The sequence below is a fragment of the Dendrobates tinctorius genome, unplaced genomic scaffold (genome assembly GCF_039654945.1).
Source record: "Dendrobates tinctorius isolate UK_male_01 unplaced genomic scaffold, ASM3965494v1 ptg000165l, whole genome shotgun sequence".
Taxonomy (NCBI): domain Eukaryota; kingdom Metazoa; phylum Chordata; class Amphibia; order Anura; family Dendrobatidae; genus Dendrobates; species Dendrobates tinctorius.
Genome location: NW_027361832.1, coordinates 660211 through 804389, shown reverse-complemented (window position 1 = coordinate 804389; position 144179 = coordinate 660211). Strand labels below are relative to the sequence as shown.

Below are 144179 nucleotides of genomic sequence, written 5' to 3'. Positions count from 1 at the left end.
TTATTACTTTTGTCGATTCAAGTTATTTCTGTGACCATTGTGGGTTTTTCTGTCATTAAATGAGGGGTACCAACAATTTTTCCCACATGTGTATATCATATTATAAAAAAATTATATCCCAGGACTCTGACGTACATTTCTTCTCTGGCATCCTGAAGGAGTGACTTGATATACATGATGTTTTTCTCTTTTTATGGTAAGCTTCCTAATGAATGTGTGCAGTCTATCTTATAGTTAATTACTTTTTTATTCATTTGTTTATGTGATATATATATCTACTATATCATACTTTACTTATTAATATTCTACTGACAACATAACAGTATTTTTGATTAAGCCCTTCCACATGTCATTTTGATACGTTTGTTGTGAATTTTCTTATTCCTATGTGCTATAATCCCCACAATTTTAATGTTTTTTTTTAACTGTATACATTTATAAAATCAGCATTTTTTTATGATATACCGTGGCATGTAAAAGTTTGGGCACCCCGATCAAAATTCCTTTTATTGTGAACAGTTAAGCAAGTTGAAGATAAAATGTTCTCTAAAAGGCCTAAAGTTAAAGATGACACATTTCCTTTCTATTTTAGGCAAAAAATATATATATTTTCATATTTTACATTTTAAAACTTACAAAAAAGGGAAGTGTCCTGATGCAAAAGTTTGGGCACCCTGCATTGGTTAGTAGCACCCCCTTTTTGAAAATATCACAGCTTGCAAACGCTTTTTGTAGCCAGCCAAGAGCCTTTCAATTCTTGTGTGAGGATTTTTATCCATTCTTCCTTGAAAAATTCTTCCAGTACTGTGAGATTCCTGGGTCGTCTTGCATCCTCTGCTATTTTGAGGTCTAGCCACAGATTTTCAATGATGTTCAGATCAGAAGACTGTGAGGGCCATTGTAAAACCTTCAGATTGTGCCTTTTGCAGTAGTCTATTGTTGATTTTGAAGTGTGTTTAGCATCATTATCCATTTATAGAAGCTATCCTCTCTTCAACTTCAACTTTTGTTACAGATGGTGTTATGTTTGCCTCAAGAAGTTGTTGAAATTTCATTGAATCCATTCTTCCTTCTACTCGTGAAATGTTCCTTGTGCCATTAGCTGCAACACAACCCCAAGCATGATTGATCCACCCCTATGCTTAAAGAAATTGTCCACTACTTGGACAACTTCTTCTCATACCCCTCTCTTTGCCCCGATAAAATAGTAAAACATATATTCACCTCTCATGTTGGCACCGTTCCAGCGGTGTCAGCATTCACAGTACCGGAGCTCTCTTTGCAGTGTTGGGACACGTGATCCCCTTGCCCAATCAGCGCTGACATCACTTGTCCCTGCCTCCTGGCGAATTGAACATGAAGAAGTCAGAGATCAGCTGCAGCCTGGACTTCCTCTTCATATTCGATTTGTCTGAAGGTGGAGACAGTGACGCCAGCGCTGATCCGGGGGCACGTGTCATAACACCACACGAGAGCCACAGGAAGGGCGAGTGCCGACATTGCGGGGATACCGCTGGTACAGGAGGTGAGTATAAGCTTTATTATTTTATAGAGGCCAAATATTTTGATCAAGAAGGGGTCGTCCTGGTAGTGGACAACCCTTTTAATGGCTGGCGGGATGTTCTTTTCCTGAAATTGTGTGCCCTTGTTTCTCAACACATACCTTTGATTATTGTGGCCAAAGAGTTTATTTTAACCTCATCGGTCAACAGGACTTGTTTCCAAAATGCATCAGGCTTCTTTAGATGTTCTTTTGCATACCTCTGATGCTGAATTTTATGGTAAGGATGCAGGAGATGTTTTCTTCTGTTGACTCTTCCATGAATGCCCTATTTGTGCAGGTGTCTCTGAACAGTAGAACAATGTACCAAAACTCCAGAATCTGCTAAATCTTTCTGAAAGTCTTTTTGCAGGCAAGCGGAGGTTCTGATTTGCCTCTCTAGCAATCCTATGAGCATCTCTTACTTAAATTTTGTTTGGTCTTCCAGACCTTATCTTGACCTCTACTGTTCCTGTTAACTGCCATTTCTTAATGTTATGCGTTTATGCTAAAGTTCTATGGAGCCCGATGACGTGGGTCAGAAATGAAGACAGACATGGTATATCACAGTTCAAGATGTATATATTGCAGAGATATGAACTTCAGATGAGATGCAAACTGTGACTCTACAGATAAGCAGGCAAATAAGACAGTCTCACATTAGTACAGACCAGTCCAGCAATGCAGGTTCCGGGGCCAAGAGCCCGGGCCCGCTCCTAAAGGAAAGCAGACTGTAGTGGAGGTGGGTGCAGAGCGGGTGTAGAACAACAGAGTCCCTCCATGGTACGTAGATCTACAGAAGCAGACGGGGTATCCCGAAGATTAGAAGAAGCAAGCAGGTTGCAGGTCCTTCGAGCTTGGCAGCAAGTAAGGTACAAGATACACAAGCAAGGTACAATGTGCAGCGTTCCTTTATATACACAGCAGACAGGAAACCAGAAGTATCAGATAGGAAGCAAGATGGCCCCCGTGAAGCCAGAAACTCCATTTTGGTTAAGGGCAGAATCCAACCGAACTAAGGGCAAGAACAGACAAAACAGGTACACAGTCCTTACACTTAGTTACATTTCAAACTGAGGAAAAGGCAACTTGAAAACGCTTTGCTATCTTCTAAAAGCCTTCTCCTGTTTTGTGGGCCTCCACCATTTTCATTCTCACAGTGCTAGGAAGCTGCTTAGAAGAACCCATGGCTGCTGTTTTTAGCACGTCTTTAACTCATGGCTGCTGTTTTTAGCTATCTTTAACTTTAGGCCTTTTAGAGATCATTTCATCTTCAACTTACTTAACTGTTCACAATAGCAGTAATTTTGACCAGGGGTGTCCAAACTCTAACATGCCACTGTATATATGCTCCCACCTAGTCCTCCATACAGTATAATGCGCCCCATATTTCCTTCCCTACAGTATAAAGGGCCCCACATTGCCTTGCCAGTCCTCCATGCAGTATTATGGGCCCTGCATTTCCTTCCATACAGTATTATAGCCCCATATAGTCCTCCATAGAGTATAATGGGTCCCACATAATCCTCCATACAGTATACTGGTCCCCACATAGTCCTCCATACATAATAATGGGCTCTGCATTGCCTTCCATATAGTATAAAGGGCCCATACAGTCATCCATACAAAATAATGACCCCATAAAGTCCTCAATACTCTCTAATGGGCCCCCATAGTCTTCAATATAGAAAATGGGCCCCACTTAGTCCTCCATATAGTATAAAGGCCCCACATAGTTCTCATTACAGTATAATAGATTTGTATAGTCCGTACAATATAATGGCCCCACAAAATCTTCCATACAGTATAATGGGCCCACATAGTCTTCTATACAGTATAATGGCCCCACATAGTCCTCCATACAGTATAATGGACCCCACATTAATATAATAAATAAATACTCACCTCTCCTCATTCCGCTGCTGCTCTTGCCTCGGCAGCGAGCGCTCTGATCCTCTTCACTGTTCGACACAGCAGGCACTTTGTAATGACGTTATCATGCCCACTGCGCTCAGACATCAGATGCAGAGGGAGAATGATGGAGGAAGGAGAATTAACTGATGGCTCCCTCTTCCATCATTGCTTTCAACGGTATCGGCATCCAGGATGCCGATACAGTTGAAAGTGCGATGCTGGGCAGGTGGGGAAGTGGGAACGGTGCAGGCATCGAGGGCCAAATTTAATAATCCTTTGGCCAGAGTTTTACATATGTGACAAAGATGAAGACTGTATAGTTGTTCTGTATTGCACCATAATATGTAGATACTCTCTTCTAGATGCAATGCTATTTTGTAAAGTATTATGGATGGCGCACATCGGAAATATACACAGGGCTGTGTAATGTTGTTTGTGCCTCTGGCCAGGCTCCATTAGGATATACAGTTTTGTGCTGACATTATGCAGTAATTTTACACTGGAAATTGCATTACCTGTCAGCAAATTTCCTTGCACTTTGTGCATTGTTTTCCTTCAAGAATTTTTAGGGTCATGACCGCAGTTTTTCAAGGTGCTTCACAGCATCATCTGTTTTCCAAAGTCTTTGAAGTGTGTGCAAATTTACCCTTAAGCCAGATTCCAGACACTAAAAGATATATACACTCAGGGGCATACATTGAAATAATGAGGCCCCATAGCAGAAGTAATTGAGGCCACCCCCCCCACAAAAAAAATAATATTAGGCAGAGTCTCAAAGACCATATAACTTTGAAGCCTTTATTACAAAGTAATTTCCCTCCTACTAGTCTTTTCATTGCACCCATAATATATGATGCCAACAAAAGTGCCCCACAAACACAGGATGATACCCCCATAGTGAATTGCACCATAGTACCCTCCACTCACACAGTATGATGACCCTATTGTACCTCACCTAAACTCCCTCGGCAAAGTATGCTGACCCCAACACAGTATGATCCCCAAACTGTGACCTCCACACTGCCCTCCATGCAGTATAACGGGTCAACATACAGTATAATGGCCCCACACTGTATAATGGCCCACTTTATCCCTCCAAATAGTAAAATGTCCTCCACACAGCCCTCCACACAGTATGATGGATCTCACACAAACTTTCTTTCTCTAATTGCTTGCATACAGTATAATGGCCCAACATAGCCCTTCTTAAAGTTTAAAGGCTCTAACATAGTCCTCTAAATATTATAATAGCCCCCACATAGACCACCATATAGTATAATGCACTCCTCATAGTCCTCTAATAATAAATAATAATAAATGTATTTCTATAGCGCCGACATATTCCGCAGCACTTTACATTTCAGAGGGGACTTGTACAGACAATAGACATTACAGCATAACAATAATCACATAGGTCATAACAGATACCAAGAGGAGTGAGGACCCTGCTCGCAAGCTTACAATCTATGAGGAAAAAAGGTAGACACGAAAGGTGGGTGGTAACAGTTACCTTCATTGTTCGGACCAGCCACAATGTTAAGTGTGTATCAGTACAGACACAGAGGGCTAATAGATGCATAAAGCATGTGGGAACATGATGCGGGGAACCTGGTTATGGTAAAACTTTTGACTTTGCCACACAGGGATAGTTAGGTTAATGTGTTGAGGAGGTAGGCCAGTCTGAATAAATGCATTTTTAGGGCGCGCTTAAAATTGTAGGGATTGGGGACTAATCGTATTGACCTGGGAAGTGCATTCCAAAGAATTGGCGCAGCACGTGTATAGTCTTGGAGACGGGAGTGGGAGGTGTTCTGTCTCCGACATAATCAATGACTCGTAACCGTAACTGCCTGTTCTGATAACATATAATCATTGCTGTATGTTTAGAATGCTCAGTCTTCCATACAGTTTAATGTTTATTGTTCTCTTTGCTCCATCTAGTGGCCAAAAGATATAACTGCAGTGTTATCTTAGTTTCATTTTCGTTCCTGTATTTTCCCTCCAGTCCACAATGTATTTTGGGTAACTTTGCAAGGGATCATGGTCTGTGCCAGCCCCCTTCTTCCCTTCAGTCAGCCATTTCTTTCAAGCCTGCAGATTGGAAGCACCTCATCGCTTGTTTCCCCTTGGGTTAGCATCGGTAGTATGTAATCATTCCCTCTGTATATTCTGCCTTGTATTAGCTAGCTTAGTTACATCCCCTGCTCAGCTAGTAGTTCTGATTGTATGTTATGTATAATGTATATTTCCATGAATCCTATACTGATCCTATGTATCTGTTTCTGTTTGTAGTTTTACCATACACATCTATATCTACGTTCAATAAACCACAGATTCAACTACAGTCTCCTTATTGGACCCCGGTATAGCGGTTTAGCTGCTTGTTAAGCTATATGAATCCTGTTCATTTAGTGAGGACAGGGCCGGCTCCAGGTTTTTGAGGGCCCCCGGGCGAAAAAGTCTCAGTTGGCCCCCCCTTAACACATACCACGACTCATGCCGTGTGACATCCGTGGTGACGGCCAAAAATGGACTTCTCTCTGTGTGGATCACACGGACACTCGCTCTGTGGCAAAACACGTTCATGTGATGGAGGCTACTGATTAGTAGTGTACGCATGAAAGAAAGAAGAGAGGGGAAATAAAGAACAGAGAAAGAAAGAGAGAATGGAAGGAAGAACAGAGAAAGATACAGAGAGAGAAAGAACATAGAAAGAACGAACAGAGAAAGAAAGAAAGAAAAGAACAGAGAGAAAGAGAAAGAATGAGGGTAAAGAAAGAAAGAACAGATAGAGAAAGAAAGGGGAAAGAAAGAACAGAGAGAAAGAAGAAAGAAAGAAAAAGAACAAAGAGAAAGAAAGAGTGGACAGAAAAAAAGAACAGAGAAAGAAAGAAAGAGGGGAATAAAGAACAGAGAGGGAGAGAAAAAAGGGGAAAGAAAGAACGGAGAGAAAAAGAGTTGACAGAAAAAAAGAACAGGGAGAGAGAGAAAAAGAAGGAGGGGAAAGAAAGAACAGAGAGGTAGAGAGAAAAAGAAAGGGGAAAGAACAGAGAGGAAGAGGGGAAAGAAAGAACAGAGAGAGAGAAAGAAAGAGAGAACAGACAGAGAGAAAGAACAGAGACAGAAAGAAAGAAAGAGAACAGAGAGCGAAAGAACAGAGAGAGAAAAAAAAGATTAGAGAGAAAGAACAGAGAGAAAGAAACAGAGAAAGAAAAATTCTATAAAGATACTATAGCAGCCCAGCTCCCATTGTAGTGCCTACCTGAGCCTCCTGGTGCAGGACATATCATGATCCGCTCACATGCCCGACATCCCCGATTCCAAGGCGATCTCGCTGTCTGCTGTCAGAGGAGGACACGGTGATGGATCTGAAGCATTCCCTGAAGTGCCTCCATGGTTCCGTCACAATCTCCTACTGAAATGACTTAATTTCTGGTCAGCTTCCAGCACGTCACTTCCGGTAGAACGTTACGTGCAAGTTTTAAATTGCTCCTTGGGGCTCTGCTGTGTACTCCTGTGTCCGCGGGAAAAGTAAGCTCCCGGCTGGGGCAGTCTCTGTCTCAAAATCGGGACTGTCTCGCTGGATCCGGGACAATTGGGACTCAGGAGGTATAAATGCTCCCCACCATACACCTCGTACACGCACGGCTCCGCTTTGTATGCCTCGTACACACACGGCTCCGCTCCGTACACCTTGTACACACGCAGCTTCACTCCATACACCCCCGGCTCTGCTCCGCTCCATAAACACACGGCTCAGCTCCGTACACACAGGGCTCCGTTCCGTACATCTCGTACACACACGGCTCTGCTCCATACACCTCGTACACACATGGCTTCGCTCCGTACACCTCGTACACACACGGCTCTGCTCCGTACACCTCGTACACACACGACTCTGCTCCGTACAACTTGTAAACCCCTCCTGACCCCACCCAAGAACACACACGGCTCTGCTACATCCACCTTGTTAAACCCCTCCCTGACCCCACACAAGTACACACATGGCTGTGCTACATCCACCTTGTAAAACCCCTCCCTGACCCCACACAAGTACACACACGGCTCTGCTACATCCACCTTGTAAACCCCTCCTGACCCCACACAAGTACACACACGGCTCTGCTACATCCACCTTGTTAAACCCCTCCCTGCCCCCACACAAGTACACACACGGCTCTGCTACATCCACCTTGTTAAACCCCTCCCTGACCCCACACAAGTACACACACGGCTCTGCTACATCCACCTTGTAAAACCACTCCCTGACCCCACACAAGTACACACACGGCTCTGCTACATCCACCTTGTAAACCTCTCCTGACCCCACCCAAGTACACACGGCTCTGCTACATCCACCTTGTAAAACCCCTCCTGACCCCACACAAGTACACACACGGCTCTGCTACATCCACCTTGTTAAACCCCTCCTGACCCCACACAAAGTACACACACGGCTCTGCTACATCCACCTTGTTAAACCCCTCCCTGACCCCACACAAGTACACACACGGCTCTGCTACATCCACCTTGTTAAACCCCTCCCTGACCCCACACAAGTACACACGGCTCAGCTACATCCACCTTGTTAAACCCCTCCCTGACCCCACACAAGTACACACACGGCTCTGCTACATCCACCTTGTTAAACCCCTCCCTGACCCCACACAAGTACACACACGGCTCTGCTACATCCACCTTGTTAAACCCCTCCCTGACCCCACTGTCCCACACATAAACGTTACCTCATCCATCCAGACCAGCACCATAATGAAAAGCGACCAGCACAGCAGAGTCCTGCAGCCAACCTGATCATGTGACCCGACTCCTCCCCTCCTGTGACCTCATCACAGGTCCTGTGCTGGTACCGCACACAAGATTACAGCCGAAGAAACCATGATCATTGCTGGCTGTAAGGGGCTGCGTCACTGCGTGGGTCCCTCGCGGAGGGCGCAGAATGGGGTCAGTACATGGGGGGCGTGGCGGCGGCCGGCAGGTATCCCAGACAGCGTGAGTGGGCCCTCCCATCTCGCCAGGGCCCCGGCACTTGCCCGGGTGCGCCGGGTGCTGACGCCGGCCCTGAGTGAGGACATGACAGTAAAACACCGGCTCTCCAGCTAGTGGAATACAGAGAACAGCCTTCCATCCTGCAGAGGCCAGTTACACAGCGCTATCCAGCTAGTGCAATCCAGAGAAAAGACACCCCTTCATCCAGCTTGCAGAAACTAGTGATGCTGCAGAAATTCATCTAGGGAGATTCAAGTCACCGGCTACACAGAGACTGATACAGCTGCAGCAATCTCTACATAGCCAAACATCCTTTTAAGGCTACTTTCACATGTCCGTCGGTGGCATTCCGGCGCCGTGCGGCAAAAAGATGGAGTGCCGGATCCAGCCGTGAACGGAGGGACCGGAAGTATATGCGGCACATCTTACGGCGCCTGACACGGCTATGTTGCAAAGGAGTCGCCAGGGAAGAAAAGGATCCAGGAGCCGGTGAATGGGGTATGAAAAAGAGAGAGAACGTGGTATGAAATAGAGAGAGAGAACAGGGTATGAAAGAGAGAGAGAGAACGGGGTATGAAAGAGAGAGAACGGGGTATGAAAGAGAGAGAACGGGGTATGAAAGAGAGAGAGAGAACGGGGTATAAAAGAGAGAGAATGGGGTATGAGTGAGAGAGAACGGGGCATGAAAGAGAGAGAGAACGGGGTATGAAAGAGAGAGAGACCGGGGTATGAAAGAGAGAGAACGGGGTATGAAAGAGAGAGAGATATCCGGGCATGCGCACAGGGTAAAACCGTGCATGCGGTGGCCGGATCAGGTAGAAGCCTGATCCGGCGGCCAGAATGTGCCATTGAGAAACATTGTCCCGCAGAGCCGGAAGGGCCGCATACGTCCATGTCCGGCTTTTTTCGCCGGACAAAAAAACGCTGCAGCACCCGTCCTGTCCGGCCGCCGGACAGAGGAATTCAGCCGGATCCAGTAAAAACCGGAACAAACGGAAGCATATGCGGCGCGATCCGGAGCATGTGCTTCTCAATGACAAAAAAACGCATCCGGCGGTAAAAGAAACTGGATCCGTTTTTTTACACACATGCCGGATTGTGCCTGACGGCACAAACCGGATGTGTGAAAGAAGCCTAAGACACCATGTCCCACAAATCACACAGGACAAAATCTGCTACATCCGTCTCCTCAAAGACTGAATCTATCAGCAGCGCAGTCGCCATTGCCTGCGCAAATGCTGAGGCCGCAAAAATGCGAGCAAGGTATGCTGAAGAAGAGATGCAACTTAAACAAGAGAAAGCACGCATAGATAATGAGAAGGCGCGTGTGGATGCTGCCTTAGAGAGCCTAGCTGCAAAAAAGGAAGCGGCTGCAGCACTCGCAGAGGTAGAAGCACTGGAAGCCACACACAACCCTTAACTGCATAGTCGCAGCAGTGCGTCAAGTCTGAAGTTGCCGCTGCAATATTCACCACAACGCACAACTCAATATGTTAATGAACTTCCTGATACAAACTATAACCAAGATCATGACACATCCAGTGAAACGAGTGAGAGTCATCATGAGGCTCAGCTCCAGGAAAACATGAAGCAAAGCAACTCTCCTGTCTTCCTTGCCCCTCACAAGGTAACCAACGTGAATCAACTTGCTGACACACCGCATGTCAGACCGAAGCAATATTACACCGGTTGGCACCTCCCTGAGGATACAAACAGGTATGAACGCACCTCACATCACTATCAGGGTGACCCATCACCAGTATACTCTGCTGACAACCGGTTCACATCAGAACTTGCTAGGATCTTCACACAACGTGATCTAGTTGCCAAGGGACTCATGAAATTCACTGACCACGCTGAAGGTTACAGAGCTTGGAAAGCTTCCTTCCAAAATGTTACTAGAGACTTGGGGCTAAAAAACAGAGAGGAGATAGACCTCTTAGTCAAATACCTGGGAGAAGAGTCAGTCAAACACACAGTAAGGATCAGAGACATTAATATAAACCACCCTCAAATAGGCCTTAAAGAGATCTGGAAGAGGCTAGATGAGTGTTACGGCTCTGCAGAGGTAATAGAGAGAGCCTTATTCAAAAGAATCGATGACTTTCCTAAAATATCTAACAAAGGTCTCCCAAAACTTAGAGAGCTAGGTGACTTGCTACAAGAGGTCCTAGTTGCCAAATGTGAAGGAGACCTACCGGGACTTGCATGCCTCGACACAGCTAAAGGTGTTAACCCTATAGTCCAAAAGTTGCACTACAATCTACAGGAGAGATACAGTTGTGGACAAAAGTATTGACACCCCTGCAATTCTGTCAGATAATACTCAGTTTCTTCCTGAAAATGATTGCAAACACAAATTCTTTGTTATTATCTTCATTTAATTTGTCTTAAATGAAAAAACACAAAAGAGAATGAAGCAAAAAGCAAAACATTGATCATTTCACACAAAACTCCAAAAATGGGCCAGACAAAAGTATTGGCACCCTCAGCCTAATACTTGGTTGCACAACCTTTAGCCAAAATAACTGCGACCAACCGCTTCCAGTAACCATCAATGAGTTTCTTACAATGCTCTGCTGGAATTTTAGACCATTCTTCTTTGGCAAACTGCTCCAGGTCCCTGATATTAGAAGGGTGCCTTCTCCAAACTGCCATTTTTAGATCTCTCCACAGGTGTTCTATGGGATTCAGGTCTGGACTCATTGCTGGCCACCTTAGAAGTCTCCAGTGCTTTCTCTCAAACCATTTTCTAGGGCTTTTTGAAGTGTGTTTTGGGTCATTGTCCTGCTGGAAGACCCATGACCTCTGAGGGAGACCCAGCTTTCTCACACTGAGCCCTACATTATGCTGCTAAATTTGTTGGTAGTCTTCAGACTTCATAATGCCATGCACACGGTCAAGCAGTCCAGTGCCAGAGGCAGTAAAGCAACCCCAAAACACCAGGGAACCTCCGCCATGTTTGACTGTAGGGACCGTGTTCTTTTCTTTGAATGCCTCTTTTTTTCTCCTGTAAACTCTATGTTGATGCCTTTGCCCAAAAAGCTCTACTTTTGTCTCATCTGACCAGAGAACATTCTTCCAAAACGTTTTAGGCTTTTTCAGGTAAGTTTTGGCAAACTCCAGCCTGGCATTTTTATGTCTCGGGGTAAGAAGTGGGGTCTTCCTGGATCTCCTACCATGCAGTTCCTTTTCCTTCAGACGCCGACGGATAGTACGGGTTGACACTGTTGTACCCTCGGACTGCAGGGCAGCTTGAACTTGTTTGGATGTTAGTCGAGGTTCTTTATCCAACATCCACACAATCTTGTGTTGAAATCTCTTGTCAATTTTTCTTTTCCGTCCACATCTAGGGAGGTTAGCCACAGTGCCATGGGCTTTAAACTTCTTGATGACACTGCGTGCGGTAGACACAGGAACATTCAGGTCTTTGGAGATGGACTTGTAGCCTTGAGATTGCTCATGCTTCCTCACAATTTGGTTTCTCAAGTCCTCAGACAGTTCTTTGGTCTTCTTTCTTTTCTCCATGCTCAATGTGCAGGGCCGGTTTTAGGCAAAGTGGGGCCCTAGGCAAATATTAAAATGGGGCCCCAAAAGCTAACATATTGCACATCACACAGAAGCATTTCGGTTGTATTTATATGCGCTGAGTTCAGGCCGCTAAATGAGTGTGATCGACAATATTGAAGTCGTTCAACACTTGTTTCCCGGCCTCTTTCCACCGTCTGAGAAAGAATGATGGGGACAGAACAATCACTAATGGATCACTAACAAATCACCATACAGTATCATGTTATCAGCAGCACATCTACAGTTTACACCCCATAGTCCTCCATATAATATAATGTGCCCCATAGTCCTCCATATAGTATAATAAACTCCTCAGTTCTCCATATTGCATAATTCACTCCCCATAGTCCTCCATATTTTATAATACACTCCCTATAGTCCTCCATATAATATAATGTACTCCATAGTCCTCCATATAGTATAATACACTCCTCAGTCCTCCATATAGTATAATACACTCCCCATAGTCCTCAATATAGTATAATACACTCCCCATAGTCCTCCATATATTAAAATACACTGCTCAGTCCACCATATAGTATAATACACTCCTCATAGTGCTCCATATAGTATAATGCACCGCCATAGTCATCCATGTAGTACAATTCACTTCCATAGTATAATGCACACCATAGTTCATCATATAATGTATTCCCCATAGTCCTCAATACAGTATAATGCAGCCCACATAGAGCATAATGCAGCCACCCCACAGATTATAATGCAGCCCCGCCATACAATATAATGTAATCCCCATAGAATATAATGCAGCCCCCCTCTTATAGTATAATGCAGCCACCCCTTAGAGCATAATGCAGCTACCCCTCAGAGTATAATGCAGCTATTCCACAGAATATAATGTAACCCCCCACAGAATATAATGCAGCCCCTCCATAGAATATATGGCAACCCCCTCATAGAGTATAATGCAGCCCCTTATATAGTATAATGTAGCCCTTCTCATATAGTATCATGCAGCCCCCATAGAATATAATAAAGCCCCCATACAATATAATCTAGCCCCCACAGATAATGCTGCCCCCCCATAGAATACAATGTAGCCTCCTGATATAGTATAATGTAGCCCCCTCATAGAGTATGATGCAATCACCGCCCATAGAATATAATAAATATAATACAGCCCCCCATAGAATATAATGTAGCCCCAAATAGAATAAAATACTGCCCACCTCCCCATAGAATATAATGTAAGCCCCCATATTATATAACACAGCCTCCCCCATAGATTATAATGTAAAATGTACCCCCTTGGTATATAACTCAGCTGCATAGTATAAAGCACAGCACCACCATGGTATATAGAACAGCCCACCATGGTATATAGCACAGTACCACATGGTATATAGCACAGCCCACCATGGTATATAGCCCATCATGGTATATAGCCCAGCACCACATGGTATATAGCCCAGCACAGTATACAGCCCAGCATAGTATACAGCCCAGCACAGTATACAGCCCAGCATAGTTTATAGCCCAGCACAGTATAGAGCCCAGCATAGTATAGAGCCCAGCATAGTATACAGCCCAGCATAGTATATAGCCCAGCATAGTATAGAGCCCAGCACAGTATATAGCCCAGCACAGTATATAGCCCAGCATAGTATACAGCCCAGCATAGTATATAGCCCAGCACAGTATACAGCCCAACACAGTATACAGCCCAGTATAGTATATAGCCCAGCACAGTATACAGCTCAGAATGGTATATAGCCCAGCACAGTATACAGCCCAGCATTGTATATAGCCCAGCATAGTATATAGCCCACCATAGTATACAGCCCAGCATGGTATATAGCCCACCATAGTATACAGTCCAGCATGGTATACAGCCCAGCACAGTATACAGCCCAGCATGGTATATAGCCCAGCATAGTATGCAGCCCACCATAGTTTATAGCCCAGCATGGTATATAGCCCACCAATGCCACAATAGTATATAACCCAGCACAGTATACAGCCCAGCATGGTATAAAGCCCACCAATGCCACCATAGTATATAGCCCAGCACAGAGTATAGCCCAGCATAGCATATAGCCGCTCCCCCCCAGAATGGCCCCACAGTCCAGTACTCACACTGATATATTAAAAAAAAACAAAAAACTATTCTCACCTTCTCCTTGTGCCCGCGCTGCTGGCTGCTCCTGTCTCCTGCTCTGCCGGCACACAGAGAGAGTGCGATGATGTCATCGCGCACCCGCTGTGTCAGAGGCAGAGCGGGGAATGATGGGAGAGGGAGCGTTGGCTGACGCTCTCTCCTCCATTATTGCTTTGAACTGTACTGGCAGTCGCCGGTATAGTTCAATGCGGTGGCGGGGGGAGTCGGCACTGGGGGAAAGCGGGCCCCCTGCTTCAAGGGGCCCTATAGCAGCTGTGTGATGTGCCGCTAGCTGGGGGCCCCTGGGGGAGCGGGGGCCCTAGGCAGCTGCCTGGTCTGCCTGCCCCTAACGCCGGCCCTGTCAATGTGGTACACACAAGGACACAGGACAGAGGTTGAGTCAACTTTAATCCATGTCAACTGGCTGCAAGTGTGATTTAGTTATTGCCAACACCTGTTAGGTGCCACAGGTAAGTTACAGGTGCTGTTAATTACACAAATTAGAGAATCATCACATGATTTTTCGAACAGTGCCAATACTTTTGTCCACCCTCTTTTTTATGTTTGGTGTGGAATTATATCCAATTTGGCTTTAGGACAATTCTTTTTGTGTTTTTTCATTTAAGACAAATTAAATGAAGATAATAATACCAAAGAATTTGTGTTTGCAATCATTTTCAGGAAGAAACTGAGTATTATCTGACAGAATTGCAGGGGTGTCAATACTTTTGGCCACAACTGTAGCTCACACGTGGCTCCACATACAAATACAAACACAGTGTTTCATTCCCTCCTTTCTCTGTTTTTGTAGACTTTATACACGAACAAGCGGCAATCAGAAATGATCCCAGCTTTGACTTTACAACGTCATATGCTGCACCACTACCAGCTGCAAACCCACGCAGAACATCTGTGGCAGTGCACAAGACTAATGTTTCTTCTCCAAGTTCCAATTACAGGTCTGCTGGCTGCTCTCAATCAGAGACAAAGGTACGAGAACCTGACAAGCAGTGCCCGCTTAATCAGAAGCCTCATCCTCTCCTGAAATGCAGAGCCTTCAGAGGAAAATCTCTGCCGGATCGCAGAAGCTTCCTGAAAGAGAACGGTATCTGCTACAAGTGCTGCTCATCTACCACTCATCTCGCCAAGGATTGTAAGGTCAGTGTAAAATGCACAGAATGTGGCACCACAGGTCATAACACTGCCCTACACCCTGGCCCAGCTCCATGGAGTGCACAGAACACGCCAGCTGATTGTGAGCATGGCGGGGAGGAAAAGAGCACTGATGCAGCTACGCTAGAGATCACTTCACAATGTACTGAAGTCTGTAAAGGGACAATAGACAGTAGGTCTTGTTCCAAAATATGCCTCGTCAGAGTGTACCCAAAGGGTCATAGAGACAAAGCTGTGAGACTGTATGCTATCTTGGATGATCAAAGTAATCGATCCCTTGCCAGATCAACATTCTTTGACCTATTCAACATAAAACGACCAAGCACTCCTTACTCTTTAAAGACATGTGCAGGTACTGTGACAACAGCAGGTAGGAAAGCCACTGACTACCAAATTGAGTCCTTAGACGGGCAGTTCTGCCTGCCACTACCTACAATCATCGAGTGTGATCAGATCCCAGGCAACGGGTCTGAAATCCCTAGACCAGATGTGGCAATCCATCATGCTCACTTAAAACGCATAGCACACCTCATACCGGAACTCGACCCTCAGGCACAGATAATACTGCTATTGGGAAGAGATATCCTGCAGATTCATAAAGTGAGAAGTCATATCAATGGACTCAACAATGCAACCTATGCCCAAAAGCTAGACCTAGGATGGGTCATAATAGGAAACGTATGCTTGGGACACATGCACGCCCCATCTTCTGTGACAAGCATGCTAACAAATACACTGGAGAAAGGGCGCCCATCTCTGTTTCAACCTTGCAACAACGAGTTCCATGTCAAGGAACTACCACACAACACCCAACTACCCAATCACTTAATAGACTTCACTCATGACAGCAGTATGGTTTCAGGAAGCTATGAAGATCAGCTGGGGTGCACAGTCTTCCAGACATCTAAGCAAGACAACCAAGTAGCAATGTCGGTAGAGGATAAGTTGTTCCAGGAGGTAATGGACAAGGGACTCACAAAAGATGAGACCAATAGCTGGGTCGCACTTCTTCCCTTCACGACCCACAGACCATGTCTACCAAACAACAGAGATCAGGCATTAAAACATTTCTCCTCTCTCAAACATAATCTGCAAAGGAAGCCAGAGATGAGAGATCACTTCTTCTCCTTCATGTCAAAGATATTTGAGAACTGCCATGCAGAACTAGCTCCCACTCTCAAAGACTCTGAAGAATGCTGGTTCTTACCCATGTTTGGCGTATACCACCCTAAGAAACCAGGCCAGATTAGAGTGGTGTTCGACTCTAGTGCTAAGTTTGATGATGTCTCCCTGAATGATGTTCTACTGACAGGACAAGATCTCAATAACAAACTACTGGGAGTACTTATGCGTTTCCGTAAGGATTCCATTGCCTTCATCGCTGACATCCAGCAAATGTTCCATTGTTTCCTTGTGAGAGAGAGAGACAGGAACTTCCTAAGATTCTTCTGGTACAGAGACAATGATCCTACTAAAGAAGTCACAGAGTACCGCATGAGAGTGCACATCTTTGGCAATAGCCCTTCTCCTGCAGTCACCATCTATGGCTCAAAAGGTCAGCTCTAGAAGGAGAAACAGAATACGGGTCAGATTTCAGACAATTCATAGAGAAAGACTTTTACGTTGATGACTGTCTGAAAGCCATGCCTTCAAATGAGACTGCCATCAGTCTTCTCAGGAGAGCACAGGAGATGCTTGTGTGGTGCCCCCAGGAGTATGGCTGCCACAGTGGCTTTGCCTTCCTCCAGGGGAGGATAATGACAGGCTTGGAGGCAATGATGGGTCTCTCTCGCAGTCAATCTTTGATGCAACACAGTTCCACTCCAGGCCAGCATGGGGAACTCTGAACCGGGATTAAGGGGAGGAGTGCTCTCTGAGGGCCAAGAGGAAGGAGTGAGGTCAGTTAGTCTGCGGAGGGTGAAGTGTGCAGACATGTAGAGAGAAGCTGGAGATTGAGCTGGGAAAGGAGAGCTCCCTCACAGTGAATGCATGAACTGGAGCCTGGTCTCCACGGTTGTACGGATACTAACGGTCCTACAACAGATACCAGAGGAGTAGGAGGCTGTAAATGCCCTACTCCCATCTTAGACACACGTTGTGAGTGTGGACTTGTGCCTAAGCGTGGTGAGAGCAGGACCCCCGTTCACCGCCCTGCATCCTGTTGTTTTCCCTGGAGGCTGTTTATCATTGCTGTTTTGTGTCACAATAAAGAAAGTGTTGCATCCTGTATGTCATAAATTGACACACAGGTGCAGCAAACACCGGACCATCAAGGATCAGTCGCTCAAAACTTACAATGTTAGGAATGTGGAAAACCACAGAAAAAATGCGACTCTAGATCCATAGTATTAACATATTGAGCATCTTTATTAGACAAGGACAAAAAGAGGACAACTGGAGGACATGTGCAAATGGCAACCAAAGTGCAAGTAGTGCAAAGTGCAGATCAAGCAATCCAGCCCTAGTCAAACCCAGTACCAGAATAAACCATTGTTCATATTCATGAATAGCAGAAAATGAGGAGGTAAATACAGCACATAAAAAACTTTACAATAAGAGGTAAGTAAGGCTGTTCACATATATGAAAAAACAAAAGGGAAATTCCCAACACACTCAAATATACACACAGCCTACCCTCAAAGGGTTACTACACATCAAAATGTTACCTCACTAATTCAGGATGACCGGGCGGACTGCTCGACTCCCCGACGCGCGTTTCGGAGCTCTAAAGCTCCTTCCTCAGGTGGCATAAGTGAAGGATGCACGGTGCACACATTTATATGTGCGCACCGGAAGTGCCGCGGACGCGCCGCCCGCAGCTCCGCTGCAGAAGCGCCTCCCACCACTGACGCGGCCGGAAACACGCGGGCCCACGTGATCCGAAGCCCGACACTGGCTGGGCACGTCATACAGCAGGAGCCGCGGGCGCGCATGCGCGGCACTTGTGACCTCGGCGGACATATTACAATAGGGCAAAAAGCCCAAATAAAACATCTACAAACAAACAACAGCACAATAAAGATTAAAAAAGGGGGGGGGAAAGGAAAAGGGAAGAAGAAAAAGAAGGGGGGGGAGGGAAAAACCAGGACCAACTTATACCCCATGAATAACATAAATGCCCTACTCCCATCTAAGACACACGTTGTGAGTGTGGACTTGTGACTAAGCATGGTGAGAGCAGGACCCCCGTTCACCGCCCTGCATCCTGTTGTTTTCCCTGGAGGCTGTTTTTTTATTGTGGACAGAGACTTGAGAGACTGCATGTGCCGCTGTAGTCGGTGCCATCGTTGGATTCCTGCCTGTCAGAGACTGCGACGAGATGACCCGCGCCGCTGTTGCCGGTGCCACTGTTGGAACCCTGTACTCCCTCACAACAGAAGACTACAGTCCGATAAGTTCAACCTCTTTATTTCTGAACTCTCGTTCGTCCCTCACCTACCCTGCCAACTTTCAAGTTCTGCCCCATTTCTCGCCGTCACCCTACAATCCCTCACTCCCTGCGTGGAGCACATACCCCTGTAAATAAACCTGTTTACCCTTGCTCTGCCTCCAAGGACTGCATCCCGTGTTCCTGCAGGTTATTACAACCCAATACAATAACTCGCCATGTACTGCAAAATGAGGGAACCTGGTGTCAGCCACCGGCTCTTGAGCAACCCCGTTACATACAGACACATTCTCAAATGCCCCCTTCAATGTAAGATCTTAGGGCACCTCTAACTTAGACTAGCTGGGCTCCCCTGTTATCATCTCAGCCTCTACAGTAATGTGTGAAAATACCAAGGAAGCTTTACCACCTGCCCCTCCTGTTCTAGCTCTTCACTGCTGCCTCTGATCTTTAGTCACTGGCTTCAAAGGTGATGCCATAATTGAAGTTCAGCAGCCAACCACTTGGCTCGGTAATCCATGTTGTCAGAACATCAAAGCTCAGTGATTGACTGCAGCGTTGATGCTTGCTGGAGTTGAGCCATCACCACTGCAGCCTGTCAAACTAGACTACAGAAAGTGCTGAAGATTCATAACTGGAGTAGCAGAGAGAACGTAAAGCTCTGTGTTTGTGTGTTTTGTTCTACCAATGGTAAGCCATTTCTGATAACCCCTTTAACCTGACTCTATAGAAAATGTCTATATGTCATCTTCTCATGAATCACAAAATATGCAAAGTGCAAACAACTCCTGTTCCCAAATGAGGAGAAAAAGTAGCGGCCTCTCCGGGACACGTGGTATTACATGGTGCTCTTTCAAAAGAATGGATTGCCATGTAATATATGAAATATTGAAGCTTTCCAGAACAAGATATTGGAAGACAGGTAATGCTTTATTACCAACCAGCCATTGTCTTCTTATTCACTCACTAGTTCTTTTACACTTCATTGGAAGCCCTATAAGGAGCCTCCATCGCAGAATTTATCACATAGGACGACTGCTCAGCCAACAGCTATTTGGCCATTGTTAACATGACGTTAGCCTATGTTATATATAGCAATATGCAGCAGGACACATGATACAGGGAAATATCTGATCGCCAGCAATGAGGTCAGGAAGGAATTTTTCCCCCCTGAAGCAGAATTGTTTGGGGGGGTTACTTTGCCTCCCCCTGGATTTTTGGGTACCAGTGGCTCTCAGGTGGTCCCCAATGACTGCAGCTCCTTCTGTGGTCTCCACTAGGGCCAATCTGAGAGTCACTGTGACCATAGTTTAATTTCTTAAAGGGCCAGTAATATTTTCAATACAATGTTGCTTATTGTTATTCCAATAAAAAAATACGTACTCTTGTATATATATATATATATATATATATATATATATATATATATATATTGTGTTGGGTGGTTTTTGTCTGGATTTCACCTTACACAGTGACAATGATGGGAGTGATCACTACTACTATGAATATTCCACGACTAGACCTGGAAGTATAGAGGGCTTCATACACAGAGAGCAGATGGTATAATGTCAGCTCCAGTACCAATTACAATTGTTATAGGGCTCAGTCTGTGATGGGGGCACTGACATTGTATACAGTACGTCCTGCACAACATAATACAGAGAGAAGACTGAAGACCGGGACACAGGGCTGCAGGAGACACAGGGTCTTGTGTAAGTGTAAAAAACAGAGTAAACATGTTCAACAAGTAGCCGGGGGCTCCAGGACCAAACCAGGAGGGAGGCCTCAGTCATTGGTGGCCACTATTCGCATGGAATGGCCCACATTTACCAACTGTTCTGCAGCCACTTGTTTATCTTTGTCAAACACCCTCGTTGGTCCTTTCAGTTATTAGGTCACTACTGGAATTCTTTCCTGACTACACACAGACTTGTATAAACCATGTATGCCGCCATCACCATACACAACCAGAGTCCTCTTCTAGACCTCTGACCAGAGTAATGTTCTTCAGGCACCGAGTGCACATGCAGCAAACCTTCTCAGAAAGGAGAATTGGACTCTGACATTCCCTAAGCAACAAGTGCCCACACAATCAGAGGGCCAAATTTTCTAGCCCTTTGTGTGTCCAGTGGTGGCCACTCTTAGTCTACGTTGGCTCTTCAGATTGCATGGTGATAAAGAATCTGAGGGCCACATACCTTCAGGAAAAAATCTCATAAGGGCGCAGGACCTTGAATTGTAAAGAACACAATAATGTTTTCCATAAAATTCTATTGTATTATATTCTAGATATAAAAAAAAATCAAGTCTGGTCTTTAGATGGTATAAAATGAGGTCAATATAACTTCAGGTGAACAACAACACATGACGAATTACACCGGGTCATCATATTTTTACCAAAAAATAGACTCAAGTGCAAAAACAGTGTGTGAAAAATTAATGTGTCCAGTGAAAATAAGCTCCAATCTACTGGAACCATTATAATGGAGCATTGGTGTGCATGCTCAAATGCTGCTCTATTCATTCTATTTGAGGCCGCCATGCAGTGCTCTTGACTTTTTTGGCGAGCCACGTAGAGAATGTAGGGAGTGGTGGTCGGATATCTGACTTGCTGCTCTATTTTGTAAAGAGGATAAAAATTCCCTATATTTCCGATTGTTCAGGACCCGGCAGTGGGACCATCAGTGATCAGTAAGTAATCACTTTTTCTGGTGATAAGGGGGTTAACTGATGAAAACAAGTTAATTACATACCCTTCAACATCGATGTAATAATGGTCACAAACTGGTAATTTTGCCGTAAATTTTTTCACTGGTCCAGTATATTTTGTTAATGGTATGGTAATTATCAAATAGGTCTCCACCTTGGTTGAGCACCCCATACACGTTGGATAGAGGATCTACCGCTCTCGAATGTCCCATACACTGGAGCAATACGGTGCTCCTCTATGAGAGAGCTGCTGCCAGACTTATAGGGTAGTGGCTTATCTCCTGGAGAAATAAAGGATGGGCTGTCAGAACTCTGACATGACCATGTCTCTTCCTTGACACCTGTAAGGATGGTGGACCTCTGGGGTCATGCTCCTACCCCTCAAGACACCAGTGTGATGTAAAGTGTTATGAGTTGTGTCTTACATCTTATGTAAATATTGTAGCTGTTAATACCTTAATTGCTGTTGTCAATCTCTGACAGCGGCATTTAACATGATTGCGCCAGAAGGGCATTATTAGGTCTGCCCATCAGAGCTCGTGTCATATGACCGCGGGTAGTCGATGGGTTGGCATGACAACCCGGGGTCTGCAGGAGATCCCTGTGGTCATCATTGCCAGATTGCTATAGTCTGAAGCCTTGCTGTGTATAATGTGGCGCCCCTGAGGGTTCAGTTGCCACAGAGGTACTGCACCTCCTCCTGAGGTGTGGTGCCCCACCATCCAGGTAAGGTGGGAACTCCTGACCACGCTCCAACACTCGCATCCCACACAACACAGTAGTTCAGCAAAGCCACATTGCAGCTCCCTGCTTGGAGTGTAGCAGAGCACCTTTGGTGGCTCCCTGCTTGGAACACTAAACATGCTGGGAGGTGGGTGGAGTTTAGAATACCTAAAAGAGGGGGCAGGTTTAGAATTTCAGGAGTTAGTTCAGTCAGTCGGAGAGAGTCACTCAGAGAGGAGTGAGGAAAGGAGATCCCTGGAAGAGGGATGGAGGAAGGAGGTGCTGCAGCAGACCTCAGTGATCTGGGTCTGCTGGCATGGGAAAGGAAAGAAGGAGAAAGACATTGAACTGAAACCTGATCTTCCATAAGAAGGAAAGGATAGTACGGAACATAGGAGTAAAAGTGAACAGAGGACGTGGGTTAGAGTAAGAACCCTGCCTAGAAGTTCTAAGCGCAAGGCCGGGGCCCGGTCCCCGAGGTTGTATGGACACTAATGGTTCTACAGCAGACACCGGTGGAGTAGTGGGCTGTAAATGCACTACTCCCATCTAAAACTTGGGGGCACAACAGCAACATTGATAGTGAGCCAGGACTCAGGAGTAAGGAGTCCCCGAAGCAGGCTACAGCTGTCTGCCGTACAAGTAGAGTTCTTGGGAACATCTGAAAGGAGGAACTCCAGTGTAACTCAGTACTAGGAGATCTTCACACTTAAAGGCGCTATAGAGGAGATGTTCAGAAAGGCACATGTTGGCGGACTGTTGGAAGGGAGCGTCCTATCTTGCCTGGAGGTCGACTGAGCCCCTGACCCGGAGGACACAGCACGGAAGCAGGCACCTGTGTGTACTACAGACTGTGAGTAAAGCTTTGGAACTACAAGCCTTGGTGTCCTCCATTCATTCCTGCGCCAACACCCCTGGTACCGCTACATCTGGGTACCAGCTTCTACACTGCCTGCTCCTCTCAGCTACCCCTACATCTACACTGCCCTGGGACTACAGCTCCACCTGTGGGAGCTTCACCATCTTGGCTGCAACACACCACCAGTCCCAGAGGATCTGCATGCAGCGTCGACCTAACATCTCACTTGCCGAACACCATAGGTGGCGTCACAAACTATTCATAAACTCTATTCACCCCTTTTTGCCATGGAGCCCCAGGGCCACGGACCGGGTCACAGCTTCCGTGACAACTCCCATTGAGATCAACGGGCCCGGGACCGAGTACCCCGCTAGCCCTGGTGGGCGCTCCAATAGCACAGTCAATTGGATGATCGCAGCTTCTAGTCTCCCATGGAAACTATTGAAGTCAGTAAAAAGTGCAGAAAAAAAAATATTTAAAAAATAATTTAAAAAAATCAAAAAATATAAAAGTTAAAATCACCCAGTTTTTGCCCCATTCAAAATAAAACGATAAAAAATACACATATTTGATATTGCCGTGTTCAGAATCACCCGATTTATCAATATATAAAAATAACCCAATCAAAACGACAGAATTATGTTTTTTTGGTCGCCGCTACATTGCAATAAAATGAAATAACGGACGATCAAAACATCGTACTGACCCCAAAATGGTATCAATAAAAACATCAGCTCAGCGTACAAAAAATAAGCCCACACCCAGCACCAGATCATGAAAAATGGAGACGCTACAGGTCTCGGAAAATGGCGCCATTTTTTTTTTACTTTGGATTTTTTTTGACCTCTTAAATAAAAAAGAACCTAGACATGTTTGTTATCAGAACTCGTAATGACCTGGAGAATCATAATGGCAGGTCAGTTTTAGCATTTAGTGAACATTGTAAAAATTGTAAAAATAAAAACAAAAAAAAAATTGTGGGATAGCACTTTTTTGCAATTTCACAGCACTTTGAATTTTTTTCCCATTTTCCAGTACACGATATATTAAAATCAATGGTGTCGTCCAAAAGTACAACTCGCTCCCGCAAAAAACAAGCCCTCACATGGCTATATTGATGGAAAAATAAAAAATAGTTATGCCTCTGGGAAGAAGGGGAGCAAAAAGCAAAAACGAGAAAACGAGAAAAACCCAAGGTGGTGAAGGGGTTAAAATAATCTCTGGGGGCAGATTCTAAGGAAGATCTATGTCCGGCCCATAGATCTTAATAGCTCATTTACATATTAAGAAAAATGTGGATTTCTCCGGAATGACACAACGGATTGCAGATATCAAGGTGTCATGTTAGTGGCCTTGCTATGACCTATTTGCCCATATAGACGGCTCAGGAGGGTGGATCCTACTGACACATTCCCTTTAATGCATAATAAAGCAGCCCAAATGTATTCAGACAACATAAATGCTGACCGGAAAGTGGTAAGCAAGAACCTGAACATATCAGATCCTCTTCCTCAGTTGTTCCCAGAGTATGATGCTTCTCTACCACATAAGAGGATTATAAATGATATATGGTAGGTGGCCCAGGACATGGAACAGAGTTTGCATTGGGGCCTAAGAGCTTCAATTTTTTTGTGCTGGGCCCCATAGTAGCTGATGCACCAGGGTAGTTACATAATGCAGGGAATCTCAGATTTGCAGCATCTGAGGGAAGGCACTGGGCCCAGATCTGGAGTAGTTCACCCATGACAAACATGCCTGGGAGCCAAAACAGATAATTGTCCAGTAGCTGGATGTCTGTGCGCTCTGAGCAGCATGTGGACTCTTCCCTCACATGATATAAATAGCTTGTTTTGCTTTGTTTAGTGTTGAATCCTGGAAAACACAGAGAACGGTCATTTTTTTTTCAAGGGCAATTTGTGTTTGCTTGCTGTTCCCCTATAACAGATTGCAGGCAATAGTGCATTCAGTATATAAAGCCGCGTTCACACATTTAGGCAGTGATGCAGCAAGGAACGGCAGCATTGCCGCAGAACGAGCTGCAGGAGACCACGTACTAAGCTATGTGACTTTGCCATGAAAATTTGCGATAACTAATATATAAAAAGGCAACATAAATTAACCAGGGCCCTGCCATAAAAGGGAGGCCGACATGACAGGGCGCGGTGCATAATAAAAGGGAGGCCGATATGACAGGGTGCGGTGCACAATAAAAGGGAGGCCGACATGACAGGTCGCGGTGCATAATAAAAGGGAGGCCGACATGACAGGGCGCGGTGCATAATAAAAGGGAGGCCGACATGACAGGGTGCGGTGCACAATAAAAGGGTGGCCAACATGACAGGGTGCGGTGCATAATAAAAGGGAGGCCGACATGACAGGGCGCGGTGCATAATAAAAGGGAGGCCGACATGACAGGGCGCGGTGCATAATAAAAGGGAGGCCGACATGACAGGGCGCGGTGCATAATAAAAGTGAGGCCAACATGACAGGGTGCGGTGCACAATAAAAGGGAGGCCGACATGACAGGGCGCGGTGCATAATAAAAGGGAGGCCGACATGACAGGGTGCGGTGCACAATAAATCTAACCAGCAAAGAGGTTCTTAAAGATTTTGCCTTCTTGTTGTTTAGTTTTTGGTATTCTGAACATACAAGATGTCCAAATATGGATGTCATGGGAATGTACCAGTCTGGAAAGGGTTACAAGGCCACTGCTAAGAGGCACAGTGACAGTCATTACCTGCAAGTGGAGGAAATTTGGAATTGTGGTGAGTGACCAACCAAAACTTTGCCAAGAACTCATCAATAACTTATCCTCGAGGTTCCAAAAAAGCACCGACAAATATCTAAGACGTAACTGTAGAAGAAATCGGTGCACACAGGGTCTTATCAGATGGACAAAATAAGCGATATATTCAAATTGCACTAAGCTGATAGATCTAATGTAATGACATATAGAGCTCTTTGAGAAAATCAGCTTTAGCAGATCCGTAGGCGACCGTATCAAATGTGATACCAGGGGAAGAGTCTTGAGGAGATCATTTGCATATTCCCAGTGCCTTCTGGGATAAGTGAAGAGTCTCCGCGAGCTCAACGATCACTGGGTTTTGGCCGTTGCAGCTGAAAAGAGGAAATCGGAAAACCAGGGGAAGAGTCTTGAGGAGATCATTTGCATATTCCCAGTGCCTTCTGGGATAAGTGAAGAGTCTCCGCGAGCTCAACGATCACTTGGTTTTGGCCGTTGCAGCTGAAAAGAGGAAATCGGAAAACCAGGGGAAGAGTCTTGAGGAGATCATTTGCATATTCCCAGTGCCTTCTGGGATAAGTGAAGAGTCTCCGTGAGCTCAACGATCACTTGGTTTTGGCCGTTGCAGCTGAAAAGAGGAAATCGGAAAACCAGGGGAAGAGTCTTGAGGAGATCATTTGCATATTCCCAGTGCCTTCTGGGATAAGTGAAGAGTCTCTGCGAGCTCAACGATCACTGGGTTTTGGCCGTTGCAGCTGAAAAGAGGAAATCGGAAAAAACGAATTTTGGCTCATCTTTCATCGTTTTTAAGAAATCTCAAGATTGAAGAGGCCAGGAGCCATTTGGTGAGCTGCATTTCTTGCTACATGTTCACAGATTTACCAGTGGAAAAGCCAAACTTCACATGCCACAAATGCAAGCTTGTGACCCTGTTGGAGGAAAAGTTGCAAAATCTCGAAGAGAGGTTAGCTACGTTGAAGATCATTAAGGAAGGTGAAGAGTTCTTGGACAGAGCAGAATTATCTCTTCATGTTACAGAAAGAGAAGAAATTCGAAGTGCACCTGAAGAAACAGAGGAATGGAGACATGTGACCCAGAGAAGCAGGAGGATCAGGAGGCAGTCAGCACCCATACTGCTCAGAAACCAGTACCAGGCTCTCACGCAGGAAAACGATGAAGAAATACATCAGGATAAGACTTTGCCAACAAACAGCAACCTTGTACGCCTTCAGAGTCCTCCTGGATGGAGAAAGAAAAATGTTGTGAAGAAGAAACGGAGAGTGGTGGTCATGGGGGATTCCCTATTGAGAGGAACAGAGGCCGCTATCTGCAGACCGGATATAACTTCAAGAGAAATGTGCTGTCTTCCAGGTGCAAAAATTAAAGATGTGTCTGACAGGATATCAGGACTCTTCAGACCTACAGATGACTACCCATTCCTGCTACTACATGTGGGGACAAATGACACTGCAAGAAACGAACTGGAAACCATCTGCAGAGACTTTGAAGACTTAGGCAAGAAAGTGAAAGAACTGGGAGCGCAGGTGGTCTTCTCTTCCATCCTCCCAGTGGATGGCCATGGAACAAGGAGGTGGAATAAGATTCTGCAGGTGAACAACTGGCTACGTCGATGGTGCCGTCAGCAACGATTTGGATTTCTGGATCACGGAGTGAACTACTTATACGATGGACTACTTGCTAGAGATGGGGTGCACCTTACGAAGACTGGAAAGCATGTATTTGGAAGTCGCCTTGCTACACTTGTAAGGAGAGCTTTAAACTAGAACAACATGGGAAGGGAAGCAAAAGACTAGAAAAAGCCATACACCTGACAAATGCTATTGAGAACTCTGCTATTAGAAGTGGAAAGGAAGAACAAAGACGAAAGAATCTAATTAATAAAAAATATTGGAGAAAGAGAAACCAATCACAAACTAAAATGTTTCTATACTAATGCACAAAGCATGGGCAACAAACAAGGAGAATTGGAACTACTAACACAGGAAAAGAAATATGATGTCATTGGAATCACTGAAACTTGGTGGGACAATACACATGATTGGAATACAAGACTAGAAAGATACAACTTATTTGCAAGAAACAGACTCGAGAAACGAGGAGGGGGTGTCGCACTGTATGTTAGAAACGCATATATCTGCACAGAGATTGAAGCTTCAGAGACTGGGAGTTCTGTGGAAACTGTTTGGGTAAGAATACAAGGACAGAACAATGGAAAGGACACCATTGTAGGCATTTACTACAGGCCGCCTGTGCAAGCTGAAGATATGGATGAACTCTTTATGCATCAAATGGCCAAGTTCTCCAAAAAATATGACATAGTTGTCATGGGAGATTTCAACTATCCAGACATTTGTTGGGAATCTCTCTCAGGCAAAACTAACAGGTCAAGGAAATTCTTATCCTCTCTTGCTGACAACTTTATCTTCCAAAAGGTAGGGGAGAAAACAAGGGGAACTGCTACCTTGGATCTAATCCTTATAAACAGGGAGGAAATGGTTGAGGAGGTAAAAGTGGCTGGAACCCTAGGAGGTAGCGACCATGCTATTTTAGAATTTTGGATAACTAGAGGCGGAAGACCTGTGAAGACTCAGACGTCAAGGTTAGATTTCAGAAAGGCAGATTTTAAGGGATTCAGAAAGATAATTGGAGGGATCCAATGGCTGGATATCCTTAAAGACAAAAATGTCCAGGAAGGATGGGAAATCTTGAAAAATGAAATTCTCAAAGCACAGTTGTTAACAATTCCGAAAAGAGGGAAGAATAGGAAGCATTTAAGGAAACCAGGATGGGTGAACACAGAACTTAAGCACATGCTAAAAAGGAAGAAAAAAATGTTTATAAAATGGAAAGAGGGAGGCATATCTAAAGAAGAATATAATGCTGTCTGCAGAACCTGCAGGGCACAAATCAGATTATCTAAAGCTGAAAATGAATTGAGGCTTGCAAGAGATGTCAAAAGCAATAATAAAGGATTTTGGGGATATGTCAAAAGTAAAAGAAAAGTCAAAGATGCTATAGGATTTTTACAGGATGAAAATGATGAAATGGTAAGACAGGATGTTGAGAAGGCTGAACTTTTAAATTCCTATTTTGCATCTGTTTTCTCTCAGAAAGGAAATGTAACACCAACTGTTATTCACTGTCCTATTAAGGGAATAGAAGAATCCAGGATATCTATAAACAGAAAGATAGTGAGGAAACACTTAGCTAACCTAAATGAATTCAAGTCTCCAGGTCCAGATGAATTACACCCCAGAGTACTGAAGGAGATAGCAGAAGAAATTTTTGAACCCCTCTCCATAATCTTTGAAAATTCTTGGAGAACAGGAGAAGTGCCAGAAGACTGGAGAAGAGCAAATGTTGTTCCTATCTTCAAAAAGGGGAAGAAGGTGGACCCAGGCAACTATAGGCCGGTGAGTCTGACTTCTATACCAGGAAAGATCTTTGAACAAATTATTAAACAACATGTATGTCAATACCTGGATAAGAATGAAGTGATCAAACAGAGTCAGCATGGGTTTGTAACTAATAAGTCATGTCAGACTAACTTAATTTCCCTCTATGATGGTATCACTGATTGGGTGGATCAAGGAAATGCTGTAGATATAGTATATCTTGACTTCAGCAAAGCATTTGACAAAGTCTCTCATATAATCCTTATTGAAAAAATGACTAAGTATGGAATGGACAAGGCAACTGTTAGATGGATTCATAACTGGCTTAGTGATCGGACCCAAAGAGTGGTCGTAAATGGCTGCACATCCAGTTGGAAGAATGTCTCAAGTGGGGTACCACAGGGCTCTGTCCTGGGCCCTGTATTGTTCAACATCTTTATCAACGATTTAGATGAAGGAATTGAGGGTAAACTGATTAAATTTGCTGATGACACAAAGCTAGGAGGGATAGCTAATACTAGAGAAGAGAGAGAGAGGATTCAAAAAGATTTAAATAAACTGGAGAAGTGGGCAGCAACTAACAGAATGGTTTTTAACAGGGAGAAATGCAAAGTACTACATCTGGGCAATAAAAATGAAAAAAGCATATATAGAATGGGAGGAATAGGGCTAAGTGACAGCACATGTGAAAAAGACTTGGGTATACTAATAGATCACAGACTGAATATGAGTCAACAGTGTGATGCAGCAGCAAAAAAGGCAAATGCAATTCTAGGATGTATTAACAGAAGCATACAGTCTAGATCACGTGAAGTCATTATTTCCCTCTACTCCTCTTTGGTCAGACCTCATCTGGAATATTGTGTCCAGTTTTGGGCACCACATTTTAAAAAAGACATCAACAAACTGGAGCAAGTTCAGAAAAGAGCGACCAGAATGGTGACCGTTCTGCAAACCCTGTCTTATGAGGAAAGGTTGCAGGATTTGGGAATGTTTAGTTTGCAAAAGAGAAGACTGAGAGGAGACTTAATAGCTGTCTACAAATATCTAAAGGGCTGTCACATTGTAGAAGGATCAACTTTATTCTCATTTGCACAAGGAAAGACTAGAAGCAATGGGATGAAACTGAATGGGAGGAGACACAGATTAGATATTAGAAAAAACTTTTTGACAGTTAGAGTGATCAATGAGTGGAACAGGCTGCCACGAGAAGTGGTGAGTTCTCCTTCAATGGAAGTCTTCAAACAGAGGCTGGACAGACATCTGACTGGGATGATTTAGCGAATCCTGCTTTGAGCAGGGGGTTGGACCAGATGGCCCAGGAGGTCCCTTCCAACTCTACGATTCTATGATTCTATGAAGAAGTGGAAAGTTTGTGGATATAATCCGCCGATTATCTTTGACCTTGTACAATAATCGGCAGCGCGGATTATATCCACAAACTTTCCATTTCTTGACAAATATCTAAGGAACGGCAGGCTTCACTTGATTAAGTTAAAGTGTTATTCATAAAAGAACAAATTAACCACTAGCCATAGCAGGACCAACCATTGAGTCCTTCAGAGATCCCTACACCGCGGCTCTGGCACTCAGAGTATAGTACTCCACTATTTCTGGTAGTCTTATAGACAATGAATGGAGCTGAGGCTGAGCATATACACCTTCACTACCTTCACTACATTGAAGATGCGGGTGCAGAGCTCTGTTCTCCGTGTGTCAGAGCACCAGATGATGAAAAGTCCCAGCAGTTTGGACCTCCAGCCTATCAAGAAGTCATCCCCTTTCCTATGAATCAGGGATAATGGTGATAAGCTGTTATTTGGGGAATCAGGCTTCTCAGATCAATTTTCACGCTTCCACAATGTGAAAGACACTGGTCAAAAATGGCATCTAGAGAAAAGGAGAGGCAAAAACCACTGCTGACCAAAAAGAACACAAAGGCTCATCTTGCATTTGCCCCTCAAAAAATCACCTCTAAGACATGTAGTATATTATTCTATGGACTGATGAGTGAAAAGTTTAACTTTTTTCATCTGATATAAAGGTTACTTCATTTCTCCATAAAAATATCATACCAACTGTCCGACATAGTGGTGGTCGTGTGAAGATGTGGGGCTGCTTTGTTTTGACCTGGACGACTTGATATAATTGATGGAACCACCAATTCCTTCAAGGAATCCTGAAGGAGAATGTTCAGTCATCAGTTTGTGAAATAAAGCTCAAGAGCAGCTGGATTATACAGCAGGACAATGATCCGACGCACACGAACAAGCCCATCTCTGAATATCTAGAAAGATTCATAATAGAGGTTTTGGAGTGGCCAAGTCAAAATCATATGAATCTTATTGAGAAGCTGTGTCAAGACGACGAGTGCATGATAAAAAAAAACCTCCATTGTAATCACATTTTTTTTTATATCCAAGCCGGACACAACAATCAACATTTTTATGCACTGTGTGTAGTAATCTAGCGCCCATAAAGTGCAACTTTTTCACATCCTCATAAGAAATCAGGGGACAATCTCCGGATCATCTGGATGGAAAAATCATTATGGGAGCAGTGCTTGTCACATACATCCCTCTAGAACTACCATAGGTATAGTGGAATAATGATGTTGATGGTATGTCAGATACATATATACAATATTTACTGCCCCGGATCTGCACCACTCCTCCTCTCATGGTGCAGTAATGACATCAAGCACTGGGATGAAGGACTCACCAAATTACGCTGATAATACCCGCTTCGGCTCTCATAGCAGGCTTTTGCTTTTTTTTTTTCCCCTGTACGACTCTGGCTTCTTAATGATTGAGCAGTGACATAGATGGGAAAAAGAAACCGTCCTCAGAAAAAAAATCTCTGTTACTGCCCATTTGGTTGAAGAGGAAATTTGCATATTGAGTGCCTAAAATTCAGAAGGCTATATTTCTACAAACAAAAAGTAAAAAAACATTTTACTCAGGGCTTGGGCCCCTTTATGATGAGGAAGTTAGCTACAAATAAAATAGTGGAAGGTCCTCTCGAAAGAGTAATACACTATTTTTCTCAGAAAAATCTTTATTTATTTCTTATCCTCCTCTTCTTCTCTTTTTCAAAGGGTTATCCAGCCATTTTTAAATGCTTTTAAAGTAAGTACACCAGCCTCTTCAGATCTTAACAATCTATATAATTTTGTATGCAGTTTTGAGTTGTGAAATGTGGTGACAGATTCCCTTTAAGAGGAGCATATATAAACATCCTAAGTCATGTTACAAAGCTCGCTAAAGGGTCCATATTAACTTTTAGGACTGCTACATGATCCAATAGGTGTCAATAGGGTTCATTCACCAGCTGGATCTAGCACCCTCCAGTCACAGGGTTCTCAGATAACCAACAAATGAGGTGAGCTCCTTCTTGTCCTTACCTGGAGTTTCCATCCTCTTCCTCTCTGAAAAGCTTATTTGCATATAAAGATACAAAAAATACACAGATGCCAAATAATAGAATAGTGAATAATGGTGAAAGGGTGACCTCTTGTGGACAGAATAGTGCAGTGCATAATTCAAAATGCCATTTTTTTGTTACGATTCAGCACCTTTTACAGTTTATTACTAGGGATAAGCAAACCCGTGGAAGTTTGGGTTCTGGTACCTGACCCAAACTTTAGTCCAAAGAACCCGAACCTGGACTTTGACACAGTCTCCTACTACTGTAAGAGTGTGTCCAGGATATACATGATCTTCACTCATTACGAAAATTAAAACGTGTGCGCTTTTGTGTATTAAAAATGTATGTCAAGTGCATAGAATATCACGGGCACTAATGTGAATGTTGTAATATGAATAATGCTATAGAATGTTTTATTATTATTGTTGTGGATGGCTAAAAATAGGCTTTGATAAAGTATAATGTGTTATTGTATTAAGCATAGGGAAAGGATAAGGAATTAGGACATTAGTATAGAGAACGAGATAGGATAAAGTGATACATATAGATACCAATGGGAAGGTGCAGTGGAGGGCACAGCAGAACCAGGATATGGATAAGATTAGTATATGATTAGTATAGGAAAAGTGCAAAGCAAAAGGGAACCGGTCACCAGGAATAACGCTATTATCCTGCAGATTAGCCCCATATCTGCAGGTTAACAGCGTTATTCCTGGTGACCGGTTCCCTTTAAAGTATTTAGAAACAGCCCAGTATGGGAGGGGCAAGAGTAGTTAAAAGAGGAAGCATTTCCTGATTTTGGTCAGATAGAGAGAAATGGAAGATTAAGCAAGAAGACTGAACTCGTGGAGTTGGTCCACCCCGCGCTTTGCCAGAAGACTCATCAGGATCCTGGATTTTATGAAAATATGTTTTATATTTTGGTCATAACTTGTGGTTTAACTGTGGGGGCATCATAAAGTATGGTGGTCCTTCATACATTGTAGGAACTACTGTGGGGGCCCCTCATACATTGTGGCGGCAATCATACAGTGTAGGAGCTAATGTTGGAGCCATTATACAGGGTGGGAGCTAATATGGGGGCTATAATACAACGAGGAAGCTAATGTGTTGTCATTATACAGTGAGGGAGCTAATACTGGGGCCATTATACTCGTATAGTGTGAGAGCCAATGTGGGGCCATTGTACAGTGTGAAAGATAATATGGGGCCAATTTACAATGTGGGAGCTAATATTAGGGCCATTATACAGCTTGAAGTGTGGAGTCATTATACAGTTTGAGGGCGGATGTGGGTCCATTATGAAACTGGGAGCCAATGTTGGAATCATTATACAGTTTGCGGACTACATTGGGGGGTGGCCTCATGCAGTGTGCGGGCCATTATAAAAAAATATTCAGAATTGAGAGTCCTTAGTGGTTGATACCTTTTAATGGCTAGCTGAAAAGATGGTAACACATTGCAAGCTTTCGAGACTACTCAGGTCTCTTCATCAGGCAAAGACTATTACAAAATCTGAAGAATCACATATTTATGCACAATACAGCACAGAAAAAATGCTCTCTCAATGCTGGAATGAATGAATTTGCTCCTAAGACCTCGTGGGGGCATCACAACACATTAGGAGACCCCAATCAGAGGACAATAAAACATACGGACTCCTTACCTATGAACTGGTCCAATATTTATAGTAGAAAAAGACAGCAGGATGGCACTCACCGTTCTCTTGAAATGATTCACTTTATTTCATGTTAATAAAGCACAGGCAATGGCACGGGAGAAATGCAAAAAGACGGTTATAAGTGACTTTGCGGGTATTTCTTCCTCAGGGACAGTGCCGGATGTTTCTTTTTTCTTTGACGGTCCAATATTTATGTTTCTCCCTCTCCCATAATCACTTCTGCTTCACGTCACTTGTCTCATCTATTGCATTTTTTCTAGGCTGTATTGTGCATAAATATGTGACTCTTCAGATTTTGTATTAGTCTATGCCTGATGAAGAGACCTGAGTAGTCTCAAAAGCTTGCAATGTGTTACCATCTTTTCAGTTAGCCATTAAAAGGTATCAACCACTGAGGACTCTCAATTCTGAATATTTTTCTATCTACTGGCTAACACGGTACAAAGATATACATCTTTCCTGTATCAAAACGGGCCATTATACTGTTTTGATGGAGCATTGGGGGCATCATACTGTGTATAAGGAGCTGTACATGGGAAGGACTCAGGGGACATTATTAAAGAGAGGTGCAAGACTCGGGCGAGTGTAGTAATCGCAGGTACGCGGGATACAGTGACGAGGCGGGAGACAGGAGGAACTTTAAGATGTAACTTTTATATATATATATATATATATATATATATATATATATATATATGCCTATAGGGGCTATCTCGAGCAACCAAACAAGTTAACAGCAGTTATCCTCGCAGGGATCAACACAAGAATACACTAGTAACACAAACACGACTAACCCGGCAAAGACCGGTCACTATAGGGCCGCGGTATGGCCTACTACGGGTCCAGAATGTTAACTACAACGTGTCACTTATCCTCGCTGACATCCTGCAGAGCGATGGTCGATGATGTTCGGTGTATCAGCCCAGCCGACGAGGATTTGGTGGAGACTTCGGGTGTTCCTACGCCTCGGCTGCCGTGGGCGGGAGCGGTCGGGCCGTACCCACGGAGTGGCGTCGGGCGTCGGCTGTCGCGGGCGGGCCGCACCCGCGGGGTGGAGTCGTGTGTTGTCTCTCCGTTGGACGGCTCGGTGTCATCTTCCTTCTGTTAGCGGTGAGTCTCCCTTCAGTCTCTCCCGTCGCTGCTCTGCTCTCCTTGCTCTGGTTCTGGCTCTCGCTCTGGCGCCCTCTAGCTTCCTCTCTTCTCTCATGCTGCGTCGACTGACTCCTGCTGGAGTCCTCAGTCCCTTTTATAGTAGCTCCTCCCCCAACCTTTCTAGAAGTCTCTTCGGTCGTCCCCCAATTGTGTCCCCCGGAAACAGTCTCCCTAGGAACCTTGGTGACGGCCCCCTTGGTTCCGGCCTGGATACACAGCCGGGGCTTCTCCTCCTACACTCCCCCATCCTGTATGCTTGTCAGTCCTTGGGCAAGGGCTTGGGGAGGCCTGGGTCGGTGTCTTGAGACGAAAGTTTCCTTTGCCATATGAACTGATCCTGTTCGTAGCGTTCGGGGGGTTTGTCAGCTGTTGACCACTCGGAGCGTCTTGGTTCGACTGTGGTGGAGTCTTCTGGGGTGGTGGAAGGTGGTGGGTCAGTCGGGCCTGGTGGGTCGACTGGGTCCGCTGGGATATTATTCCTTGCAGTGTTCATTTGTACTGCTGGGAGGTCTTCCTTGTCGTCCTCATCCCATACCGCTGGCAGAGGTTCTGAGACCTGAGGCGTGGTCTCGGGTCATGTGGGGTCGGTGGAAGTACAGGGCCGTAACATATTACGGTGCACAGTACGGGTAGGGAGATCCCCGTCTTTCTCAGGTTGTATTTCGTACACTGACCCGTCGGGGCTTACTCGGCGCAACACTCGGCATGGACTCTCTTCCCAGCGGGGTTCCAGCTTTTTCTGAGTGCGCTGATCTCGTACGAGTACCCAATCCCCGGCCCGGAGGTCAATGGGTTGAGGCAGAGTCCCCCTTGGATGTTCCAGGTCCTGGAGTTTTGTGTGGATGATTCGGTGCAGGGTTTGTAGCCGATGCCGGTGGTTCCGGACCCACAACGAGACCCCTGTCCACGGTTGTTGCTCTTCCGGATTTAATTCCACCTCCGTGATCCCCTTGCCTTCCTGGCCAAATAGCAGCGAGTAAGGGGTGTAACCGGTGACTCGGTGTACCCGGTTGTTATAAACCCACATCAGTTCAGGGATGTACTCAGGCCAGCGGGCCTTCCGGTCACTCTCCAGAGTGCGTAACATTTGAATTAGCGTTTGATTAAATCATTCACAGGCCCCATTCCCCTGTGGGTGGTACGGAGTGGTCCGGGACTTATCGATGCCATATAGACGGTGTAGCTCTTCCATGACCTTTCCCAGGAAACATGCCCCCTGATCTGAGTGTATTCGTTGGGGGCAGCCGTATACTTGGATAAAGTTTTTGCAAATCGCGTAGGCGGCCGACTCTGCAGTTTGATCTCGGGTAGGGTTTACCACGGCGAATTTGGTGAAATGGTCCACCATGATGAGACAATGTTTATACCCCAGGTACACGGGGCCAATGGTCAAATAGTCAATCATCAAGAGGTCGAGGGGTGCTGATGTTACTATTGTTTGTACTGGGGCCCGCTGTGCGGGTGGTTTAGCTAGCTCGCGTAGGCGGCACGCCCGGCAAGCCTCTTCCACTGCAGTTTGTAAGCGAGGATGGTACGCCATTTGCTGTAACCACTGAAAAGTCTTTTGAGCCCTGAAATGAGCCCCTTTTTCATGGGCCTCTCGAGCTAGTTCACCAAGTTGGGCACCCAGCACGACTGCTTGCCAAGCTGTTGCTGAAGTCGTCCGCATTACTGCCTTGCGGTACTACAGTCCCTTTCTGATCACTAATTTCGCGCATTGGTGCAGCATTAACAACGTGTCCTGAGTCAAGGTCTGCCTCTGGGAGTCGTTAGGTATTTTGCCGGTGGCCACCCATTGATGTAGGGGTCCAATTTCTCCATCTTCCTGCTGTTGCTCGATCCACTTATCACGGGGCTGTTCTAGCATGCCTCTTGGGGGCTCCATATGGGATTGTTCTCACGTAGTGGCTGTGAGTCCGGCGGGGGCCAGAGTGAACAGCGTTTCCTCTCCTTCCAGTTCGTCATCTCGACTTTGCCCTGTGGTTGTACGCCGGATCCTGGAGAGGGCGTCGGCATGCACATTCTCCGCTCCCCTTTTATAGATGATTTTGTACTTGAATTTGGCCATCCTGGCCACCCATCGTTGCTCCAGAGCCCCTAATTTGGCATTTTTGAGGTGGGCCAGCGGGTTATTGTGAGTTCATACCACCACCTCAGAGCCAGGTACTCTGCAAACCGCTCCATCATAGCCCACACTACTGCGAGGAGTTCGAGCTTAAAGGAGCTGTAATTGTCAGGATTACGTTCCGAGTCGTGGAGTGATCGACTGCGGTAAGCGATCACTCTTTCCCGGCCATCTTGGACTTGGGACAATACTGCTCCTAGTCCATGTAGGCTCCCGTCAGTGTGCAGTATGAATGGCTGCGAGAAATCCGCATACGCCAACACCAGGGCGTCCGAGAGGGCGGCTTTGAGATCTCGGAAGGCCTCTTTTTGCGGTTTGCGCCACTGAATCTTCCATCCATTCGCTCAGGCAGGGGCCCCTTTCAGCAGGTCTTGCAGGGCTCGAGCGTGTCGTGCAAAGTTCTTTACGAAGCGACGGCAATATCCGTCCAGCCCCAGGAAGGCTCGTACATCTTTTACAGTCTCGGGAGTAGGCCACCCTTGGATCATGGCGACCTTTTCCATGGATGGTCTAACGCCTTCGGCGGAGACGGTATGCCCCAGGTATTCGATCTGTGTACGAAACAAGTGGCATTTCTGGGGATTTACCTTCAACCCGTACTTCTGCAACTGCCCGAGCATCTGCCCCAACCGCCGCAGGTGGTCCTCAAATGTGGCGGCATAGATGATGATGTCGTCCAGGTATATCAATGTGGCCTCGAAGCTGAGATCTCCCAGACACCACTCCATCAGCCGTTGGAAGGTTCCGGGGGCATTGGCCAGCCCAAACGGCATACCATTAAATTCGAACAGTCCCATGGGGGAATGAACGCAGTCTTGGCACGGTCTTCCTCTGACATTGGCACCTGCCAGTAGAAGCTGGCCAGATCTAAAGTCGAGAAGCATGTCACCTTCCCCAGGGCGGATAGGGACTCCTCTATCCGAGGCAGTGGGTATGAGTCTTTGATGGTACAAGCGTTCAATTTCCGATAGTCCACACAGAACTGCAAGGTGCCATCCTTCTTGCGGACTAACACGATGGGGGCTGCTCAGGGACTCTGGCTTTCTCAGATAACTCCTTTCCGCAGCATTTGGCACAGTAAAGTTTTCACCTCCTGATATAGTTGCGATGCCGATACCATCCTCTGATGGGAGCCGTTCCTGCCGTGGGAATGCCATGTGTAATGGCTGTGGTACATCCAAAATCATCCTCATGGTTGGCGAAAAGCTCCTGATACTGGCCCAAAAGCGTTTCTACCTGGAGAATTTGGGCCGGGTTAAGGCCAGAGAGTTCTGCTCACATTCTCTCCAGGATGGCTCGGCCCTTTTCTTCGGTCGAGGTCCCGATGGTCTGAAGAGACCGGATAGACACCGCCCAAGGATCCCCGGCCTGCACTTTTAGTTGGAACGCAGGGGTCGGAAGCACCTCTTGCAAAGGTCTCACCAGCTTCACCATTTCGGCTCGTGGCTTCAGCACGATGTCTTGGTCTTCTAGGTTGACGCAGCGCACCAGGACGGTCCCTTTCCGCACAGTGGCTAGGGTGCGGGCAGCCAGGACTCCAGAGGGTAGGCGTTCCGAGAAGCACGGCTCCACCCGCATCTCTACTCCCTCCAGGGGCACAGGGGCACGGATAGGCAAGGCCACTACTGTCTGCCCAGGCGGCAGCACGAGTGGAGGAGCAGCCGGCGCGATCACCTTCCCCAGTACCTCGCCCTCCTGGCAGTCCTGGAGGACTCGCACTCCCCGTACCAACTGCTGGAAGACCCGCCCTTGGGGCGTGTTGGAGCCCCACTGGCTCAGAGTCTCTTGCGTGGGCTCACTTAGGAGGAGGTTGCCGAACTCCAACAGTATTTTCATACCTAGGGTAATCAGATGTTTGTTGTTTGCGTCTCCCTGGGTCAGGACCACTCCCCGGTGGCCGAATGATTTGCGGCTTAGCGAAATCTGCATCCAGACTACTCCTACGACAGGAACCGGTAGCTGGTTGGCGGCTACCAACTTTATCATGGAACCCCACTAAGGTCTCACTGCTTCGGGAAAATGCTGCCGAAAATAAGTCTCTGGCATGGTCGTTACTTGGGACCCCGTATCTACTAGACATCATACGGCACGGCCTTCAACCTCTGCCCATACCACTGGTCACTGCGCAACCAGGCCTTCGTGACTTGGAGTGTCCCTATCCTCCCCAATCGTAACAGGCGAGTGGTTGTGGGAACCGGCTCTGGTGAGGGCCGCGATGGTTCATGCCTTGTCTGCCCGGCCCTAGATGACTTCTTGTGGCCTCTTTTTTCGCTTCGGCCAATTCGCCTTTACTACTTTGTATCTCTTGCTTCATCTCTTGTACCCAGTGGGGTCCACCCAACAGGGGCGTATCTAGGGGGGGGCAGCCGGGGCAGTTGCCCTGGGCGCAGCCGGCAAGGGGCGCAGTCCGGGCCGCAATGCAGCGGTCCGCAGTGTCCTCCCTGGCGGCTGCGTTCTGCCGCCCCCCCTGGCCTGAGAGTCGGCGCAGAGAAGGTGCGCGTGCCGGCTCCCAGGGAACAATTGTACTGGTGTCTGTATAGACGCCAGTACAATTGCAGCTCTGACCGCCGGGCCAGAGCGACGTCAGCAGCGTGACATGTCATGTGATCACGCTGCTGACGTCACTCCCCGGCGCCCAGAGTGCTCAGTGAACGCTCAGCGCTGGTGGTAAGTGTGCTCCAATGTGGAGCTGAAGAAACCACCGAAGATGGGGGGTGTTAATGTGTGGCGATGGGGTTAATGTGTAGTGGGGTTAATGAGTGGGGATGGGGTTAATGCGTGGGGATGGGGCTAATGGATGGGGGTTAATGTGTGGGGATGGGGGTTAATGAGTGGGGGGGTTAATGAGTGGGAATGGCGGTTACTGTGTGGGGGGTAAAGAATGGGGATGGGGTTAATGTGTGGGGGGTTAATGAGTGGGGATGGGGGTTATTGAGTGGGGATGGAATTAATTTGTGGAGGGTTAATGAGTGGGGATGGGGGTTGTTTGGGGGGGTTAATGAGTAGGGATGGGGTTAATATGTGGGGGATTTGGAGTGGGGATGGGGTTTCATGAGTGGGGATGGGTTAATGTGTGGGGGATATGGAGTGGTGGGGGCGCCGAACCAAATTCTTGCCCCGGGTGCCAGGAAACCTAGATACGCCTCTGCCACCCAAGGCGCTTACGGATGCTTCGATACTCCGTGCCATCCCCACAGGGATCCTGTTCCTGAACACGTGCCTCCTTTCCTATCTCTGAAAAGGTCAGATGCGGGTCCACTCGCACCCGCTCTCGCAGGGCTTGTTTTGTCAGGGTGTCTCTTAACCAGGTCACTAAAAGGTCACGTAATGTTACATCCACGGTCCCCACACTGACCCCATCCTTCCTTTCAATGGCCACAAACAATTCCTGCAAAACATTCATATATTGCGTCACTGTTTCCCCCTCTTTCTGCATGCAACTAAACATCCGGGTTCTCAGTTCTCCCACATCAGTAGGGTCCCCATGGGTCTGTTCTAAGCTCTGTAACACCCTGACGAAGGTGTTTCGCTGCCCCGGGGGCCTCAACATTGCGGAATCCCGGGCCTCCCCATCCAACGCCATTAGGGCCACTTCTGTCTCTAGGTCAGGGGTCAGCGGATGCATCCTAAATAGCCCACGCATTCGCTCCGTCCAGTTCCACAGCATAGTATTGCTGACGGAGCACGTGGGTAAATTGCTCAGCATAGCCCCCAAGGATAGGCTGGGCCAGGGCCCACCGTTGCCCCCCTTGGCCCACACCACCTTCGCTCAGAGAAAACATCCTGCCGACTACGCCAAATGTAGTAATCGCAGGTACGCGGGATGCAGTGACGAGGCGGGAGGAACTTTAAGATGTAACTTTTATATGTATATACCTATAGGGGCTATCTTGAGCAACCAAACAAGTTAACAGCAGTTATCCTTGCAGGGATCAACACAAGAATACACTAGCAACACAAACACGACTAACCCGGCAAAGACCGGTCACTATAGGGCCGTGGTATGGCTGACTACGGGTCCAGAACGTTAACTACGTGTCACTTATCCTCTCTGATGTCCGGCAGAGCGATGGTCGATGATGCTTTAGCGTATCAGCCGCTGGGCCCAGCCAAAGAGGATTTGGTGGAGACTTCGGGCGTTCCTACGCCCCGGCGAAGTGGGGGCACAGCAGGCCCCTGAAGTTTCTCTGCATTGCACCTCCGCGGGCGGCAGCAGACAGGCCGCAACTGCGGGCTGGAGTGGAGTGGCCTCACCCGTGGGGTGGAGTCAGGCGTCGGCTGCCGTGGGCGGGAGCCGGCGGGCCGCACCCACGGCGTGGAGCCGGGCGTCGGCTGCCGCAGGCAGGAGCAGCCGGGCCGCACCCGCGGGGTGGAGTTGGGCATTGTCTCCCTTCAGTCTCTCCCGTCGCTGCTCTACTCTACTTGCTCTGGCGCCCTCTAGCTTCCTCTCTTCTCCTCTCATGCTGCGTCGACCGACTCCTGCTAGCGTCCTCAGCCCCTTTTATAGTAGCTCCTCCCCCAACCTTTCTAGAAGTTTCTGCGGTCCATCTCCCAATTGTGTCCCCCGGAAACAGTCTCCCTAGGAACCTTGGTGACGGCCCGAATACACAGCGGGGACACCTCCTCCTACACAAGTTTCTCGCAAGTGTGACGCTGGCCTAATGGTTTCTAATACAGATCTTTGTGGTCCTCACTGCTCCCAGTACTGATACTTGCGGTTCAAAGCTGCTCCCAGCATAAATCCCTGGAGTCCTCACTCCTGAATTTATACCATTTAGAGCATTACCATTTACAACAAATATTTGTTTCCAATCCCATTAAGCAAGGTTTTTTTAATACACATGTGCATATAATAGCACCTAGTCCTTATTTCTGAAGCTTAAGTTCAAAGTTGTTGGGTAGAACAGTATCAAATGCATTTGCAAAGTCCAGATATATCACATCAGCTGCAGGGCCAACATACAGATTTTGCACTCTTTGGTAGGCAGAGTCAGAGGTCACATATAAAGGCACAGTGGCATTGTACATCACTGGCTCTGCCCTATGTTGTGCCAGGTTATGAAAGGAAATAGCAATCCGGGACTCCACGTGAGGCAGTGATACAGTCAGGACCAGTGTTGGAGGAGGAGGAAGGAACTGGGCAACTGCCCAGACCCCCCCCCCATTCACATGAGGGCCCACAGCGATGACAAGCAGAAACTGCACTGATAATACAGCAGTGCTATCAGCACAGCAGAACCTTTGGTAACCTAACAGTTGGCAAGGGCTCTATAGTATGTGGGGGCACCATGTATACATATGTGGGCGTTGTGGTTTGTATACAGTCTGTGAAATATGCCTGTCTGAACCTGAACTTAGACACGCAACACCTCACTTTTTTTTTTTCTTTAAAGTAGTGTGGCTTCACTAGAATGGCACGTAGGTAAATTATGAAACGTCCTGTGTGCTAAAATGTGCCAAAATTTTGGACCAAACTCATGACGGAAGGTAAGTCAATAGAATACGTATTCTAAGCTTATACAACCCAATGCTGCACCAGAATCAGGAAATCCAGAATGCAAGAAACAAAAAATAATTTGCTTTTTCTTGTGACTTTTTTTTTTTTTTTTTTAAACATTACGTGCTGTAGATAATCAAGTATACTCGTTGCTTGGGTGTCCTCCGAGTATTTTGGCATGCTCGGAGATTTAGCTTTCGTCGTCTCAGCTGCATGATTTGTGACTGCTAGACAGGCTGAATACGTGTGGAATGCCTCTTTGTTAGGGAATTCCCACATGTATTCAGCCTGTCTAGCAGCCACAAATCATGCAGCAGAGACGAGGAAAACTAAATCTCAAAGCACACCAAAATACTCGGAGGACACCCGAGCATGCTAGGGGACACCCGAGCAACGATGCTACTCGCCCATCACTACGAGGTGTTTTTTTGTCGTGTTTCCTCAGACATTAAAATTTGATATATAAAATCATAAACTAAAACAACCCCTTCAGTGGAAGCTGCAGACTAACAGAATTTTATAAGAAATTGTGTGTTTTGATCATTAAGCCATCCTACTGCTGGAAATATTTGTACTTTGCCTACAGATAGGCAATGGTCACTAGATCTGCAGAGACTCATCCACCGTGATCACAAGGAGCACCGAGGACCCAGGAGGATTTGGACAAGCAGAAAAAAAAAAAGCATTTTATTATGTGCACATGTAAACAGGTTTATTCACAGACAATTATTTTTTTCCTATTTGTTTGCAGTTTGTGCAATACAGCATTAATAAAACAGTCATGTAATCGGTACAGAGCATAAACAGAAACAAAACTTTTTTATAGCACAAACTATAAGCTTATCTAAACATGCATCGACACACACAAATGTATATAGTCACTTAGAATTGTTCAGCTTTTTTTTTTTGCCATGAAACCATCTGATCAATGTTCTCACTGATGGTTTAACAAAAGTGGTATAAATGTGACAAGAACATGCAAGTTGCTTCCAAGTCTACAAGACGATCAGTTCGGATCAGGAGTTGACACCATTGGGTTCCTTTTTCTCCATGCCTGGATGCCAGCGACATGGAATCCGCTTCATGGTGTATCCATAAATTCCCCAAGTCTTGGTTTATATAGATATGAAAAATCTAAATCTCAGCATCCACTAAATCATTGCTCCATGCAACGCCAAAGAGCTCAGGTAGTGTCCTGCGTAGGGGAATCTTTATATGAAGAACATCCGCACAGTATTGTATGTACACATCCGCCTTTCTTATGTTGCTGGACTATAAGTGGCTTCTCACCATGAATGTACATGGAGCACAGACCATGGAGAAAAAAAAAATATATATTCAGAGGAAGCACAATGTTTGCTCCATGGATAGGACCCTCAAGCACAGAATGATCCAAATATCTCATGGTCGTTAATAGGTGCACAAGGGGGTTTCTTTTGACGGAACCCAGGAAAAAAAAAAAAGTTTTTTTTAATTTTTTTATTTAGAGAATTATATTAATAAAAAAAATGTAAGTGAATAATTAAAGCGCCAATTCATACTTAAGCAACTTTACTATAATGTAATGTTCACAAGAGGTTCACAAAATATATACAAAATATTTAATATATAAATGTAACAAATAGTGTTTGACAAAAGCAAAAATAAATGACGGGAGTGCATCATGCGAGGGCATTTGCATTCACAGGTAGAAATCTGCTTCATGTTGCCAGCACACAAATTCATAATTTTTTTAAATTTTTTTTCTTATTTTCTTTAACTTTTTTCCACCTTTAATTTTTTTTATCATAAACTAAAAAGGTTACATAGAATATTTCAAAGCTTTTTTTGTTGGACATTTTAAATTCTGATCTAGGGGACAAAACAAAACAAAAAAAATGTTGTATCATATACAACGCACAATGTATGCAGATATGGAACAGCCAGTCTTCTCTGAGCAGGGCAAGTGGTCTTATTCTACAGAAAGTGAACCTCTGGTTTCCTAAATTGAACAAATAAAATATACATAAAAAATATCATTATCCGCTGTCTTAACACTATTGGTGCAGCAGTGGAAATGACTAAACAAGAAGAAGTTCAAAAATAAAGGGCTTTCTCCATTTTTAGATGTAGAAATTCCTCATACTTGGTGGCTAGTGCCACTTCAACATGTCAAAGAGGTCAAAAGAGAAGTTATCCCGCCTTAAAATGGAGCGATGAGGTCATCATTAAACGTCTGATCTCATCTCGGGGTTAAACCATCTTTACACATTGAAAGATCTGTCCATCCACCCGGACTACGTTATGTATATAGCGACATCAAATCTCGCAGGGATCGGCTGATTTTTCCATAAAGTCATTCTGCCCAAGATTTTTCTGGCCAGGTTAAGAAATTGAAAAAAACAAAAGTAAAAAAAAAAAAAAATGGCCAGGTGCTTCCTGCTTTGCTTAGCAAAGTGACAATGTAGGATTAATCTGGTTGAGGAAAACCTGTAGAAAAAGAAAAATGAAGATGATAAAACATGTCAGGACAAAGGGACGTTCATTGAGAACACCAACCTTGCCCCCCACACGTGCTGTGACTTCACTAATTATTGTAAAATAAAAAAAAATGAAAGCACATGTAAATTAAGTGGACTAGGAGAAGTTTGTAGAAAATAGAGAAACTTGTCAAATTGAACTTAAAAAAAAAAAAAAAAAAAAACACAAAAAAAAAAAACCCTGAAAACAAGTTGCCCACTAATTTTCCCCCTAGCAAACCTAGATACCCACAAAAACTTAGGGTGAGTGCACACAGTGCGGATTCACCTGCAGATTTTTCAGCACGGATTTCCAGGTAAAACTGCAGGAAAAGTGACCTGCGGTTTTCCCCTGCGGTTCGACTCCTGACGATGGAACAGGTGCCAAACCGCTGCGGAATCCACAGAATGAATTGACATGCTGCGGATTTAAAGCCGCAGCAAATCCGCATCATGTGCACTGCGGTTTTGAAATCCCATTGGCTAACAAGGTACTGTACATTGCTTGCGGAAACCCGCTGCGGATCCGCAGCGTGCGCACATACCCTTACTCCATGTTGCTATAATATAGAGCCAAAGGTGCTGAGCTGATTGATATAGACTTGTGGGAAAATTAGTGTAATTTTTATGTCATTATTCCTGCGCTTTTTATACCTAGGAGTCCAGTGGGAGGACCTACTTTACGCAGAGTGATTCAAGGATGGCTCCCTGGATTCCTAAGCGTAGAAACTGGTGACAAAAGTACAAGTTTTTCGTTCATAATTATTCATTTCTGCAATCTATGTAAATTTGCTTTGCGCCTTCTGCTCCATGATCTGCTGCCTATATTTCTTGCAGGTCAAGGGTTTTGTTTTTTCTTTTTGTTTCCCACCAAAGCAATGTTTAATGCCTCTTGCCCTGTGGATTTTACCTACTTTTAGCCAAGACCAAAACTCTGGTGTTTAATGAAAATATTTTTCTTCACTGTAGATCGTTCTCCTGTGTGTGGCCTTCCTGGTTTATTATATAGTCATACATATAAACTGTATTTCTACGATTATAAAATATTCCAATTGGGGATATAACTTCTTAGCGACTCCTGTGATAACTCAGCGGCTGCCGGTACAATCTACCGTACAGCGCATTTATGTAAATTTACTAGTTAAGTGATGAATCTTCTTGACAGGACATGAATATCACAGGTAAGGGTGAAGCACGATTTAACATACCACTTCTTTATAAGCGCTGAAAAGACCTCTATATACAGACCCATTCTTTTGGGTGGGTGATCAATGTCCTGGCTTGGTCAGTGACTGGGAGCAGACCTTCCTCCGGGGAGTACTAGGGTGAAGGAATAAGTACAAGTGAATATACAGATTTATTAGCATCACTTATTATATGTCTTATGTGCTCTATAGGATTGTTAACTAGTCAGTCACATAGCAGAAGCACGCAGACTTTGTAGGTAGGAAAAACAGTTGAAACCAGAAGTTTATACACAATATCAAAAAAGACACATCTGCATGTTTTCCCTCAATATCTGACATGAAATCAGAATAAGTCTTTCCCATTTTAGGTCATTTAGAATTACCATAATTCTTACTGCAAAGTCAAAAGTTTCCATACACTAAGATTACTATGCCTTTAAATAATTCTGGACTGGCCATATGATGATGTGTTTGGAAGCTTCTGATAGGGTTTTTGGCAACATCCATGTTAGAGACACACCTGGGGATGCATTTTAATGCACACCTGAAACACCTTCTTTGTGTAGCATCACAGGAAAGTCTAAAGAAATCAGACAAGATATCATGAAGAGAATTGTGGACTTGCACAAGTCTGGCTCATCCTTGGATACAATTTCTAGATACCTGAAGGTGCCTCGTTCATCTGTACAAACAATTATACGCAAGTACAAACAAGGGAATCTCCAGCCATCATACCGCTCAGGAAGGAGAGGAATTCTGTGTCCAAGAGATGAATGCGCTTTGGTCCGACATGTGCATATCAACCCAAAGACAAAAGCAAAACACCTTGTGAAGCTGATGGCAAGAGCTGGTAAGATTGTGTTAGCATCCACAGTGAAACGAGTACTGTAGCAACCATGGCTGAAAGGCCACTCTGCCAGGAAGAAGCCATTACTCCAAAAGAAACAAACAAAAAAAAATATATTTACATGATTGCAAATACACACAGGAACAAAACTTAATTTTTGTAGACATGTCCTGTTGTCTGATGAAACTAAAATTGAGCTTTTTGGGCATAATGACCATCGTTACGTTTGGAGGAAAAAGGGAGAAGCTTGGAAGCCTAAGAACACCATCCCAACGGTGAAACATGGGGGGTGGAAATGTGGCGCCCCCAGGAGTATGGTTGCCACAATGGCATTGCCTTCCTCCAGGGAGGGCGATGTCATGCTTGGAAGCAAGGAAGGGTCTCTCTGACAGTTAATCATTTACATGCAACACAGTTCCCATTCCAGGCCAGCAGAGGGAGGATTGGGGGAGGAGCACACTCTGAGGGCCAGGAGGGGAAATAGTTAGTGTGAGGAGGGCAACGAGTGTAGACGTGTGGAAAGAAGCTGGAGGTTGAGCTGAGGATAGAGAGCTCCCTCCCAGTGAGAGCACATGATCTGGAGCCTGGTCTGCACAGTTGTATGGATACTGAGGGTCCTGCAACAGAAACCAGAAGAATAGGAAGCTGTAAATGCTCTATTCCCAACTAAGACTCGGAGGCACAACAGCGACGGGTGAGCCAAGAGAGATAGAGGGCTACAGCTGTCTGCCATACGAGGTAGTTCTAAGAGACAATAAGGAGGAGGAACTTCAGTGCAACACTGTACTGCATGTACCTCAAGCCAGTGCTAGGAAGGAGACTACACAACCCATCTGAGAGAGATTCCCGAGTTGCTTCCAGGATGGCCTGCTCCTGTGCCATCTGTAATCAGGACCCTGGACTGCATTTGCCAAGTAAAGGTAAAGAAACCGCACCTTGTTGTGTCCTTGCCTCCTTCCTGCAACATCCTCAGCACTACTACATCTTTGTGCCAAACACTGCACCTTCTTCCTAACCCTTTATCTACACTGCCCTGGGACAACAGCCCTACCTGTGGAGGGCTACATCATTGCTGCACTACACCATCTGTCCCAGAGGATCTGTCTGCAGCGTCGGCTAAACACCTCCCTTGCCGAACACCACAGGTGGCGTCACAAATCACTTATAAACTTTATTCCCAACTCACCTTTTACATGGGCGCCCAGGGCCACGGACCAGGTCACCGCTGCTGTGACAACCCCCTCAGAGACCGGCCCGGTATCGAGTACCCCACAGCCCTGGGAGGGCGACTCAAACATCATGTTGTGGGGTTGTATTACTGCAGGAGGGACTGGCGCACTTCACAAAATAGTTGGCATCATGAGAGAAGATTATGTGGCAATATTGAAGCAACATCTCAAGACATTAGCCACAAAGTTAAAGCTTGGGCGGACATGGGTCTTCCAAATGGCCATAACTCAAAGCATACTGCCAAAATGGTAAAGTGGCTTAACGATAAAGTCAATGTTTTGGAGCAGCCATCACAAAGTCCTGATCTCAATCCTATGGAAAATTTTCGGGCAAAGCTGAAAAGGCCGGTACGAGCAAGGCGACCTACAAACCAGTCACACCAGTTGTCAGGAGGAATGGGCCCAAATTCCAACCAACTATTGTGAGAAGCTTGTGGAAGGATATCCCAAATGTTTCACATAAGTCATTCAGAGGTTTTTTTTTTTTTCGCATTTTTGTTTTTTGCTGCCCTTCTTCCCAGAGCAATATTTTTTTTTTTAGGGGAGGGGGGGGGGGGGGGGGTAGTGGGAGTCAAACATCAGCGTACTATTACACCCAATGTCTGAAAGTTTACATAGTGTCTTGCGAAAGTATTCGGCCCCCTGGAACTTTTCAACCTTTTCCCCCACATACCATGCTTCAAACATAAAAGATACAAAATATTAATTTCTGGTGAAGAATAATCATCAAGTGAAGCACAATTGTGAAGTTGAACGAAATTTATTGGTTATTTTTAATTTTGGGGAAGTGCAAAAACTGAAGAGGGGTGTGCAATATTATTCAACCCTTTAAACTTAAAACTTTGTTGTGCCACCTTTTGCTGCGATTACAGCTGCAAGTCGCTTGGGGTATCTATCAGTTTTGTACATCGAGAGACTGAAATTCTTGCCCATTCTTCCTTAGTAAACAGCTCGAGCTCAGTGAGGTTGGATGGAGATCATTTGTGAACAACAGTTTTCAGCTCTTTCCACAGATTCTCGATTGGATTCAGGTCTGGACTTTGACTTGGCCATTCTAACAACTGGATAAATTTATTTGTGAACCATTCCACTGTAGATTTTGCTTTATGTTTGGGATCATTGTCTTGTTGGAAGACAAATCTTCGTCCCAGTCTCAGGTCTTTTGCAGACTCCAACAGGTTTTCTTCAAGAATGGTCCTGTATTTGGCTCCATCCATCTTCCCATCAATTTTAACCATCTTCCCTGTCCCTGCTGAAAAAAAGCAGCCCCAAACCATGATGCTGCTACCACCATGTTTGACAGTGGGGATGGTGTGTTCAGGGTGATGAGCTGTGTTGTCTTTACACCAAACATATCGCTTGGCATTGTTGCCAAAAAGTTCAATTTTGGCTTCATCTGACCAGAGCACCTTCTTCTACATGTTTGGTGTCTCCCAGGTGGCTTGTTGCAAACTATAAACGACACTTTTTATGGATATCTTTGAGAAATGGCTTTCTTCTTGCCAATCTTCCATAAAGGCCATATTTGTGCAATGTACGACTGATGGTTGTCCTATGGACAGACTGTCCCACCTCAGCTGTAGATTTCTGCAGTTCATCCAGAGTGATCATGGGCCTCTTGGCTGCATCTCTGATCAGTCTTCTCCTTGTTTGAGATGAAAGTTTAGGTGAACGGCCGGGTCTTGGTAGATTTGCAGTGGTATGATACTCCTTCCATTTCAATATGATTGCTTGCACAGTGCTCCTTGGGATGTTTAAAGTTTTGGAAATGATTTTGTATCCAAATCCGGCTTTAAGCTTCTACACAACAGTATCACGGACCTGCCTGTTGTGTTCCTTGGTCTTCATGATGCTGATGGTGCATCATACAGAACCCTGAGACTATCACAGAGCAGGTGCATTTATACGGAGACTTGATTACACACAGGTGGATTATATTTATCATCATTAGTCATTTAGGACAACATTGGATCATTCAGAGATCCACAATGAACTTCTGGAGTGAGTTTGCGGCACTGAAAGTAAAGGGTCTGAATAATATTGCACGCCCTACTTTTCAGTTTTTGAATTTCCACAAAAATTTAAAATAACCAATAACTTTCGTTCAACTTCACAATGGTGTCCCACTTGTTGATGATTCTTCACCAATAATTTACATTTGGTATCTTTATTGTTTGAAGCATGATATGTGAGAAAAGGTTGAAAAGTTCCAGGGAGCAGAATACTTTCGCAAAGCACTGTACATTTCATTAGTATTAAAAATGCCTTAAAACATTCTCTCTCATCATTCTGGCACTTGACAAATTATGGTAATCCTAACTGACCTAAAACGGGAAAGGTTTATTCTGATTTCATGTCAGATATTGAGGAAAAACATGCATGTGTGTCTTTTTATATAGTGTATGTAAGCTTCTGGGTTCAACTGTAGATGAGACCCTGTAGAGTCAGATTAGACAGCAGAGATAATGAGGTAGGTGGTTCCTTGCAATTTAACACCCCCCCCCCCCCCCCGAGATCAAATTATCCCCTTTTCTATAGATAGTATTTCAGGCATAACCCTCTTTACATAAATACTACTGCAACCTCCTACCACTCTCGCACACATGCAATCTATCCTCAAGTCTGCTGCCCAACTAATCCACCTGTCCCCCGCTATTCCCCAACCTCTCCCCTCTGCCAGTCCCTTCACTGGCTCTCCAGAGACTCCAGTTCAAAACCATAACCGTGACGTACAAAGCCATCCACAATCTGTCTTCTCCTGGTACTTTCCTGCACGCAACCTCCGATCCTCACAAGATCTCCTTCTCTACTCCCCTCTTATCTCCTCTTCCCACAATCGCATACAAGATTTCTCCAGCGCATCCCCCCCACCACAACATATCAGACTCTCGCCTACCATGGAAACCTTCAAAGAGAACCTGAAGAAATACCTCTTCCGACAAGCCTACAACCTGCAGTAACCACCGATCCACCAAACCGCCGCACGACCAGCTCTACCCTCACCTACTGTATCCTCACCCATCCCGCTGTAGATTGTGAGCCCTCGCGGGCAGGGTCCTCTCATCCTGTACCAGTCGTGACTTATATTGTTTAAGATTACTGTACTTATTATTATGTATACCCCTCCTCACATGTAAAGCGCCATGGAATAAGTGGCGCTATAATAAAGAAATATAACAAATTACAGTATAAACAAAAATCTCTACAATTTTCGGTTCCTCCGCATTTTCAGCTTTGCTTGCCCGTCCATGAATGAAAACACTCATTTAGCTCACAGAGCATTACCAAGAAATGTCTGTGAATGTAAACAGATTGTAGCAAACCCCCCCCCCCCCCTAGAGAAAGGTGAGCAGGTGGTGATCTATTCAGCTCACAGAGCACTGCCTAGACTGAACATAACCGGATCCAGTCCTCGACTCAACGCAGGATGCCCTGTACACGGGGTCTGCAACCTCCGCATGTAAACACGATGGTTCTCATTCATAGACCGCAAACATCTTGAAAATAAGAACCTGATAAATAAAATATATTAAAGTGTTGCAGGACATTAAGAGTGATTAAACCAGAAGACTCCTTTAAGAAGAAGTGTGTTTATGGAGGTCAGAAAGCCACACTTATGGAATTATCAGTGGCTCTATGCACAGAGAAGAGCCAGAGGCACCGCCACTGGAGTGCATGGAAGCTCCTAACCTTGGTTGTACCAATGCACAACAGTAACCACCAATACATGAGAACCAATACATGCTATAGTGGAAGTTACACATAAGGCCGCCTACCTGATAACCTTGGAAGAAATTCAAAATCTCTTTAACGCCAGAGTTGTAGGCCAGTCCTTGCATGCGGACCACTGCACCGCCGTTGTGAGGGGGGATACTGCTGGCACCGGCTGTGGCTGGGAAGAATCCAAGGTTGCTTGGAGAACCTGGAGGGCTGAAGAATGGAGAACACAACATGAATGAGGGAGAAAAAAAAAAAAAAAAACCTTATTGGACATTTCATTCATATAAAATATCTGCTGTCCCTCCATGACCAGTGAATCCTAATGTTTACACAAGAGACTCATTAATCGGTCAGCTTCAAGGGAAATCCCAATCCTCATTTCTAGAATGCTGGCCTTTAGGCTATGTGCCCACGTTAGCGTTTTTTAAACGCTCAGAAAACCTGACTCCTTCCCAGAATCCGCGCGTTTTATTTCCGCGCGATTTTTGCACAAAAACCCCGCGTTTGATGCGTTTTTCCCGCGCGGTTTCTGGAAATATTGGAAATGGCTAAAAACGCGGAGCTATGCGGAAATTAATGAGAATGCTGCGTTTTTAGCCGCCAAGCGTTTTCTAAGCATTTAAAAACGCATGCATTGGCACAAAAAGCCAAAAATGCATTAAATTTAATGGGAAGCTTCTTTTAAGCGTTTCTGCAGCGTCTGATCCGGCTCAAACACTGCGGAAACGCTTACAAAAACGCAACATGGGCACACGGCCTTAAAGTCTTTGGTCATTCTGGAGATCTCAGAGGGTCTTTATGCTCTTCACATGGCTCTTTATAACTTGCACTGTAGGAAAATGCTGATGCACCACCAGGGGGAGCACAGTATACAGATTTACTGTTATATTTAGGAGCATCTTACTGCATAGGGGTGTATTCAGCCAGCTGGTGGAGGCATCTAGATATACTTTTATTCTGCAATTTTCAGGTTGTCATCTGTTTACCCCAAGGGGCACCAACATACTTGGAAACCCCTTTGTAAAGACTTTTGATGCCCCCATGGCTCCACATTACATTTGGTGCCTACTTCTACAATTGAAGGCACAGCGCTTTTCTCTTGCCTAAAAATTAAATTTTGGGGCAAGATGCAAAGTAATGTAAAAGCCTACATAGGCTAAAAACAAAGGGTGGGCTTTACTAGAAAAAAAAAAAAACAAAAATGAGTAAAAAACCCTTAGGGACAATCTTACTTCAAAGTCAGGTAGCAAAACCACCACAAACATTCATATACCCGTCCACACCTTACAGAGCGAATGGCAAGAGGAAAGTGTGAGAATGTTATTTTGCCTCTAGTCAAATGACCCACATTCATAAAGACAGGTGCATAAGGAAACAAAAAATTGAGTTCGGCCAATTAGTAAGGAAAGGGTAATGACACCTATGCAGATAAACAAAAAAAAAAACCCTAGCAGTAGTCAGGATCGTTCAACCACCTAATGTGTATGGTGGGGTGGATGGTGGGAAGAGGCATACTCCCAAAAATCTTTCGGGGAACATGAGGATGGGTGGTTGGAATTCAATGCCGTAGATCTTAAGATACACAATTTCTCGTGTATGGGGTATTGGCAGAGATCGCCATCAGCCCAACAATCGGACGGCTCAGCATTTCATGGTTGAGATGGGAATAACTCTGCTGATCCCGTAATTCCACCTCCAGTGATAGGAGTAGAGATGGAAGAAGCCCTCTACTAAATTTTAGTTCAGCAGCATCTGTGTATTTATCAAGAAATACATTTAAAAGGGATATGTTGTGCATGGAATGTTAAAATACTGGAAAATTATAGAATTTAAAGTCTTTCTCAAGATCGATGCTCGCCGTCACTGACTGTGAATCTTCATCGTTCACCTTTGTGGCCAGACAGAGCTGTATCTTGTAAGGAAGCCTCAGAAAGAAAAAAAGTGTATTTAAAAAAAAAATAAAAAAATAAAAAAAAGATTGTTGCGTAAATGGAGAGTTATCCATTTTTTTGCTGAAACTGTAATACCTCCAAAGAACGCACCACCAAACGAGAAGGTCTACTGTGTCCTAAGGTCTACCACGCCCCAGGAGCTTTGGAAAGTCTCCTACATAGGCAACATTCTTTGCTCTGTACAGAAGCTGCAGACCTAAGAAACAAAGCCTGACCTTGCACACAACTATCTTAACTCCAGGGCAACAATTTGGCAGGTTGAAAGATCTTACTCGTTACAGAAGCCTTTACTGCTGGAGATTTATTGCCGCTCGCTCACCCATTAACCACCACTGCCGCCTTATGCCCTTGAATTTAAATCTCCAGGGTACGTCCCACTGCACACAAACCCGGGGGGGGGGGGGGGGGGGGGTGGGCTACTGTAGGTGCACAGTTGTAAGTTTAAGCACTACAAGTCCCAGAGCCGTAATCGATCGGTGATACCCATAGTGCATGCATAGCTAACCTGTCGTCGGTGCCAGTTCACACTGTTCCTGGCCATTCGTACCTTGGGTAGTAAGCAGTGTAGTTCATGAAGAGCTGAGCGCCAGCTGGGTAATACGCTGCCGATGGCTGCAGGGCACGTGGATTGAGGAGTAAGGAAGGCTGGTACAGGGCCGCTGCATCAGTAGGAATGACGGCGGTGGGTGCTGGAAAGGTGTATGATGGAGGAGACAAACCTAGAGGAAGAGTGAAATGCATCTATGAGAGAAGAATTCTGGCACAGGGCATCTTTGTTTCTGTAGAGGAGGCCCATGAAATGTAATAGCCCAAGCAGATTAAGGGGAATCTGTCAACAGGTTTTTGTTATGTAATCTGATAGCAGCATAATGTAGGGGCTGAGACCCCCGATTCCAGTGATATATCACCTGCTTGTCTGCATGCTGTCATTTTGACACAACCCTTTTTTCACCAACTGCAGATGCGTGGTTGGACCAGGAGGCACGAGACAACTAGTCATCTAGTGATGATCTCCTGCTGATAAAACACTGACTTTATTGAAATAGCAAAAAACAGCCTAGTGACACATCGCTGGACTCAGAATCTCTACCCCTACATCATGCTGCACCTAGATTACATAACAAACAACTGCTGACTAATCCCCTTTAATTTTTATTTTTCAGCCATCTACACTGTGAAATGGCTGATGAATTCTCAGCTGCCGATCGTTGGCTGCAGAATTGGTTAATGTAACAAAAGAGGCGATAAAGAAGATTTTGCAGAATTTTTAATAAAACCCAATTGCAAAAATGATTTGTGGCCCATTTGCATGCATTTGAATTAAAAGAAAAAAAACAAAATAAACAGGGGTTGTCCACCACCTTTGGGGCCCAATTTTTAAATGCTACATTCACCTTTATGCTTTCATTTTTACATCCATAAAAATGAATAATTTTCTCCAAAAATTAAAGGTCTTCAGTTTTCGCAGCTAGTTTTTTTCTCAAGTATTGTTTTTGTCAAACTGAAAAAGGAAGATTTTTTTTTCGTTGTGGACTGCAAACCGATGAGAGAAACATTATCTGTAAATGTAACTCTGGAGGATTGTCCGCGCTCTAGAAATGTCTGTTTGTAAATACAAATACTTGTATTCCCCATGAAAATAGCTTTGGCTCATCTTTTCTTAAAGCCTTGCGCCACTACTCTGTTATTACTCCTGGAAAGGTATAAAAGGCCAACTGGGCGTTACCATCCCTATTGTCGCACTACTTCATCGACATGGGATATGTAAAAATTTTTACTATAGTCACAAATTTCCTAAAACAAAAAACAGAAATGACAAACAAAAATGAAATAATGTAAGGGCAGGCTGGATGGATCGGGTGATCTTTTTCTGCTGTTGATCTTGCATGTTTAACCCCGATGCGCTGAACAGGTTGGGTGGCGACTGGATAACAGCAGCGACTGAAGCCAGCTCCAGTTGCTGCTATTTAGCCATTAAGTTGCCGATCTTGATGCACTCAAAGCCCAGCCATACTACAAGCTCCGTAGCAGATCGGGTTTTGCAATTTATAGCACAAAGTTAAGAACATTGCAAAATATGATGAAATTATCCTGTTTTTGTGATTGTGTCGACCACTGCCAGCAACTCCAAAAAATAAAAATAAGGAAATGTGAACAGCCCCATAGACTATACAGGTACAAGCTCCTTCCATGAAAAACAGACCGATTTTGTAGCCAAATTAGCTCTTAGAAGAATGGAGGGGGGAAAAAAAAAAATTTTGCAAAAAAAAAAAATGCTGCATAGTTTAAAGATTTTATTTTATGAGCAAAGTTAGCTTCTAATCAACATTGTAATCATTAGATCGTTGAATAATATTAAATTGCACAAGTGGGGGTGTTAAAAAAAAAAAAAAAAAAGGAGAATAAAACAAAAGTAAATTTGAGAAATTTATTCCAAGATCTATTAATTAAAAAATTCTTTTTCCAACCATATCAGCTGGACATTTGTCACAAGCATTTAGTAAATCACTTTCAAGCTCCTTGAGAATTGTTTTTTCATGGGGAATACTAGTAAACAAAAAAAAAAAGTAAAATAAAAACCTGCTATGTATGAGGAATCACTGTGGAAGTGGGAGACACTATCTTCCCTCCTCCCTTCACCCCTGAAATCGAATGCTAATGCTATGAAGGTATGAGACCCACAGGGCACACACCAGAACCTAAAACAGGAGTCAACTTGAAAAAATAATATACAACAGGAGAGCTCAGATTGCTGAGACTGTCAGTCTTCCAGATAACTTCCACAGCTCCGTTTAAAATTACAGCTCTACAAAATAATTGTGGACTACGGACCCCGAAGCATAACTACGGGTGAGTACAAGTCTCGGTGCCTCAAGGGGCCCATTCTGGCTGGAGCCCCATATATCCTCTCCATGTCCATCAGGAAATTGCATAGAATGCAATTCCTCCTCGATATACTTTAGTACAATATGGTTTTAAATATTATGGTTTTAAATATTAAGTCATTAGTGACTCCTTATTTTTCATTGGCAAATCAGTAGCAATCAAATGAGAATCTTAAAAACATATGTTTTTCTAAAGATTTATGTAAATATTTTCAATCGCGTTGTGAATGAAAAGTTATCGAGTGTCAGCGCTCCACACATGTTTATTTTAATAAATACTTCTAATTCTGGAGCTTACTTTTCCTATAGCTCTGAATTGTGCAGTTCCTCCGGTACTCCTTCTGAACACTCATGAACAAATGGGTGGAGTTTCCATTCCTGTTGCAAGGGGGGTGTGTCTCTACATAGCAAATGTCAGCCCTGAGTGGACAGTCAGGGTACACAGGGACACACCCTCAACTGGTAACACCCAGTTGTATATTCAGTCATAAAAAAAATTTTTTTTAAGAGGAATAACGGGAACGGAACACCACACAAGTAACACCAGAAATATTTCCTTGGGAAAAGAAACTAGCTTAAAAAAAACAAACAGGCATTTACTAAAATAGACATGTAAGGATTAGCAGCAGGTCCTTATTGAATTGCAAAAAAAATAAAAAAAATAAGATATATACTTATTCCGGTGACGCAGCACTAGTCGCTCCCAAGATCAGCATTGAAGATAGTAGAAAAATGAAGTAATTTAAACAAGAAAAATCAAAAGATGCAGTTTTGCCTCTGCTCCGGGAGAAAGCTTCTAGACAAGTAAAGGCACTTAAAGGGGAACTAAATCCAAACCAAAAAAAAATTTAAAATAGAAATAAAAATAAAAAGAGTTGCTCTTAAAAGGGAATCTCCTGTTTATATTTAAACAGGGTACTATAACAAGCAAGAAAATTAAGTTTATAGTCAGTGACCTACTGCCCATTAATAATCCACAGTCTATCGTCCGGTCCCTAGACAAAAACGAGGGTCAGGAGATACACATCAATGATCAATCGCTACTCCAACCTTAATGGACTTCCAGGGAAATGACAGCACGTGTTTTACTGTGGGTTTTTCAGTGTATCATGGTGTTTAAAAAAATAAAATTATACAGTACATATATATTTTTGCTTTATTTTTAAACTGATGGACTAAAAAAATTGGGGAGGAAATTTCCAAGGGGAGTGGTACTGGAGGGGAGGAATTAAGAAAATCCGGAAATCCAGTAGTTCCGCCATATTTTTTTGTGTGTGTGAAAATGGCAATTTTGTTGTAAGAGTCTCTAAGATTATGGTGGTAAAATATTTCCATCTTTTACTACAAAAAAAAATAAAAAATTGGCTATAGACCAATAATGTTAGTGTGTTTAGGTTGATAGAGCTTTTTTGTCGAGCAAGCTGTAGTCTGCAGTTTTTATCCTTGCCACTTGGGGTACATATAATACTGACCTTTTAATTCCATTTTTTCTGATAAGATGTGTAAAAAACTCAATTCTGACAATTTGATTTTTTTTCCCCGTTCCGTAATATATTCTATATGATTGCACATACATACCAAACTGAGGCTGAGGAAGTTTCTTGGGAGTAATTCTTTATATTTCTTTATTTAGATTATGGAAAAAAGGGTGGGGGGGGGATCGAGTGAAAGTTATACTTGATCGCCTATACAATTCAGTACTGAAGTCTATTGCTTGCCCCCCCCCCCCGCAAGGAAAAGAGAAATAAAGGGGGGGGGGTCTCATGGCAAAACGGGCCCTAGTGCTATAATATATATGATAGTCCAGGTCAGGTGGAGGCCACTGGTCAGTTATGAATGGGTTTTATCTGGCCATAACCAGTTTATTGGCGCCCTTTTTAAAGGTTTTTAATTGGTCCGGTATATTGTAAATTTAAACCCAGCTGTTGCTGCATTGTTCCCATTGTCTGGACGCCGCTGAAGGAAGATCCCGCCCTCCCTCCCCCTTTTTAGTTTTCGTCGTGATGTTTTTATTTGTGGGTAAATCGCTCTAATGGTGGCTTGCTTACTGGTATTTAAGTTATTGGTTAACGGAGGTTTGAATTATTTATTTGGTGAATTCAAGTATTTATTACATAAGATTTCAAGTAACCCTAAATAAATCATCACGGCCATTTCATGCAATATATCCGTTTTAGGTCTTTATTTCTGGGTAATTGTGGGTCATGTGTTGCCATGTATAGTTAGTGGTCTCCTATGGTGCCCAGCCATAGGCTTCAAAAGGAGTGGAACATGGCAGAGAGCCCTTCAGCAGGTCCCCAAACATTATGAGAACCCATCAGTAACTTACAATCACACCATAGGGGAAACATTGGGTGTCAGAAGTGACACCGCTCTTCCTAACCTCCCAAATCCAACTGTCAAATTTGATTGCATGATATGAGAGGTTCCAAGAAGTTACTTTCGAGGGTGTTGGCTGTATACTGCAGCCGGGAACTGCACTACGTGGAGTGGTGCATTTCCGCCACACAGCTATGCCGCACATTGCCAAGGAGTTAAGGGGAGGGTATAATGGTTTTGGCAAACAAAAGTTCTCTGTAAGATATAATAGCGTAATTTTTCATCAAATTATTTAAGGTTTTCAAAATCTCCGCTTTCAATCATTAAACAGGAACCCTCAGTTAACGTCACCGGGGGAAGAGCCTGTTACTGTCTAGTCAGAGGGTTAATCAGCCGTGTACCAGAATCCACAGATTTTTTACAGTAGAAATAAACCGTGAAGGATCTTATTGAATGACAGCAAGTGGAGATCTTACACGAGCATCAAAGCTCCGGTTGTAGGATATGCGCTCGATATCACACTGACTGGTAATAAGAATGAGTGGAGACCCAAAGCTTTGTGTTCAAACTTCTCCTCGCAAAAAAAAAAAAAAGTCTGTAGTACATCTCTATTGAAGTGTTCATGGAGGCTTCATTCTTTGGGTCAGTTTTGCTTTAGTTCCCCTTTAAGAAAAATACAAAAAGAATAAAAGGCTGCAAAAACATCCCACCGATGCCCCAAAATCTCTCACCACCAAGGAATTGCAGATGTTGATTTGCTATCCCCCCAACTTCATAAAGTATAACCGGCCAAATCCCCACAAAGAAGGAAGCAGTTCCAGCACCTACCAGCTCAAAGCGCAGAGAAGCGGCAAGACCCTCAGCCCAAACTTACATGGTAACTTACATGGCGGTGGGGACAAGCCATTGCGATTTAAAGTTCCCCCCATTAAGACAAAGTTCATCTCCTCTGCAGAACACTGAAACACCTCCACATATCTGTCCTTCATGGTCTTCTTGTGACACTTCTGTGAGGCCAGATAAGCCCTCTCTGCCGACTTCATCTGAATGAATGAGTCTCCCGATGGCCGCCCCTGGAGAAAAGAAAAGAAATTACAAATGGCATCAACTTATCAGATGATCACTTTTGCTAAGGGGAATCAAAAAACAAAGGTGGAAAGAAGCATGGTAGCTCAGTGTTTAGCTGTTGCTTTGCAGTGTCGGGGTCCTGGGTTTAAGACCCACCAAGGACAACACCGGCAAGCACTTTGCATGTTCTCCCAGTGTTTGCGTGGGCTTCATCTGGGATCTCCAATTTCCTCCCACGTTCCAATGATATACTGATAAGGAATTTAGATTGTGAGCCCCAATGGGGACAGCAATGCAGAATATGGCTGATCTATACAGGGTCATACATAGAAATCATGGCGTCCCATAGTAGAAGTTTTAATTGGCACTCCCCATAGTCCTCCATATAGCTCCCAGGGTATGGAGGTACATAGAACAGCTAGAAGAAACCAGATAGCAAAGCTGTGTATTTTGATGCATCGCAGGGGCCCGGTTGGTTCCGAAGATGTCAAAACCACCTATTAAGGAATTATGACCCATAATTGGGAGTTTTTAGCTGCAGAGGCAAATGAAAGATTTAGGTTTAACCCAGAGGGCAGTAGGGGAGTGACCCAAAGTGGATAAAGGCTAGTGTAAGGTCATGTGGTCTCTCTCTGGTATGGTTGCTGGTCACTTCAAAAGTGGGGGTTGCGTTGCGTAATGTGCCAAGAAGGGACCAAGGAGACAACTGTCAGCCCATGCTCCTTGCGGCCCAGCGCGCACACACGGTCAAACGACGCAGTAATTGACATGTATTCTGCTTATATCTTTTGACCTACCACTATCTGTATTTGCATATCTGACCATTGCGTAAAATGTGTATTGTCTAGTGTGCCCTTAAATATATAATTTAATCTTGGGCTGCTCTTTTACATCGATCAATGAATCCACAAGTCCATTGCGCGGTTTAACTTTCCATGCTACCTGTGCCCGTTTCTGGCACAATATATAATGCAGTTAACGTACCGGGCTTATGTATAAGGAGGAACTGGTGACAGGCCTACCGGACTGGCAGCGCTTGGTTTCACTGATGCTAGTGAAAGGGGCCTGTCAGGGTTGTGGGTGAGTGTGGTGCCAAATCAATCCTTTCCGTGTCCGGGCAAGGTATCCCGTGTTGGGTCAAATTAAGCACTCAGACTAAAAAGGGCCCTTTGCAGCCCAAGAGCTTCTAAAAATGGAAAACTTAGTTTTGGAGGTAGAAATGTACCCCCTTACCTCTTGGGCCCCTGTGCGGCAGCACAGATTGCACCAATGATATGTCCATCCCTGCGTCTGCTGACTCTCCCTCTTTCATTTTTACTTTCAACTGTATTGGTGCTGGCACTGGGGCTCCCCCGGCTCATGGACCCCATGCGCTATAATCCCCACCCTCTGCTCCTTGACTCACAGCCCACACTGTACACGCTGCAGACTAGGATGTCCATCAAGGAGCAGAGGGAGATTTTGTGGCACGTATTAATACTGTGGTGCTCAAGTTTGTGCAGCCTTCATAATATTCCACATTTCTGCATAAATTCAACCTAAGACGTCGGTACATTTTGACAAGTCCCATGATTAGATAGATTAACCAAATCAAAGAAGTTAATAAAAATTAGACCTTCATTTTGTTAAATGAGTAAAATGACCCAACGTCACATCTGTGAGTGGCAAAAGTATGTGAACCTTTAGGATTAGCAGATAATGTGAAGTTGAAATTAGAGAGTCTGGCATTTTCAGTCAATAGGATGACGATCAGTTGTGAGTGGGTGACCTATTTTTTTTTTTATGTAAAGAACAGGGTTCTGAGTCTGATCTTCACAAGGTTCTCCTCCTGCACTCATGAGCACAGCCTTTGTCAAAGACTGCACAACTTTCAAGGTTCTAAAAATGGCTACTGATGGAGGAGCATGTGTGATCAGTCTCTTCCAGTAGAAATACAACTAAAGAAGGCCAAATCGGGAGTGAGCGGTGATCCAAGCTGCTTCAAAGCAGCGCTTGCATGCTCTTTTGGAACATGCTTGTAAGCACTGGGCACGTTCAACCAACGCTGCTACAGTGAAGCAAAGGCCAGTTCCAATTAAAAAGCAGCAAACTTTAAAAAACTCTCGCGTCCCAAGAACAGATTTTTTTAATGAGTATATGGAAAAGTTAATTGTTAAAAAAAAATATACATGTCAATAACTTTAAAAAAGTGAAAGGACTGTCTTATTGCACAGTGTTATTGATTTTTTTAACATAAATGTACTGTACATTTATTTTTCTTTCCTGTAAACTGGGGTGAGCGCTGCAGTCCTGGGTTGCTTGGATTGATGGGTTTCAAGGTGCGGTGCTGCTGTCATGACCGGTTACAGCGAGATTGCTAGTCTTACAGCGGTCAGCTAACAGGAGGTGGTGCCAAACACCGACTTGCGGTCTCTGGCGCGGACCTCAACCCAACCTTGCGGTTACTCTATGTAGAGAGCATGTCGTTCTTCTAAATCGGAGTATAGCGAGAGGCACTTTTGCATCTCATGATGGCATTTCTCCTCTTTGCAATAAACTCAGATACATTAACTGAAAAATATGCAAAGAATCAAAGCTGCTTTGAATGACTAGCATGCTTTGAGGTCCTGGGTGCTATAAAAACCCAATAAAACCAATATTTTACGCACAGTACTGTAGACAGTCTGCAGCCACAACTACCCCACAGTTAATATGAGCGTTGAACTGTGGCCACATTTCCTATAAGAAGCGGTCACAGTCACCCAAGAGGCACTAGAGAATACTGTAAAGTGTGCAGATCATTCTCTCCAGGATTTCCATTTGTCACCGCTCCTTGGCGTTCAGCCGACAGGAAATCTAATAATGCATGTATGCCACAATCTACACCTTACATAACATCACTAGTTTCTGCAGTGACTGTCACTTAAGTGAGGGAGTGTGCGGAAGTAATTAAAGCTTTGTCATTAAGTAAATGGGAGGTGCCCGATGCCAAGCATGGCATTTGCTTGGTGACCTTGGATAAGTCATTACACAGAGACTGCAGCATCTAGACTCCCCGTGTAGAAGGGACGCTACTGCGATATACCAATAATGGAGGCATGCTCTATATCACACACTGCCCGTGATCAAGTAAAACCACAAAATACATAACTAAAGTGACAATCAATAGTGATGATCGAACGTGCTCGGAAAAGGTGTTACCTGAGCATGCTCGGGTGCTAACAGTGACTTTGGCGTGCTTGAAAAGTATGTTCAAGACCTCATGGCTGCATGTCCGACAGCCGCAACACATGCAGGGATCGTCTGACAAACAGGCAATCCCTGCATGTGTTGTGGCTGTCGAGAGACATGCAGCCTCGGGGACTTGAACATACTGTTCGAGCACGCTGAAGACACTCGGTTAGCACCTGAGCATGGCGGATAACACCTTATTGTTTGCTCATCACTAGACAGTACTGCTTTATCTGGCTTGCACAATTTCTACAATGAAGCAGTCTCGACTCCCACAACTTTTGTATTGGTGCCTCCTTTCACTCCACCATACCGCGCACACCCCACCATCCTACCCTACACCTGAATATTTACATCATGACCTGCCCCAGACATTACTACACCTATACCACATCACTGTAAGGCTAGTTTCACATTAGCGTTTACGGCCGCAGCGTCAAGCTGCGCACGGCCGCCGCTAAGCCCCGCCCCTGCCGCGCCTCCGCCGGTAGCTCCGCCTACGGACGCATGACACTGCATGCATCCCCTATCTTTAGCACTGAGGACGCAGGCCGTGCGCAGTATGCGTTTGGCTGTGCATGCGTCCTTTTGACGCTGCGCCGAGCGCACCAAATTGCAACCTGTTGCGTTTGGCGCTGGTCGAAAGTTGATCTACAGCACGAATACAGGGCGTCATTTATACAATTTGCTCTTTAGAGACGCTGACCAGTACAACGCAAGAGCAGAATGAAGCCATATAATGCCCATATACGTAAATAATCACAGGAAACAAAAGGAACTGGTTTACTTTAAGCCATTTGACATGATCTGGCGTGTGGAAGTGGTTACACTGGTTTTACGTCCTCGTTTGAGCAAACACCAAACATATCGCAAATCCCACATTCACATACATATTTCCTGGAAGTATTATTATAAATTTTAACTCTACCATTTAGAATCAACCCACTGCCTACTTAATGTCAACCTACAATTAAGGAAATCACAGAAACATCAGCCAGGACCTGTGCTACGTAGCAGAAGGTTATAGATACCTCACAAAAATCTTTTTATAGGCGTCGTCCTCAGCTTTTTACTGTGTGCGCCTCTAAAGTCGGAGTGTGCATAGGCTCACTCAATTACGTCATTCTCCATAAAATCCTGACTGCGTACACAAACTAGAAATCTCACAGGATTAGATAAAAGAGAAACAACACACATCAGATGGACAAACAAACTAACAGCTCTCTCCCCCATACACTCAACTATTCTGTCAGCAGCACTCTCCTTAGGATTCTATTTTGTCAGTGAGGGTGATCAATGAGTGGAACAGGCTGCCACGAGAGGTGGCGAGTTCTCCTTCAATGGAAGTTTTCAAACAGAGGCTGGACATACATCTGTCTTAGATGGTTTAGTGAATCCTGCATTGAGCAGAGTGCTGGACACACTGACCATGGAAGTCCTGTCAAACATTCTACAATTCCTAGAGAATGATCCGTCTGCAGCTCATCGCCGGACAGACCAAAGAGGAGCAGACATTGAAATGCCTATGGTTGAATGCTTCATAATCAGACTACACTTGGGGGAAGAGACAATTGGGAGACCCCTGCACACAGACATTGACCCCCCCCGTTATTTAACTCCATGCAGAATTATTTTGGGTCTAAGAGTTATAACAATGGCATGAACACACGACACGAGAAATCCCTTGGATGTAAACTTGCGCTGCCGAGAATCCATTATACAATAGACCACCTGTAGTATGGAGGTGTTTTTTTTGCCGTGTTTCGAGGTGATCATACGTCATCAGGACAAACCACAATGATATGCCTTCATTGTCACCTATTGTATATTGGATTCTCGGCAGCGCAGTTTTATAGCCACTTTAATCTCCAAATTTGCTTACTATCGGTTCGATGGCTCTGCAGCAGCAGTCATGGCTTACAAGCAAAGTGGTTGTGGATTTCACAACGCGATCCAGGTGAGAAAATCCATTTTATTCTTTTGTAATCCGGATAAGACCCTATTGCGCTTATTGTTATTCCAGTTTTTTTTACCTACACACAAAACAGTCTTCATGACATGTCTCATGATACATACAGGCGAGATTCCACACTTTTTACCAAATTTCTTGAATATTGCTTATGTCAATCCAGCCTTAGTAATTACATTTCTCCAGGTTCACAGAATTTACCTGATGATTGAGTACCATGTGGACGCCATGTGTCCGGATATCAACCGAGAATTCACCAAGAAACTCCAAAATATCCTCTATGGTTGCAGCATATGGAAGCCCTCGAAGACGTATGCAGTCTCTGACATTGACCGGAGGAATGAACGGCTGAGGTAGTACAGGGATGATTGGGGGTGTCGGGAGTGGGATTAGAGGTGTAGAAGAGTATCTGTTCAGAACCTGTGGGAACATGAAGCATATCTTATCAGTTTCAGCCCCTAAATAAATCCTAAAGAGAAAAAAAAAAAAACACTTGCTGAAATGTAGGACAACCTGAAGCTGCTGACAATGGATTGGTTTTAACATCAGAGAGAAACAAAGAATGACACGGCACTAGACTATTCTTCTATTCCATCTAGTAATACCACTATTTTTCATACCTCAAAAACAATTGTTGGGTTGGGCTGAAGGGCGTGAAATGTTTCACAAAGTTATCAGTGACAGTTTTTGTGCTGGATGAAGACGCAACACATTGCATCCTTAGTCTAGTAGGTGTACGGCACTTGGGTGGAACAATGGTGCGTGCGGAGGTAGAAGTCTTCGCACATGAATGGTGGTGGTTGGAGATTCCCCCATAGCTCCACACCCATATTATAAAGGGCAATGCTAGGTGCCTGGGCTGAGAAGCTGCACATTACATGTACGAAGACACAGATATTGCTTGGTACCTTGCTTATACTACTATACGATATGCCCTAAAAAAAAAAAAAAGTTAGGTACCTGGTTCACCAACTGGCGGACCCGAGATATTGGTGCGCCCACTGACTCCTACAGCTCACATATCAAATATATAGTAAATTTCACCCCATATCAACCCAATAGAAGCTTCAAATGCAATAAATCATACAAATAGCCGACATACCTGCTGCACCTCCGCTGCCGTGCTCCTGAACAGCTCAATATATCGCTTTCCCAGCAAGTCCTTGTGCTTCTTTAATGCATTCTGTGCATATTCCTCACAGGCAAATAACACGAATGCGTCTCCTGTCGGCCGGCCGTCAGGGTAAGTAACAAACAAAATCCCTTCTTTGCCCCCAGTTACGGGGCAGTGTTGACCGAAGAACGTCAGCACTTCCTCGGCGGTGGCAGTGAACGGCAGCCCCCTCATGCGTACAATCACTTGGTTCTCTTTAGACAGAAACTGAGCAACTTCATTGGATGTGCCTAAAGGAAAAAAAAAAAAAAAAAAAAAAAGGAGGAGACCTTTATTAAGGAGCACTCACCGGCCGGAGGAATACATCCATTATTATAGACAACCAATATATATATTTATGGATACCATGCCATGTTCTGCTGGAATTAAAACCAGTATAATATACATTACTAATCCCATATTGGCAACAGCTTATCCATATATCCATCCCCTTCCCTCTCAAAAAAACAACGCCGTTTCCAAAGGGTCTTCCTCTTGGAAAACGCAACAGGTTCGCCTGCCTGAAAAAATGATCTAGTGTGCACATAGCCTTATAGTGAATATTTACCTCCAGCTATTTTCAGGAAATCCTCTCCAGTTGCTTTGTACACCTAGAATAATAAAATAAAATTAGTTAAAGTTTGTACAGAAGATTTAAAAAAAAAAAAAAAAAAATATATATATATAAAATAAAATTTCTGGAAGCGTACCTCAATGTATCTGTTGCCCATGTGATGTTTGTGTCTCTGCAGCGCCAAATCTCTGTGTTCCTCGCTGACAAATCGGACCAAAGCTTCACCATTTCTTCTTCCCTGGGCATTGAGACACAGAGCAGCTCCACCCCTATACATGCATTTACACAGGAATTATACAAGGGGACACACAAGAATTACAAAGACCCCTTATTGAACCGTGCAAATATGTCAACCCATATGAGAGGTGGATGAGAATGTGGAACAATGAGCTCAGTTTAAAGACCATAGTTCACAGTCATTAAGGAGAATAGGCAACCCGCTAAATCAAAAAGATCCAACCAGCAAAAATAAGTTCACAGCAAACTAAAAAAAAAAAAAAAATTAAAGTTATTACATGCAGAGATCAAATAGATCATAGTACCGTCTACAAAATTATGCCAAAAAGGAACAAGAACAGAATTTAAAACCATACTAAACACTGCGACCAGAAAAAGTGGAGAGGGGGTGGAAAAACGCACACACGCCGCTGAAAAACCAGTAAGGCATCTTGTTTAGCAGAGACCATAACCTTCCTTGTAACCTGCGCTAATCTTACCTTCTGTAACGCAGGGTGTATACAAACCACCCCTTTAAGATATGGGAATTTCCCAACTGGGAAAAACAAAAAATAATAAAAAAAAAAAAAAAATAACTAAATCACATACACAGCATAAAATACAAAAGGAATTCAGGACAGAAGTTAAAAACTAAAATAATGGAGGAGGGAATGGAAGGAGCAAAAACTCACTTTGCAATATTTAAGCCCTTGAAAAACCGGGCAATGTCCTGGTCCGATGACTGCCATGGTAAACCTCGTGCTCTGATTATGGTGTTATCATCAATTATTTCCAGTTTGCTGCTATAAAAAAAAAAAATAAATAAGTAGGCAGAGTGTATCAAGAAGGAAGAAACAGAAGCGGGTCTCCATTATCAACACAAACTTAAAAACGGTCCTTGTTGCCACTGCCAGCCAGAGTAGATTCCCCTTGAAACCCTATGGACTTAAAGGGAATCAGTCACCAGGTTTTTGCTATGTAATCTGAGAGCAGCATGACCTAGGGGGTAAGACCCCAATTCCAGTGATGTCACTTACTGGGCTGCATGCTGTAATTATAATACAAATCACTGTTTTCTCTACTGTAGATCTAGCCCAGAACTGTGTATAAACCCACCCACACCACCGATTGGCAGCCTTATGTGTACACTCCGCATAGGGATAAAGCTACCAATCAGTGGTGGAGGGCTGAGTTACACTGAGCAGATGATTAAAGGGAATCACCCCGTTTTTTCGAATAAGAGCTGCCAGCACCACCATCAGGGACTTAGCTTCAGCATTCTGTAATGCTGTAGATAAGCCGCCGATGTAACCTGAAAAAAGAAAAGTTAGATTATACTCACGGGGGGGGGGGGGGGGGGCGTCCGGTCCGGCACCTCCCATCTTCAAACAATGCAGTCCTCTTTCCTTCCTGTCGCAGCTCCTGCGTAGGCACACTGCTCTGCCACAGGAAGGAAAGAAGAGGACGGCATCATATGAAGATGGGAGGCGCCGGACCGCAAAACCCATTGGACGAAGACCGGACATCAGAATGCTGTAGATAAGCCTCTGATGTCTGTGCCGGCAGCTCATTCGAAAAAAAGGGGTGACAGATTCCCTTTAAGAGCAACAACACACCTGGTTCTGTAGTGATAATCTCCTGCTAATAAAGCACTGGATTTTAGCGAAACAGGAAAACACAGCCTAGTAAATGACATCACTGGAAACAGGGTCTCTGTCCCTACATCATGCTGTAAAACGAAAAAAAAAAGTGGTTTGGTACCGTGCTAGCCAGTAGGAAAAAAAAAAAAAAAAAAAAATTATATATATATATATATATATATATATATATATATATATATATATATATATATATATATATATACATACACACACATATATACATATATATACACACACTCTCTCTCTCTATCTCAGTGAGAGAAACACAGAGCACTTTATATATTTATATCATGCTGCTCTCAGATTTCATAGCAGAGACCTGCTGGCAATTCTAAAAAAAAAAAAAAAAAAAAAATCAAAGCCAAGACTTAAGACTTGTCAGTCACCATAAACGACATTTTTTGCTACCTGGTGTAAGTGCTAGTATTCTCCTGAATCTGGCATGGTTTTTCCTTTGTTTGAGATATAACACTCAGGAGAACAGCAGCATTTACACCAAGCTAAAATATAAATAAATAACTTCTAACAAGAGAAAGGTTCTATTTAAAAGAGATTTAGGGCCTCGCTCTTGCATTGAGACATGTAAGGTGCTACTGACACTGTCAGCTGCCACCTGCCCACCTGACTGGTATTGTGCGCCTGTCCTGCTAGAAGAGGATGCGTGCACAATACCTGGCAAGTGTCCACCGATTCAATGTTAGAAGCGTCTCTCATTTCACCACGTGAAAGTGAGGTGCTGGATGACCCCTTTGAGGATTTCAGCCAATTTTTGTAAGGCAATTGCACATTAGGCAAATTACAAGATAAAAAATTTTTTTTGTAATTCAATATGTGACCGTGGTGCTATGAGCCGACATCATCTCACGTGATGTAGACGTAGCAGATGGTTTACTTAGTTTCTCTAAAAATATAACTTTAGTAATTAACATTATGACTAACAATTAAAACAGAAAAATATATGAGGACTCACCAGGTACCAGACTCAAATTTGTAGTTTACTCTTTCAGGGTCTGAAAATTTGTGACCTAAAATTGTAAAAAAAAAACCAAAAAAAAAAAACACTGATTTACAGAAACCATTAGCTCTATTAAGTTTCGAACCAAAAGAAAAAAGGTTCCCAAAAGACAGTTATTTAGCAAAGGGGTGAAATTACTTTAGTACCATAGAGGTTTGGCAAAAAAAAAAAAAAAAAAAAAAAGCTTGTTTTATATTTCCCCCTTTTGGGAATCCTGAGTGATTTTTCATCCCCCCTTCAGGACCCTCTTATCCATGCACTGACGTGGTGTGGAGACCCAATATTTCCCCATGCATCACACCGATAGCGCAATGATTTTCACAGGATCTCTATAATCCTTAAAAAGGATCAGTAGCCAGACTTCACAATACAAACTGCATGCATTATATTATATATTGATCTTAGACCTGATGGGGCTGGTGTACTCACTTTCGAAGACCAGTTCTAGCGGACATTGAAATGCTCAGGATTAAACAGCCAGTGACTGACCTGGATTTTCAAGTTGCATACACCAGCCTCACCTGGTCACAGACCTTTATAAGCATTGAACGCAGTTTGTATTTTGAATCTTATGACGGACCCACTTTAAAATTGAAAAGTTGCTTGCTTTTACAATTATTCCAATTTAAAAAACAGCGGTTAAAGAATAAAGGGATATATAGAAAATTTGATTGTTTAAGTTACCAACCCCAGCTGTAGTCTAGCAGGGTGGCCAAGCCATTTTCAATAGAGCCCTGTAAGCACTGACTTGAACTTTGTAGGCGCTCATGATCTAGACAGCTTTAGGGTCCCTGCCTTATTCCGATGCTCCTACAGCATCAGGGTAGATCAAAGTACAGACGAGAGGAGCAACCGTGCTGTTAATGTTCAAGAGCGCACCGTCACTAGCAAACAGGAAGCTAGGAGGCAGAGGAGCAGTGCTCTCCCAAGGAGTAAACCTGAGAACAAACCTTTACATTGTACATACATCGCTCCCCCATTCGATTGTCTTCGATAGCCGGGACTTTAAACAGCAGGATATCCTGTCCTCAGCTTATTGTTTTAAAGGAACTGTCAGCACAGAATGACTTAAATATTTGGTCATGTCACAGACCAAACGTCTGTACTTGGTTTTAAGTGTGCCTTCCCAGCCACTTGTTTTTCCCTCCAACTCCAGTCTGCTCTGACAACGGAGATAGATTGAGAACAAGCAGGTGGGAAGGTGCACTGAAACGTTTGGCAAAGTCAAGGGTGCACCGATCACCTGTGCCTAGTTTGAACAGTCATTTAGAGTCCCTTTAACTCATTCCCTAAACATTTTTCTTTAACTTTAATTACAATGTTTTAGGGCCCGGTTAACAGTTCTGCCTTCACTGTCCAAAAATTATCAGAGCCTCAAAATTAGGGAAGCCATCATGAAATACAACATCATGAACATGGACAATTTTTTTTTTTTTTTGGCCTGGCATCAGATCAGAAGGTAGTTTTGGTGAACAAGGCGTTTGCAAGTTAAAATGGAAGAAAAAAAAAAAAAAAAAAAAAAAAAAAAGAAGCCTGTCTCCTCCTGTTACAGAACAAAAATTCACTACAAATGTGCCGGTGAGGAAGAGTAACGTCTGCCAATCAAAAAAAAATTATTTTGGTGCAAGTAAGTTCACACGTGGCAGTTCTGCGGTAAACTTGTACACACGATATGTAGAAATCAGTGCACATGTTGTAGAAGCAACCTTGCTCGTATGTATGGAACAGATCTAGAAATAGACAAATGTGAAGGCAACTTACTGTAAGGCTTGGAAATCAGTTTCGCAATAATGTCTCCCATAGCGTCCATTTCTGAGGCTCCATGGGGCATCAGCATGTCCTGTTCTTCCAGACCTAAGTCTGAAGATATCGGGTTAAGGAGAACTAGGCAGCAAATCCCGCAATAACCTTTTTATCAGTGATGGGAGAAGGTAAGTAGCTGCAAGGTGACAATGTGACATGTCTGGAGCAAAAGGCGTTAATCTTTGACTACTTTAAATATCCCAGCATAAATACTAAGCATAGGTGAACATTTAATACAAGAGTCTAAAGGAGTAACATTTCTCCTTGTGGAGAGTGACAAGACATGTAAGGAGACTTATAGGCCCTGCAATACGCCTCTGAAAAATTAAATCTACAAATTGCATCTTTAGAGAGGAAAAAAGAACTAGAACTTCGTGCCACTAATTAGAAATAGAAACCCTAAAAGTTAATATCAACCCTTGCCAGAACTTCGGATAAAAGCCAATCCAGAATCTCAATTCTGAGTTACGTGTTTCGGAGGTGTTGCTCTTCCTCAGTACAAATTATGAGATCTGACCTGGCTGTATGATAGGCCTCCGGCTGGTTGCACATCTAATACAAGTTCATCAGAAAGACCCAGAGCTGTAAGGCTATGTGCGCACGTTGTGGATTTATTTACTTGTGGACATTTTTGTGCGGTTTCTGCCTCTCTTGGCAGAAAATTCTGTTGAAATTCCACACAGATTTGTATGCATTTTTTTCTAAGCTAGCTCTCATGGCAGTGCAGTATTTATAAACTGACAGGAGGTAATCCCTCCCATAGTGTATCGCTAGTGGCCGAATAGAGCAGTCACATCTCCCGATTCGACTGTTCTACACATGAGATCGCCATGGGACAAATTGGAATACCTGGACTATGGTTGACTATGTTGGTTTAGTATTTTACATTATTTCTAGGAGACAAGGGCATTGAGGATTTGGTGTGAGGCGAGTATTAAATGGTTTTTATTTTTATGTGAATATGTATGCAATAACTTTTTTTTTTAAACTGAGCACAGGCGCCGGCAGATGATACTACTCTCCCATTAACGGCACCTGCTGTCACTTATCACTGACAGCAGACATAGCCCGATGGGAGCAGTAGTCTCATCGGCCCATGCCTGCTTTTTTACAGCAGGTCACCGCTCTGGGATCACGCTGACATCTTCCAACATCATCCCGCAGCGCTGTGACAGACAGTATCGGCGGTAGCGTTACCACACACACTGCCCACACTCTTCCTCCTTCTGATATTTCCTTCTCTGCAGTGTTTTTTTGGCAGCACATCTGCAAACCTTTTTACACCAGTCAATGGGTGCAGAAACGCTGCAGATCCGCAAAAAAGAATTGACATGCTGCGGAAAATAAAACGCTGCAAATAAAGACTGAAATTTCCACAGCATGTGCACAGCAATTCAGGAATGCTATTGATTAACATTGTTTAAGTAATCACTTGTTTTTGGAGCATTTCCGCACGGAAAAACAAAACTGCAAAATGTGCACATAGCCTAAGAAAGCCCCTATGTACAATTTCTAAGTGGGGGCCATATTAAGTGCCATTTATAAAACTCAAAAGACCGTAAGACACCAGGGCACTGATGCAACGACTTCCTGTGCACCCCCTGTACAGAGCTCTCCTCCAGAAAAACTAGTATAACAGTTCTACTGAAATGCTATCTTGCATGGATCTGTAATGCACAGACTGTTCTCAGTCCATTCAGAATTCCCAAGTCACTGAATAGAGAAGTCATCAATTTGCTTATTGTTTGGGGAAAAAAAAAAAAAAAACAAAAAAAAACAAAAAAACACGGTAGGAAGGAATTTTAACCACTATCAAGCCAAACTAATCAACTCAAACTTCTTAAGGCTTTGCTTATGGAATGGTTTTCAGGAGCCATGACAGACTAACAAATCTGGGGGTTCTATAGTGAGGAGGAGTGTATGTAGCGGTGCCTCTCCATCCAAAGCCAACTACAATGCTCTGCAGCTTTGCCAGCATGGCTTTAAACAGATCTGCAGAATGCATGTGTAACAAGGTGGCCCAGGGTGGTAGTGCCAGTCGAGACAACTAAGCCACAGTTTGTGTGCACCAACGGACCTTGTACAGAAATAAGCAGGACACACGCAATCCAGACAGTTGCAGTCCAATAGGGAAAAGATTTAATAAAAGGGGTAAATAAAGTGCATGAATAACTTCCAGCTCTCTCTCCAACAACGTCCACACCCACAGCAGCCATCGCCACCGAAAGAGAAGATAGTCCATATGCTGGAATCTGGATGCTTGAAGTCCCTTCGGCAGGGCATTCACTTAGTCCTAGTGCCCGTTGTGCTGCCCAAAAGGTCCAGGGCAGCACTTTCTCCTCCTGGGGTCTGGCAAGGCTCCCAGCCACAGCTGAGCATCTGCCCTGGGCAAAGGTGCCTGGGCTAGGATGTGGAAGCAGGAGCTTCCTGTTTCCTTTGAGGCTGCTGGCTCAGCCCACAAAGTTAACCATTGATATCCCTAACTCTACAACAGTACATACAATGGGTAAAATACAGGAACATTATTTAGGACATTGCAAACAGCACAATAATACATAATGCAATACAAGAGTCACAGTACACGTATTATGTTCATAGGTACGCCATTCGGGTACCACACAGGAAAGGGAGAGCAGGGAAGCAATGAGGCTCTCCGCCACTTCCTTACACATGTGGCATTCAAACTCTATGGAGGAAGATCGTGGGGACTCAACCACTTTTTTAATGAGTGGTACGAGTACTGTGGATGGGAAATTGTGTTTTGGGTGGGGTATGCCTTGAACAGTGGTTTTACATAGGACGGCAGGTAAGCCTACTAAAGAATCCAGGCAGAGTTCACAAATTCCACTCTGCTACATCCAAGACTAAAACTCCGTACTTATAAAAAAGATTCTAAGTGCAATTCATCAGGAATGTCAATTATTAATCTTTAATTTTTAGCCTCTCTTCATAGGTTTATGGCCAGTCTTTAAAATTCACTGTGCGGATTGAAGAATATTAAAAAAACCTAAAAAAGTACAAGATGTAGTGGGAGTGGAGCGCCCAGGACGAGATCTACCCAGACATGTTCTCGGCATAACACATTAGCATGTACTGGGACCCAGCCCTTCCCATTATTACAACCACGTATCGTGTCGCTGCCTGTACAAGTCAAACATCAATTGGGTTTTCACGATATTTGTTGTGCAATGATGCAGATAAACAAGTTTTGTTTTTTTTCTTACTCATCATCTGGCAGCTTAACTAGGAGCCAAAATGTTAATCTTGGCTGGGAGAATAAAGACCAAGTGCATCTTGACATGCAACCAAGCCTTTACAATGAAGGAGATCGAGATAATATAATACATATACACACACATATCCAAGAAGTATCATTTCTCCTTGCGGAGAATGACATGCTAAGCATGTCGAGGCGAGGAGACTTAAAGCCGCAATGCTCCTCTGGGAAATATGCTAATTATGCAAATTGTCTCTTCAGAGAGGAAGAGGACTAGAACTCTAGTGCCACCTATTGGAGGTAGCAATCCTAAAAGTCAATGTTGACCCTTTAACGAGCCTGGTTACATGACTTAGGATAAAAGCCAAGCCAGAATCTCCATTTGCAGACACTGTTTCGGGGTACTGCCCCTCATCAGTGCAAAGTGGGAGATCTGGTTTGGCTGTGAGAGGCGTCTGACCGATATACACACACAGGCTCAGTGGTTAGCACTGCAGCCCCAGTCCTGAGTTCAAATCCCACCAAAGACCACATCTGCAACTGTAAGGAGTTTGTATGTTTGCCCAGTGTTTACATGGGTTTCCTCTGGGTTCTCCGGTTTCCTCCCACATTCCAGAGACATACTAATAGGGAATCTAGATTGTGATCCCCAATGGGGACAGTGACGACAATGTATGTAAAGCGCTGTGGAATATGATAGCGCTACATAAGCAAAGCATAATATACATACAGTTGTACAGCTTTCTGTCATGTGTGAATACACCTTATGGCGGCTGCTCGTTGGATATGAAAAACTACAGGGACAAATTTGTATTCACTCATATGGTACTTTGGATTTTAAAGTCTTTGTATTGCTACCGGCTGAACTATTAAAAAAAGAATCAATCTCCCATTACATTGAGCTCAGATGGCTCATTCGGCAACCAACAAAGAGGCAGGACAATGGAGGAGAAAAGTTCAATGAAACTATTTAAAAAAATACGTAAAAAAAAATAAAATTTAATAGTCACACCCTGGTCCTGATGTTTGTTTAGACTACTCTACCCACAAGACAGCACTACTATCCTAAATAAGTGGTGCGCCTAAAGTGTACCTCTGCACCCCCTCCAAATCCATCAGCACATGTGACAATCACAGTATGAATGTCTGACTTGAAAAATTACACAGGAACATTTGTCTTTCTTGTCCACCAGGGCAAAAAACTGGTTGGTGTACTAACACTAGCCAAATCTGCTGACCATCTAATATGTATGGCAGGGCTCCTAACTCTCCTACCCCACAACATCGGAGAGACCAGAATCAGAGAGTTGGTTTTCAACATGCCTAGTACTTGTGTCTTCAGATACATTAGCGACTTACTACCTTCTTCCTATTGAGAACATTTGTAGGCTGGACTGCGCGGAGCACGTATGGGTATATAGGAGGGAGGGGAAAAATAGCCACGTCCAGCCCAAAAGTCTTCTGAAGTATATTGTCACCTTCCGTCTCAAAACAAAAAGCTTCCAATGTGACACCTAAAAGGAGAGAAAATAAAATTCTCACATCTGCTGACGCGGTGAATAAATTGGGTGGATCACAGGGATCCAATTACGCACTTAAACATTTTTTTCTTCAGGGAAAGGCGGTTGCAAGCTAGGTGGAGTGACTCACAGGAACAGCCAAGAAAAAAAAAAAAATAAAAACTAAAACAAAAAACCTCTACTCACCCCGCCACAAGGCATCTATAAACAAACCAAACTTGCTCAGCAGGCTTGACATATATAGGACCTGTCATGTTGAAGGCTGCGCTGTCCCTACCCAAATGTCTCCGGTAATCCATCAGACATAAAAGTACCTGAAGGGGGTGCAAGACATTTACCCCCCATCTTTCACACAGAATATAATACTGCCTGGTTATAGTACCATAAGGAGATGGAGCCTCAAATCCCATCTAGAACAGATAACCAACCAGGGCTCTATTTAAACCCCAAAACACGACCGCTCCATAGTCTGTGCTCTACATGCTAGTACCCTGTTCACTGAAGAGCAAATCAACAGAAATAGGTTCCTTTCCTGCTTGTCAGAAGAGGAGAAGGAGTAAAAGAAACTAAGCAGGGATTATATTGCCAGCTGCCAGAGGGTGGAGAAGACTGATTATAGCCAGAAGCCTCACAAAGTGGCACAAACATGCAGCACATTACCAAGATGGGCACATGAAAACATAAATGAATCTTTGCAAGTCATCTTAAAAACGCGAGAATTTTTAATCAGCTAATATTTTGCTTTCACAAGTCCCTCTTGTTGGTGCTGCTGCTTATCTGCACCGCTTTTGGAAGTTTATGGATAGAATCAATCTCCTTAGCCCTCTGGCAGCTAGCATAAAAACCCCCCACTATTTTGACACTGAGCACAGATATTTAACCCCTTAGTGAGAGCCAAATTTTAAAAACCTGACCAGTTTCACTTTATGTGGTAATAACTCTGGAACGCTTTGACAAATTCTAGTGATTTTGAGATTGCTTTTTCGTAACATTATAATTTATGATAATGGTAAATTTAGGTGGATATGTTGTGCTTATTTATAAAAAAAAAAAAAAAATCAGAAGTTTGACAAAAATGTAAAAAAAAATTAGCAATTTTCAAACTTTGAATGGTTATCCCTTTTAGTCATACCATAGCAAAACATTAATAAATAATATTTCCCACATGCCTGCTTTACATGAGCACCATTTTTAAAATGTTATTTTGTTAGCCTTTTAGGTTTAAAAATGTAGCAGTATTTTTTCATTTTTTCATGGAAATTTACATTTATTTTTTTTAGGGACCTATCCAGGTTTGACGACACACACTAATATATATAAAAGTGATACCATTTTAAAAACCGCGCCACCTGACATATTGAAAACTGCAGTCAGGTAGTTTATTAACTGTTCAGGTGCTTTTCAGGAATTAATACAAAGTGGCATGATAGGTGGTAAAAATCAACTTTTTCATGCCTAAAAGGTCACTGACTTTTGAACAGGTCACTACAGCCGGCAGATGCTAAGGACGCCATTTGCTCGTGAATTGCCATGGCAAACATCAGGACAACACAATCATGACCTCAGAGTGCCGAAGGGGATAAAGAGGGAGAAGCCACACGCTTTAAAACATTTATATGATGGTCATTTTTTAACAGCAGCATCTAAGGGGTTAAACAGATATGGACGGTGCCAGCACTGATCGTGGCTGATGAAGCAAGTTGTCGCCTGTAGTGTACAGCCGACAGTTGCTGGGTTGTAACCTGTATGGGGATAATATTCGCTTATCTCACGTCAGTTAAAAGACATATTGGCTGTCATTAAGGGGTTAAACCAAAGTTCAGTTTATGGGAACGAAAAAAAAAAAAAAAAAAAATAGTTCAGGACACATCGCATGAAGATACTGATTATATCCGAAGGGCCATTGACCAAGGTTTGTCTTGTTTCCATTATTTAGAAACTTTTTTTTTTCTGCCAGAATTTGTGCCCAGAGCATCCGATATAGATGGTTAAGTCATTTATGTATCAGGAATGAATGCAAACATCTCCATAATCATTATTGCTGGTGCCATCGTTAACGGAAATCTCCTTTGAGCCGCAAATGTTGTTTACCAGGCACAACAAATATTAGGATAATAAATATTCTTCTTCCTTACTGAGCACAATGAAGACCTAGTAGTAGTGAATACTTTTTAAAATCCACTACTTATATACACCTGGGGATTAAGATATGTTGGAAGGTTTCTTTCTAGGACTTGTGTTTTTTTTTAGGGTATGTGCACATGTTGCGGATTTAGCCCTGTGGAGCCGCAGTTTTCCATGCAGTGTACAGTACCATGTAAACCCAAATCCTCTGTGCACATGTTGCGGAAAATTCCATGCAGATTTGCAGTGGTTTATTTTCCGCTGCATGTCAATTCTTTGTGCGGATTCCACAGCATTTTTCCACCTCTTGCATTATAGGAATCCGCAGATGTAAAACCGCAGGCAAAATCTGCACAAAAATCTGTAGATAATCCACAGGAAATCTGCACTAAAGCGGCAGGTAAAACACAGGTCAATTTATCAGCGGAAAAATCCGCAGAAGGAATCCACAACGTGTGCACATACCCTTAAATGCAAAAACCACGTTACAAGAAGAAAAAAAAAAAAAAAAAAAAAAAAAAAGCCGAAACTAAAACCAAAAGGTGGAAACTCAAACTGGAAAACAAAACTGTCGAACATTAGGCAGGGATGACAAACATGGAAAAAACTAGATTTACTCGAAGATTAAATCCATGGAGTCAAGAACCAACATCAAGACTAGCACTTTTTTTTTTGCCTCGAGGAAGCCACCCGGAACATTTCTTTACAAGAACACTCACTGTGCAAACAAAGAACCAACACATCCGGGATGTGACAACCAAAAGCATTTAAACAAAAAGACACCAATAGAAAATAGGTATAAACTCGAAGGATTATAGTCAAAAGAACATTCACGCATATATAACTAGTGCAATAAAAAAAAAAAAATTAAAAAGGAAAAGGCTTCGCCAATATGAAGTTAAAAATATGCAAGTAGCAATGCAGGTTTACTTTGCTGTAATTCTAACAAATTACTAATTTTCTATGAGATATCGGTATATGAAATAAAGGCCCGATTGTCTGTATAGAGGCTTGAAAAGCCGATTGGCTCCAGAGTAAATAGCTTCTGCAGTAACCGGCTCTGCCAAGAGATAATGCAATAGAGGTAAAGCAAATATAATCTCAAGGTGTGGATTTTTCCTGCACTTTGAGAAAATCCACCCTAATGTTTTTCTCCAGTAGCTCAAAGTTCCATATTGCATAGGAGGACAGATCTTATTAGTCCTTGCCATTAAACCCCGACTCCCAAGCTCCATTCTGTGTCTGGATAATTATTATATGTGGCCGGCCAGTCCAAACAGAACATTAAATGACGAGTTAGACGGTCGTTTATAACAGCCGCGACTGCCATGTAAGAGGGCAATTCTTCAATATAGCCTACTTTATGTATAAATTATAAAATAAGTTACACCCTTCAGGGATCTAAGCCTTCATCATTTCTCAGGTGATGAGAGTGATACAAATGGTTTAGGCATTCCCATATTCAATATTTAATCTGCAACCATGAATAAAAGATGAACTTCAGGAATTGGACGATGCTCAAAGAAAAACACATTGTCCCAGAGTTGTTTGATATTTTTTACATATTTAATATTTTTAAATAAAAAAAAAAAAAAAAGGACAAAAAAACACTTCTAAATTATTTTAAGAAGCCTGTACACATTATAAACAATCCCCAATTTATTTAATTTTGTACCACATTATAAGTTATGAATATACAAAAAAAAAAATAAAAAATCTGATGTCCAAGATCCTCTTAGGTGATGGCAAAAAAAAAAAAAGTTTTAAAGTTCTCACAAAAACCTTAATACCCATTTATAAGTTATATAAAAATTTAAGTTTCAACCAAAACTAGCGATGGTCAGGTGGTTCGGTGACACGAACAATCATCTGTTTCAATCAATGCCTGACCACTGAGCGCTCATTATTGAAAACACAGTCAGCAGTGTTGAATATTTTCCTTAAGTCCTGGCCAAAGAAAGTCCAATGCGAGATGGTGTTTTTTGCTGCTGACGAACAACCATTTATTGGCCCTTTTCTTTTTTTTCTACGGTGTAAAGGAGCCTTTACTAAAAATCTAGATATAGGCAGGATTTAATTGTTGCAGGCAAAACCAGATACGTCGGGCGACCAGCAACCTTACCGATATGTGACCACATCGACCTATATAAGCCTGCTAGCCACCGATAATTCAAGCAGTGACCAACATTGAGGAAACTCGCAGCGATATCTCTATGGCAGCTAGTTGGCTTGCAATGGAGTTATTTAGTGTGAGCCTTTCTTACAGATGGGCCACATGGCAGTAACGTCAATTCAAACATGCTAGGCGACTCTATAGAGAGACGCCATAACCAAATTTTTGGTGGGACAATAACCACATTGCAATTATGTATTTAACAACTCTGAGAAACGTTGGCTTTTGTACTGGGTACTGCCGGGGCATCACCCCCCTCACCACCGGCAAGACTGATGTTACAGCCCTGGATGGAGACAATGGGATAATGAATAAAGCATGGCTGACTCCGAAACCATACAAGCCAAACCTGACCTCATTGGCAGCCGACAGCAGTAAAAACAGTGGTATGTGGACAAGTGGGACAAGATTCTTGTGTGACAATGAACTTGTTAGTGACATTTCAATGAAAAAAAAAATTCTCCTAGAGGCGACAGCATTTTAAATCCCTTGAAGTCAGAAATGCAGTAATTTATGGTTTGGGGTTTTTTATTTGCTGCAAGCCAATGGCTTACATACCATAAATGCTGCAATGGGGCGCTTAAAGATGGAAATCCCAGCTCTAGAGTCTCAACCCCCTTTCTTATTGGGTAGTGAGAACCTTTGCAAGGTCCTAGAAAAAAAACCCAATATATATATTTCACAAAAGAGTGAAACCATAGCCCCCTCTTCTCCACACACCCCTTGAATAAGCAATTTACAAGCTCTGCAAATGTATCTTTTATTAAAATGTAACACAAATTAGGGAACCGGTCCTTAAAAAAAATTAAAAAATTAAATTTCAAAATGTAAAATAAATTAAATTATTTTTGTGCAGTGTATAAAACGTAGCTGTGGCATATGACGCTGATAAGTTTGCACTGTGACAATTCCTGCCTTCATAGGGATTTATATCATCTCCACCTTTAGGCAATTGTCATTTCAGCAATTTCTTCATTTGTTAGGTCTGGCTTACTAATATGAACCATTTCAAGAAAAGAAAAAAAAAAAAAACCAGAAAGGAAAAAAAAAAAAAATAAATAAATAAATAAATAAATAAATAATAAGCAGTACACCTTTGCAGGACAAAGAACACGGATATAGCACATGACAAAAATCAACAGAGGAGTGTCGGAGCTGAACTCTTATTACAGGCTGCGAACACGACTGCAACACTTTCCAGATATTCACTAAATTAGAGATTACATTATAAGAGCAAATAAAATGTGATAAAGACACTTATCTTTTAACTTTTTTTTTTTTTTTTTTTAAAAACACATACATAAGGCCAAATACTGACACCTTAAAGCTTGAGAGTCATTGTGAAAAATCTAAAAATCTGTGATCTGTGCCAGAACCCCCTTGACTGTCCCATGCCCACAGAGCCCAGACACAAGCAGTATATCACATTAGCAAGATGGCCATTTCCAAGGTTGTAATGATTTATGAATCGCCCATGCACCGGCCATTTAAGACATTGAGGTTCTCTTCTATGGCACCCGAGCCGTCTCAGGTTGACTCGTGTTCACCAAAGCAAGAATCACCACTACTCAATGGCTCTCAGCTCTGGCTTCAAGATTGGCCTTGATGGGCGAGCCCTCTGCTTCACCTAGAGGAACTCTGCATCCGACAAGCAAATGCCGTCCTTGCCAGCCATTACCAAAGTAAATCCACCATTTTTTTTTTGTTAGGACTCAGACATACAAAAAAGGATACAACTTGCCATTGCTGTGACATCAAGTTCACCCGTTTCATCGGATCCCGGGCAGCATTTCATGAATTCTTTCCTCAAGTCAAAGAAGGAGTAAAAACATTCAGGAAGAAGGATATTCTGCAAGGAATAAAAATGTAAAAAAAAGCATAGTCATAAATTATGCATTTCATGACATTATTTATTCCAGTCTCCAAAATTTCTGCCATAAATTGTCCACGCGAGACTTTATAGTGCATTTGTTTGGAGGCCTGGGCAGGTAGGCATCTTTGCTGGATTTCCCCCCCCCACAAAATCCTCCTTTTGTGCTATTGCTGTCCACGAAAGACTTTAGCCTAAATCTTACTTTATCTATTAAAAATATAATAACTGCAAAACTGTAGAGCAGCTGGTTGTAATGTTACCTTCTGGCATAGTGGGCCTCACCATTACATGATACTGCCCATCTTAGGGAGGAGGAGCTGTTATCAATTACCCAGTGTCAGATTATTGCCATGTGATCACTAAATTATTTGGCAGCATATTAGGCTTGGTGGTCAATTTAAAAAAAAAACAAAAAAAAAAACAAAAAAAAACAAAAAAAAAAAAACACAACTTGTATTTTCTTACTGAAATTTTTTAATGCACATATGGAAAAATTGAAAAGGAATAGGCGTCTTTTTTGAATATATAAATAAAAATTCATTTTCTAATGATACATTCACTTTAACAAAGTAAGACTACATAGAAAAAAAAAATCCTGAGGTTAGTTGAGTTTATTTTTATATCAAGGCCTTAACATCTTTAAGGCCAAGTTGAGACAAGCTGCAAACTTGTAGACCAGTCAAATCTGCAAATATTGGCTGCAATTTGCTCTGTGCAGCTACGTGCTCGACTGTGTAGCCGAGAGGTGCAGGAGCAGACCGCTATTTACATACATTAGTTTTGTCTGTAAATTGCACCTGGATAGCACATTCTGTAATTTATCTAATTGGACCTGAGATTTATGGGGAAGTTAGAATATAGGCCACAATTGCACACACAAAAAACACATCACATTTGTGCGAATTTAGCCTTGGGCTATATTCTCATGGTGACAATTGTAGTCAAAAACTTAATGTGGTTTTAGCAAAAAAATAAAAAAAATTAAAAAAAATAGAACTCAGTAATTATTTTTCTTCTTCATTCCCCGCATGTGAAAATGGTCAGAGGTCAACGGCACATTTTAAATACATGTTTTAGCAAAGTTTTTTTTCCCCCCCAATCCCTCCTAATTATGGAAGTTTGTAAAATACTTCCCAAGTTTACATCTTCCCGGCTTCCCATCGCTGCTCTGCTCCTCTTCTGGCCCACATGACCTACAAAGCTGACAAACTGGCTGTGCGGAGTAAAGTTGCTTTCTTGATACAAGGCTATGGAGCCCAGTATAGAGTCTTATATTTGACTTGTATAAGACAACACTGACTCACACAGTGTGAGCTGCCAAAGTTTAAAAAAGCAGTCATGTGGGTGAGCAGAGGACCAGAGCAGCTCTGGAAACCTAGGAAGATGGTGATCGGTAAAATATTTTGATAAACTTATACTATATTGCATACACAATTAGAAGGGATTATGGGAGAGGGAAAAAAAAAAAAAAAAAAAAAAAGATTAATGAGGCTACAAATTTAACATGGAATCTGCAGGTTTACATCAGATTCCCGATGTTTTTGCCTGCAGATATTGGAACTCTGAACAGAACGAGGCCCAGATAAGAAAGAAGCCAGAGGGCCACTTGCAACTATACAACTGATTGGGAAAAAGAAAAAAAAAAAAAAAAAAAAAAAAAAAAAAACACACATTCAACTGGCAAGTCCTTCTACACACATCATGTAACAATAGCCCATGAGCCAGATAAACTTCTCTTACATTTACACAAGCGTCACATAGACAAGGCAAGGTTACTGGTCTCCTGGAAAATGGAGGACCCGTTGGAAAAGAGCAGTGAGCAAGCAATCCGATCACCTGTTTAATTTTTCATACTTCACGGAGAATGAAAACATACAAAATGGCAGCATATTATGGGGAGGATGTCCGTCAGAAGCAATATTTATAAAAGGAGAATCTTTAATACAGAGCACAACAGAACACTAAATGTTTCTTCTGTCAGATTCATAGAATTTATCTGTAAAAAAAAAAAAATCCTTAATAAAATAAAATTGTTAGGTGCAAGTCCTAAATAGATTGGTCGGGTTGTTCATGTTTATGAGCAACACATTAACAAGAGCGCGAACACTGAAATGAGGATGGGATCCATAACAGCTCAAGTGAAAGCCATCATATTACCAAGGACAGGTGTCCTAAGAAACAATTCTATCCATTCCCAAGTACGTGACACTTAACTTAAATCTGCAAATAGATCTATATTTTCATAGAAATACATGAAGCTGTCACGCTCGGGAGACCCACTGGCCAGTCCATGCCTTGCAGTCAGATTTATCTGACTGCGCCCCAATTGTCACTCAATTCATCATGGTCATCCATCATGGCGATGGAACTGTAAACTATTTAATAGTGAGCTTGCGTTCATACTTTTGCAGCCAAAGTGTGATTTGCCACAGTTTTCCAAAATAGCCATTGAAACCACAAGAGAATAGCAGCTGCAGCATGTAGACAAAATCTATGGTGAATGCACACAGTGTACTTGATGAGAATTTTCTGTGTAGATTTCCACGTGGAAAATCCACATCATAAAAAAATATTTTCCACGTAGCTGGTACTGTAACTCAAGATTTTTTTTGTAGAAGATTTTCTTTGCAAAATCTGCAACCACGTGAAAATCTGGTTCAGCCCAAAGCCATCTGTCCACTACTCCACTGTAGGGGGTCAGTCCTTGCTAGGCACTAAATGACACTGACTTTAAGAGACCATGCTGCCCTCTGATTTGTGTGCACTTTGACTAGTTTTTTTTTTTTCCTCTCCTGCAGTTTGTTGTGTGCTGGTTTTGGACGAGAAGGAATGGAGAAAAGCCTCGTGTCTGAGGGATACTGGGAGGACTGTTAGGACACAGAAAACAATGAGAGGCTGACAAATGAAGTAATGGCTTCAAAGGATAAGATAGTGCCAGAATACTGCAGTATTGATCACCAGGACAGTATCCAAAAAGGAAAGAAACGCATCGCACAGCCAGTATAGTTGTCCCCGAACACTTGTAACCTGAGAGAGAAAGTAACACTGGTTACAGTCATCTCTCAGCACTGATAGTGGGATCGAGACTTGTCTGGATCTGGAAGAGATCAGTTAATATGAAGGAAAAGCTCAACACAACTTACTCTGTTCCAGTACATCAGGATCAAGCAGCAGCTATAAGACCTAAGTGCTACAGAACGGTGAGTGAGACACGGGTGTTAACAGTGTTAGGGTGTAGAGCACGTTTCTTTAGCTAGGGTGCTGTAGCAGTAATGCTCCATCAGAAAACAGATAGGGAGTAAGAGAAGTTAGTGAAACTTGTTTATACTGTTTACATTGAACTTTGCATTGCCACAGCTGGAGTGCACCTTGTGTGACACGCTCCAGTTATCACAGCTTGTATTATTGCGGTTATCATTACAATAACTTAGTGTTATTTTTCTGGCATATAATCCTGTTTTTCAATAAAGTCGGTGTTTTGTTTCTGCCTCCTCGTCTATTGTACCGTATTTGCGTCCTGCCTGGCGGTGTCATTCAGGCCGTGCTACACCACCACACATGAATGCTGTGTGTGGCACTTATGAAGGCCCTGCTGAAATGAGATGCCCCCAATTCAAAGGGTCTCAAGATTTAATTTAGTCTGGGACTCTAGTACATTTTTTGCATAAATTTACAACACTTTAGTCCCACAAATTTTGAAGAATTTTCCAGGCCACGTTTGACACACCCCATCCAAGCTCTGCTCAATTTGGCTGAAATGGCACAAAACATTTTTTGGCAAACTTTTGAAATGTCAAACATTTAAACAAAGTGCTTATATACAAGCAAAAACACCCTTATGAATTGGACTTGAGTATTTAGTCTTTTCTAAACTAACTTTGAACAATGGTACAGACTATAACGTGTACATTTTTCTGACATTGAAGTGTACCGCTATGCGTCTCATTAAAACTAGTGGAGCGGGAGAAAAAAGTGCCATTAATTCCACAGTGCAGACATCACTGTCCCCATTGGGGCTCACAATCTAGATTCCCTATCAGTATGCCTTTGTAGTGTGGGAAGGAAATGGGAGAACCCAGAGGAAACCCACACAAACTTCTTGCAGATGTTGCCCTTTGTGGGATTTGAACTAAGGACCCCAGCGCTACAAAGTAACAGTGCTAACCACTGAGCCACCAATGTAGTCAAAAGAATATTTGATTATGGGTAATATGCTTCTACATTACACCCAAATTGCAAAGAAACAGTATTCAAATGTATACGTAGAGCAAAATGCCTTGCCCTGTATAAATATAGCTTTAGTTGGTCAGCAGATTGTACCAACCTTAATCTAATGTGTATGGGGGCCTTTAAGATGACTAATCTTTAGACAAAATATGCAACGTATGATTCATGGAGATTTACCACCATCAAGACACCAAAATACACATTTACCATCCATCCTCTGATTAGGTTATAAATGTGCATTGTTCTACCTCTTTCAGGCTTCGTTCCCACGATGAACTTTTGGAGAGTTCTTGATGTTGCAGAATTTCTGCATCTATTATGTAAATTAGGTTACTTGCGTTTATGTGGATGCCACAGCGCAGAGGAGGAGGACAAATTGTTGTCTTAACTTCACCAAATATTTGGTTAAGTGTAAGTGGTGAAGCAAACGATGGAAGGACCGCAAGTTACCGATGAGTCACTGCACACCCGTTAAACTGTCTGCCTTCATCCCCTGAAGCACGGCCATATGTACTGTAAGTCTACACCGGAAGTCACCGCTCATGCGAATGGCCCTCTTCAATGGTTGTCTCTCAGCTCTGTTCCCTCGACTTGGATCTCTTAGCTCTAGTGTCCGGTAAAGGCTACACAGCTCTGGTCACTCACCAAATTCTGGTTACTCAATTCTTCACTCTGGTCTGGGCACTCGGTATGGCAACCATAAGCCAACCTCACAGCAACATGCGTCCGTCCTGCTACAGGATCCCAGCAAAGAAGGTCGCCTTGTCGATAGCTGCTGAGCACACATGAATTGGACAATTTATGCACCAAGTATCTTCAATTTTAATATATGTGCATTACTATAGCAGTAATGCAATTCCAATGTCATATATTCCATGTTTGCTTACTATAGAATTAGGCTGGTTTCACATTATCGTTTTTTTTTTTTGCGCAGCGCATCATCCCTATGTTTAAGATGGCGTACGCATGGTCTTGTGTTTTGCATGCGTTCGTCTGCGTTTTCGTGCACACGCATTTTTTCAAGGTGTGCGTCTAGACGCGCCAGACGCAACCTGTTGCATTTTTGGGTCCGTCCAAAGGAGTCAAAAAAACGCATGCGTTCGCTTGCGTACGGAATGCGTCATAACGCATTACAGTCTATGGGAATGCAGGCGTTCGCATGGACATGCGTACGCATGCGTTTTATGAGTAAACATGTGTAGAAACAGGTTTAACACCTAGAGAACGAATGCGCATAAAAAACGCAAACGCATGCAAAAACGCATGATGCGTTTTTGCATGTGTTTCTACTTGCACATGATGCGCTGTGCACAAAGACGCAAATGTGAAACTAGCGTTACAAAGTGCAGCTTTAATTTGTTGGTCTGCTAAAGGTTGAGGCGCCAAATTCTCCCCTTTACTGCCCTCTTGAGCCTTTTATAATTACTAACTGTGCAACAGCTGTCGCCTGGCCTGGTGTCTCCTTCAAACTCTTCCTCTCAGGAATCAGACCCTTTGTCATGCAGTTCCTGCTGATTCAATTTTTTTCCATTTTTCCTTGTCCTACAATCTTTGGCCAGTAAATGGTGGCACTGCCTTGGGGACCTTTTGTTATACATTAACTGTGGAAATCTTCCATTTCTACATCTCCTTATATGTGATCACTGCAGGTTTAACCACCATCAAAACCCCAAAATACACATTAACCATAAATCCTTTGGTTAGGTGATAAACCATCCCACCATACGCTTTTGATGTTGCAGAATTTCTGCACCCATTATGTAAGTTAGGTTATTTGCGTTTTTTTATTTATTGCGTCTTTGAGGCTGTGGGTTTGTTTTTAATTCCTGGTATTTGTCTTTGACAGAATTTGACAGTCAGGTGTGTGAGGATTCTTAATGTGGAACGCACTAAAACCACGTGCACTTTTTACCTGTGGATTTTCCATATCTAATGCAAGTTTATGGGAAAAATCTGCACAGAAAACTCCACAAGAGAAGGTGATCTGTTGTATATTTAAACAACATGCACTACAGGCAAGTTTACACTAAAAAAAAAAAACAAAACAAACAAACCCAATGAGTACAAGACATCTAAAAATCTCATCTAGTTCACTGGAACTGTAAAGATGCTGCTATTTCAATGCAGCAAAAAAATATACAGTGTTAGAAACTCACCAAAAACGTATCTTGGAAACGCAACCCGAGTCAGCCCTATGTGCTACCCAACCTTGGATTTGCTTCTAAAAACTTCCACAACAAATGTCCACCAACTAACGCTGGTGACATTCCCTCATCTCAGAATTCAATCTCATCTACCTGAAAGGAACAGTAATATCTTTACATGTATTCCAGTAACTACTATCCATTGACAGATCAGTGAATTTGAGTCATCATTTATTCCACCACACCCTAGAGAGATTCCATAGAAGCTAAATAAAAGCTTTCCGCTCCTCCACTGTACATTATGTGCACAAGAGGGGGAAAAAAAAAAAAAAAGCCATAAGATCACCATATGCATAACGTTAGGCTATGTTCACACAGAGTTTTGTTGAGTTTTTGGATCAGGAACTCAGTTTTAGAGGTGTTTTGAGAGTTTGGTCTGCTCCAAAAACTCTAGGTACAGAGCTTTCAAATACAAAAAGACACAAACAAGGATTTAGCCTGCCTGGTCTCCATCCTTTACCGAGCAAAGTCGTAGAGATTTCTGCTACAGTAGCTCCTCAGCCAAAAAAGGGAAAAGGCTTCATCCCCAAATTTATATCACATACACAATAGTTGGAGAGGAGAAACCAAATGGATACCAAGGGCGGCTCAGTGGCTCACCGGTTAGCACCATTGCTTTGCTGGGGCCCAGGGTTCAAATCCCACCAAGTACAACATCTGCAAGGAGATTGTATGTTCTCCTTGTGTTTGTTTCCTCCGGGTTCTCCCGTTTCCTCCCACACGCCAAAGAGATACTGATAGGGAATGTAGATTGTGAGCATGAGGAATTGGTGCTATATAGGTGAGAAAATAAAATGGCTCCAAAATAAATAAAAAAAATAAAAAGATTCCTCACCCCACCCCATGAGTTGACAGACACACAGGTCTTTCAAGTTGTCATGAAGGAATATTCCAACAAGACTACTGTCTACTGTGTAAAGTTTAAAAATGTTGTTTTTCTCCTTTATTCAGACGTCCTAGAAGGACAATAAAAACAACCAAACGCACAGATTTGCTGGAGTCGCCTCTGCATAACGCTGGCATCAGCTACAGATAAAAGAACAGTCCTCTTTTGTGTCAGACGCGTTTTCAGGACGTAAAGCTTATTTTAACACTACGCCAAGCAAAGAAACCAGTCATGCTTGTCAAACCCGCTCTGACTATCTCACTTTTTGATGCACCTGCTTGAATGGCCAGAGCCAGGGAAATAGAGCTATGGTGTATTTCTCCACGTGGCCGTCTCTGGTTACACTGACTATTCTCTCTAGATATATCTAGAGCTGATAAATTTACCAGGAGGGCAAAGAGGAGGAAAAGGGAGAAAGGGGCACAGCTATAAGGATAAGCAGAGAGTTTGCAGTCGCTTCAGGTTGCCGGTACCTGAATGAGTCTAAAATATATGCGCTACAGATTCTGCATTTATGTCCAGGAGCTTTAAATTGGTACTTTTCACAAACACTGGGTTCTGAGACCCTCATTGAAGACCCCAGACACTGCACTGATGTTATTACTCTTGCAGGAGCTTGTCCACAAATATACCGTATGCAATTTCAAGAAATGAATGGGGTAGTAGAATACAGATTGCCCAAATACACAGCTAATATGGAGACAGCCCCACTTTTAGGACCATTCGTGGATTCATGGAACTTAAAAGGGGAAAATCAGTCAGTATGCTTTTACTGAAACTGTATTCCCCTGATCAAGTAAGGCGAAACGTGAGTTGGGCGTTTCACCATTACAAGGTGTGTGTGTGTGTGAATATGTTTACTTATTTTGTCATTCTGATCCAGTATATGATAAGGGGATTACTACTTACAAGTATCGATTTAATACATAATACAGCAAGTTTTAGGCTACATGGCGTCATGTTGTGTGACACAAATAGCAGCGACACAAAGCAACAATAGATGTACAGATTACCTATGCTGTAGTGTTGCAACCTGCATCATACTTCGACAGTCAAAGGTTTCCACATGTGTTGGATTTTCTGTCAAAGGTTCAAGTGGCACGCAACACACTTCCGTGCGATACAGGTCACTGATGTATGCACATAATACATAACCTGAGTGGTCAGGAGTAGTTTATATTGTCTGCACATATATTAATCCTATAGGACCCTTTAATGGCTTCCTTCGTGTAATTCTCTCAATTTTTCTTCACATTTCAAAGTGTAAGCCACTTTAAAAAAAAAAAAAAACACAAAATTGCAAGATATATATTAGTCCCAATATTTTTATTCTGTATAGCGCAATGGTGCTTTTTTTGTAAAGTGTAAGGCTGTGTGCACACGCTGCGGATTATGTGCGGATTCATCCGCGCGGATTTTGTAAAATCCGCAGGTGAAACCGCAGGTCAAAAGACCTGCGGTTTTACCTGCGGATTGCTCTGCGGTTTTGCCCTGCGGTTTTTCATCTCCTCAATGGAGGAGATGGCAAACCGCAGGAGAATCCGCAGAAAGAATTGACATGTCAATTCTTTCTGCGGATTGAAAACCGCAGATAATCCGCGCGGAAAATTCCGCACTGTCTGCACTGCGGTTTTTGATTCCCATAGGGAATCATGGTACTGTACACCGCAGCAAAATCCGCAGCGTGTGCACACAGCCTAACAGTCCTGAATTGGACACAATCTTTGGCTCTCCTATAGGTGCTTATTCATGTAAGGAGGTGTGGGGGATCCGCAATGCTCCCTCTCTCCTTTACGACAGGCACGTGTCCCCCATGCGGTGCCCAGACGGTTTGTTATAACTACTGTTTTATCAATGTAATATGCTGTGTCTGTAATATGTTCTCCTAATGTATAACCTGTATTGTATATGCCATCTGTTTTGTTAGGTAAGGGATAGAAAGAGTAGAAAGAGTTAATAAGAGGGGCCAGTCCAGCCAGTGGTTAACAAGGAAGAAGTTCCTGCTTCTGGGCAAAGCCCAGGCAGGACGTCTGTCCCAGTCTGGGACAGAAGGGACCTCCGTCTGGAGAAATGTGTCCCCATCTGGTACAGAAGAGACCCCCAGCTGGAGAATACAGGCTGCCAAGGACTATCGGGCAGCGGAACAGGACACTGGGATAGGGGGAGTGGCCACTGAAGGACTTTTGTGGCTCTTATCCCCATATGGGAGCTGGAGATGCTGGACCAGCTGATGAAGTTGTAGGGACAGAACAGAAAGCATTATTTGATGCACAGTAAACTTTTCCCTATTGGAGCAGAACTGTGCCTGTTGCGTTTTTCCTGGATCCTCACTCTCAGTGGCTGCAGTGAGTGTGGACAGAAGGTAACTGACCGTGCTGTAGGATTTGGACCGCACCTGTCTTTCATGTGCAAGGGGTCTGTTCATGGACTGTTGCTTTAATGGACTCTGTAACAAGGTGGCATGGGGTGGTAGTCCTGACATTCATTCATAGCTTCTCATACTGAAACTAGGGGAATGGCTGGATAGATCCTAGAATAATAGTTTAACTACAAGACTGAGATCACTTATCGTGAGTCAGTGCTGAGAAATGGTGCTTTGAAGCCACATGCAAATCATCCTAGAAGCGCGTATGGGGAGTGTCTGTGCCATCTATAGTACGCCGACACAACCCCAATTCAATTTATGGTTAATCTGCATGTGGCCTCAAAGCACAATTTCTCTGCGATGGCACAACAGGGAACTAGAAGTCTGAAGAAGTTTTACTCTTGTACTATGACCTATACAGCCATACAATTAATTTCAGGAGAAAAAAAAAAAAGTTGACAGGTTGCCTCTAAATGCATTTTCTAGGTATTTGATATTGAAAGCCCATGCATCGTACTGTACATGGAACACCCGGTAATTAGGTGAATGGATGGGGGTTTTTTTGGCTTAAAAAAAAAAGTGAACATTGCAAAGAGTTGCTAGAGTAAGGTAAATAGTTTTGCAAGGAATGTGTAAAAGTATAGACTGTTCAGACACGAAATCAGTTCTGTTGGCTGTATACATTACATATCAGAAAAGACCTAAGGGCGAGATCTGAGAAGAGCAGAAAGTGGAAGTAACTGACATATGAGCAGCACTATAATAAAGTCTAGGAGGACTGTCAACATGATAAGACGACACAATGACAATAAGGATCTGTTCATTGTGGGGTCAATATCATCGTCAGGAATACTTTAAATAATGCAAATAGAGATGTAAAAAGAATAAAGACAAAATACTAGTTAACCCAGCCATGGGCATAGATAGTAGCTGAAGAATAAGCCCCCACCATGAAGAGAAAACAAAAAAAACTACTATGAAATATCCAAGAGCATGTACCGTATATAGTCTATTCTGGGGTCTGAAATTACTGCAGGTGTGGAAAAAAAAAAAAAAAAAAAATATAAAAAAAATAAAAAAATATACACACACACACACACACACACACACACACACACACACACACACACACACAGTGGGAAACTCGGTACCGGGTCGGTGTCAGTGGGATGTGTCACAGCAGCAGCGGTGACCCAGTCCGTGGTCCTGGGCTCCCAAATCAATGGTAGTTTGTAGTTAAAGTAGTTTAAGTGGAATGGAATAGTTCGTGACGCCACCTGTGGTGTTTGGCAAGATGTTAAGCCAATGCTGCGTGCAGATCCTCTGGGGCTGATGGTGTAGCTCCCCACAGGTGAAGCTGTAACCCCAGGGCAGTGTATAGGCGCAGGCGGTGTGAGGAATGTTGGTACCCAGATGTAGCAGTGCTGGCGGCGTTGGCGCACAATTGAATGGAAGACACCAGGGCTTGTAGTTCCAAAGCTTTACTCACAGTCCGTGGTACACACTGGTGCCTGCCTCCATACCGTGTCCTCCGGGGCAGAGACTCAATCAACCTCCTGGGCAAGTCAGGCTTCTCCTCTCCAACACTCCGCCAACATGTACCTTTCCTGAACGACTCCTCTATTGCGCCTTTAGTGTGAAGAGCTCCAGTACCGTGGTACTCTGAAGTTCCTCCTGTCAGATGTTCCTAACAACTCTTCCTTGTACGGCAGACAGCTGTAGCCTCTATCAAGGACTCACTTCTCCGGAGTCCTGGCTCTCTATTCAGTTGCTGTTGTGCCCCAAGTCTTGGATGGGAGTAGTGCATTTACAGCCAACTACTCCACCAGCATCTGCTGCAGAACCATAAGTGTCCATACAACCTCGGGGACCGGGCCCCGGCCTTGCGCTGAGAACCTATAGGCAGGGTTCCTCTTCTGTTCTCCTACTCCTTCGTTCCGCACTGTTCCTTCGCTCTCTTATGGAAGCTTAGGTTGCAGTTCTACGTCTTTCTTCTGTTCCTTTCCCATGCCAGCTGGCTCAGATTACTGAGGCAGCTGCAGCACTCCTTCCTCCATCCCTCCTCCAGGGATACATCCTCAGACTCTCCTGACTGACCTGTCATTCTAAACCTTCCCAACCTTTTATATATCTTAACTCCACCCACCTCCCAGCACATCTCGTGTTACGAAGCGAGGACCCACGAAAGGTGCTCTGCTACCCTCTAAGCATGGAGCCGCAATCTGGTCCATTGCTGAACTATCCTGTGTGTGGGTGCAGGTGTTGGAGTGTGGAAACGAGTTCCCAACTTACATAGTTGGTGGGGCACTACACCTTAGGAGAAGGTGCAGTACCTCTGTGGCGACTGAGCCTCAGGGGCGCCACATATATAGTATATATAACAAAATAATGGAAACACCTAACGTTTTGGCATCATAATCTTCGAACATGTTATAAACATGCAAACCGTGACATATGGTAATGTTTTGTAGTTGATTATTTGTGTTATGTGATATGTGTATGTAAATTAACTGTTTGTTTTGCAGAATTGTAAGAACATTGATGAAAACCTGATACCAATGGCAGACCTCTCGGATTTTCAAAGAGGCCAAATTGTTGGTGCTTGTATGGCAGGCGCTGGTGTAACAGAAAGTGCCTGAATGCTTGGCGTGTCAAGAGGTACTGTCTCCAAAGTAATGACTGCGTTTGAAAGAGAAGGAAAAACGTCAGTAGCAAAGCACAGGTCCGGCCGAAAGTTGAAGTTGACCGAGAGAGACCGTCGGACTCTAAACGAGTTGTGAGAGAGGATCGCAAGACCACGGCTCCGAAAATCACTGCTGAGCTCAATGAACACCTACAGAACCCAGTTTCCACGAAAAATGTTCGTTGGAAGCTGCACAAATCTGGATTCCACGGAAGAGCTGCAATTAGAAAACCGCTGCTCTCAATGACAAATGATTCCAAGCGTTTAGAGTGGTGTAGAAACCTCCAGAATTGGTCCCTCGAGCAGTGGAAACGTGATATTCTCAGACGAATCATCGTTTACCCCAATTACGACCTCCGGGCGTGTGCACGTTTGGAGACAGCCGATAGAAGCATTCCATCCAGACTGCCTTCTCCCAACAGTAAACATGGTGGAGGTTCTGTGATGATCTGGGGTGCTATTTCGTGGAGATCCGCCGGGCCAATGATATCCCTTCGTGGAAGAACAGCCACGATTATTTAGGCATTTTGGGCGACCAAGTGCATCCTATGGTTCAAGCACTGTTCCCGGAGGGGAACGCCATCTTTCAGGATGATAATGCACCAATTCATACAGCTAGAATCATTAAAGCATGGCACAAGGAACATTGTAATGAAGTTGAGCATCTCATCTGGCCCCCACAATCCCCAGACCTCAACATTATCAATCATTTATGGCCAATTTTAGAGATTCAAGTTAGACGTCGATTTCCGCCGCCATCGTCGCTCAAAGAACTGGAGGGTGTTTTAACTGAAGAATGGGCTACAATTCCTTTGGAACCAAGTCACACCTTGTATGAATCCATACCTCAGAGAATTGAGGCTGTAATCGCCGCAAAAGGTGGACCTACACCATATTAAACTAACTCTTGTTGAGGTTTCCATTTTATTATTATGCATTTATATAGCGCCATTTATTCCATGGCGCTTTACATGTGAAAAGGGGAAATATAGACACGTATAATAAACACGTGTAAGACAAGGGACACACAAGTACATAAGGAGAGGGAACCCTGCCCGCGAAGGCTCACAGTCTACAGGGATGGGTGAGGATACAGTAGGAGAGGGTAGAGCAGGTCGTGCGGTGGTTCAGTAGACCGAATATCATTGCAGGCTGTAGGCTTGTCGGAACAGATCGAGAGAGAGATGTTAACAGGTGTTGGCAATAACCAAGTCACACTTGCAGCCAGTTGGCATGGATTAAAGTTGACTCAACCTCTGTCCTATGTCCTTGTGTGTACCACATTGAGCATGGAGAAAAGAAAGAAGACCAAAGAACTGTCTGATGACTTGAGAAACCAAAACCAAACCAAACCAAATTGTGAGGAAGCATGAGCAATCTCAAGGCTACAAGTCCATCTCCAAAGACCTGAATGTTCCTGTGTCTACCGTGCGCAGTGTCATCAAGAAGTTTAATCCCATGGCACTGTGGCTAACCTCCCTAGATGTGGACGGACAAGAAAAATTGACAAGAGATTTCAACGCAAGATTGTGCGGATGTTAGATAAAGAACCTCCACTAACATCCAAACAAGTTCAAGCTGCCCTGCAGTCCGAGGGTGCAACAGTGTCAACCTGTACTATCCGTCGGCGTCTGAATGAAAAGGGACTGTATGGTTGGAGACCCAGGAAGACCCCACTTACCCAGAGACATAAAAAAGCCAGGCTGGAATTTGCCAAAACTTACCTGAAAAAGTCTAAAACGTTTTGGAAGAATGTTCTCTGGTCAGATGTGACAAAAGTAGAGCTTTTTGGGCAAAGGCATCAACATAGAGTTTACAGGAGAGAAAAAGAAAAAAAAAAAAAAAAAAAAAAAGAGACACGGTCCCTACAGTAAAGCATGGCGGAGGTTCCCTGATGTTTTGGGGTTACTTTGCTGCCTCTGGCACTGGACTGCTTGACCGGGTGCATGGCATTATGAAGTCTGAGGACTACCAACAAATTTTGCAGCATAATGTAGGGCCCAGTGTGAGAAAGCTGGGTCTCTCTCAGAGGTCATGGGTCTTCCAGCAGGACAATGACCCAAAACACACTTCAAAAAGCACTAGAAAATGATTTGAGAGAAAGCACTGGAGACTTCTAAGGTGGACAGCAATGAGTCCAGACCTGAATTCCATAGAACACCTGTGGAGAGATCTAAAAATGGCAGTTTGGAGAAGGCACCCTTCAAATATCAGGGACCTGGAGCAGTTTGCCAAAAGAAAAAAGGTCTAAAATTCCAGCAGAGCATTGTAAGAAACTCATTGATGGTTACCGGAAGCGGTTGGTCGCAGTTATTTTGGCTAAAGGTTGTGCAACCAAGTATTAGGCTGAGGGTGCCAATACTTTTGTCTGGCCCATTTTTGGAGTTTTGTGTGAAATGATCAATGTTTTGCTTTTTGTTTCATTCTCTTTTGTGTTTTTTTCATTTAAGACAAATTAAATGAAGATAATACCAAAGAATTTGTCATTGCAATCATTTTCAGGAAGAAACTGAGTATTATCTGACAGAATTGCAGGGGTGTCAATACTTTTGGCCACAAGTGAGTGAATATATATTATAATCATGGGTGTTGAATATATTTAGGGGACAATTTCAAGCATCAGCCAAGGAAAACCTCTATTAAGTTGACATCACATTCCAGAGAACTTTTACTGTAAGATAGGGCCCGACGCTAAAGATCGGTTTTATAATATGTATGGTTGTTTTGTTTTCATTATGTTTTGTGGTTTTAGCCAACATCACAACTATCTGGAATACATTTTTTTTTTTTTTTTTTTTTTTTTTTTTAAGGCAGTGCAGTTTTTGGATGCAAAGAAGAAGAAAAAAAAAATCTTAACTATACCCATTTCCAGGAAGGTATTACATACACTGGGAATAATCTGTCATTGCCTGACAACGCTACATGTTCAAATGATATGGTGCTCAGTAGTCAAGATCTGAAAGCTTGATGTGTTTCTTGTAAAATGTGGTCACTGGACATGTAAATGGGGGGGGGGGGGGGGGGGATTATCAGCAATAGGATTAGACAATAACTGTAGAATTATTGCGAGACTGTAAACAAAGATCATCTCACATCTCGGTCCTCGGGGACCGCTGCCTTGTAATAAATTATAATTAGAGATTCTATTTTTAAGCATTTCATGTTGTCAAACATCTAAATGTCGCATTTATCCAGCACAACGTTTCTTTTCTAATTAAAACTAAGCGACTGGTTCTAATGAGGAAAAAAAAATATAAAGTCAATAAATCCGGGAATATCTTCAATAATTGAAGTTAGTTAATTCCAGTTAGTGTTAATAAATACTCAAGGATTGAATGCCCCCTAATCAGTACACGCCACAATTAGGTAGAGTTTAACAAGATTTCACATTTGAGCTGTCATACATCAAAAACCTAGTTGCTCATTAAAGCCCATGTACACTTCCACAATTGTTAATTTGCTTCTGATCTCCAGCTCCTGGCTTTGACTACTCGCGCTTTTCATTCTCCGTGCAAGTGAGCAGTGAGACAGCCATATAGCACAGACGACAATCACATTACAATGCTCGGACTGGCCGGCGGGTCTCTTGACCCGAGCGTGACAGCATGATTTCTATGCAGCAGTCACACCAGGAGAGCCGCCGGCAAGTCCACACATTGAGATTCCATAGTCATCCGTGTTAAACAGCTGTCTGACTGCGGCCTTAGGCCTAGCAGGGTGAAGGAGTGGGGTAGTATACAGGGGAAAGCATTTCAAGTTTTATGGAGAACAGAAACAGTCTATAGACAAGATGGAAAGCTAACGGAGAGGAAATAAGTGCAGGATAGATGCTGTGTTGATATATAAAAGCACATGAAGATCGCTCTTCAAATCCAGCCTATATTAAAGAAAGGGACACTCGCACAAGGGAAAAATATGAAACTCTGATCAAGCAGCAAACTAAATATCAGCGGGTCTGAAGATGAATGGAGAAATGAAGATGGCAGATTAAAAAACTTAGTGCAATTTTATTAACTAAAGGTTTAAAACTTTCATAGAAAAAAAAAAAAAAAAACAACACCAAAAGGTGTCCAGAGCCTTTACAGCTCTACAAAACCCAATAGATATATTTGATTAACTTGTCAATGTCTCCAAGTGCCACAATTAAGGTTCTGTGTGTCTGGTGCACTGACATCCAACACCACCCTTGACATACACCAACCTTTCCACGTTTTGTCTTCTTTTCAATGGCGCCTTGACAATCAGTATTAGATAAGCTAAACAGCACCATTTAGGTCTTCATTCAGATTTATACTCCTAAGCTTATTTCCTTAGAGAGCAATGCAATTTTGGACAATGTAAAAACTTCACCCCATTTGCCTGCCCCAAGCTAACGGTATATGGCTTAAAAAGTGAGGACTTCCAAGAGGTCATATAGGAGATGTTGCTTGCGATTCATTACGGGTTAGGAGACATGCTTTTACACATGGTGGACCATGTTAAGTTGTCCTACTATAGAGGAAAAAAGGATGAGCTGAACGGAAAGGCCATTTTATGATCAATTGTTATTATGGGATCAGCTGCATAAACAAGGGTGAAGCAATTGAGGGCGTCGAGACGGAAGTCACACCTGGACCCCAGAGACGTCCATATCAGGCAACAGATTGTAAATATAAATTTATACAAATTAATTAGAACAGATATGCATGTAGAGAAAGCGTGCACAATACCTTTTTGGAGGCTTCAGGGTGTAACACTTGTCTGACGTGGAGCTGTCCATCAGTGCACAAGCAGAAAGAGGTCCCCACACCGATGTTGATCTCATTTCCTACTGACTGGTTGAACTGTAAGGCAAGATGAGTGAACGTAAGATCCAGTGATTAGGAACCAAGTGTAATGAGCATATTATGCTTAACACAAAAGTACCTACACTTCGTCCTCAACACAGTCAACGTAGAACAAAAGTGTTGTGCATGCTCTACACCAGTGGTCCACAACCTAAGACCTCAACACTTGCAAAACGACAACTTTTGGCATGCCATGACGACCACGAGTAGGGTTGGAAAGCCACTTTAGTAAAGACATATTATCGCTCTATAATGAGTAGTAGTGTGTAGGATCTGACTCCTACAGAATTTTGACAAGGGATCACCCAACTTTTTGAAAATTCACAATTATTGATCAATTGAAAAATTTTAGATATTTTTCTGCACTTAGAAGGCGCAAAAGTACCGTAATGCGATATTTTTAAAACGTTCATGCCCACCTTGAAAGACTGTCAGAGGACCGCTGACCTCCCCAAGCATCTACCTACAGACTCAGTTTGGCCACATAACCATGTGTTCTTGGTGCGGTTTACCATGAAATTTAAGTAATCAGATACTGAAATTTAACACTCCTGATCCATCTTTCTAAAGTCAGCTGTGGGAGGCCTTCTCCCCCATAAAAGAGGTGACTAGTGTCAGTCTTTGCTCATATTTTTGAACAAGGTAATATGAAGGAAGCCCTCCTATATTGTTTGGTTTCCAAATCCACTAATATGTATCCTAGGCATTCTGATGATCCCCAGATGTGTAGCTGTAGATGTAAGATGATCACAAATATACAGTCACATTGTATATGAATTCACATGCAGATTTGTTACAGAATGTCCTGCAGAATACCCATATGCTTATGGTTAAAACCACCCTTTTCACACTTGTGAAAGCTCAGTTCAGTGCCGAAACTTCTGCCATATTTCCTGCCAGTGAACACAACTTCAGAATACTACTATACAGTTTATCACCACATCTAAATGCAGCTTTGAGCAGTGGCCTCAGCCATATTGGCCTTGGTTGATTGGCAAGAGCTCCATAATTAGGGTAATCTGCTGGTCAGAAGAATGGAATAAACGCATTTAGGGATTGGAGTCAATTTTGAAAAAACTGACGGACTTACCTTTTTACAAATAAAAACGCAACCTATTTATAAAATACATTTACTCGCCGCATGATGTGCCATAATGGTTTCCTCCCTCGCCCAACCGTATTAAGATTATCTGATAAAAGTTTCAAATCAATTTATTCTGATTACTAATCAAAATGTGCATATTGCATTTATTCAATGCAGATACATTTAATCTACATACAAAGCGTTCACCAAAATGATGCCCTGAAGGCATCAGAGACACCTGTACTAGGATTGTGGATGCACCAATGTTATTATCTAGTCTAACCACTTGGAGAAGCAGGTTTGGGCATATACAAGCCAATGGAGCGCAAAAAAAAAACAAAAACCCTCCTAAAAACAGGTACAAAAAAAAACAAAAAACAAAAAAAACAAACAAAAAACAAAAAATAGAATTAGACTTACCGGTAATTCGGTTTCTAGGAACCTTCCATGACAGACACCTTGGAGGTTGTCTCCCCGCCCTAATAGGGGACAGGAACACAAAGGGGTTAACTAACCCTCCCCTTCCTGCTGCCTCGGTGTTTTTTCTGCATGTACTAGCATGAATAGTTACCGCCAGTAGAGCAGGAATCAGATATTACAGTCATGGCCAAAAGTATTGACACCCCTGCAATTCTGTCAGATAATATTCAGTTTCTTCCTGAAAATGATTGCAAACACAAATTCTTTGGTATTATTATCTTCATTTAATTTGTCTTAAATGAAAAAACACAAGAGAATGAAGCAAAAAGCAAAACATTGATCATTTCAAACAAAACTCCAAAAATGGGCCGGACAGAAGTATTGGCACCCTCAGCCTAATACTTGGTTGCACAACCTTTAGCCAAAATAACTGCGACCAAACGCTTCCGGTAACCATCAATGAGTTTCTTACAATGCTCTGCTGGAATTTTAGACCATTCTTCTTTGGCAAACTACTCCAGGTCCCTGATATTTGAAGGGTGCCTTCTCCAAACTGCCATTTTTAGATCTCTCCACAGGTGTTCTATGGGATTCAGGTCTGGACTCATTGCTGGCCACCTTAGAAGTCTCCAGTGCTTTCTCTCAAACCATTTTCTAGTGCTTTTTGAAGTGTGTTTTGGGTTATTGTCCTGCTGGAAGACCCATGACCTCTGAGGTAGACCCAGCTTTCTCACACTGGGCCCTAAATTATGCTGCAAAATTTGCTGGTAGTCTTCTGACTTCATAATGCCATGCACACGGACAAGCAGTCCAGTGCCAGAGGCAGCAAAGCAACCCCAAAACATCAGGGAACCTCCGCCATGTTTGACTGTAGGGACCGTGTACTTTTCTTTGAATGCCTCTTTTTTCTCCTGTAAACTCTATGTTGATGCTTTTGCCCTAAAAGCTCTACTTTTGTCTCATCTGACCAGAGAACATTCTTCCAAAATGTTTTAGGCCTTTTCAGGTAAGTTTTGGCAAGCTCCAGCATGGCTTTTTTATGTCTCGGAGTAAGAAGTGGAGTCTTCCTGGGTCTCCTACCATACAGTCCCTTTTCATTCAGATGCCGACAGATAGTACGGGTTGACACCGTTGTACCCTCGGACTGCAGGGCAGCTTGAACTTGTTTGGATGTTAGTGGAGGTTCTTTATCTAACATCCGCACAATCTTGCGTTGAAATCTCTTGTCAATTTTTATTTTCCGGCCACATCTAGGGAGGTTAGCCACAGTGCCATGGGCTTTAAACTTCTTGATGACACTGCGCACGGTAGACACAGGAACATTCAGGTCTTTGGAGATGGACTTGTAGCCTTGAGATTGCTCATGCTTCCTCACAATTTGGTTTCTCAAGTCCTCAGACAGTTCTTTGGTCTTCTTTCTTTTCTCTGTGCTCAATGTGGTACACACAAGGACACAGGACAGAGGTTGAGTCAACTTTAATCCATGTCAACTGGCTGCAAGTGTGATTTAGTTATTGCCAACACCTATTAGGTGCCACAGGTAAGTTATAGGTGCTGTTAATTACACAAATTAGAGAAGCATCACATGATTTTTCGAACAGTGCCAATACTTTTGTCCACCCTCTTTGTTATGTTTGGTGTGGAATTATATCCAATTTGGCTTTAGGACAATTCTTTTTGTGTTTTTTCATTTAAGACAAATTAAATGATGATAATAATACCAAAGAATTTGTGTTTGCAATCATTTTCAGGAAGAAACTGAGTATTATCTGACAGAATTGCAGGGGTGTCAATACTTTTGGCCATGACTGTATATAGGGAGGGAAATTAGTGCTGTCGTGGAAGGTTCCTAGAAACTGAATTATCGGTAAGTCTAATTCTATTTTCTCTAGTCACCTTCCACGACAGCCACCTTGGAGTCATGCCAACGTTAATTTTTTAGGGAGGGACTACGGCTTGCAATACGCGTCTGCCGAACGTCAGATCCCTATTGAAATCCAGTCTATAGTGTCTTGTAAAGGTGGCCGCTCTGCATATCTGCTCAAAAGATGTATGTCCTCTTGCTGCCCAGGACGTAGCGACTGATCGAGTGGAGTGGGCTTTTAACGATCCGGGAGGAGAGAGATGTCTTGAAGAATATGCCAGGGAGATGGACTGCTTGATCCAACCCGCTATCGTGTTCTTTGCCGCTTTCTTCCCCTTATTTCTTCCCAAATACTGAGGGAACAGGTACTGATCGATTCTCCAATCCTTGGTTGCCTCGAGGTAGTGGAGAACTACCCTGCGGACATCCAAGGTATGAAATTTTCCTTCCTTTGGATTAGAAGGATTTGGGCAAAATGAGGGCAACACGATATCTTGACTTCTATGAAAGTCTGACACCACTTTGGGCATAAAGGAGGGGTCTAGATGCAGTACTATACTGTCTGAATTGAGTAGGAGGTAAGGTTCCTGTACTTAAAGGGCCTGTAGTTCCCCCACCCGTCTAGCCGATGTGATTGCCACGAGAAACACCGTTTTAAGTGTGAGAATTTTTAATGGGATTTCTGACAGGGGCTCAAATGGGGCCAGTGTTAGGCTATTGAGTACTAAATTAAGATCCCGGGGAGGAACCCGATTAGGGAGCGAAGGGCGAATTCTGCCTGCCGCTGTCTTGAACTGCTTGACCCAGCGGTGTTTGGCTAGGTCTTGGTCAAAAAAAAGAACTAAAGGCAGATACCTGTACTTTCAATGTACTTTGAGTAAGCCCTAGATCTAACCCTTTCTGCAGGAAGTCTAGTATTTGGGTGGGTGGGGTCAGGGGCCCCCGGAAGGCACCAGGAGGAAAATTTTTTCCATACTTTGCCATAAGTTGCATTTGTTACCGGCTTTCTACTTTTTTGAAGGGTCCGGATTACCTCGACAACCCTTTGGCCCTCAGAATGTTGGCCTCAATAACCAAGCTGCTAGACATAACTTGGTTGGGTTCGGGTGTAGTAATGGACCCTGAAAAAGGAGGTCAGTCTTCTGGGGTAGAAGCAAGGGACCTTCCTGGGCCATGTCCACACACAGAGCGCTGTACCAGCTTCGTCCTGGCCATATGGGAGCCACCAGGATTGTCGTGACCCCGTCCGCTCTGATCTTTTGTAACGTTTTTGCCAGCATCGGGATTGTTGGAAAGGAGTAGGCCAGTCTGAAGACCCATGGATGGGCAAAAGCATCCGTCCCCTGGGCTCCGTACATGGGACTGAGGGAGAAATAGGTCGCTGCTTTTGTATTTTGCACATTCGCGAACAGGTCGACCTCTGGGTCTCCCCATCTCGAGGCTAGAGCCTGGAAGACCTCTTTGTTTAGACACCATTCTCCTGGATGGACGTACTTCCTGCTCAGGAAGTCTGCCTGGATGTTTTCCAACCCCTTCAAGTGTACCACAGAAATGGATAACAGGTGCTTCTCTGCCCAGAGAAAGATCCTTGCTGCTACCTTCTTTAGACTGGCATACCTTGTGCCCCCCTGGTGTCTGAGATTGCCACCGTGGTCACGTTGTCAGAGTATATCTGAACATGATGGTTCTTGACAAGGCTTGATGCGGCCTTCAGTGACTCTTCCACCGCCAACTCCCTTAGGTTCAAAGATCCGGATCTTATGTTCTGGGGCCACTGCCCCTGGAAGTATGAATCCTCGACCACGGCTCCCCAGCCTCTCAGACTGGCGTTGGTACATAATATTCTTAGAGGAAGCTGATCCCAGCTTACTCCTCGCTTCAGGTTTCGGTAGCTCAGCCACCACCAGAGGGTCGATTTTACATGTCCTGGAAGTGGAACCCTTTTTGATAGGTTGTTTGGGTACTTCCTCACGTTTATCAGGACGTATGACTGGAGGACTCACGTGTGAGCTTGTGCCCAGGATACCGCCTGAATGCACGCTGTCAGGGAACCCAGGATGGACATTGCATCCCTCAGCGTCGGTGCCCTTTGGTCTCTGAACCGGATTATTCTCTGCCGAAGGTCTTTTTGACGATCTTCGGGAAGAAAGGACGTCCTCATCTCTGAATCCAAGAGGATCCCCAGGAATTATTTCCTCAGGGACGGATAGAGGGCCGACTTCTGGAGATTCGGTATCCACCCTAGGGTTTCGAGTATCTGTAGGGTTCTTGATACGTCCTGGTTCAGCCGGGTTACAGATGGAGCGACGATCAGCAGATCGTCTACATACAGCACAATGCATATCCCCTGAAGCCGAATGGAGAGGACTGCTTCCTTCATGATCTTCGTGAACACCCTTGGCGCTGGGGATAGCCCAAACGGCAGGGAATTGAACTGGAAGTGGCTGATTCCTCGGTCGAGGGAGATCGCGAACCTCAGGAACTTCCAGTGGTCTGGATGAATGGGAACGTGGTAATGCGCATCCCTTAGATCTATTGTAGCCATCTGCCAGCCTCGTCCAATAAGATCGCTGATTTCACGGACTCCATCTTGAACCTTCGGTACTTGATGAAGTGGTTCAGGGGCTTTAGTTTTATTATGAGCCTGTGCTTTCCTGAGGGTTTCTTTATCAGGAACAGGCGAGAGTAATGTCCTCTGCCCGCCTCTTGTGGAGGTACATACAAGACCACTCCTTCCCGTAGAATTTCTTCTATCAGAAGCAACAGGACTTTTTGCAGGCTTGGGGACTGTGTGAGTCGACCCCTGACCCGGGAGTCACTGCTTCTCCGGGGGCTGCTACTGTTGGGGCACAAGGATGTTTCTTCCTTTATCCCCTTTCGGGTAGCTCCAACGACCCGTCTTGCCCTTCCCTCTGAATGCCTTCTGAGAGGTCTGTTCTCTTGAGGGACGAAAAAAAACCACCTTTTGGTGGATTTCTGTTCTGGCAGTGACTAATTCTTGTCGGAAGCCCTCAAGGATCTCATCCAGGACAGGCCCGAACACGTGGTTCCCCTGGAAGGGGATGGCGCAGAGTTTCGTCTTGGAGGTGATGTCGCCCCCCCACGACTTCAGCCACAAGGCTCTCCTGGCCGAGTTTGAAAGGACTAGGGGGACCTTGCTGCCACCCGTACCATTTCTCCTGAAGCATCAGCTAAATAACCTGTTGCCTTCTGGAGGATTGACAGGGAGTCTAAGATTTCCTCTCTTGGGGTACCCCCGATAGGTGGTCTTCCAACGTACGTAGCCAGAAAAACAAAGATCTGGCTACGCAGGGGGAAGCAATATTTGCCTTGAGCAGGTTCGTAGAAGCTTCCCAGGACTTTTTAAGGTGGCTTTCTATTTTGCGATCCATCGGATCTTTCAATTGGGAAGCATCCTCAAAGGGCAAGGACGTTTTCTTAGTGACCTTAGACACTTGGACGTCTATCTTAGGGATCTCCCAAATAGAACTATCACCTTCTAGGAGAAAACGATTTTTTAGCTCAGAAGGCACCGTAAGTGCCTTCTCGGGGGAGGACCACTCCTGAGCCATTAGGTCCTGTATAACCTCAAGAACTGGGAAACCCTTTGTACCTCTGGGTTTCAACCCTCCAAACATCTCATCCTGGACTGAGAGCCTGGCCTCCTCCAACCCCATGGTATTTCTTACCATGGAGACTAACTCCTCCATATCCTCCGAGGAGAAATAGTATTTATTTGCATCATGACTGGAGGCGGACGTGGAGCCCTCATTTTCCCAAATATCCTCCGATCCTGAGAAACGGACTTCTCCCGAGTCTGAGTCGGCTTCCATAGGAGCCCTTTTCCTCTTTTTTGGGGCAGGGCCCTAGGCCACCGGGGTTTGGGCTGCTATGGAGGTTTGAACCTCCTGCCTAATGAGAGTTTTTATGCTGTCAAACAGGGAGGGTTGCTCGGTACGCAGGATATTTTGAGTACAAGGTTGGCATAACTTTTTTGTAGTCAGAAGGAAACCTGGCACCACATATACCACACTTGCGGGGGGTTTTAGGGGCAGAGGCCTTGTCTTCCTGCAAGAAGAAAAGGCTTATGTGGCACCCCTGAGGCTCAGGCGCCACAGAGGTACTGCACCTTTTCCTAAGGTGTGGTGCCCCACCATCCAGGTAAGTTGGGGGCTCCTGACCACGCTCCAACACTCGCACCCCACACAATAGAGTAGTTCAGCAAAACCACATTGCGGCTCCTTGCTTAAAGAGAGGCAGAGCACCTTTGGTTTTTCCCTGCTTGGAACACTAGACGAGCTGGGAGGTGGGTGGAGTTTAGAATACCTATAAAAGAGCGGGACGATTCCGGCATTAGAGGTTCATATGAGTTCAGAGGTGGAGTAGGAGAGAGGAAGCCACTCGGGAGGAGTGGGGATCCCTGGAAGAGGGATGGAGGAAGGAGTGCTGCAGCTGCCTCAGTGATCTGAGCCAGCTGGCACGGGAAAGGAAAGAAGAAGGACATTGAACCGAAGCCTGAGCTTCCATAGAAGGGAAAAGACAAGTACGGAACGTAGGAGTAAAAAGGAACAGAGGACGTGGGTTACAGGAAGAACCCTGCCTAGAAGTTCTAAGCGCAAGGCCCGGGCCCGGTCCCCGAGGTTGTATGAACACTAATGGTTCTGCAGCAGACACCGGTGGAGTAGTGGGCTGTAAATGCACTACTCCCATCTAAGACTTGAGGGCACAACAGCAACACGGATAGAGAGCCGGGACTCAGGACTAGAGAGTCCCCAAAGCAGGCTACAGCTGTCTGCCGTGCAAGTAGAGTTCTTGGGAACATCTGTCAGGAGGAACTCCAGTGTAACACAGTACTAGGAGATCTTCACACTTAAAGGCGCTATAGAGGAGACGTTCAGAAAAGGCACATAAGTTGGCGGAGTGTGGAAGGGAGCATTCCATCTTGCTTGGAGGTTGACCGAGTCCCTGACCCGGAGGACACGGCACAGAAGCGGGCACTACAGACTGAGTAAAGCTTTGGAACTGCATGCCCTGGTGTCCTCCATGCCTTCCTGCGTTCGTCAGCCTGGCACTGCTACATCCCCTGCGCCAAACACTACACCATCTAAGTGTCTCCACATCTACACTGCCGTGGGACAACAGCCCTGCCTGTGGAGGGCTATAACATCATTGCTGCACCACACCATCTTTCCCGGAGGATCTGTCTGCAGCGTCAGCTTAACACCTCCCTTGCCGAACACCACAGGTGGCGTCACAAACTATTCATTCAACTACATTCCACCATTCACATCTTCCTATTACTTGGGCGCCCAGGCCACGGTCCGGGTGACCGCCGCTGTGACATGTCCCACCGATACTGGCCCGGTACCGTGTACCCCACGACTCACTTACTCAGACCTGTGTCACCAACTATTTGACAGGCAAGGGACCGGCCCTGCTACTCACTGTAGGAGGGGGAATGCTGGGCTCCGCAGATGCTGCAGTTGAGGGCTTCTCACCATCCATGTCTGCACACACCACAGACACACTGCACTTACCTGGAGCTGCTGCACCCCTTTTAAGGATGATGCCGCGTTAGTTTGCTGGGTGCTCCTCCCTCCCTCCTCCCCCGTCCCTGGGGAGGATACCGCTAGTCCCCCGCCGCCATTGGATTAATTTCCCGGGTGCCGGCGCGCGTTTCCCCCTCACAGGACGCCGGAGGCTGCAAACCAGAAGTGTGCGTCACCGCTACTTCCGGACGAGCGCGCGGCCTCCAATGCAGCGCTGGGAGGAAGTAGGAAGCCGGGGAGCTATGCAGGACCCCGGCAGGCACCATACCGCCCCGCTTTACCCCGGAGGGCGCAGGAGGGGCGGCAGAAGTCCCGAGTCACACCGCAGTGGAGACGGGAGCAGCCCATGGAGGAGGAGAGGCGAACCCCCCCGATCTTGGCTGCCCAGCTCGGTGAGTACATAGGGGCTCCACTCGCTGGCCACAGCAGCCCCTTGTGACCTCTTCATGCCCCGATAGGGGACAGGAAAAACACTGAGGTAGCAGGAAGGGGAGGGTTATTTAACCTCGGTGTTCCTGTCCCCTTTTAAGGCGGGGAGACAAACTCCAAGGGGGCTGTCATGGAAGGTGACTAGAGAAACACACACTTGATGGAAAAGACAAATGTACATACACACACGTTGAAAGTATTTTGCACTATACTGTTCTATTTCATAATGGGTGTCATATCACCCATTAGATTTACTGCATATATGGACAATTCAGCCATCTAATATATAAAGCTCAATGTGTGTGTATATGTTTGTATGCAAGTATGTGTGTATGTCCAGGATTGGCATCTGCACCACCGCAGCTACAGCCACACGTCTTGACCCCCAAGAGCGTCATAGGCTATGCTGTGATGCAAAATTTTAACCACGCGTATTCCAATTCACCAATTTGGCCTATTATTCTTATCATTTCTATGGTGTTCTCGTCCTTCTGTAAAGCTGGAAACAATTTATTACCGTTCCAACACAGACCACCCTCTGGCACAGACTGCAGGGGGAACCCAGTATCACAGGATAGGATTAGATACACAGCTCAGCAGTCAGTATCACACAGGATAGGATTAGATACACCGCTCAGCACACAGTATCACACAGGATAGGATTAGATACACAGCTCAGCAGTCAGTATCACACAGGATAGGATTAGATACACAGCTCAGCACACAGTATCACACAGAATAGTATTAGATACACGGCTCTGCAGTCAGTATCACAGGATAGGATTAGATACACGGCTCTGCAGTCAGTATCACACAGGATAGGATTAGATACACAGCTCAGCAGTCAGTATCACACAGGATAGGATTAGATACACAGCTCAGCACACAGTATCACACAGAATAGTATTAGATACACGGCTCTGCAGTCAGTATCACACAGGATAGGATTAGATACACGGCTCTGCAGTCAGTATCACACAGGATAGGATTAGATACACAACTCAGCAGTCAGTATCACACAGGATAGGATTAGATACACAGCTCAGCAGAAAGTATCACAGGAGAGGATTAGGTACACAGATCAGCAGACATTATCACACAGGATAGGGGATACACAGCTCAAACAGGATGTGCAAAAGGAGAGGACATTTTCATTCCAAGAATTCCATTCATTCTGATTTGTTTTTTTTATTTTAAACGCCTCCAGTTTCCAGTTCAACTGCTATTTGCAATGTCCATTAACAATGCTCAGGGACAGTCCTTGAAAGTAGTAGGGATCGATTTGCAATCTCCATGCTTTTCTCATGGTCAACTTTACGTGGTCTGTTCAAGAGTTGGAACTGCCAAAAATTTGTTCATCTTTGAACCCAAAAGAAAAACCAAAAATCTTGAATGAGTTGAAAATAAAATACTATCAATACTTGGGTAATCGTTTAGTTAATTTGTGTTGCAAATCTGTAGTGTTGAATATATGATGTGAAATGTTTTTAATGTGCAATATAATGATAATTTGTTAGAACTAACCACAGTTGGTTACTATGCCCAGGCAACGCCGGGCTCTTCAGCTAGTATGATAATAATCGTGAATAAACCCATGTGAGGGAGATCTTAAAGGCAAAGCATGCCTTCACCCAATTGTTTTTTTTGCACTATTAATTTGCTTCCTAAATGCAAAAGTTAAACTCTAAACCTGACAGCCAATATGTACTGTCCAGTCCATGGGCAGCATGTATCAGGAACCTGCTGTATCTCAGCCTATAAAACACCAATGTTTCATAGAAAAATACAAAACCAAAAACACACTTTAAACGCCATCGGTGACAGAGCTGCACTGGAGACTAGTCCGACAGATAGGTCCCCAGTGACTTCTCCCTACTCACTGCCCTGAAATGAAAAGGTCTCTGCCTTACTCTGCACAAATAGGGAGACACCTGTGACTCTAGAGGGAAGGTGGTCGGGGAGAAGCCCGTCAGACTAGTCTCCAGCATGGCTCGGTCATCAGTGGCTTATAAAGTATTTTTTTTCTCCAAAACACCTTAGCATTTCAAAGATACCTGGCTGAGATCATACAGCCATTGTCTGAGGCCAACCTTGGATTGAATTGGGCAATGTTTATCAGTTGTCAGGTCTCCTCTAAACAACTTTTTAAATATTAAAAATAATTTACTATTTTTCTGCTGCAAAGTAACCAAGTCCTTTATCTTTTAGATACCACGCCGGCAGTCGCTTCAGGAAAATACCAGCGGAAGTTTTCCAGAATCGCCTTTGCTAGTGGTCTTGCCATCATTCTTGAGGCGGCTCCACCGATTGCGTTTTACACTCTACTCTGAATTAGAGAGCATGGGTTGCTTATCAGAAGCTGTCCGAAGAACGAGCATGTGTCGCTTAACTGCTTCAGGCTTTCCAACCCTGAAAAACGGTTAAAAGCAACACAAGACTAGGCTTTTGGGGCGCGTTTACAGGAGGAATTTGAGCTAAATGCACCTTAAAAAGACACCATGTACACATGGCCATAGAGCTCCTGCTCCATTCTGATAGAGATTGTTGGGAGTCAAAATGTGTTAAAGATGCAGCAGGGAGAAGGAGGCAGGAAATGTAGTAATTTTATGAACTAAGGGAAAACCAAGCACAATGTCAAGAGAAGTGTACCCATGTCTCCAGAGTCCAGTGATGCTGATACTTGGCATGTGTTTCGCTGCCTGTCCTAGGAATCACGATCTATTAGCCTCTTGATAAAGCTCTGCGGTAGGCATAAAGCTGCATTCATGGGACAGCCGTGGATCTCCTGACCCAAACTCAAAACCTTAATATATGCCTATGGTTCGGTTGGGTTCAGGTCAGAACACCCAAAGTAATCCCTTTTTCAGCTTTTGTGTGGCCTACTGTCCTGCAACTGAACTATTCATCACTTTCTGCAGACGGGGTAGCAATAGCAGGATGGAAATATTAGAAAATCATCCTCTGATCAGTCCAGTTTATTGCTCGCTATTCTTCTATATATCTACTAGCTGAAGAGCCCGGTGTTGCCCAAGCATAGTAACTGCCATCCTGCTCTTTCCCTCCGCAGTCTGGCTCTCCACTCGCCATCCCACTCTCTCCCTCCAAAGCCCAGCTCTCCACCTACTGTCCCGCATTCTCCCTCAGCAGCCGCGCTCTCCCCCACAGTCCCGATCTCTCCCTCCACAGCCCCCGTCTCCACTGGCTGTTCCGCTCTCTCTCAGCAGCTCCACAGCCTCGCTGTCTCCCTCTGCAGCCCAGCTCTCCATCTACCGTCACGCTCTCCATCTACCGTCACGCTCTCCATCCCGCATTCTCCCTCCGCAGTCCCTGTCTCTACTGGCCATCCCGCTCTCTCCCTTAGCAGCCCAGCTCTCCAACCGCCTCCCGCTCTATCCCTTAACAGCCCCGCTGTCCACCCGCAATCGCTCTCTCCCTCCACAGCCCCGCTGTACATCCATATGCCGCTCTCTCCCTCGCAGCTCTGTTCTTCACCCGCATCCCGCACTTATAGAGATCACGTGGTTATATGTGTGGCCAAATAAAGCCAAAATCCACTAACTTTAGGACGAGATGATATACACAATATACGGACATTGGTAAAAACTTGTTTGTGCTCCTGCGAAACAAGAGACCTCTTAGATGAGCTTTCCTTCCTTTTCCCAATGAAATAGTGTTTATATGTATGGAGGATTTGGGAGAGAAAGTCATTTACCAAATAAGAGTCCCATGGAGAGCTAAGACCTTAAGCACCCAATGTATGTTGAATTGCTGTCTGCCAAGCAATGGTTTGGCCAATCGTTCATATGGCAGCCATTTTGCCAAACTATGCCATACACTGGAGTGCTCACCCCTCCAAGCACTCCTGTATTCTCTATGCAAGAGCTACTGCCAGACATTTCTGGCGTTGACTTCTCATACTATTGATACTGAAAAAAAAATGACCAAGTATGAGGCCCAACCTAAACGTAAGGTAGATTCATAAGAGGCTAAGTGATCGTACTCAGAGGGGTAATAAATGCACATCCAATTGGAAGAGTGCTTCAAGTGAGGTACCCCACAAGGCACTGTCCTGGCCCCAGTGTTGTTCAACATTTTTATAAAAGATCTAGATAAGGGAACCAAAAGGTAATCAATCAAATTTGCAGATGATGCAAAGCTAGGAGGGATAGCTAACACTAGAGAAGACAGAAAGGATTCAGAAGGATCTAGATAAGCTTGAACAATGGGCAGCGACTAATTTAACAGTGAGAAATATAAGTTTCTACATCTGGGAAAGGAAAACGAAAATGACATCTACAGAATGTGAAGAACAGAACTAAGAAACAGCACGTGTGAAAAAGACTTGGTAATAGATCACAGACTGCACATGTATCAGTGTGATGCAGCAGAAAAAAAAACAAAAAAAAAACAGGCAAACCGTTATGCAATGTATTGAGAAGCATAGCATCTCACGTGAAATAATTATCCCCCCTCTACTCCTCCTTGGTCAGGCCTAATCTGGAATGGCGTATCAAGTTCTGGGCACCTCATTTTAAAAAAAAAATAATACGTTGAAAAACTGGAGTAAGTCCAGAGAAGAGCTACCAGGATGGTGACTGGACTGCAAACTATATGCTACGAGGCATGGTTAAAGGTTCTGGGAATGTTTAGCTTGCAAAAACGAAGGCTAAGAGGAGCCTTGATAGCGGTCTACAAATATCTGAAGGGCTGTCACAGTGTAGAGGGATCAACATTCTCATTTGCACATGGAAACACGAGAAGAAATGGAATGAAACCAAAAGGAAGACACAGATTAAATATTAGAAAAAACGTTGACAGTGAGAGAGATCAACGAGTGGAAGAGGCCACCATGAAAGGTGACGAGTTCTTCAATGGAAGTCTTCAAACAGAGGCTGGACAGACATCTGTCTAAGACGGTTTAGTGAATCCTGCAGTGAGCAGGGGGTTAGACAGGAAGACTATGGAGTTCCCTTCCAACTCTAGCATTCTATGATCTCTGTAAATCTGGTATTGTGGATCTTCATCTTCCCGACATCACCTGTTGGGAGACCTATTGATAACTAGTTTGCCAGACGTTCGACTACTGTGTACCAGAGCCTTTATTTTCATGTCAATACTTGTATTCTAAAAACCAAGACTGTAAAACTAAGACTATAACTGAACTTTTTACACCTGAACTGATCTGCGCTCTGGGTCAACTCCCGACTGACACAAAAATACTGATGTGCGAATAAGACCTAAGTCTGCATTCACACATGTATCATACACATCAGTGTCCCGTCCCTTTTTCAAATGGATGGTACAAGTACCCATAGGATGTCATTGATTTATACATACTCAAGCATTTCAAAAACTGATCCGTGTGGCTGGACCAGTGGTGTAGACCTTTTCTCCAGCCCATGGGCCTTTAACTCCTTCTTGCTCTACTGATCATTGTGAAGCATGCAATGAAGGATTTTGTCTCGATTCTGGCTAGTGCATTCTTTTGGGGCAGACAGCATGCAAAATGCTCCAGTACCACGGTTGAAAACATCAGTGGCACCCCTAGTGCATTCTGTCTGAGGTCAGTCTCATCATCTCTTGTGTGAGGCCTATGCTCCAGTCTCAGTGTCTCCTGTGTGAGGCACATACAGCATACTGACTCCTATGTGATTTATTTAGAAGACCTCCCACTGTTTGAGTTCCATAATGTGAGCAATGACTAATTTTACACTTTGAAGAGACATTTAGTGTAATATATATCTGTATTTGATGCAAGTTACTGCTGCAAGTTCTTTACAAAACATATTGCAGAGTTGATTGTGCTCCAGGCCAATGTAAACCTGGAAAAGCAGTTGTGAGTAGCAGCACAATACCCAACATTAGGGCCTCAAAGACAAGCATTTCCAGCCATCATATTAGGGGCGAGTTAATTTCGGTAAATGTTTGACCAAAAAGAGCAGGGTAATTTTATATGGCCCCCGAGTGACAGTATAAATATCCAAAAGTGCCCTTGGAATTGAAAAAAAAAAAAAAAAAAAAAAAAAAAAAAAAAAGTTCCCCAACCGTGAACTAAACTCAGACTTCGAGTATGTACTATTTGGGTACGTGCACACGCTGCGGATTGGGGTGCGGATTTTGTAAAATCTGCAGGTCAAAAGACCTGCGGTTCTGCCCTGCGGTTTTTCATCTCCACAATGGAGGAGATGGCAAACCGCAGCGGAATCCGCAGAAAGAATTGACATGTCAATTCTTTCTGCGGTTTCAAAACCACAGGAAAACCGCGCGGAAAAAAACCACACCGTCTGCACTGCGGTTTTTTATTCCCATAGGGAATAATGGTACTGTACACCGCAGCAAAAACTGCTGCGGACCCGCAGCGGCCAAATCCAGCAGAATCCGCAGCGTGTGCACACACCCTTCATCTGTTTTGAGGATCACACTGCCATTAAAGTCAAAGGAAACCCTTTAATTTTTAAGAAAAAAAAATTAAAGTTTAAAAATGGATGTAAAAACAGACAAAGGGATGAAAAAAAAACCCAGACAAATAGATGATATGAGCGACAAATGGTTCATTTTTTGATGGATGCAAAAAACAAACAGATGTGTGATTGCAGTTCAAGGTCTATGGACATCTTACGGCCTAAGATGGTCTATGGATGAACTCTTTATGCATCAAATGGTCAAGTTCTCCAAAAAATATGACATAGTTGTCATGGGAGATTTCAACTATCCAGACATTTGTTGGGAATCTCTCTCAGGCAAAACAAACAGGTCAAGGAAATTCTTATCCTCTCTTGCTGACAACTTTATCTTCCAAAAGGTAGGGGAGAAAACAAGGGGAACTGCTACCTTGGATCTAATCCTTGTAAACAGGGAGGAAATGGTTGAGGAGGTAAAAGTGGCTGGGACCCTAGGAGGTAGCGACCATGCTATTTTAGAATTTTGGATAACTAGAGGCGGAAGACCTGTGAAGACTCAGACGTCAAGGTTAGATTTCAGAAAGGCAGATTTTAAGGGATTCAGAAAGAGAATTGGAGGGATCCAATGGCTGGATATCCTTAAAGACAAAAATGTCCAGGAAGGATGGGAAATCTTGAAAAATGAAATTCTCAAAGCACAGTTGTTAACAATTCCGAAAAGAGGGAAGAATTGGAAGCATTTAAGGAAACCAGGATGGATGAACACAAAACTTAAGCACATGCTAAAAAGGAAGAAAAAAAATGTTTATAAAATGGAAAGAGGGAGGCATATCTAAAGAAGAATATAATGCTGTTTGCAGAACCTGCAGGGCACAAATCAGATTATCTAAAGCTGAAAATGAATTGAGGCTTGCAAGAGATGTCAAAAGCAATAATAAAGGATTTTGGGGATATGTCAAAAGTAAAAGGAAAGTCAAAGATGCTATAGGATTTTTACAGGATGAAAATGATGAAATGGTAAGACAGGATGTTGAGAAGGCTGAACTTTTAAATTCCTATTTTGCATCTGTTTTCTCTCAGAAAGGAAATGTAACATCAACTGTTATTCACTGTCCTATTAAGGGAATAGAAGAATTCAGGATATCTATAAACAGAAAGATAGTGAGGAAACACTTAGCTAACCTAAATGAATTCAAGTCTCCAGGTCCAGATGAATTACACCCCAGAGTACTGAAGGAGATAGCAGAAGAAATTTTTGAACCCCTCTCCATAATCTTTGAAAATTCTTGGAGAACAGGAGAAGTGCCAGAAGACTGGAGAAGAGCAAATGTTGTTCCTATCTTCAAAAAGGGGAAGAAGGTGGACCCAGGCAACTATAGGCCGGTGAGTCTGACTTCTATACCAGGAAAGATCTTTGAACAAATTATTAAAAAACATGTATGTCAATACCTGGATAAGAATGAAGTGATTAAACAAAGTCAGCATGGGTTTGTAACTAATAAGTCATGTCAGACTAACTTAATTTCCTTCTATGACGGTATCACTGATTGGGTGGATCAAGGAAATGCTGTAGATATAGTATATCTTGACTTCAGCAAAGCATTTGACAAAGTCTCTCATACAATCCTTATTGAAAAAATGACTAAGTATGGAATGGACAAGGCAACTGTTAGGTGGATTCATAACTGGCTTAGTGATCGGACCCAAAGAGTGGTCGTAAATGGCTGCACATCCAGTTGGAAGAATGTCTCAAGTGGGGTACCACAGGGCTCTGTCCTGGGCCCTGTATTGTTCAACATCTTTATCAACGATTTAGATGAAGGAATTGAGGGTAAACTGATTAAATTTGCTGATGACACAAAGCTAGGAGGGATAGCTAATACTAGAGAAGAGAGAGAGAGGATTCAAAAAGATTTAAATAAACTGGAGAAGTGGGCAGCAACTAACAGAATGGTTTTTAGCAGGGAGAAATGCAAAGTACTACATCTGGGCAATAAAAATGAAAAAAGCATATATAGAATGGGAGGAATAGGGCTAAGTGACAGCACATGTGAAAAAGACTTGGGTATACTAATAGATCACAGACTGAATATGAGTCAACAGTGTGATGCAGCAGCAAAAAAGGCAAATGCAATTCTAGGATGTATTAACAGAAGCATACAGTCTAGATCACGTGACATAATTATTTCCCTCTACTCCTCTTTGGTCAGACCTCATCTGGAATATTGTGTCCAGTTTTGGGCACCACATTTTAAAAAAAACACATCAACAAACTGGAGCAAGTTCAGAAAAGAGCGACCAGAATGGTGACCGGTCTGCAAACCCTGTCTTATGAGGAAAGGTTGCAGGATTTGGGAATGTTTAGTTTGCAAAAGAGAAGACTGAGAGGAGACTTAATAGCTGTCTACAAATATCTAAAGGGCTGTCACATTGTAGAAGGATCAACTTTATTCTCATTTGCACAAGGAAAGACTAGAAGCAATGGGATGAAACTGAATGGGAGGAGACACAGATTAGATATTAGAAAAAACTTTTTGACAGTTAGAGTGATCAATGAGTGGAACAGGCTGCCACGAGAAGTGGTGAGTTCTCCTTCAATGGAAGTCTTCAAACAGAGGCTGGACAAACATCTGACTGGGATGATTTAGCGAATCCTGCTTTGAGCAGGGGGTTGGACCAGATGGCCCAGGAGGTCCCTTCCAACTCTACGATTCTATGATTCTATGGGTCTTTTTCTGTGTTGACCCACAAAAGCATCTAGTCCACAAGACAGCTAGACACAAAACTCAATTTTCTTTAATGCATACGTGAAAAAAAAAAAAAAAAAAAAAGGATTTTTATTTCCAATTCAGCAGATTTCATTTTTTCATGTACTAGTGCTATTAAAGTGTCACAATCATGTGCCAAATATAAGCCTGCACCATGAGTGACACTGATCAACTGCACATTTACACAGGCTTTCTAAAAATATCCATCAATAAAAGGTCATTCTAAGCATGCACAAGTTTGAAATTGGGCTTTCCTATAATCCCACAAAGAGTTAACATATTAGAAGTATTGAATACAATGAGGCTGGGTAGAGTTACACATTGGGTGCCAGGTAGTTGCTCAGCACAACATACAGTGTACCAAACAAAATACTGAGCACGTGCCCCAAACCCTTTTCTATGACTGCAATGTAACCCTTTATACACATTCCACATGGTAAATACTTCAGGCTCATCTGACCATGCACACTACAGTCATATCAGAAACAGCTTCATCTAAGCAAGCATGAAGACAACACACCAAAGGCAAAAAAAAAAAAAAAAATTTCAAAAGTTATATCAATTCACTTAAGCTTTATTCTCACTATAGAAATACGGTGCAGAGATCCTCAAATAAGCATTTATTAGACAAATTGCATTTACGCAACAGTTGCTACAATAAGTAGTGGCGTACAGGTTCTCCTTCACTGCCCTTCTTTACATTGTCATACATGCACCTTTAAAATAGCCATGTATATATAGCAGGAGAGCATTGTCAGTACTACCTGTAGGAAGGGGGCTGGCTGACTGTTTCAAAAGCTTAACCAGCCCATTTCTCTGTCTGCCCATTGCCTGTGACAGAAGATTGCTAGCATGGCTGCTGAAAAGGTCAGCCAGCACCCTCCTCTGTCACACCAATGCATAGACACAAGGAGTGTAATCAAGCTATTGAAAAGTAGCCAATTTATATTTATTTTATTAAAAAAAAAATATTCTAGAGAAAGTGGCCAAATTGAACGGCTGTTAAAGCACCTGTGCTAACATCTGTATATTGATTTAAGACAGTGATTTTATGTTGGAAAGTTTAGGCACGTTTGGAGATGCAGCCACAATTTATAGACCAGGAGTCCATAGCTGGTCACAAATGTAGTGGGGATTTTAAATCAAGGGGACATATATTCAAAATGATTTTCTGGCACATCACAGATACATCCCTGAAGACCAACACCGGACCACAAATTAATTCCAAAATAAATGTGCTTTATAGGAGGTCAAAAAATATGAAACAGAGTGACTAATGGGGGCAAACACACTGCCGATAGGTGGCTATAGTGAAAATTGGAATGATTGTTGACATCCACAATTTTGCATGTTCAATATTTCCATGGACAATGTATATTCTGGCCTACAGTCAAATGCAGTTGGATTTTTCTTGGAGCATACCTATGGGAATGATAACCCTAATGACACACTGGATAAATTTTGCAGCTTGTAGAGGATTCACATGTAAAAACCATGCTTCCACTCAGCGCAAACACTGCAGGGTTTTTAGCTTAATTTTTCCTGTGCAGAACATCTGCTGCACTTAACTGTTCTTATGACTTCATGAAGTGTCATACCCATTGTGATTTTAATCAAAGACGCAGTTAAACTTTTTTTTTCCCCTCCATGGACATCTATGGGAAACCAGAAAGAGTAAAACGCAAAGGCTTTCTGTACAAAAAAAAAAAAAAGGATATTTTGGCACAAACACTTGCAGAAAACATGGGGTAAAAAAAGCATTGTTCATATTATTCAAACTCTTAATGTGTGAATATATCCCTATACCCGACCTGCAAACTAAACATAGCAAAGGGCATATTTGCATGGTGGTGTTAAATATCCAGTTGCCTTGGAAAAATCTTATGTTAACAATAACAAATGACAGGGTAGGGAAAAAGATAGGAAGAAGAAACATTAGCGCTCGCATTAAAAACACTGAAAGTAGTGGGTAAAATATATACATTTTATACACACAGATACACATTCTGCAAACTGTGCTGTATTACAGTACTAGAATACATAGGATAAGGACGACGTGCCATGTGCCCACTACCAGAGAATAAAACCTCTGGAGACTTCACGTCCCAGAGGTGTGAAATAGTCATCCAGAATAATCTGTCCCACCTCCAGGAAAGGCGGCACCACCCGGATCTCTGCCCTTGTGCGGTTACGAGCTACCAACAGACGGATTATGGGCGGATAACGCCACAGCTGTAGTTGTGCAAAGCCACCTGTTTAGTTAATGACTTTCTGTGGGCGGAATGACACTCCACACATGAAAAAAAAAAAAGAAAAAAAAAGTCTCAAAAACCTGGTCAATAGTGTGTGAAACAAAAAAATAAAAATATTCAGAGCTTATGAAGGTAAACTCTACAGCTGGTGTCCAGGACATAACCTTACCATACATATATTCAGCAGGTAAAGGGTTAGTCACAGAGCACGAGCGTGGCAGACGGCACTGACAGCCGCCATGTTCATAACCTGCGCATGAGGAAAGGCTATCTGCAGTGAAAGCGTTAATGTGAGCACACTACACTTACTAACAAGGAAGTCCTCACAACCGCCATGACTATTACTACTCCAGAATAACCAGCATGTAGCCATACAAAGAATGGGGAATTGCCAAAAATGGACGCTTTTGTTGATGTAACAGGAAGGCGGTCTGAAAATGACGCCAGATATGGCGCAAAACTTAATTTTTCCTGACATTATAAAAAAAAAAAAAAAAGTTACCAAAACGTTGCACCAAGGAAGACAATTACGACGTTTGGTGAGGAGAATTGTGGCCAGGAATACAGGAACACACAGAATGTTACTGATACGTGTTACACGTGTGACTGAATTGGTTTTCTTCTTCCCCCCTTTCTAAAGCAGATCGAAAACCTCAGCCAAAGCTTGACGCAACGCTACATACACGGTGCCGCCATATCATTCCTCGTTTACCGTGCCGGGCCTGACCTGTCCGCCATCCTTGGAGAGTTTACCTCAGGCAGAACTCTTCCCTGACTGCTGGGGGGCCGATATACGCTCCATCTCTGCACACGCCTCAGTGGAAGGAGGGGGCATTTCACTTTTTTCACCTCAAAACAACAAAAGGACTACGGCTTTCCTCACACAGTTTAATTACAGCTTTTTAAGAGAAAAAAAAAAAAAAACACTTCATAAATTTAATAGTTTTTGGGCAATTATTTGTCCCCAGACCTGCGTTTTTCCAAGTCCTATATAGAAACCTACATGAAAGCACCTGTTACACACCAGCACAGAAATTTTGGACACTAAAGGCCTCATACAGATGTCTTTTTTGCCATTTTTGGTCAGTGTCAATTTCTAGAGGGGCGGGGGAAGGAAAGAAAAAAAAATAAAGAGAAACTAAAAATAAATAAATAAATTAGAAGTGACCGGCACCCCATATTTTTATTCATGGGTCTGTTGCTTTGAATGGGTAAGTTTGACCCTTGTCTGTTTTTTTTTTGTGGTCGTATTGAAGTCCCCCCCAGAATAACACTCCCAAACATACCCGTGAACTGTTCTAGAGACTATAAAGGGTACATTTTCTAGGTGTGGAAGAAATACGTACGTGAAGACTGGGTCTACAGTAAGTAATGAAGGGAAGTGACATATTCACCCCCCAAAAATTGGGCAGTTTATATGTATGGCACAGGCCGACAGTCATTTTATGGAGCTCTACAGGTTGACACATGTGAGAGATATATATATATATATATATATATACACACACACACACACATACACGCACACACGTAGTATACATAGGAGGCACTTTGGTATCAGGATACATTTGGCAAGCGCCATGCTGTCACTATACCCCCTCCTCAGGTGGGGGCTGCCTGGAGGCTCAGGGGGCTCCTCACCTGCTGCAGGGCTTGCTCCAGCTGCGGGGCCAGGTACAGGCTCTCGGCCTCGATCTTTGTGGCTTCTTTGCATTCTTCGGTCAGGTCCAGGTGGTCGGGTCTGACCTTCACGTCGTGCAGCTCCCCCACCTGCAACAGAAAAGCAGCACAGAGGAGCTTCAGCAATGGCTCTGCCCTCACCAATTATGGGCACTTCTTGCAGGAGGGACTGGTGCTCGGTGTCTCCAGGGCCCAGGTGCAGCTCTCCAGACTCCATTTTGCAGATGCTGTGCCCCATTCTCAGGTGTCCTTCCTGCTCCCGTCCCCAGCAGGTATAGGGGGGCTCCAGGGTGGGCACTCACCTTCCTGTTGGCCAGATCTATCACTTTCCACAAGAGCTGGATGACTTCCTTCTCATCAGAGCCCAGCTTAGCACAGTTTGCACCCGCAGTGCTTGTGAACAGAACCACCAGGTAATCCGGGGAAGCCGCAGTCATGATGATTAACAAGTGGCAAAACAATTATTTACAAAACTATATAGAGGAAAAAAAAAACTTTCACCTTCCCCCCAAAAAAGTGAAAGAAAAGCCCCCCCAACTACAGCACCACCCTACACCTTGAATCACCTCCACCTATAGATATGGAAGAGGACACCCTGGGGACCTGCACTCACTCTGCAGGAGGATCCAGGTTGGGGGGAGGGGAGGGAGAGGCCGGTTTTGCCTCTTTTTTGTTTTGCACTCCTGGAAGGGAACCAATACAATGCAGGCTGCGCCCCTAGCAGGCGCCCAGCACTGGCTGCTGACTTGTCATTGGGATGGGCAGGCGCCGCCCCCTTCCCACGTGGTCTCCAGGTAAGAGATACCTGGCCAGGTCGCTTCGGCTATTTTCGTACAATTCCATTCGGCTGCTCTCGGCTGCAGTCTCTCGGGCTCCCCCTACAGGCACTGATAAAAATGTTTCTGCTACCAATCTGTATAGTACACGTCAGATTAATGGTCACATAGGGGATCCAATGACTGTAACCCTCACTAGGCATGTTATAATGACCAAAGCAAAGTAAAAACAATGTATGATTGGTCGCAGGAAAAGTGTCTTTTTTTTTGTGAGTCTCTATTGAAAAAATATAAATTTAAGGCGTATGTTTGCGCACGGTCTCATGCAGATCAGACGTGTGCAATGTGATATTTCATGTATCCGTAGACTTATATGCTATGTGATTTCTGATCAGACAGCACATGGACCCATGTTATTCAATAGGGCTGTTCAGGCTAATGATTTTTATTCCCTCCGGGATCCGATTTTTACGGATATATTTTCTATTACAAATGAAGGAAACTGTGTGTGATCATGTATAGGCTTAATTATAGTATGAAAGCGGATCGCACACGGACGTAAAAAACGGACACGCGGGTGAAAATTAGATGACAATCCTCCGAGTTTTCTGGATGATTTTTCACACGCTCATCAGTTGCATTTCAGGTGCATTGACCATTGTGTTGCAGGGTGGCCAACTGTGTATAAATTCATGGACCGTCCCCCAAAAAGAGGGAACTTTTTTCCAGTGTTCGAAATAGTAAAGTGAAATATACCGTATGTCTTCCTATAAGTATTATGGCCGATAGACAGATATCACTTTATCATCTCTGAGTCCGAGGAAAGACAATGTGCTCACCTAGCTTCGAGAGAAAAAAAATCGGACATGTGAACGGCCCCATAGAACTCAATGGTCCCATTCAGACAGGTTTATAATAAGAACGCGCGCTCTCAGCACACTGACTAATGTAAATCAGTAGGGCTGATCAGATGGCAGTTTTTGCACAGGGACCGAGCGTCTTTGTAAAAAAAAAAAATCATAGCATGCACTATTCTCTCGGATGATATTCCCCCATACAAGTCTATAGGTGCGCCAAAAAAAAAAAAGTATCCCATACACATTATTTGTGCTACAGTCACTTTTATGTATTCTATTCCATTTTTAACCTTGTAAACTATATTTGATCATGTTCATTTTAAACTGTTGATGGATGTTACATGAGTGTCACATGTAAAATACGGACACATGGATGGAAAATATGGACATATAGAAGACAATACGGTTGAAAAGTGTCCAAGGTTTCTGGATTTTTCATGCCCTCATCTGAACTCGGCCTTAAAAACCCATGCATGCTCTTCGTAGTCAGGAGAGATAGCTGTCAATCAGGCGACTGATTGGTTCACTGTTACCTATGGCCTTATTCAGATGTCCATTTTTCATGTATGTGTACTATTCGTGTTTTTCATGGATAGAATAAATACCCATTTTCTTCAGTGGAGCTGTTCACATGTCCATGATTTTTTTCAGACTGTGCATCCACAAAAAAATCACAGAGACGTCCGCTTTTGATCCGAGTCGAGGTACAAAAACACCCATATAAGTCTATGGATCCATGAAATATCACAGACACTCCACTGATGCGATCTGTGTGCAATTTGTGTGTTATCCTATGTCGTAAAGTTGGTGGATAACATTATAATTTAGGATAAACGTGGCAATTTTTGGGGGGGGTTTATGAGAAAATCACTGATGGTAGAAACTGACCAAACACTGTGGAAAATCTGATCCAACAAACAGTCTGTTTTTTTCACGAATGAGAATAAAATGGTCATCTGAATGAGGACTAAGGTGTATGGGACCACTGAATGGCCATGGCTCCTCAGGCACTATCCTAATAATGGAATGGTCAGTCGGTCTATGGCAGTACCAGTTTTTGGGCTTATACTCATCTGTGAGGAAAACGAACAAGTGCAATCAAGATAAGACACCCCCATTACTAAGCCAATAGTGATATTATATAAAAAACACACATACTCAGAATAAAATCCTTTAATTGAAATAATGACACAGACTCCTTTAATGAATCTAAATTAAACCAAACCAGTTATACTCATGTCAATGCCAGGTCCACTGAAACCAATGTCTCCTGTAACAGAATTAAAATAATATACAACCATATACCTCACCTTTCCGCAGACCTGATAATTAATTTGTCCTGCGACGCATCTAGCTCTGCTACTTCTAGATGTCAGGCTGCATTGTTGCATGATGCAACTATACAGCCTGCCATCCAACAGAGACACTGAGCTGTGTATGCTTGCTTAGCTCAGTGCCTCACAGTGAACTCCTTTCACCTCACTGACATCACCGCGAGCGTGAGAAAGTTCTCATGCTCACAGTGCCATCAGAAAGGACCTGGGAGTTCGCAGCCAATGAACTCAGTTTAAATCACTGACATCAGCACGAGTGCCGTTAGAACTTTCCCACGGCGCTCACCCGTGTGTCCTTTTTTACCATCAGTGTGTTACCCGTATCTCAGTTTTTGTCATCAGTGTGTCACCCATGTGTCGTTTCTTACCATCAGTGTGTCTCCCGTGTGTCCTTTTTTACCATTAGTGTATCGATCGTGTGCCCTTTTTTACCATCAGTGTGTTACCCGTATCTCAGTTTTTGTCATCAGTGTGTCACGCATGTGTCGTTTCTTACCATCAGTGTGTCTCCTGTGTGTCCTTTTTTACCATTAGTGTATCCATCGTGTGTCCTTTTTTACCATCAGTGTGTTACCCGTATCTCAGTTTTTGTCATCAGTGTGTCACGCATGTGTCGTTTCTTACCATCAGTGTGTCTCCTGTGTGTCCTTTTTTACCATTAGTGTATCGATCGTGTGTCCTTTTTTACCATCAGTGTGTTACCCGTATCTCAGTTTTTGTCATCAGTGTGTCACGCATGTGTCGTTTCTTACCATCAGTGTGTCTCCTGTGTGTCCTTTTTTACCATTAGTGTATCCATCGTGTGTCCTTTTTTACCATCAGTGTGTTACCCGTATCTCAGTTTTTGTCATCAGTGTGTCACGCATGTGTCGTTTCTTACCATCAGTGTGTCTCCTGTGTGTCCTTTTTTACCATTAGTGTATCGATCGTGTGCCCTTTTTTACCATCATTGTGTTACCCGTATCTCAGTTTCTGTCATCAGTGTGTCACGCATGTGTCGTTTCTTACCATCAGTGTGTCTCCTGTGTGTCCTTTTTTACCATTAGTGTATCGATCGTGTGCCCTTTTTTACCATCAGTGTGTTACCCGTATCTCAGTTTTTGTCATCAGTGTGTCACCATTAGTGTATCGATCGTGTGCCCTTTTTTACCATCAGTGTGTTACCCGTATCTCAGTTTTTGTCATCAGTGTGTCACCATTAGTGTATCGATCGTGTGTCCTTTTTTACCATCAGTGTGTCACCAGTGTTTTTCACGGCTGGATAAAGAAATAAATAAATTACAACACTTCTCCTATTCTTTCCAATGTTAATCACGGACAACACACGGATGTCATCTGTGTGCTGTACATGTTTTTCAAGGGGTCCATAGACTCATCCATGATGCCAGAAAAAAATGGTCAGGTCTTCGTGTTTTTTTGCACAGACACATAGTCCGTCAAAAACAAAGACATGTGAACAGCACGATAGATTATGATGGGTATGTGTTGAATACATGAAAAAAAACGGATACCACAAGTAGGTGCAGCCAGGAGGTGTGAATGAAGCCATAGCAGAAGTGCTCAGTACAGGAGTCGTCCATAACCCCGTAGATTGGTCGCAGGGACACATCACTTTCCTGGAGTTGGGTGTGGGCATTCTCCATGAATTGTACTCAGATGTCTCTGACACAACTTTCGTTCTCGCTTTCGCTGGGCTCATTATGTGCTTATGCCGATGAGCTGTGCCGCTGCTTTGAAAGGCATTATAGTCTCATGCTAATCACAGGGCCGGGCCTCATTACATTGCCATTTTATTAAGGCAAGCATTGTAATATATATTCCTGACGTGTCACCAGCATAGATTAGAAGGATCCAGTTGCCGGTGCCCCATTGATCAAGACCAACAGGTTCCTGTCCCTAATTTGCCCTGTAGACTTAGGGATATGAAGCTTCCTCTATAATAAATATGATGCCCTAGTTTTGGGTGTGGGTTACAGATTCCAGACTAGAACTAATTAGACAAATTTACAAAAGTTTTTTTGTGGGAATTTTTACGGTGTCCATGAACTGAAGGTGTCCTCCTCATATGTAAAAGTACAATGGTGGCTATTTATCAAAAATGCTGCCAAGCAGCAGTAATAAACGTATTCGTTTAAGACAACCAATCAGCATTCACCTTTCATTTTTCACAGGCTCGTTGCACGGTGAAGGAAGACGCCTGATTGGTTGCCATGGCTCCACTGTGGGAGTTCTCCTTTATGGGTAATATCTAATATATTTATTATCCATATCCGTTTGATTGCTTCCCCAGTGAAGTAAAAGTATTTATACTGCTGTTACAATACTACTCCTCAATTTACTGTCTCTAAAGTGGAGGAAGGGCCATTGCTGAATTTGCTATGTGGCCGCAGATGTAACTTGAAGCTCTTGGGCCCCAATGGGTAATCTGTAGCAGGGCCCCATCTGGGTGCAACTGCTATCTCTGCTCCCATGACACCTTTGGGATAGGTCTATTATCCTTAAATTGGATGACAACCCCTGTGGAATTTTAAAAGCACCGATGTTGACTTTCTCTTCAGCTTTAGACCTTAGGGTACAGTTATACTTAGCGATGCACCAGCGATCCCGACAATGATATGGATCGCTGGTGCATCGCTAAGTGGTCGCTAGTGAGCCGCCACACAGGCAGATCTCACCAGCGACATCGCTGGGGACGGGGGTCGCTACTTACCTGTCAGACGCGGCGATCCTGACGTTCTCCCGCCCGCGTCCACGTGTCACTCGTTGGCGCCACAGGAAGCCCAGCAGGAAGCTGACGACGAGAAACAGTCCAGGACGTTCTTGCGTGATCAGCGATAATCAGTGACGTTACAGCGATATTACTAGCGATATCGCTATGTGTAACGGGCCCTTCAGACATCCATTTTTTTTTTTACTTCTGAGAAAAACAGACCAATTATTTGGATTAGAGTTTGATCAGAGTGTGATCCAAGCGCCATCAGTTTTATTCTGAGGTGGAGGAAAAAAAACTTCTCCATCTTCTCCTTCCTGACAGTCCGTGAGAAAATCGGACCACATGGAGTGCGGTTTGATTTTTACATAGACTTGCATTGCCAATTTTGATCTGACCCTCGTATCAAAATCGGACATGTTGTTTTTTTTTTTAACAGACCACTCAGTCCAAGGAAAAAATCGGACATGTCAGTAGCCCTATAGAATATCATAGGTATGAGTGCTATCCGTGAAAACCACAGATAGCACTCATACAAGAAAAACTGATGTCTGAATGAGCCCTTAAATGGTAGGAAGTAGAGTTGAGCGACTTTGGTCGGATCGGGTTTCATGAAACAAAATTTGAGTCGGATGAAACTGGTCCGATTAGGGCAAAACAAAGTCGGAGTTTCGTCCGAAACTCGACCCCAATGCAAGTCAATGGGGAATAAAAGTCGGCATTGAGTGGATGACATTCATCCACTCAATGCCGACTTTTATTCCCCATTGACTTGCATTGGGGTCGGGTTTCGGACGAAACTCCAACTTTTTTTTGCCCTAGTCGGACCAGTTTCATCCGATTCAAATTTTGTTTCATGAAACCCGATCCGACCAAAGTCGCTCAACTCTAGTAGGAAGAAGTTATTATCACCTATGCATGGGATAATGTATTGCTTGATGGGGTTTAGACAGCTGGGACCACCTACGATCGCCAGAACAGGCCACTTTTATCCCCGTAAGAGTGCAATCAAACGTCAGTATAAATCGGACCTCAATACTCTTAGGCTGTGTGCACACGCTGCGGATTTTGCTGCGGTTCCGCAGCGGTTTTGGCCGCTGCGGACCCGCAGCAGTTTTTGCTGTGGTGTACAGTAGCATGATTCCCTATGGGAATCAAAAACCGCAATGCAGATGGTGCGGAATTTTCCGCGCGGATTATCTGCGGTTTTCAATCCGCAGAAAGAATTGACATGTCAATTCTTTAAGCGGATTCTCCTGCGGTTTGCCATCTCCTCCATTGAGGAGATGAAAAACCGCAGGGCAAAACCGCAGAGCAATCCGCAGGTAAAACCGCAGGTATTTTGACCTGCGGTTTCACCTGCGGATTTTACAAAATCCGCGCGGATGAATCCGCACCTAATCCGCAGCGTGTGCACACAGCCTCACTGGCCTTGTTGTAGATCGGAGGGCATCTCAACAGTTGGGATATCATCTATCCTGTGGATAGGTGATCAAGATGTCCTACCAAATATCCCCTTTAAGGACATGTTCACATCAAATTATGGACCTGTGCTTTTTGTATTCACCGGGAAAAGATCCCTGTGTGTGAACCAAGGGCATTATGCACCCGACCAAGGCCAACAGTGCCCTGAAGCCTCTATCAGGCTGGTACATCTTATTATTTTGCGGAATGGAATTATATAGAAGGCTGTGCTCTCCCTCCATGTTGTCAATTTTCACTTTTTAGCTTTGTTTTTTTTCTTCATCTTAACCATCTTCCAAGAGCCATAACTTTATGTTTTCTGCTGCTACATAGCCATATGAGTTGTAGGTTTTAACGACACCATTCATTTTACCAAATAATGTACTGAAAAACAGGAAAAAAAAAACCAAGTGCAATGAAATGATAAAAAAATAGTAACACTTCCTCTATTTTTTTATTTTGTTCAATGTGAGGTACAAATGATCTAGCCACATGATTCTTTATGTACAATTATGGTGATACCAAACTTGTACATTTATTTTTACATTTTAATTGTTTAAAAAAAATCAGACATTTTCTGAGAGCCATAACTCGACCAATGGAGCAATGTGAGTGCTTGGCTTTTGCCATGGTGAGCTGTCGTTTTCACTGGTGTCATTGGTACGTAAATGGTTTAAACTGTTTTTATTGCATTCTTTGAGGGAGGTGCCCAGAAAAAAAAGCTAATTCTGGCATATTGATTTGTAGCAATTTGGCCCCGGGGATGTCATGGTTATAACATTGAGTTCTTATTGTGTGACAGCAAAATTTCTCAGTAAACCTTTATCATACAAATGCAAAGTTTTTGTAGCAACCGACTAATTAGCTGTCAGTCAGGTCTATTTGAGGTGAACAAGGATTCTATCCTTCAAGGTGAGAAGTCATTGTGTTGAGTGTCTTGATCCCTGAATATACTGCAGCTTGTATATGCTGCTGCTTTAACACTGGGATATTGTCATTTTTACTCTTTAGTCTTCGATTAAAATGCTATTGGCAGCAAATAATGAAGATTTTTTTTCCAAACACCCATTATAATACAGTACATACTCATCAAAGACAGAGCAAGAAGTGCCAAGGTTCTCCAAACCTGGGCTTACATTTAGTCCTAATACCGCAGTGGCTCACTCTGAGAAGTTAGGGTGCACAGCTGCAAAATTTGTTTGGGAATAGGAAACATTGATCCTAAAGACCCCCCCATACATGTTAGATGGCTGTCAGCCGAACGATGGTCCGGCCGACCGTTTGGCCTGCAGCTCTCCCATACAAAGGATTGCTAGCTCAGGCAGGTGCTCCTGTATTCTCTATAAGTTTGTAGCGACTTATCTCTTAGAGAACAAAAGAATCAACAGTCCAAAATCAGACATGCTGGATCCTTATCTCAACGACAATCAATTGTCAGGGGCACCCATACAGATTATTCAAGCCAACCCGTCAATACTAGTGTTTTCGGCTGACGCTGGTCTAATCTCCTTAGGGACCTTAGCATTTAATTTTATCTTCCAATCAGATGAAGACGTGTTCCGGCATCAAGTAGATTCTAATACTATGGATACCAAAATGTTCAGATACGATGGACCTGTCCAGAGCCTCCACTACTCTTCGTCTGATTAGTAGAGATAAGTGGTTTAAATACTGGACCTAAAAACCAAAGAGCTGGTGCTACAGAGTAATGATGCCATAAAAGTCCATGTACATAAGAACACTTGTTCCTGATTATTGCCCCATTGTATAGATTCTGCAGGTCAGCCGACAAGAGAGCAAAACTCTTGCTCATCAGCTGATCAAAATGTTTCTGTAGGTCATTGCATCATCTTTGTGAGAAGCACGTCACCCCGTGTAAAAAGGAATGGGCTGCTAACAATGTGCATGTTGTATTGGGATAAAAAGAGATTAACAATCGCTATGTCCCTGTACAGTTTGTAATGGCCTCCGAGTGCTGATTGACTTAGATAAACTAGGACCAATCTACTTTATCTATCTAAATCAGTGTTTCCCAAACTCCTGTCCTCATGGCCTCAACAGGTCATGTTTTCAGGATTTCCGTAGTATTGCACAAGTGACGGTAGTATGATCAAGGCATCTGGAATTCTCTCACCTGTGTAATACTAGTAAAACTATGGAAATCCTGAAACATGACCTCTGGGGGGTCGTGAGGACTGGAGTTTGGGAACCACTGGTCTAAATGAACCTTCAGGGATCGTTCAGACGAGCATATAACCAGTCCGTGTGCTGTCCATGTGTGCCACAGACCACACACAGACCCATTATAACCAGTGTACTAGTGCATGTGTCATTCCACTGCACCACAACCCCTGGGACTGTGAGTGCCAACACTGCTGGAACGGAGCCGGCATGGGAGGTGAGTATAGGTAGTACAATGCATTTCCTGTCGGCAGCACTGGGTTGTACTGTATGTCAGGGTCTTCTTCATACAATGAGTTACATGGATTTGTAGCCAAGGCGCTGGTGTTCGTGGTGTGCAAACTACTTAATCTGCAGTTGCTAGCAGCTGCTTTGTGGTGGGAATCCTTGATGGAAGCAGGCTCAACATAGGCAAAACTTGTGGGCTCAACTTTTCTGCTATGAAAAAAATAGAATCAGGGTTGCCAATAATTCCAGGACAATCCATAAAAATATTTAAGCAATGCAATCTCGGGCAGCCGATGGTCTGCTATGAAGGGGCTCGTCCCTGCTGTGATCTTATTTGTGATATCCATCCTGTGACTGGCATCCTAGACTGGGATTTTCACTATATACAGCAATAATCTAAGGCTGTGTTCACACGTTGCGTTTTTTTCGCGTTTTACCAAATAAAACGCTTAAAAGAAGCTTCCCATTCATTTTAGTGAATTCCGCACTTTCTGTACATATTGATGCTTTTTTTCCGCGAAAAAAACGCATCGCGGAAAAAAACGCAGCATGCTCATTAATATCACGGAAAATTCCGCATTTCTAGCTATTTTCTATGTGACTGGGACCCCTCCGGAAAAAAACGCATTAAAAACGTGCGTTTTTTGCACAGAAAACGCGCGCTATGTGCACACGTATGCAGAAAATTTCAGCATGAAAACCTGACTCCTTCCCAGAAAACGCACGTTTTTTTCTGCGCGTTTTCTCTGCAGCTTTTGCGCAAAGCAGAGCGGTCCCAGTCACATAGAAAATAGCTAGAATTGCGGAATTTTCTGCAAAATTAATGAGCATGCTGCGTTTTTTTCCGCGATGCGTTTTTTTCATGGAAAAAAACACATCAATATGCACGGAAAGTGCGGAATTCATTAAAATGAATGGGAAGCTTCTTTTAAGCGTCTTTTAAGTGGTTTATTAGGTAAAAACGCGAAAAAAACGTGAAAAAAGGGCAACCTGTGAACACAGCCTAAGTGTATAAGAGTATGTGCACATGTTGTGGATTTGGCTGCGAATCCGCAGCGGATTTGGCCCTGCAGATCCGCAGCAGTTTTCCATGCGGTGTACAGTACCATGTAAACCTATGGAAAACCAAATCCGCTGTGCACATGCTGCGGAAAATTCGGCGCAGATTTGCTGCGGTTTATTTTCCGCAGCATGTCGATTCTTTGTGCGGAATCTGCAGAGTTTTTACACCTCTTCCATTATAGGAATCCGCAGGTGTAAAGACACAGGTGAAATCCGCACAAAATCTGCAGAAAATCCGTAGGAAATCTGCACTAAATCCGCAGGTAAAACACAGATCATTTTACCTGCGGATTCTGCAGAATCCACGCGGCAAAATCCGCAATGGAATCTGCAACATGTGCACATGCCCTAATAGTACAAGTGATAAGACTATCTATCGTAGGTTCAAGTCTCGTAAAAAAAAACAAATAACGTAAGAAATATAAGAAAACGTTTAAAAAATATGAAACTTTGAATCACACCCGTTTTCCTCAGTTAACAATAATGAAATGTAAAAAAACAAACAAAATACACATATTTGGCATTGCTGCGTTCAGAAAAGTCTGATCTATTCAAATTTGCTTTTTTTTACCATTTCACCTTACTTTCATTTTTTTTCTATTTTTTTGTGCACTGTATGGTGTCTTCCAAAACTACAACTTATCCTTCATAAAACAAGCCCTCATACGTCTAAGTTGAAGTAAAAATAAAAAGTTATAGCTCTTTGAAAATGGGGGAGGCAAAAATTAAAAAGCTAAAATGAAAATTGACTGTGTTGTTAAAGGGGCCATGTCACCAGGTCAGAAGTGAGCAGGGTTTTTTTTTAATCTGTCTTACAGTTCCAGAAATACGGGCCTTTATAGTTAGTGCTAATTTTTATAGTCTTCATCAACAGGGTAATAATGTAGAGCAGCCTAAAGACCCGCCCACGAGGATCCTATGAGCACCACCCCCCTGATATAGATCATAAAAATTGACAGTAAATAAAGGGGAAAAATAGAAAAGACAGCCAGCTGTGACAAGCAAGGAGACAAGAGGAAAAGACGAAGATTCCATATTCTGGTATGAATGGTAAAAAAATGGGTATTTATTTAAACTTAAAAAAAAACATTACAATCAAGCAGGGAGCATGAAAACACATCTCAATCCAACGTTCTTCCTCAATGTCTTCCTCTATTCCTACTAAATAAAAAGGCACATAGCTCTGAAACAGCATGGCAGATTTAAAAAAGGGCTGAAAAAACAGCATACTCCTGAGAGCAGCAGGAATAAAATAAAATAAAAACCCGGCCATTTTTTGATGTTGTGACAGGTCCCCTTTAAGGGATTAATTAAGTGTTAATTATCAGTCTAAGGCTGGTTTTACACTAGCGTTTTTTTGCGCTGCGTTTTTGCGCATGCATGCATCCTTTTCCCCTATCTTTAACATGGGTGCGCATGGTCTAGCATTTGCACGCGTTCGTACGCGTGCATGCGTTTTTTTGTAGTGTGCACCCAAGCGCGCCGGACGCTACCTGTTGCATTTTTACCTGTCTCAAAAAAACGCATGCGCACAAAAAACATTACAGTCTATGGGAACGCAGATGTGCGCATGGATATGCGCACGTCTGCGTTTAAAAACACATGCGTTTTAAGAGTAAAAATGGCTAAAAAATGGTTAAAAACACATGCGCAAAAAAGCAGCAAACGCATACAAAACGCATGATGCGTTTTTTGTATGCGTTAGCACTGCGCAAAAACGCAGCGCAAAAAAAACGCTAGTGTCAAACTAGCCTAACAAACACAAAAGTGTGAAATGAGCATTAAATGTATTTTACACGCAATGAATAAACCTAGAATCAAGACTTTTTTTTTGCACAAAATGTCTCAATTGCAATCTACTGGTCTACTGAAATCAGATATTTAAGACTATGGTGTATGGCAGGTGTGCACTACTCCCTCAAATCCAACACGTTTATTCATGTTTATAAAAGCGTGTGTGATGAGATTCACAAAGAACATTCCTGCAAAAGAAAAAAAAAACAGGAAAAACACCTAAAATGTCTTCAGACATTATACAGTCATGGCCGAAAGTGTTGACACCTTCGAAATTGTTCAAGAAAATGAAGTATTTCTCCCAGAAAATTATTGCAATTACACATGTTTTGCTATACACGTGTTTATTTTCTTTGTGCGTATTGGAACAACAGAAAAAAAAGGCAAATTGGACATAATTTCACCCAAAACCCTAAAAATATGCCTAACAAAATTGTTGGCTCCCTCAATTTAATATTTGACTGCACGTCCTTTGGAATAAATAACTGGAATCAAGCGCTTCCTCTAACCATCAACAAGCTTCTTACGCCTCTCCACTGGAATTTTGGACCACTCTACTTTTGCAATCTGCTCCAGGTCTCTCATACTGGAAGGAGCCTTCTCCCAACACTGGTGTTCAATGGGTTTTAGATCTGGACTCATTGCTGGCCACTTTAGAACTCTCTTTCACTATGTTTCATTCCATTTCTGGGTGCTTCTTGAAGTGTGTTCGGGGTCATTGTCCTGCTGGAACACCCATGACCTAGGATGCAAATCTAGCTTTACCAAAAAGCTCTATCTTCATCTCATCTGTCCACAAGGCACTTTCCCAAAAGGATTTTGGCCTACTCATGTACTTTTTGACAAACTGCAGTCTAGCATTTTTATGTCTCTGTGTCAGCAGTGGGTCCTCGTTGTTCTCCTGCCACAGTGTTTCATTTAACTCAAATGTCGACAGAAAGTTTGTGCTGAAACTGAAGCACCCTGAGCCTGCAGGACAGCTTGAATTTCTTTGGAACTTGACGGAGCTGCTTATCCACCATCCGGACTATGCTGCGTTGCAACCTTTCGTCAAGTTTTCTCTGCTGTCCTCGTCTAGGGAGCTATAGTGCCATGTGTTGTAAATCTCTTGATTATGTTGTGCTCCGTGGACAAAGGAACATCAAGATCTCTGGAGATGGACTTGTAACCTTGAGATTGTGATGTTTGGGTCTCAAAAACTCACACCGTTCTCTTTTCTTTCTGTTCTCCCCATGCTTCAAAGATTGAGTTAACTTCTCCCCATTTTATCTGGTTTCAGGTGTTATTTTCATATTGCCCACGCCTGTTACTTGCCACAGGTGTGTTTGAATGCACATCACATGCTTGAAACAAAGTTTTCAAAGTTTCAAGCATGAAAAGGTGCCAGCAGGAGAATTTCACGGTGACCTGCGGTGAACTCACTTAGCTGAACTGTGGTGAACTCAGTGACTTTTTCTCATGGTTCTCAGGTCACCACAGTTCAGCCCGGCCGGGGCTGATGAGATTACTGCTGCTCACTGATGTTGTACTCGCAGCAGCTCATTCATCAGTGGTTCTCAGCCTGAACGGTTAGTTCCCCAGACATGGAGTTCAGCATGGGACAGAACGACGGACAGGTGAGGGATGTGGTGGTTTTTTATTTTCTATTTATTATAGGAGATGTTAGCTTCAATGGATTGGATGTAAGGCGAGTACTAAACAATTCGGGAGTGTTGGCAGCGGATTATTCAGGATACTCTCCAAGCGTGTGACAACAGAGCTTTTTTATTCAGGAACAATATATAAGCTTAACAGATCAGGAATAAATCATTTGTGTGTCTCTATCTGTGCAGCATCTACAGCAGGCTGCTTCTCTCATACACAGACACAGGAAATACAGTCACATGTTATCCCTGTGTGAGCCTCTGGGAGTTTTCTTTTTTTGTTCTAACTTTATGAACAGCATACAAATCTAGCAAATGAACACTCATAGACAGGAATGGAGTTGATGAACCAAACATATTCCAACAGGGAGACACTTTGATCTTACCATTTTTTTTTAGATAGAACTTTGTGTATCAACTATCTATCATGCCAACAGAGTATCAGTTCAGAATTGGCCACAACCAGGTTTATTATCTTTATTCACACACTAAAGCAGTTTTTCAACAAAGTGCATGATAAATCCTTGGTTGTCTGGCTACTACTTAAGCATGAATGTGAAGTACAATTGAGCAAAATGATTCACAGGACCCTGGTCTAGTGGCCACGTTGACAAGGGTATGGGAAGTTGTCATACATTTTTCTAATTTTCATCCTTGTGTCCATTCTTCACGTCCCTGTAACATCCATGTGGTGTCCATGTGCGATGCATTGTCATACATCTACACTAGAAGACGTACACGATCAAATACAGTTTCCAAACTTTAGAATAGAATTGTATCTGTAAAAATTGGATGCCACACGGATATTCTGTGTGGGAGCCATTTTTTTTTTACGCATCCATAGACTTGAATGGGCGAGTCTCATCCGAAACTCAGAAGAAATGCATGTTGCGATTATTTTCTCATGGACAGTCAGACTGAGAAAAAAATAGTTAATCTGAATAGCCCTTTTGAATAACATGGGTCAGTGTACTGTCCGTGTGTACGCGTCTGATTTATAAGCTCATCTGCATGAGACCTTATACTGCGGTTGCTGGAACAAAACTCTGTGAACCTCCTTCTAGCCTCTCTGGCACCTCTCCTGATTAGTAGGTTCAGCACAACCTAATGAGTGCGTCACACCGCAATGGTGATATCATGTCAAACCTTCTAATCAGAAGGGGCACCAGCGATACCAGCAGGTAGGAGGAGGTAAGTCTCTGTTTGTTTGGCCATAGACCACCAACGTGCCCGCTGGCCCGTGGTCCTGTGACTCACCTCTAATGTACAATGTTCCTAACACAATTGGTTCTCACCTTTCCTTGCTCCAGCACTGAGCGCTCCTTCTTTCTCATTCATGGCTCTCTGTTCCCTTGCTCGCTCCAGTAACTTCATCTCGCTAGGTCATTCAAGCCAACTTAGGCAGTAGGACGCCACCTGTGTAACTGGTATTGGCATCCTGCAACTATAATGTACTGGACTTCTCTCTGCTACATAGTGGTTCCACTCTATGCCAAATCTGCTACATCAGTCACCGCTGAGCCAGCTTTGCTAAATCAGCTATCACTGTGCCATCTGGGCAACATCAGTCACTGCTGTGCCTCCTCTTCTACATCAGCCACCATTGTTCCAGCTCTGCTACATTATCCATCATTGTTCCAGCTCAGCTACATCATCCATCATTGTTCCAGCTCTGCTACATCATTAATCACTATTCCAGCTCTGCTACACTATTTCACCTCCTCTACAGCCTATTACATCTTTGACACCACTTCACCCCATCTCAGACGTTCTGCTGCATCGGCGTCTGCAGCGCTGAAGAACAGCTCATTCGGACCAGGGCTTCGTAGATCCATCTCACAAGGTATGGCTTATTGATGATGACTCATACACACGGTGGACTTGCCTGCTTTTCATGCTGAGAACCAAGATGTGTGAGCGGCACACTATTTTAAGTAACCCTAGCAGGGTTCTCCTGATGAACTCCAAACCCTTGACCAACTAAAATATGGAGTGGCGCCTTTTCTGAACTTTTCACTCCAAGAAAATATATCTAATTTATTATCATAGTAATAGAAAGAACAGAACTTACTGCTTTACTCACTGGACTGGAAGGTATAACTTCCAAAAGTTACACCCCATGAAGATTTTTGCTAGTAATCTTGGAACTCATAGAAATATTTTCAAATTATTTTATTATTCAAGAGCAGGTTAAAAATTATATCATATTATTAAAGGGATCTTCTCACATCAAATCACCTTGATAGCTGCTCACCTTGTGAGGTTGTGTGATCCACAACGAAAATTAGTGTTTGGAAGGTAGCAATGCCAGCTGCTGAAACCCCAATAGGTTGGAGACTCCAACTTGGTAGTCAGGTAGTGGAAACAAGTGGGTTCATCTGCGCTGCTGGTTCTGTGATCACAATAAAGGTCTTAATGCAGTTTTAGGATATCCATGTGGTTTTTATTCTCAACTTGTTTTGAAGTTAGCAAACTTCTTCAGCAGAAGAACCACAACAATTGTGGTCAAGAATAATAGCCACATGGATGTCCTTTAGGCTGTGTACCCACGTAAGCATTTTTTTTTGCGTTTTTTAAGCGTTTTTCCCGGGAAAAAAACGCTTCAAAAACGCATACAAGAAGCATGCCATTCTTTTTAATGAATTCCGCAATTTTTGTGCGCATGATGCGTTTTTTTTCTGCATACGTGGGTACATAGCCTAAATCACATGATGCCCCAGACCTAATGGAAAAGAGAAGAATTAGCCAGGTAGAAAGGGAAAATTAGCAATTGTAAGTACACAGTGCTGTATAATATGATGATTGCAATATATTAAGAGGATTAAAACGTTAATGGGAGGAGGCTGAGGACTTCAATTAACGGAACCTGTCAGGTGATTCATGCTGCCCGAACCTTGAGCAGCAAGAATCAGAGGCCGAGTCCTCATTACATATATCCATGTCATACTATGCAATGCTGCGGCATTTCAGAGAAATCATATTTTGAGCAGGGAGCTGTGGATACTGTAGGCAACCAGAATAATCAGATTATATGGCTGTAGAAAGGAAAGTATGCTAGAACTATCTCTGCAGAGCAATTTACAACACTTTAATTTTCTATGCGGCAGCATTTGGCTGTATTAAGGAACTCTCCTTGCACTGTTTATGTGGGACACACTATTAATTGGGGACACTCTCCTAATACTTTTTATTGGGAGCATTCTGTTTATTGGTCACTCTACTAGCACTGTCTATTGGGGACACTCTACTAGCACTGTCTATTGGGGACACTCTACTAGCACTGTCTATTGGGGACACTCTACTAACACTGTCTATTGGGGACACTCTACTAGCACTGTCTATTGGGGACACTCTACTAGCACTGTCTATTGGGGACACTCTACTAGCACTGTCTATTGGGGACACTACTAACACTGTCTATTGGGGACACTCTACTAGCACTGTATATTGGTGCATTCTTCTAGCGCTATTTATTGAGGGTACTATTCTTGTGCTGTGTATTGGGGTCACTCTGCTGGTCTTGTTCATAGCAGCACTATGATAGCACTATTTGCTGGGGTCACTCATCTTATACTTTTAATGGTGTTATTCCAACCCATGCCTAAAATAGTTCTTTAAGTTATGTATGTGTGGGTAAAGATCCTATCAGGCATTTCCGGAACCAGTAAATTGGCTATACTAATCAAACAACTTTCTCATGTACTGTAGGTCTGAAAGTGGCACCGATCTAATCCTCATAACTTGGCCGAGGATCGCAACGCAATGCTTGGATTGGCCGTCAGCTCTCCGGATAGGTGTGTGACAGCATGTATTTCTAAGCAGCTGTCACGCTTCGGTCAGGAGAGCCAATGGCCAGTTCGAGGATTGCATTGTGATCCTCAGCCGAGATACACAGCCATGCGACTCGCCCCTCAAGTTTTGGACCTGCATACTGGCAGGTCCCATTTTGGTGCTAGGCACAGGTGAGCGTTTCTGGCTGCGGCTCGTCACCGGTGCTGTGTGTGAAGGAGGCTGGCTGACTGCTCCGTTAAGTCAGATTCCTTCTTTGTCACCTTTAAAGTATAATAATTAGTAAGTTACAAAACTTTCCAGCTTAAGAACATTTGTTTTGCAGAACAACAAATTGTTGCAGGAACGAAAACTCAGATCAAGAACAAAAACAATCACTGAATGCTTCAGAAAGTGCCCTGCGGTGTCAAGGGGGGAAACCACACATTAACATTGATTTCAGTGAGTCTGGGAGTGCCTGAAATTGCTGTGCAATGTGTAATACGCCTCCAGGATGAGTCCATGAAATGCGTGTAGATGTAGCAAGCATTATGAAATGCGCAGAGTAGTACCTGGAGCGAGGGGTAAAGTAATACCTAAGGTTTAATGATAGGATTTTCTTTACCATGGTTAAGATAGCATATACACAGGCAGCAGAATTAAACAGTAACGAGAATTTGAAAAAAAATAAAAAAAAAAATATATATATATATATATATATATATATATATATATATATATAATTGGAGATGCTATGCCGATCAGCAGGGGGTGTATGACCTGGGCCCACCTCTGATCTGTCAGAATACTGCTATGAAGTGCACACCTCCTACATGAGCTTCATGTATAGAGTGGTGTTCAGGTTCAATAGTCAGTCTAAAGGTCCGAACACTGCTGTGGTCCCAAATCCCCAACAATTGGCAGCACATGGCAGTTTCTACAATATATATAGCAATTGGAAATGATCGCTCTTAGTGTGTGGTACAATTCTAAGGCTAGGTTCATACGGCCATGTTTTCGGTCGGAGTGCTGTCCGTGTAAAAAACTGACCTCACACAGACAGCACTAGGACCAGTGTTATTCAATTTGGTTGTTCAGATGACAGATTTTTTTAACAGACTGAGCGTCGCAAAATTTTCACAGCATGTACCATGCTCGTCTGTATTTTGGATGAGACTCGCTTGTTCAAGTCTAAGGGTGCGCAAAAAGGTTTAGATCCCATATATATCAACCATATAGCATTTGATTGTGATACTTGACGCAGAAAATTGTATTTGTTTTTTTTTTTTTAAATGCTCGAAAAATATGTTCGAGTCTCCGCGGCTACATGTCTCGCCGCTGTTCGACAGGCGCAACACATGCAGGGATAGCCTAACAAACAAATCCCTACATGTTTTGCGGCTGTCGAACAGCTGCGGGGACTCAAATATATTTTTCAAGCACGCCGAAGACACTAGGTTAGCACCCGAGCATGGCGGATAACAACTTCGCTCATCACTACTAAAAACAAATCCTTTACGGATGACAATACATCTGAAAAATCATCCATTTTTTTATTGACGAAAATCGGGCGGTTTTTTTTTCCAATTTTTATTTTTTATATAAGCTCGTAGCCTAAGGGTGTGTGCACACGCTGCAGATTCTGCTGCTGAATTTTCCGCGCGGATTTTGCAAAAGACCTGCGGATTAGCCTTCAGTTTGACACCTGGACAATGGAGAAGGTGTAAAATCGCTGCAGATTCCGCACAAAGAAGTGACATGCTGCGGTTTTGAAACTGCAGCAAATCCGCGCTGACAATTCCGCACTGTGTGCACTGGGGTTTTTGTTTTCCATTGATTATAAGGTACTGTACAACGCAGCAGAAACTGCTGCGGATCCGCAGGACCAAAAGTGCTGCGGATCCGCAGCAGAATCCGCAGCGTGTGCACAGACCCTTAGTCAGTTTTTGATGTAAGAACCAGAAACAATCATTGATGGACGACACCAATAAACAAAAGTCTTCAAAACTTGAACTTGTGATCGCAGCCTTAAAGCCCCTTTAAATATTAGATTAAAATTAGCCGAAACTGCCAATTTCAGCCAGATCAGCCACACAATGTGGTCTGTATTGGGTTCCCCGAATTCTTCCCTAACAGATGCTGATGGGGAAGATAAGGATCGGGCAGTCTGAATTCAAACACTGGTTCTCCAGGCAGATGAGCCGCTGTCAGTGGAGTCTTACTGTACTGTCCCCATAGGGAACACATGAACACTCAGCTAAAGCCCACTTTTACACAAGTCAATTCAAGCCATGAAATGACCGCTATTTGCTTACTGACCTGTTGAAACATGCTGACGAACAGAACGATCATTAAAGTAATATCGGCAGCACATCTCCTGTTTCATGTAACAATGTGCTGCCAATAATGATGATTTTGAAGTCAACCATCTGGTGAACACGTGTTTTACTAGTTCATAAGGTGATTACCCGCCTGTTTACACTGTTCTACAGCCAAATTGGTTCAGGGACAAAAAGAGTTGAACTCAACTAATTCTGTGGTGTTGAAAACGAATATGACGCTTACATTTGTTTATTGGCTCCAGGGATGAACTGGGACTGAAATTCAGTCCTGGCATTTGAAATAACATAGGCCCAAGCTGTCCTCGCCCCCAAGCACCAGATAGGGATATATTACTAATATTACCCTGCCTGGCGGAAATCAAGATTTACTACAAGACCAATATTTCTAATAATACCAATAATATTGCTATATAAGATTAACCCCTTAGTGACACAGCCAATTTTGACCTTTAATGCCAAATTTTACAATTCTAACCAGTGTCAATTCGAGTGGTAATAACTCTGGAACGCTTCAACAAATCCCACCGATTATGAAATTAATTTTTCATGACATATTGTACTTCATTATAGTAGTAAAATTTGTTCGATATGACTTGCGTTTATCTGTGAAAAAAATACAAATTTGGGGAAAATTTGAAAAATGTTGCCATTTTCAAAATTTTAATTTTTATGCCCTTAAACGAGTGAATTATGTCACACAATATTACTTGATAAATAACATTTCCCACACGTCTACTTTGCATCAGCTCAATTTTTGAAAACATAATTTTTTTTTCTTAGGACGTTAGAAGGGTTAAAAGTTGACCAGCGATTTCTCATTTTTCCAACAAAATTTACATAACCATTTTATTTGGGACCACATCATATTTGAAGTGACTTTGTGGGATCTATATGACAGAAAGAACCCAAAAGTGACACCATTCTAAAAGTTGCACCTCTCAAGGTGCTCAAAACCACATTCAAGAAGTTTATGAACCCTTCAGGTGCTTCACAAAAATTAATGGAATGCAGAAGGAAAAAAAATGAACATTTAACTTTTTTTTCACAAAAATTTTTACTTTAGGTCGAAACTTTTTTTATTTTCACAAGGGTAACAAGAGAAAATGGACCACAACATTTGTTGTGC

General features: G+C 43.4%; 1 protein-coding gene across 5 annotated transcripts; it reads right to left on the bottom strand.

The window, feature by feature from the left end:
* Positions 1-43715: 43715 nt before the first annotated feature.
* ESRP1 (epithelial splicing regulatory protein 1) lies at positions 43716-123501 on the bottom strand. Of its 5 annotated transcripts, none has more exons than XM_073550398.1 (16): positions 123197-123501; positions 122856-122984; positions 100331-100444; positions 83118-83232; positions 72308-72406; positions 70502-70556; positions 68563-68673; positions 67791-67923; positions 67649-67691; positions 67030-67331; positions 66129-66347; positions 60555-60753; positions 55024-55195; positions 52581-52734; positions 46750-46861; positions 43716-45512 (listed from the first exon to the last, which is right to left on the bottom strand). In XM_073550398.1, exons 1-15 carry the CDS (start codon positions 123329-123331, stop codon positions 46778-46780), a joined length of 2064 nt encoding a protein of 687 aa, XP_073406499.1. In that variant the 5' UTR covers positions 123332-123501; the 3' UTR covers positions 43716-45512; positions 46750-46777. The 5 variants fall into 5 exon arrangements, with proteins under 5 accessions (XP_073406499.1, XP_073406496.1, XP_073406500.1 ...); XM_073550395.1 differs by having other exon boundaries at positions 46790-46861; XM_073550399.1 differs by having other exon boundaries at positions 60567-60753.
* Positions 123502-144179: the final 20678 nt, after the last annotated feature.

Excerpts from the sequence above, each read along its gene's own strand:
- ESRP1 (XM_073550395.1), bottom strand. The coding sequence starts at position 123,331 with ATGACTGCGGCTTCCCCGGATTACCTGGTGGTTCTGTTCACAAGCACT. Across the intron at positions 122,985-123,196 it reads TAGATCTGGCCAACAGGAAG|GTGGGGGAGCTGCACGACGT; the intron begins GTGAGTGCCCAC and ends TTTCTGTTGCAG. Across the intron at positions 46,862-52,580 it reads ATTTCTTCCAAGGTTATCAG|TACTCCCCGGAGGAAGGTCT; the intron begins GTAGGCGGCCTT and ends CCTTCACCCTAG.